At 44.5% G+C, this 144,179-nt stretch overlaps 1 protein-coding gene across 3 annotated transcripts; it reads left to right on the top strand.

The window, feature by feature from the left end:
* Nucleotides 1-29,807: 29,807 nt before the first annotated feature.
* LOC143809067 (uncharacterized) lies at nucleotides 29,808-85,089 on the top strand. 3 transcript variants are annotated; one of them, XR_013222053.1, is made up of 5 exons: nucleotides 29,808-29,868; nucleotides 33,437-33,571; nucleotides 62,094-62,239; nucleotides 83,811-83,930; nucleotides 84,751-85,089. XR_013222053.1 is itself a non-coding variant. In XM_077292228.1 (5 exons), the coding sequence occupies exons 2-4, from the start codon at nucleotides 33,459-33,461 to the stop codon at nucleotides 84,863-84,865; spliced, it is 348 nt and encodes a 115-aa protein (XP_077148343.1). In that variant the 5' UTR covers nucleotides 29,808-29,868; nucleotides 33,437-33,458; the 3' UTR covers nucleotides 84,866-84,870; nucleotides 84,970-85,089. The 3 variants fall into 3 exon arrangements, 2 of the variants coding, with proteins under 2 accessions (XP_077148343.1, XP_077148342.1); XM_077292228.1 differs by lacking the exon at nucleotides 62,094-62,239 and having other exon boundaries at nucleotides 84,751-84,870; nucleotides 84,970-85,089; XM_077292227.1 differs by lacking the exon at nucleotides 62,094-62,239.
* Nucleotides 85,090-144,179: the final 59,090 nt, after the last annotated feature.

Here is a 144,179-nt window from a genome sequence, read left to right on the forward strand (position 1 = left end):
TCATGATACCCGACTTTGCCAAAAGTCGGCGACTTATGAAATTGACCGATCCGTTTGCTCAACCCTAACACAATGTAGTAGTGGCTGCAGAGCAGAATAATAATAATAATATTATTTCGCGACTCCATTGTGGAGAATTAGCAATCAAAGTATATGTCACCTAATAAGTTAATTTGCATTAGGTCCAAGTGGTATTGTAATGCTGCCGAAGGCATTATCAGTGCTGGCCATATTGGTTGAGCATTCGAAGCTGCGCAACATAGTATTAAAACTGGAAAAAAATTTGTGGATGATACCCGCTCTGCTGTACAAATTTCTGTTCACACAATTTAAGGATAAAGATGATGGTTTATTCACTCAACGCGTTTCAAAGTCAATAGGACTTCTTCTTCAGGAGTAGGCATGCGGGTATCGCAGCGCGGGTATCATCCACAAATTTTTTCCAGTTTTAATACTATGATGGACACCGGTTTGACCAGTGGAGCTGCAGCAGCTGTCAACTCTGATGAGTTTCCATGCTCTAACGTAAAGATATATCAGGTGAGTGCAATCTTATTGTACACCCTATTTTATCCATCAGATAAGACCCTTTTTGCGCTTTTCTCTCCTATAGTATTCCCTATAAGCTGTGCAACAAGGCACACATGTCCCGCATTGAGGACCACTCATTGGTGATGAAGTGGTGTTGTTCAACAGAGCAACTCAGTCATGCATGCTGAAGTTTAAACATCTGCTGCTGCTCACACAGTCTCTCCAGCATAAGTAAGGTGGATGTCTACGTCGTAAATGAGGTGGTGAGTAGGAAGGCAGAAGTGACACTACAGCGCAGACAGGCGAGCAGAAGCAGAGTGAGAATGACAAAATCACGCACACACTGCTCACACTTTCAGCAGCTGCTCTGACATGCGTGGGTCATTTTCAAGGAAACTTTGCACCACCAAATTCAGCACATGCACCAGCCAAGGGATGTGTGTCAAGCCGGCTAGGCTCAGAGCTGCTACAAGATTTAGTCTGGGTCCTCTGTATCCCCCCAGCCAAGCACCAGATGCCCGTTAGCTGCTTTGAATACCACCCTACTGTGAACACAGTTGCTCCTCCTACTCCTCATTCTCCCAAGCTGTCCCCTAGCAGCTCTGACATATGTGGGAAATTTTTAAGGAAGCTCTGCCCCACCAAATTTTGCACATGCTCCAGGCAAGGGATGTGAGTCAAACCGTCTAGGCCAAGAATTGCTGTGATATTTCGCCCGTTATTGCACACCACCAGGCCATGCTTGAAGTTCACCAGAACCAGCCACTCATCTTTCTGCTGTTTGATCCCTGTACACAGAGCTTGCGCCGTGTGGCATTTTTACCCAAACAAATGAGTTTCATAACAGCCTGCAGTTGTTTCCCCCTGGCTTTACTGAAGATGGTGGTGCAGATCTTACTGTGACCATATGGGGAGTCAGCAGAGGAAGCCAGGAAGGAGGAGGAGGCAACCTAGATAGAGAAACATCAAGCAATCCCCGGTGGTGGTAGGACATGGGCTATAACACCTTCCACCTCTGTCCCAGACATCACTATATTTTTTATAGTGGGCAGTTAGGCAGATGTAACGTCTCTGGTAGTATTTACTGGTCCACGTATCGGTGGTTATGTGGACCTTTCCACTGATGTCGTTGCAGAGTTCACACCTTAGTTTTTTTTAAAACTGTCTGTCTATACCAGCCAGAATGGCAGCATTTCAAAGGCCAGTAATTTGGAAATGTCGTCATTCTTGTTATGGCTTGTGGGTGGGTAGGGGGTTACCTCCTCTTTCTCTCGAGGGTTTGGGGGATGGCGAGCTGAACACTTTCATGGGACGGTGTGGAGATGCTGGGTGGCAATGGTGATGCAGTCACATACTCTCTTTGCGGGAAGGCAAATGGCCTCATTGATCATGAGCGGGGGGAAGGCCGAGACTGCAGAAGAGGGAGCAGGAGGAGTCTCAGATGTGTCATGCTTTTTAAGGTGTGTACTTCACTGCATCTCGTGCTTAGAATTCAGATGCCTCATCATGCAGGTGGTGCTCAGGTTCTGAAGATTTATGCCTCGCTTAAGGCTCTGACAGCACAGTGTGGAAACCACCCGTCACTTGTTGCCAGCACATTGCCTGAAGAAATGCCATGCCAGGGAGTTCTTTTGAGCTGGCTTTTGTGTGCTGTTTTCAGCAGCGCAGTGTAGGGTTGAGCGAAACAGATCGGACAAATAAAAAAATCGCTGACTTTCGGCAAAGTCGGGTTTCATGAAACCCGACCCGATCTTCGTGTGGGATCGGCCATGAGGTCGCCGATCTGAGCGCAAAAGTCACATTTCCTATGATGCTTTCAGCGACATTTTTCAGCCAATGAAGGAGGATGCAGAGTGTGGGCAGCGTGATGACATAGGTCTCGGTCCCCACCATCTTAGAGAAGGGTATGACAGTGATTGGCTTGCTTTCTGCGGCATCACAGGGGCTATAAAGGGGCGTGCACGCCGACCGCCATCTTACTTCTGCCGATCTTAGCATAGGGAGAAGTTGCTGCAGCTTCATCAGAAGAAGGGATATAGTTAAGGAGGGAAGATTAACCCCCAAACCGCTTGTGCTGTAGCGATTTCCACTGTCCAACACCACCTTTTTTTGCAGGGACAGTGGAGGCTATATTTTTGTGCATCAGCTGTGTAGCTTATTAGGCTGCCTTATAAGGCTCCCTGATAGCTGCATTGCTGTTTGGACGCTGCTGTGCAAACCAACTGCTTTTTTAAAAGCAAAAATCCTGTTGCTCCTTTCAGTTATGTTGTTTATTTGTCCACACTTTTGTGTGCAGAAGTCCTTTTTATTGCTGCCATACTTGTCCTGAGATTATTGTAGGGAGATTGAAATTGTACTACAGTCCTTGGATTTTTTCATATATCTTCGAGCCACTTTCTGCCACTTACATTGTGTTGTTTTATACACTGGGCCTGAGTTTTGGTTCAGTCTCCAAAAAAAAAGTGAGATTCAAATTCTCACAAAGTGGATATACTTCAGTCCTGTTAGTTTGTCGTATATCAGCCAGCCACTTTCTGCCACTTACATTGTGTTGTTTTATGCACAGTCTGGCTACCCAAAATGTTGATGATCTAACCTTCATTAAAATGAACCAATCATGGATTTCAAATTATTTTGCCCCACCTTCCCCTGCTGACACGTAGCTTGCCTGAAAAATGTCTTGCTTTTGGCCTCCTCTTACTGACTTCTCCAACTCCTCCATTTGCAGCTGCTGAATGTCCACCATAGGCCATTTTTATACCTCCCTAAATGGCCTGACTCCCCCCCACAGGGCCGTGGTCACCACCTGGCGCAAGCACCCGTGCGAGTGCCGTTTGCCTGGACAGGTGGGTGGGCCCACTCTTGGGTGACGGCACTGGCACAGGGTCCCTCATAGTACAATGAAGTGTCTCTGACGTTAGTGGTGCACAACCAACGTCAGACACACCGTCGTAATATCAGGGGCCCTGTGCCAGTACCGCCGCCCACGAGAGAGTGTTCCCCCCCAGCTCGAACAGTGCTCTACCACTTGCAATACTTACCTCTCCCTGCTCCACCACAGTGTAGACTGTGCTGATAAATCCTTCAATGGCACTGCCAATACAAATTTGTTGAAATGATAGATGATAGTTAAAATATACAAGGGCCCTGGCCTCCATTTAGACCAGTTAATACTTTGCGCCTACTACCACTGTCTGCTACTTAGCAGAGGAGCCCACCCCTGTACCTAGCTATGCCACCAGTTTATTTATGAACAATTTTTTGGCAGAAATTTAGCCTACTAACTGTGTCTGCCACTCATTACAGTTTTCCTCCGCTGAACAAAGCAATGCCGCCTGTTTAGTCCTGTTACCACATTTGAACTGCATTTAGCCTACTTTATTATTTGGGCCTACTAACTGTGTCTGCCACTCATTACAGTTTTCCTCCACTGAACAAAGCAATGCCGCCTGATTAGTCCTGTTACCAATTTTGAACTGCATTTAGCCTACTTTATTATTTGGGCCTATATCTGTGTCTCCTCATCATCCTGCCCATTGCTCAGCCACACCTAGATGAGTCTGCTGGTACATTGACCCAGACCACTACATTCCCCTTGCACTCTACACAGCCAGAATCTGACCCTGCTGAAAGTCAGGTTCCCCTTCCCGCATACTATACCACCTTTCACGGGGACAAAGAAGAAGGTGCAGATGAAAGTGCAGGTTCCTTCATCAGGTGGGGAGGGCATAATCATTGGCAACGTCACTGGCACAGGGCCCTTCATAGTACGCAAAAGTGTCTCTGCCAGTGGGAGGCGCCACCCACTGTCAAACACACCGCCGTACTATGAGGGGCCCTGTGCCAGTGCCAACGAGTGGGCCCCCCCTGCTTGCTCAGGATCACAGCACTTGCAAAGTTGAAATACTTACCTTTCCCTGCTCCCTCGCCGTGACATATTCCACGTTTCCTGGGCCCACGAAAATCTTGAGCCAGCCCTACCCCCCACAACTTTAGCCAAATGACCCCCAGTTTTCAATGCCTAACTATTATTATAAAGGAAATTAAGATTGACAAGCTTAAGTAAAAAGAATTCATGTTTTTGGCATTAAAATGGGCACTGTAGGTGTTTTCCTGTCCTCCACTCACTGCTGACTTTGATTCCCCATTGACTTGCATTGGGTTTCGTGTTTCAGTCGGCCCCCGACTTTTCGCAATAATCGGCCGATTTCACCTGACCCGACTTTTGACAAAGTCGGGTTTCGCAAAACCCGACTCGATCCGAAAAAAATAAAAGTCGCTCAACTCTAGCGCAGTGGGCAGTAGCATCTGACATATTGGCTAGGGGTCGCCTGCTGTGCCTTTGCACCCTGCTCCTCCTTTTGCTGTGCTGCTGTGGCAGCGTGACCACCTCCTCTTTCTGCAGCGCCCCAGAGTCCTGGTCGTTGCAGTACTGATGCTCCGCCGTTAAGAGGGGCTATGGTACGTCTGATGGCACTGAAGGAGTTCACCTGACCAGGTATCACAGACACCAATACACTTCACAGTCTGGCCTCCAGGGGGAGCTAAGGGTGCTATGTATTAGGCCACTCCTCACAATCTGGTAAAACTGGGGGTTAGATAGGAAGTTAGACAGAAGCTGACTGGGTTGGAACCAGGCAACATCCTGTGGCAGAGGGTGTTGCAGGGGAAGATTCAGGGGGGTCCCTGTCAGGGATGGGATCCTGACAGAGGCCTAGCGAACAGAAAGAACGTTACGGGACCGCGCCTGCACTTCATCATGGCGGTACCCCAAGAAAGGACAAGAAGCGAGGTTTATTGTGAAGAGTGAGAAACGAGATCAACGCAACAAGGAGAAAAACCAGTAGGAGTCATGCTGTAAGACGAGGCAACATCCTACTGAGGCGCGTAGCCGGTGGCCGGAAATGCCGAGGAAGTATTGAGCTCCAAGCCTTACTTCAAACCTATGGCAGGACAGTCAGTTATAGGCAGGCTGTCTCACTCAAATCACCTAAGAAGACATAGGGGGCAACAGTTGGAGAGGGGCGACACTAGAGTCCCAGAAGAGCTCCGAGCCTACCCGTCATACGGGTGCGTCCTAGCCATATCATCTGGGGGGACGAAGAAGAACATCAAAATCGAGTTGTGAGGGAACTTCAGAAACAGACACAACAGTTGTGGGGACTATCCCGTAAGCACAGCAGGGGAGGACCACAACACTCAAGCGCTAGAAGGTAGGCACAGATTTCCACCTGCAAAGGGAACTCTGGAGGTGCCATCGGACCAGCCGGACTCACGCAGCCCGGTTAACCGTATTCCGGACTGAGGATCCTGAAGCCTTCAGTAAAGAGGTGAAGAGACTGCAACCTGGTGTCCTCGTTATTTACTGCGACCTGCACCGCACCACAACAACCTCACTCTCCACCTTCATTGGACGCCCCTCAGCAGGGTCACGGGCCGGGTCTAGCCACCATGAAAACCCCAGAACTGCGACAGAGAGGACCGGTACCGGGTACCCCTAGGCCCTGCGGCAGTTGGGGGGGGCGCTCCAACTTGGCGTCACGAACAGGATCTACTTAAGCCTGAAGAATCAGGTCATGTGTGCCTTGGAACTGTGATTTATTGTGCTTGGACTGTGTTGTGAATTCTGCTCTTGGACTCCCTCCGGTGGTTGTTGGTGGTAGTGCAGTTGTCTTGGGGTTGTAATCCGGGCAGGTGTTTCTGCTGATTGCAGCTCTATTAGGTATTTAGGTGTGCAGGATCCATGAGTCCATGCCAGTTGTCCATTGTACTTGGAGGGATTGCATCTCTCTCTGGCTCCTCATGCCCTGCTGCCAATTCAGTTAAGATAAGTGTCTGTTTTTTTGTCTCTGTGCACACATGCAGTGTGCTTTGCAATTCAGTGCAATTCATTGTGTTTTTGTCCAGCTTAGACTTTGTTTGGATTTTTCAGTCATGCTGGATTCTCAGGAGATGCCGATATACTTTCTATGTCTTTAGTTAGATGTAGAATATTTGTATTATCTGCTGTGGATATTTTTAGGATTTTAATACTGACCGCTTAGAATTCTGTCCTATCCTTTTCTATTTAGCTAGAAGTGCCTCTTTTGCTAAATCCTGTTTTTCTGCCTGCGTGTGTTTTTCCTCTTATACTCACAGTCAATATTTGTGGGGGGCTGCCTATCCTTTGGGGTTCTGCTCTGAGGCAAGATGGAATTCCCATTTCCATCTATAGGGGTATTTAGTCCTCCGGCTGTGTCGAGGTGTCTAGGACGTGTTAGGTACATCCCACGGCTACTTCTAGTTGCGATGTTAGTTTAGGGTTTGCGGTCAGTACAGGTACCACCTACTCCTGAGAAAGTCTCTCATGCGGCTCCAAGGTCACCGGATCATAACAGGACTGTGACTTATTGCAAAGACTGTGTATTGCCACTTGCCAACAAAAGTTCCCGCAAAAACCCGCCGCCATTACAGCGCTAAGGAGAGCGCAGAGGAAGAAGAAGGGCATGTCATGGGAGGAGACTACCAAAACGGCACCAAAAGCAGCGACCGCCCCCTCCGACTTCTGCTGCGAGATGGCGACCTGCCCAGCAGCAGAGGAGAACCGCCCCCTGATTTGCAACGGCGGGAACGAGGTGAAGAGGGAGCTCGACCTCGTAGAAATGGCTGTCAGGTGCATGCACGGCTGCCGATCTCAAGACAGCGAAGATGATCAGCAGGTGCCCGAGCGACGGCGAAGTGATCCCGGCTTACCCTCACCCACCAGAGGCGGAACCGCATCCACCGCAGCTGAAGGATCTGAACTCCTTGGAGCTGCCGGCGGAGGAGCCGAGTCTACCTGTCCCGACCACGGAGCCAGCAGGTGCGGAGCCATGGAGAGCGGAACCACATCGAGAGGCCGCCTTGGAGGAGCCGCGGTCCGGGCTGCAGCCGATTCCAGTGTCCTTGTCAGCGGAACGGATCAACATCGGTGGAATCACATCAGGCGCAGGTATGGAAGGCGCCCCTACTCCCCAGGCCGATCCTGCTCTCCTGACCGATTCTGCTCCCCCGACCGATCCTGCTCCCCTGACCGCTCCCGCTCCCGTGACCGCTCCTCACCCCAACAATAACTGTTTCCTCTCGGTGGAGCGGGTGATCCTCACCCCCGACACGATGGGGAAGCTGGTACCTCCACTACCGACCAAGATGGGAGAACCCATAGATGTGAGCTCAGAAGGGGTGATTCTCCAGTGGGACACCCCCTGGATCGGGCCAGATGGAGCTCGGGAGGAAGGCCTCACCCTTGCTGTGCTCACTTGGGAACAATATAAACAATGCCTGATCTTACAATGGAAAAACCGAAAAGAGACAGAACAAACTGACGCGCCAAAAGTGAAACCCCCAAGCCTGCGCACGGCAGGAAAGACGTGGTAAAGCGGGGAACTGTGCTGGCCTTTCACCCAAAGCGGGGTTGGGGCTCCATACAGGAACCGGGACTACCGACTGACGTCTTCGTTACCAGTTACAATGTGAAGACTCCCTTCCGCAACCAATATGGTGATCCATTATTGCAAAGGGGGGATCAGGTGACCTACACCCGCCACCGGAGTGCACAAGGATGGTGCGCTCGGAACGTCCAACGATGTGGGCCCGAGGGGGTGTCACCTGTTGCCTCGACCATGATTGAACCAGACTTGACAGATCTTGCTACTATCGTCACCGTATGCCTTGTTGCGGCTACTGAGCTCGCAGCTAGGGTTAGCCTTCGAATCCAGACACCGGGTGACCTGACTGCACCCGAGAGACCAACCACCGATACTGACACCGCATCAGCAAGAGACCAGGGACCGATGCCGCCACGGTCAGGAGATGGCCACTACCGGCTGATGTCTTGCAACCTGCTATGACTCTCCAAGAATGCTTCATCACTTGTATATAGTTAACTGTTCGTTTTCCTATGTGTTTTCTTGCTGCTGCAACCCGACTAGGGTTAACTCTTAAAGGGATCCCTTAGTTTACCCGGGATCCCTATTTTTGCCTTTTTGCTTTTGTTTTTGTTTCTTGTTCATCGTTGTTGAAAAGAACTGCTGGATCATGAACACTGCATGATTACAAACTTATTGCAAATAGTTTGCACCTTCTTAAAGGTGACCTCTACTGGTTTTACAAAGAAAAGGACTCTTTGCGAAGAAACTGCTCTTGGAAACAGCACCGGAGTCCTTGCTGTACACGAACTTGCAGCTTGAGAAGTTGCACTACCTCCGAGAGACTTGGTCCCTTCTTAAAGGGGACGTTCACCAATAGCACTTAAAGTCGAATAATGCTTACATGTCAAAGTTATATGTAGTTAGCTAGTTAATTGTAAGAAATGTTTAATAATGTGTTAGAAAATAAGGACAGGAAGTGAACACATACAGGGTTAGTCGGTGAGTCCTCCTAGGAGCCATACAGAGATGGCTCAGTGATCTTGAAGTAAGAGAAGGTTGATAAGTTCTATACTGTGTATAGTAGCAGAAAGGCAGTAGGCCCGGGCGGAAAGGGGCGGTCCTGCAACAGAACGAGAGGCAGTAGGCCTGGGGCAGATAGACAGGCGGTCCTGCAGATGTAAAGGTGGAAAATGAAGAAAAGTTGATTAGCCTTATAGTGTTTTATAAGAAGGTCTTTAGTGGATTCATTGTGTACGTCCTTAAAGGCAACGTTAAATTATTGTTCAGAAATTGCACTAGAATACCCGGTTGGGTAAGAAAAAGTTATTTATAGTATGTTATTTAAAATATTTAACCATGTTTGTAACGTTCAAGTGTCCTCACCTCCCATAAAGGGAAGCTCTGTTCAAGTTTACTTGTTATTGCAATTCAAAATTGTATGTCTTTTTGCTGACATGTATTGTTGTTTTCCTCCCAGTCCAGGAGTACTGGGTTTAACCGGGGGGGGAGTGCAGCGCCCCAGAGTCCTGGTCGTTGCAGAACTGATGCTCCGCCGTTAAGGGGGGCTATGGTACGTTTGATGGCACTGAAGGAGTTCACCTGACCAGGTATCACAGACACCAATACACTTCACAGTCTGGCCTCCAGGGGGAGCTAAGGGTGCTATGTATTAGGCCACTCCTCACAATCTGGTAAAACTGGGGGTTAGATAGGAAGTTAGGAAGAAGCTGACTGGGTTGGAACCAGGCAACATCCTGTGGCAGAGGGTGTTGCAGGGGAAGATTCAGGGGGTCCCTGTCAGGGGTGGGATCCTGAAAGAGGCCTAGCGAACAGAAAGAACATTACGGGACCGCGCCTGCACTTCATCGCGGCGGTACCCCAAGAAAGGACAAGAAGCGAGGTTTATTGTGCTGAGTGAGAAACGAGATCAACGCAACAAGGAGAAATACCAGTAGGAGTCATGCTGTAAGACGAGGCAACATCCTACTGAGGCGCGTAGCCGGTGGCCGGAAACGCAGAGGAAGTATTGAGCTCCAGGCCTTACTTCAAACCTATGGCAGGACAGTCAGTTATAGGCGGGCTGTCTCACTCAAATCACCTAAGAAGACATAGGGGGCAACAGTTTGGAGAGAGGCGACACTAGAGTCCCGGAAGAGCTCCGAGCCTACCCATCATACGGGTGCGTCCTAGCCATATCATCTGGGGGGACGAAGAAGAACATCAAAATCGAGTTGTGAGGGAACTTCAGAAACAGACACAACAGTTGTGGGGACTATCCCGTAAGCACAGTAGGGGAGGACCACAACACACAAGTGCTAGAAGGTAGGCACAGATTTCCACCTGCAAAGGGAACTCTGGAGATGCCATCGGACCGGCCGGACTCACGCAGCCCGGTTAACCGTATTCCGGACTGAGGATCCTGAAGCCTTCAGTAAAGAGGTAAAGAGACTGCAACCTGGTGTCCTCATTATTTACTGCGACCTGCACCGCACCACAACAACCTCACTCTCCACCTTCATTGGACGCCCCTCAGCAGGGTCACAGGCCGGGTCTAGCCACCATGACAACTCCAGAACTGCGACAGAGAGGCCCGGTACCGGGTACCCCTCGGCCCTGCGGCAGTTGGGGGGCACTCCATTTCTCTGAACTGCACATGTCACTAGGATGGCCTTTGCTCCATGTGGAGTCTAGGACTAGATCATCTCCAGCATCATCTTCCACCCACTCACCCCTGCCCTCCTTGTTGGTCTGCACACTGCAGAAAGACGCTGAAGTTGGCAACTGTCTTTCGTCATCCTCTGAGTTGTACTGCAGTGGTCTACTGACCGTGTGCCCTTCCATGTACTCAGTGGCTAGGCCACGGAACCCCAGCTAAGTGGAATCATCAAAAAGCAGAAAAGACTGCTGCATGACTTCGGGGTCTCAGACTGCTTGGCTGATTTTCAAGGGGGTGAGGTGGAAGCTAGATGACCATGGTCCTCAGGTACCAACTCTGCACTTTCTGCAGTGAACCGGATAGAAGATATTGCAAAGGAATTGAAGGCACCCTCAGCCATTCAATCTAACACTGCCTCAACATGTTCTGACCTCACCATTTGTGTAGCGGTACTCAGAACTATGAAATGACCCAGAATGTCCTTGTCGCCTGCGTACACCAGAGGAGGTGTTTTATTTGGTCATGTAGCAGGCACAGAATGATCACATCCTCTCCCAGCAGCTGCTACAACAGCTCCACCGGCAGCAGCTCCACCAGCACCACCACAGCCTTGTTCCTTATTTGATGCTGTCCTCATTTTTTGAAGTGTTTTTTAGGCACACTACTTGCACAGAGATGGTGGCAGGGTATAATTTTTATTTAAGCCCACAACTGGCACAGACACAGAGGCAAGGTATAGTTATTTTTTGGTACACTGCTCGCAAAGAGACGGCTGCAGAGAATAATAATTTTTTTTTTTAAACAATAGATTTTTATTGAATTTTGCATATAAGGTGAAGAAAAAAACCTCAATACAAACATATTTTTACAATATGCATAAGAGGACATATAAGCAGTTAACAAACAAACGAACAAACAACAGGGTAAGAGGCAGGGGAAGGGGGGGGGGATCCGAGAAGAGGGTTATAGTGTGTCCGATTCCGGTTAAATGATTCAATCAGAGTCAGGAGGGTCAGGGTTGGTCAGATGAAATACTGGTGTGGCAAAGGGGGTGTGTTTGGCATACTCCGCCCAGGGAAGCGTGTTATCTGCGTGTTTTAACTGCAGATAATTCTAGATTTATTTCTTTCCAAGCCAAAGCTATGGTTTGTTTGGCTGCCAGGAATATAAATGTGATGAGGGCTTGAGCGTGTTTAGGGGTGTTGGGGATACGCTTGTTAAGTAGAGCCTCCCAAGGGTTTTTTGTAAGATTGATATTTGTTATAGAGAAGATCAGGTGGTATATTCTAATCCAAAATCTGCGTACAATCAGGCATAGCCACCAGATATGGAACATATCACGTGTGGAACAGAGAATAATTATTTTTATATGCACTACAGTGCTTTGCTCTGCCCTTGGCAGGGCAGAGAGAGGTGCACCTGTGCAGAAACACAATGGAGGACACTGTGTGGATGACTTAGAACGTGTCATCAATGTAAAGAGATGGACCAGCTGCCATGTTCCCACTGAAGACATAAATGCTGTTGTGGTATAGAATGTGAATAATATTTAGTTCCTGATATGTTTCCTTGTGATAACAATTGTTAAAATTACCTAGGCGGTTGCAGTACTAACTGACTGTTACAAGATGCCACTGTCTAGAATGTAGGTGAGAGGTGATTTCTGCCAGCAACACAGCAGGCACAGAGACAGCGTGAGAGTTAAGGCCAGGTCATTGTAGGGAAGAGGTTTGGGAATTTCTGGTTAGTGTGGGAAACAAGAAGTAGTGTTCAGTTGAGAGTAGAAGTGAGAAGTGACAGAAGCAGTTGCAGGCAATAGGCTGCTAGGGACAAAGTAAGGCTAATGCTCGAAGCAGTGGATTGCCAAATAACCCTTCCAAGTGAATCCGTCTGCTGGCCTGGGAACTTCATGATGGTTGTTGGGGCCCTTGGGTGCACTCAGCTTGTGATGCTACAAGGAAACATGGACTCAAACTCTAAGAGGCGGGGGGTGTTGCAATCCGGATGCAATGCTGGTGGGGAAGAAGAATTCCTAGTGCTAGAGAAGTTAGCATGAGAGACACCCTACCCATACTGAGAACCAGGGCTGAAGTTGTGTCCGGTAACTGTGGGTAAGACGACAACCCATTGGACCTTATCCTTTATGCTAGTTTGTAAGGACTGCCAGTTGTCAAGTAAAAGTTTGATTGTTTTTACGAATCTTGTATCCCCTGGATTGATTGCTAACAAAGTTCCAGAAGAGGGAAACTTGAAGCTAATGGAGGTCTGCTGGCCAGAAGTAAGTGTGATTCACCCCATACACAGCAGCACACCGGGACGGGGACATGTGTTTTCTATAGAGTGCCAGAACGAGTGGGAGCAGCAGCTCGCCTACCACTACCTCGCTTGGGCACTTTACACAAACAAAGCAGGGAAGGAGGACAGTGATTGAAGGAAGAGAGGAGATGCCGGATCAACACCAGGGACGCCCAGTTAACCAGATGGCGGCATCTGTGAGTATAATAAAATATCTTTTTTGTGCCTCGCATAGAATTTGGAACACACTGTACATACAGCACTAGTAGGCTTAAAGATGCTGGCTGTACATTATATGGGGAAAATCTGGTGCAAGGTACCCTTTAATAGCTAGATGTCCTGATTTCTAGTACCTGGTTTTCATTCCAAACTCATATAGTGAATATTTATCTCACTCTGATTGAAAAGATAATCAGAGTCTGAGTCAGACGCAGCGTGATGACATCCCATCCATGGATCATTATTAACCCTGCAGCTAATCAGTGGCTTCAGTAGTCAGGTGATTGTATAAATGGGATGTCATCTCTTCTGCTGCTAAGAGCACGCCAGTGGTTGTGCTGGAGTGATGGGGGATCGGACTGGTAAGCAACACTTATTTATTTATTTTTTATATATCAATTCCTTCCCTGTGACCAGTTTTGAAAAGGCGGTGGAAAAAAACTTTAATGTAGGACCACCTTGGAATGGAGCAATTTGCATCTTTACTTTTACTTTTCTAAACATTTTTATCTATGCCAAATTAAACAGTTTGGTAAAACCGTCTTCCACTCCCTTCTTTCTTATGGCAACCATTTCTGTTCATTTTGAATTTACAATTTAAATGAACAACTTTAAAATCAAATCTAAGGGCGACTTTAACACCGTTTCTGTGAATTGGTTTTATACGTGTTATTTTTTATTACTTGCATTCATAAATGTTAGCTAAACATGTTTATTGGGTGGCTAGCATGCCCCAAAGGGCTCCAGCTTTGTTTGATGTAAGGTTAGTGTTGGCACGGAGTCATGCCAGGGAAGACTGCTAATCACAGATTTCCCATTTCTGTATGAACCATTTGGCATTGTGCCCAGCTGGCTTTTGCATACCGCACCTACTAAAACATAGGACCTGAGCAGCCCTCTAAATGGAGCACATAAACATTCTGAATGTTGCCATTTTCTAAGAATTTGTTTTTTTTTATATTCTCCTTCTAAAATGGTTAATTAATTAAATAAAAAGGTTGTCTAGTTTTGAAACCCAATTTTCATACTCCTTATTAAAAGATTAATTCCAAAAAAATAAGTTATCCTACGTACAGACAAGGGATAAATTGCTGATCACTTGGGGTCTGACTGCTGGGACCCCTGAAAATGGGGCTCTGGATCCATAAGAACAAGGCTCTGCAACCTCATTATGAATGGAGAGGAGGTGCGCTTGGACTCCATTCATTATCTATGAGGCTGCTGACTTCTGTGCTTTGTTATTTCCATCAGTCTCATAGACAATGAATTGAGTGCAGGCAAGGCATGAGCACCAAATCAGGATGTGGCTGCAGAGAATTGTTCTCTAGGTTCAAAAGCCGCATTCTTAGTTTCAATGGGAGTCCTAGATATTGGATCCTCAGCGATCAGCAAGTTATCTTCTATCCTATAGATTAGGTTTCAATGATGAATTCTCAGTTAACTCATTCTGCAGCCACTTATCAAAAGTACAACACAGGCCAACGGTGTAAACATTTCTAGAAAACCCAATTGCAAAAATTAATTTTAGTCTGAAGTATATTTTTACATATTAAAATCCATAACAGGAAAAGTTTGAGCAGAACATGATGGCAGTGCAACATGAAAAATGTAGTCCACTAATCAAACAACCCATTCCGAATCCATATATTTACCCACAGTAAAATAATAGCACTTACACTTCCCTCCGGCGTTGGCGCCATTCCAGCAGTGTCAGGGTTGGTTCTCCCGGGAATTGCGTAACATAATTATGCTATGCGATCCCTGAGGCCAATCACCAGTGGCTTCACTCTCCTCCTGTAGGGAGGAGAGCCGGGCTAATGGTACCTCTTGCGTGTCTGGGCTGGAAATGTCGGGGCTGTCACCATTATTCTGGGGGAAAGAGATTTCTGACCGGAGCAGTTCAGGACACCTGACTGATGGAGGCGGGTCCAACTTAAATAGTGGTGTGTTGGGAAAACGGGACTTTTGGCGGGGAACCGGCATGAGAGCAAAGAGACGGTTGACTCCCTCTCGACTTACCCATGCCAGATGTCCGTGCCTTCCCACTTGGTTAGCAGTGCCATCCCGACTGACAACACAGAGCCCAGAGAGATCCCTGTGGAGTGCCCCAGACGCAGGGCCGCGGGGTACTCGGTACCGGGCCTCTCTGTCTCAGTTCTGGGGTTGTCACGGTGGCTAGACCCGGTCCGTGACCCTGCTAAGGGGCGTCCAGTGAAAGGTGTAGGTGGTGGTGCGTGGTGCAGGTCGCGATGAATAACGAGGACACAGGGTTGCAGTCTCTTTACCTCTTTACTGAAGGCTTCAAGGTCCTCAATCCAGAGTACGGTTAACAGGGCTGTCTGAGACCGGCCAGTCCGATGGCACCTCCAGAGTTCCCTTTGCAGGTGGAAATCTGTGCCTACCTTCTAGCGCCTGTGTGTTGTAGTACTTCCCTGCTGAGCACCTAGGATAGTCCTCACAACTGTTGTGTCTGTTTCTGATGTTCTTCTGATGTTCTTTCTCACAACTTATCTCTGTTCTGATGTTCTTCTCTGTCCCCCAGATGATATGGATAGGACGCACCCGTATGACGGGAAGGCCTGGAGTTCTTCCGGGACCCTAGCGTCGCCCCTCTCCCACAGTTGCCCCCTATGTCTTCTTAGGTGTTTTTGGTGAGACAGACAACCTAAAATCAGCTGTCCTGCCTCTGTTTGAAGTATTGCTTGGAGCCTAATACTTCCTCGGCGTTCTGGCCACCGGCTACGCGCCTCAATAGGATGTTGCCTCGATCTTACAGCACGACTCCTACTAGCTTTTATCTCCTTTTTGCTTTGATCTCGTTTCTCACTCTTCACAATAAACCTCGCTTCTTGTCCTTTCTTGAGATACCGCCGCGATGTAGTGCAGGCGCGGTTCCTTAACGTTCTTTCCTGTTCGCTATGCCTCTGTCAGGATCCCACCCCTGACAGGGAACCCCCTGAAACTTCCCCTGCAACACCCTCTGCCACAGGATGTTGCCTGGTTCCAACCCAGTCAGCTTCTCTCTAACTTTCTATCTAACCCCCAGTTTAACCAGATTGTGAGGAGTGGCCTAATACATAGCGCCCTTAGCTCCCCCTGGAGGCCAGACTGTGAAGTGTATTGGTGTCTGTGATACCTGTTCAGGTGAACTCCTTCAGTGCCATCAGACGTACCATCACTCCCCTTAGTGGCAGAGCGATGTTACTGCAACGACCAGGTCTCTGGGGCGCTGCACTTGCACCACATAGTGGCCAGTACGGACTACAGAGTATCGTTCTGCTCACCACCACATAGGTGCCGCTGAGTCCTATCCCTGCGGTGCCTACTGAGAGCCGGCCTGATCCTGTGGCCGTAACCACTAGAGTGCATACTATTCCTGCGGCCTTGTCTGCTGAACTGTTTTCTACATCCGCTGTGCCGCGGACCTACACCTCTACTACATTCTGTGCCCGTGCCAGGAGACCACATGCCGAAGGACAAGGAGGCTTCACCACCACAAGGAGACAGTGCATCACCTTTCTGCAAGACTTCTTGCACCACCAAGGGATCTTCCTGCCACCTCCTGCCAAGGCCCAGAGACTGATAACTTGAACTGTTTTTACCTTTATAATAATACCCCCTTGCTTGATCTATTGTTGTGTTACATAAAAATCCCAGTTAACCCTTGCTCTGCCTCCTGTGTGTCACAGCATCCTACGCACCTGCTAGCATCCTACACTCCCCTACGCACGTAATTGATATCTGGAGGAAGTGAGAGCTGCTGCTGCTGCTGCTCTCTTACTTCCTCTGGATGTCTTCATTTATCCGATCCCCGAGATGAAACCAAAAGCAAGGGCCAGCAAACCTATTAGTATAAGTGCAATATGCAGGAGCATTTGTGTGATGTGGCTATCAGCAAATAAAACCTACAATGAAAACATAACACATAGGCACACTGCAGTAAGTAAATAAATAGTAATAAACATAGGGTGCTTAGTTAACATTTTTTTATTTAAAAAATGTAGAAGCCATCCCACCAACACAAGGTGTACCCGATCAGGATGGTCCCTAACTCTAATAACTCACCTCACTATGTGCCAACCATGAATCAAAATAGATGGGAGCAGAGCAGGTGGATTCTGTATTACCTATGGTATAGAGAGGTGTTATCAGTCATTTTAAGGGAGGAGGAGGTGAGCTGTGCCATCACCTATTGTGAATGGTGGATCCTGTGTTATCTGCTGCATATAGAGGTGTTATCAGTCATTGTACAGGAGGAGGAGGTGAGCTGTGACATCACCTATTGTGAATGGTGGATCCTGTGTTATCTACTGTATATAGAGGTGTTATCAGTCATTGTACAGGAGGAGGAGGTGAGCTGTGACATCACCTATTGTGAATGGTGGATCCTGTGTTATCTACTGTATATAGAGGTGATATCAGTCATTCTACAGGAGGAGGAGGTGAGCTGTAACATCACCTATTGTGAATGGTGGATCCTGTGTTATCTACTGTATGTAGAGGTGTTATCAGTCATTGTACAGGAGGAGGAGGTGAGCTATGATATCACCTATTTTGAATGGTGGATCCTGTGTTATCTACTGTATATAGAGGTGTTATCAGTCATTGTACAGGAGGAGGAGGTGAGCTGTGATATCACCTATTTTGAATGGTGGATCCTGTGTTATCTACTGTATATAGAGGTGTTATCAGTCACTGTACAGGAGGAGGAGGTGAGCTGTGACATCACCTATTGTGAATGGTGGATCCTGTGGTATCTACTGTATATCGTGTTATCAGTCATTGTACAGGAGGAGGAGGTGAGCTGTGTCGTCCCCTATTGTGAATGGTGTATCCTGTGTTATCTGCTGTATATAGAGGTGTTATCAGTCACTGTACAGGAGGATGAGGTGAGCTGTGACATCACCTATTGTGAATGATGGATCCTGTGTTATCTACTGTATATAGAGGTGCAATCAATCATTGTACAGGAGGAGGAGGGGAGCTGTGACATCACCTATTGTGAATGGAGGATCCTGTGTTATCTACTGTATATAGAGGTGTTATCAGTCATTGTACAGGAGGAGGAGGTGAGCTGTGACATCAACTATTGTGAATGGTGGATCCTGTGTTATCTACTGTATGTAGAGGTGTTATCAGTCATTGTACAGGAGGAGGAGGTAAGCTGTGACGTCACCTATTGTGAATGGTGGATCCTGTGTTATCTACTGTACATAGAGGTGTTATCAGTCATTGTACAGGAGGAGGAGGTGAGCTGTGATATCACCTATTGTGAATGGTGGATCCTGTGTTATCTACTGTATATAGAGGTGTTATCAGTCACTGTACAGGAGGAGTAGGTGAGCTGTGACATCACCTATTGTGAATGGTAAATCCTGTGCTATCTACTGTATTGTATATGGAGGTGTTATCAGTCATTGTACAGGAGGAGGAGGTGAGCTGTGACGTCCCCTATTGTGAATGGTGGACCCTGTGTTATCTACTGTATATAGAGGTGTTATCAGTCATTGTACAGGAGGAGGAGGTGAGCTGTAACATCACCTATTGTGAATGGTGGATCCTGTGTTATCTACTGTATATAGAGGTGTTATCAGTCATTGTACAGGAGGTGGAGGTGAGCTATGATATCACCTATTTTGAATGGTGGATCCTGTGTTATCTACTGTATATAGAGGTGTTATCAGTCATTGTACAGGAGGAGGAGGTGAGCTGTGATATCACCTATTGTGAATGGTGGATCCTGTGTTATCTACTGTATATAGAGGTGTTATCAGTCATTGTACAGGAGGAGGAGGTGAGCTGTGATTTCACCTATTTTGAATGGTGGATCCTGTGTTATCTACTGTATATAGAGGTGTTATCAGTCATTGTACAGGAGGTGGAGGTGAGCTGTGACGTCCCCTATTGTGAATGGTGGATCCTGTGTTATCTACTGTATATAGAGGTGTTATCAGTCATTGTACAGGAGGAGGAGGTGAGCTGTAACATCACCTATTGTGAATGGTGGATCCTGTGTTATCTACTGTATATAGAGGTGTTATCAGTCATTGAACAGGAGGAGGAGGTGAGCTGTGATATCACCTATTTTGAATGGTGGATCCTGTGTCATCTACAGTATATAGAGGTGTTATCAGTCACTGTACAGGAGGAGGAGGTGAGCTGTGACATCACCTATTGTGAATGGTGGATCCTGTGGTATCTACTGTATATAGTGTTATCACTCATTGTACAGGAGGAGGAGGTGAGCTGTGTCATCCCCTATTGTGAATGGTGGATCCTGTGGTATCTGCTGTATATAGAGGTGTTATCAGTCACTGTACAGGAGGATGAGGTGAGCTGTGACATCACCTATTGTGAATGATGGATCCTGTGTTATCTACTGTATATAGAGGTGCAATCAATCATTGTACAGGAGGAGGAGGGGAGCTGTGACATCACCTATTGTGAATGGTGGATCCTGTGTTATCTACTGTACATAGAGGTGTTATCAGTCATTGTAAAGGAGGAGGAGGTGAGCTGTGATATCACCTATTGTGAATGGTGGATCCTGTGTTATCTACTGTATATAGAGGTGTTATCAGTCATTGTACAGGAGGAGGAGGTGAGTTGTAACATCACCTATTGTGAATGGTGGATCCTGTGTTATCTACTGTGTATAGAGGTTATATCAGTCACTGTACAGGAGGAGTAGGTGAGCTGTGACATCACCTATTGTGAATGGTAAATCCTGTGCTATCTACTGTATTGTATATGGAGGTGTTATCAGTCATTGTACAGGAGGAGGAGGTGAGCTGTGACGTCCCCTATTGTGAATGGTGGATCCTGTGTTATCTACTGTATATAGAGGTGTTATCAGTCATTGTACAGGAGGAGGAGGTGAGCTGTAACATCACCTATTGTGAATGGTGGATCCTGTGTTATCTACTGTATATAGAGGTGTTATCAGTCATTGTACAGGAGGTAGAGGTGAGCTATGATATCACCTATTTTGAATGGTGGATCCTGTGTTATCTACTGTATATAGAGGTGTTATCAGTCATTGTACAGGAGGAGGAGGTGAGCTGTGATATCACCTATTGTGAATGGTGGATCCTGTGTTATCTACTGTATATAGAGGTGTTATCAGTCATTGTACAGGAGGAGGAGGTGAGCTGTGATATCACCTATTTTGAATGGTGGATCCTGTGTTATCTACTGTATATAGAGGTGTTATCAGTCTTTGTACAGGAGGAGGAGGTGAGCTGTGACGTCCCCTATTGTGAATGGTGGATCCTGTGTTATCTACTGTATATAGAGGTGTTATCAGTCATTGTACAGGAGGAGGAGGTGAGCTGTAACATCACCTATTGTGAATGGTGGATCCTGTGTTATCTACTGTATATAGAGGTGTTATCAGTCATTGTACAGGAGGAGGAGGTCAGCTGTGATATCACCTATTTTGAATGGTGGATCCTGTGTTATCTACTGTATATAGAGGTGTTATCAGTCACTGTACAGGAGGAGGAGGTGAGCTGTGACATCACCTATTGTGAATGGTGGATCCTGTGGTATCTACTGTATATAGTGTTATCACTAATTGTACAGGAGGAGGAGGTGAGCTGTGTCGTCCCCTATCGTGAATGGTGGATCCTGTGTTATCTGCTGTATATAGAGGTGTTATCAGTCACTGTACAGGAGGATGAGGTGAGCTGTGACATCACCTATTGTGAATGGTGGATCCTGTGTTATCTACTGTGTATAGAGGTTTTATCAGTCACTGTACAGGAGGAGGAGGTGAGCTGTGACATCACCTATTGTGAATGGTGGATCCTGTGTTATCTACTGTATATAGAGGTGTTATCAGTCATTGTACAGGAGGAGGAGGTGAGTTGTAACATCACCTATTGTGAATGGTGGATCCTGTGTTATCTACTGTGTATAGAGGTTTTATCAGTCACTGTACAGGAGGAGTAGGTGAGCTGTGACATCACCTATTGTGAATGGTAAATCCTGTGCTATCTACTGTATTGTATATGGAGGTGTTATCAGTCATTGTACAGGAGGAGGAGGTGAGCTGTGACGTCCCCTATTGTGAATGGTGGATCCTGTGTTATCTACTGTATATAGAGGTGTTATCAGTCATTGTACAGGAGGAGGAGATGAGCTGTAACATCACCTATTGTGAATGGTGGATCCTGTGTTATCTACTGTATATAGAGGTGTTATCAGTCTTTGTACAGGAGGAGGAGGTGAGCTGTAACATCACCTATTTTGAATGGTGGATCCTGTGTTATCTACTGTATATAGAGGTGTTATCAGTCATTGTACAGGAGGAGGAGGTGAGCTGTGACGTCCCCTATTGTGAATGGTGGATCCTGTGTTATCTACTGTATATAGAGGTGTTATCAGTCATTGTACAGGAGGAGGAGGTGAGCTGTAACATCACCTATTGTGAATGGTGGATCCTGTGTTATCTACTGTATATAGAGGTGTTATCAGTCATTGTACAGGAGGTAGAGGTGAGCTATGATATCACCTATTTTGAATGGTGGATCCTGTGTTATCTACTGTATATAGAGGTGTTATCAGTCATTGTACAGGAGGAGGAGGTGAGCTGTGATATCACCTATTGTGAATGGTGGATCCTGTGTTATCTACTGTATATAGAGGTGTTATCAGTCATTGTACAGGAGGAGGAGGTGAGCTGTGATATCACCTATTTTGAATGGTGGATCCTGTGTTATCTACTGTATATAGAGGTGTTATCAGTCTTTGTACAGGAGGAGGAGGTGAGCTGTGACGTCCCCTATTGTGAATGGTGGATCCTGTGTTATCTACTGTATATAGAGGTGTTATCAGTCATTGTACAGGAGGAGGAGGTGAGCTGTAACATCACCTATTGTGAATGGTGGATCCTGTGTTATCTACTGTATATAGAGGTGTTATCAGTCATTGTACAGGAGGAGGAGGTCAGCTGTGATATCACCTATTTTGAATGGTGGATCCTGTGTTATCTACTGTATATAGAGGTGTTATCAGTCACTGTACAGGAGGAGGAGGTGAGCTGTGACATCACCTATTGTGAATGGTGGATCCTGTGGTATCTACTGTATATAGTGTTATCACTAATTGTACAGGAGGAGGAGGTGAGCTGTGTCGTCCCCTATCGTGAATGGTGGATCCTGTGTTATCTGCTGTATATAGAGGTGTTATCAGTCACTGTACAGGAGGATGAGGTGAGCTGTGACATCACCTATTGTGAATGGTGGATCCTGTGTTATCTACTGTGTATAGAGGTTTTATCAGTCACTGTACAGGAGGAGGAGGTGAGCTGTGACATCACCTATTGTGAATGGTGGATCCTGTGTTATCTACTGTATATAGAGGTGTTATCAGTCATTGTACAGGAGGAGGAGGTGAGTTGTAACATCACCTATTGTGAATGGTGGATCCTGTGTTATCTACTGTGTATAGAGGTTTTATCAGTCACTGTACAGGAGGAGTAGGTGAGCTGTGACATCACCTATTGTGAATGGTAAATCCTGTGCTATCTACTGTATTGTATATGGAGGTGTTATCAGTCATTGTACAGGAGGAGGAGGTGAGCTGTGACGTCCCCTATTGTGAATGGTGGATCCTGTGTTATCTACTGTATATAGAGGTGTTATCAGTCATTGTACAGGAGGAGGAGATGAGCTGTAACATCACCTATTGTGAATGGTGGATCCTGTGTTATCTACTGTATATAGAGGTGTTATCAGTCTTTGTACAGGAGGAGGAGGTGAGCTGTAACATCACCTATTTTGAATGGTGGATCCTGTGTTATCTACTGTATATAGAGGTGTTATCAGTCATTGTACAGGAGGAGGAGGTGAGCTGTGATATCACCTATTGTGAATGGTGGATCCTGTGTTATCTACTGTATATAGAGGTGTTATCAGTCTTTGTACAGGAGGAGGAGGTGAGCTATGACGTCCCCTATTGTGAATGGTGGATCCTGTGTTATTTACTGTATATAGAGGTGTTATCAGTCATTGTACAGGAGGAGGAGGTGAGCTGTGATATCACCTATTGTGAATGGTGGATCCTGTGTTATCTACTGTATATAGAGGTGTTATCAGTCATTGTACAGGAGGAGCTGAGCTGTAACATCACCTATTGTGAATGGTGGATCCTGTGTTATCTACTGTATATAGAGGTGTTATCAGTCATTGTACAGGAGGAGGAGGTGAGCTGTAACATCACCTATTGTGAATGGTGGATCCTGTGTTATCTACTGTATATAGAGGTGTTATCAGTCATTGTACAGGAGGAGGAGGTGAGCTGTGATATCACCTATTGTGAATGGTGGATCCTGTGTTATCTACTGTATATAGAGTTGTTATCAGTCATTGTACAGGAGGAGGTGAGCTGTTACATCACCTATTGTGAATGGTGGATCCTGTGTTATCTACTGTATATTGAGGTGTTATCAGTCATTGTACAGGAGGAGGAAGTGAGCTGTGACATCACCTATTGTGAATGGTGGATCCTGTGTTATCTACTGTATATAGAGGTGTTATCACACCGGGGGACACAGACAGAAAAGGGTCCATGTGCAAGAACAATATCTAGTCCCTTTGCAGCATAATAGCTCATCATAATGCACAATACCACCAGCTTTGAAGATGGAAATTGTCTCCCTTATCTACTGAGCCCCTGTGCTGCCGCACAGGTTGCACCAATGATATGTCCACCCCTGTCTTTTCAGTCATTGTACAGGAGGGGGAGGAGGTGAGCTGTAACATCACAGATTGCAAATGGTGGATCCTGTGTTCTCATCTACTGTATCTATGGAAGTGTCAGATATTGTATTGTAATCCTCCCTGTGGAGATAATGAAACTGCTGAAAAGTGATTTCTATAGAGTAGAAACTATCAGTCTAGACTAACCAGTGACTAATGTCAAAACTGCATTATTTCAATTTTTTTTCTCAATACAGAATATGATATGGAAAAAATAACATTGCCAAATGTAGAAAAAATATACATTTAACACACAAACCTTATTTTTCTTGCTCTGTACTTTGGACTGGTCTAGGATATCTTGTCTATAAACCTTCACACAGACCATGGCCCTAGACATCTGCCTTGTCTAGATGCATTTGTCAATCATGGTCACCGTCCAGTCTCTGTTCTGGCACATGGTCGGAGGACTCCACTGCCTAATATCCATATGGGGGGATTTAATGCTAACATTTTGGGGGGATATGATGCAATTATTTAACAAAATCTTACAGTATATATCTCCGAGGCATTTAGAAACTGAAGCCAGTGATTTTTCCATGCTCTGTGCTTCGGTTTGTGCGGCCTGCTTGTGTGGTCTTTTCCTACATAGCAAAGCTGTGGTTATGCTTGGTACTTTTCCACACAGTAGTAAAAAGAACAAAAATTACAGCTGATGTGAGCGACTCTGTCAGTGCAAAAAATTTAAAAAACGGACTTGATGGAAACTTGCCACCTAAAGTACTTTTAGAAGATTGGTTAATAAATTTAGCCCGACATTATGGTGCTACTGTATATTTATCAATGCTCCGATTATTTTGCCAGTGAGATATGTCATGTACATGATTTCCATTGTCTCTTTTCTTTATGTTTCAACGGCAGCTGGGTGCGTCAGTGTTCGGAATTGTTGCCTAGCCTATGAAAATACCCATAGTATGTGACAGATGGGGACTGATAGAAACGGTGACCGTACATAATCTCTTGGTGCCATATAAGCAATAGGATATGAAATAATTAAATCATAAGATTTTATAATGTGACATCTGGCCCACATTGAAGATGTCATGAGAATTAGGGTGAGTATAACACCACAGACTGAAACGGCACTATAATGCTGGCATCTGTGAGACAACTGATAACACAAGTATGTACTGGACATAAAGGTAGAAAAGGAGTAAAAGATAAAACTTTTTCCTGGAGTGATGCATTAAAGGGGTTGTCTGGCCTTAGGCTACAAGTCGTGAGTTTACGTGACTGCAGACTTGTAAGTCCTCACATCGTGCACACTGAGCACTGTGAGAATTTGCTAGTGCCGAGAGAGGCGGACACATGTCTGCAAATATGTGATTTGCATACATGCAGCCGCATGACAACTAGTCATGTCCAGTCTAGAAACCCCGACGCGCGTTTCGGACAATTTCCTTCCCCCTGACGAAGGAAATTGTCAGAAACGCACGTCGGGGTGCGTTACCACAGGACTCGGCTAACCCAAAGGTATATACCTTATATAAAAACTTTCATTTGTCCCTTCTCCTTCTAGTTATCTGCACATGTTCCTCATAGCACATGTTATACTCAGTATTTGAGTGGTGTTTGCACATTTACATCCAGTGGAGGCGATTTGGATCTCCTAGCACTAGGCACTTTATTTTTTCACGTTGGTAATTCTCTCTAATTATATATTTTGCAGTAATTGGTTTAATGTGAGTTGTTATTTGCACACTGACATATGTTTTTTATACATTTTTTTCTCTGGTTGGGACGTATTGTGCAATAATGGGTTTACCGATATTCTACTAATTGTAGATATCCTGTGGTACGTACATTCATTGATTTTATATGTATTTTTAATTATATAAATTTTATTATGTATTGTCGCTAAAGTATATTGTAATAAAGACATATTGGCATATTAATCCTAGTCTGGATACTTCCTGGTTGTCCATACATGGAGTGTGTGGGCGTTTTTCTCACGTGGTGGTGGTAGTCACCAAGTTACACAGAGTACTTGAATTGGTATATGTCCTTAATTGCGAGTTGCACAGGGGTATATATAGGTTAATCAATAATCTCTTATACTTGTGGTATTTCTGTGTTTTTACATTATGTCCAGTCTAGTCAGTATGTGACCACATGTATGCAAGTCATATACTTGCAGTCACGTGGCCGCTGCTCCATGCCCCGCCACCATAGAATCCTCGTAGTATGCAGTGCACGCAATGTGAGGATTCACAAGTCTGCAGTCAGATAGAGTGACTGCAAACTTGTAGCCTAAGGCCAGACAAACTCTTAAATGTAGATGTGATGGAAAGTTTTAAATTCAGTTTTGCTGGAGACTGTGTTGCCGTTATTTGCTCCAAATTTATCAGTGTCCCAGAATCTTTGATAAATTTGGCACATCTTGTAAAATGACCCTTCTGTCTGGAATTGTTTTCCCATTTTTTTAAAAACTCCCAAAATAAAAAGAGAATTCTGACTTTTTTGCGCAATTCAGAAATCTGGGATGGAGTTATTCGCCTAGCTAACGATTTCCACTTTCTCACTTACAAGTAACGAGAGCGTCTTAGAATTGCAAAAAAAATAGTACATTTTGTCCAGAAAAATAATGTATTGTAATTTTTTTCCTTTTTTTATTGAGTTTCCCAAAAACTTGTTACATTTCTACAAATCTTTCATTTTACTCCTCATTTTTTGAGTTTGTAGCAAAACTTCATGTGGTTCCTTTTACTCACAAAACCATTGTTTTTACGCCCCGGTTTAGTCTGTATGTTTTCTTAAGTTGTACGTGTGCATTCCAAGCCGTAATGTGCTGAAACAAGACCCTCGTGTGGATGGTCCTTGGAGATGACATAATAACACATTAGAGTTTATTTAGTGGTAATGTTACATAATATCAAGACTCAATTTATTGAAAGATTGAGTGAAACGCTAAAAGACTGATATTGACGGAGCAAAGCACAATCTTTCCAGGCAATCATAACAATGGCGTTTCTGTTGTGCCTTCCGCTAGGGAATTGAGGGAGTACTGCATATATGGTAATTGAGAATTTTAATCAAGGTGAAAAGAAGACCTTCGGGCTTAATAGTTGGAGCTCACCAACTCAAAACCTCTCAATGGGGTGGACATAGCCAAGGCACACATTGTTGAAAATGAATTCCTCACCATAGACTTTCTCCCTCGTAGCTCTGTATTAAATCCCATTGGCATCTTTCCTAGTATTGAAATCAACATTTGATTTAGGACTTTCCGTCACGGACTCATTCGAGATTTCTGTAAGTTTAGGTATCAAGTGGGTTTGGCAGGTGAGTAGATTAATGTGTGCTTTTGTTTTAAAATTTGATAAACAGGTTAGAAAAAATTAAGATTAGAAAAAATAAAAAATATTTTGCATTTGCTTCATAGTTTTGTCGTGTATACTGGAACAGGGTTAGCAGAGTCATCTCATTACCATTAAATAACAGATATTAATGATACATTACATGATCGGAAGTCTTTTGCCCCTGCACATTACACCCACAGGAGCTTTTATGACATCCATAATATCTTCTTCTCTTATGGGTAAGCTTTCAGCAAAATTTTGGAGATGTCTGTAGGGATTTTGGCCCATTCATCCAAATGAACATTTGTGAGATCATACACTGATGGAGGAGAGGCTGAGCTCACTATCGCTGTTCCACTTTTTCCCAAGTGTTCAATGGGGTTGAGGTCAGAGTTTTTTGAGACCAGTCATGTTCTTCTACACCAAACTCCCCCAAACCATGCCTTTATGGACCTTGTGCACTGGGCACAATTATGAGTAGCAGAAAAGAGCCTTCTCCAAGGATGACTTTAACTACAAGCACATAGCATAATCCAAACTGCATCAATGCAGTCAAGCAGGTAGCCTTCTCCAGTCATTTGACAAACTCAGACTCATCCATCAGATGCCAGATAGAGAAGCATGATCAGTCACATCATAGAACATGTTTCTACTGCTTAAAGCAGTGTTTCCAATGCCCAATAGCGATTGCTTTACACCACACCATCGGACACTTGACATTGCGCTTGGCGATGTAAGACTTGCATTTAGCTGCTCGTCCATGAAGCTCCCATCACACAGTTTTTGTGCTGATGTTAATGCCAGAGGTGGTGGGACACTGTAACTTTTTATGGTCTTCACTTTGAGGCCGAGTTGCTGCGGTTCCTTCCACTTAATAATATCACACACACGTGATGTGGGAATTTATCGGAGGGACGAAATGCCACGACCTGACATGTTACATCCATGGCTCCTATTACAGGACCGCACTGTGTCCCGATAATTTTGTCCTTATAGTGTAGTTGACTGGTCTGTTATACTGTTGGAGGCTTACGTTGGTCATACATCTACATCATCGATTCCAAGCCTAGCCCTTAGACCCTCCTTTGAAGCAGGTGTTCTGTATGTGGAAAGAGCAGTAAGCCATTGACAGACACCTTGGGTGAATACTTATTTCCAAGAGGAACAAAAAGATAAGGTGTTTCAATTCAAGCTACCCAATCCTTCTCTCCCCTGACATCATCTTTTGGGGGCAGTTGAGAGGCCCCATTTCAGTTGTCTTCTCTAGGTCTAGGAGAAGGGAATGGGCTCCTATGCAGCATCTATCAAGGAGATTTGGGAGGCCACCCTACATGTTAGATGGTTAACCGGTCCCAATAGAGTTGTGTATGGAGACTTTTGGATAAGTCAGGATAGTTTACAGAGAAAGCTCAGTTTGAAGCTCACCTGTCATTTCTTGGTCTGGTAGTGTTGCACTCCTAGAAACCATCTGTCAGGGGATAGTAGGAACGATCCCATACACATTAGATGTTTGGCTGGTCATGATGAAATTGTGTATGGTGCATAATGCATGTTAAAAAAGCAAAGGCTTTGGTTGAGGCTCACCTGTCATTTCTTGGTCTGGTAGATGGGGATGTTCCACTAGGCATAGCTTCATTTTCCAGATGAAGGTTGGTCGATGCCATCTACAGTATTTTGTTGGGACCATCTGATAAGTATGTGAGTTTCTGCCTACCTTCAAAAGACGATGTTGGGCGAGAGAAGGATCAGACTGTTGACAATTCAATGTTCGATCTTTTTCTTTTAGGAGTGATAATTCATTCCCCGATGTGTCTGGCAGTGGTTTTCTTCTTTCACCCCATGGAAAAAAGAACGGTTGGCCATACTGATCACTAATTTGTATGGGGGAGTCAAAAAGTTAGCTGTCTGCCCAACAATGATTGACAGCAGCTATCTCTTGTGTATGGCCACCTCAAGTCAATGACACTTTCCTAACCATTATCTCATATTCACTGTCTACATAGAAAAGGCAGAAAGTAAGTTTGTGCTCCTTCCAGGCATGTTTTTAAAAATGAAAAATAATTAGTTCCAACATTTCAACAGAAGTATTTCTCATTTCTAATAATAAAAAAATGAAACTAAAGACATTAGACAATACCTTTAAGAACCAATATGGCAAGTTGATATCCTAAATGCAACTCAATAGCCAAAACAGGTTTAGCAAGATATTCATTTTGAATGATTGTTCAATTTGCCTCAGTTCATTAGAAGTCCAATTCTGTAAATTGTGTTTGCCACATGGATTTTAATATAGCGACTCAGCTATGGCCCCTGTTCCTATGCTTCCTGGTGGGCCCTTCATGCTTCAGACCAAGGCTGATCAAAGATTAGATGATGATTGATTTTTCTTTTTTTTTCTGTATTACTGTATTTGAAAATTCCAAATACATACTTTGCATGCACATACTTTCCAATGCAATTTTTCATTTAAGTTCTTGAGATTTCACTCCGCAGACAGAATGGCTGGGGAGAAATTAATTAAAATGGAAAATGTACTTTTACATCTTCATATTTCACATACTTTAAAGTTCAAATAATCTTTCATGTTTATTTTTTGAGAATGTTGGAAATATCTGGGAATATTGGATTGCTAAGACGTATTCATTCCCTCCTTTGTAGGACATCAATACCAGCACAGTCTAAGATCAGTGCTTGGAAAACTAAGGCAGGTCTTACAGGTAAGTCACCATGCGGGTCTTGAGGAGTGGCAGGTCTCACAAGCATTTCGAAAAACTCTGTGACCCACTCCACGAAGTTCATGTTCCAGATGTGGTGCTCTTGGAAAACTTTCTTCCTGTTCTTACTTTTGGCTTTAGAATTATTCCTGTGGCTCACCCTGGATGACTTGCATATAACACCGTCGTTGACACTCATATGGGATCCCTCTAAGGTTCAAGACCCACACTACATTATCATCTCCCTCTTAAAGGGAACCTGTCAGCAGGATTGTGCACAGTAACCTACAGAAAAGTGTCAGGTTGGTGCCGTTATACTGATTAAAATGATACCTTGGTTGATGAAATCACTTGCCGATAGATGCTACTACACACTGCTGCTGGCGCCATTTTGCAGAAGTTACAATTTTTTCTTGTAAGCCAACAATATTATATGCATTATGTAAAATAGGAGGCAGGTCACTGAAGGATCAGTGACATGTAATAAACCCATAAGGATGAATATGTGAACAGAGCACCACATAAAGACCCACCATTAGGCGTATTTTGTATGGAGCATCTTATGGGGACCATCATGAACAGTATGGAGCATTAGATGGGGCTCCTGATTCAATATGGATATTCAAAAACACTTAACCTACTGATGTCTGAATTAATTTTACTTTTATTGGCATCTATTTTTATTTTTGACATTTACTGGTAGCTGCTGCATTTCCCACCCTAGGCTTATACTCGAGTCATTAAGTTTTCCCAGTTTTTTGTGGCAAAATTAGGGATCTTGGCTTATACTCGGGTCGGCTTATACTCGAGTATATACGGTACATTAAACTAGGATCTCCTGCCATGAACAGGTAATTACAACAAGGGATCTCTGAGAACCAGCCAACAATTATAGGATTCGTATACTCAGAGGTGAAGAAGTACAATTCCTGAGACAAGAGCTTCCTCTGTTCAAAGGAATTATCTCATACTCTCTGGAGCCAGTGGTCAGTGATGCATATTGGGGCTTGCATCAATCTAATATTTATGGGAGATATATTTTTGGTGTCGTAGCGAAGGAACAAAAATAACACATTCACTCAAATCAAAGTAAGGCCACTTGCAACTTATTATTGGTCAGATTGATGAAGCTATCCATGCAAGGTCTCATCTCTATACACTGTGTTCCAAATTATTATGCAAATAATATTTCCTCATATTTTCTCTAAATTACCTATCTGAATTGCAGTCATTGTTATTTTCCAGTCATCTACTATTCTGGTATAATTGCAATGTTTTGGAACTAACTGCCTATGAAAACAGTATCTTTTTAAAAAAAATAAACACTCAAAATGCATGTTCCAAATTATTATGCACAGCAGCGTTTTCAACCTTTTTTTTTTATTTTGAACAAAAAAAATGGTCAATTGTGAAGTTATTAGCATTATCAGCTTATTACAAAATGAAATCAAACAGTTTTCAAGTGAAAACTTTATTCTAGGTGATGTTACATTTGCACGTAGGACCCCTTGTTCGAAAGAAGCTTCTGAACTCTCTTGTCCATTGAATTTGTCAGTTTTTGGATGGTTTCTGCTTCAATTGTTTTGCATGTGGACAGAATCCCCTCCCAGAGCTGTTGCTTAGATGTGAACTGCCTCCCGCCATCATAGACACTCCTTTTGATGATGCTCCAGAGGTTCTCAATGGGGTTGAGGTCAGGGGAAGATGGTGGTCACACCATAAGTTTGTCCTCTTTTATGCCCATAGCAGCCAGAGATGCAGATGTGTTTTTTGCAGCATGAGACAGTGCATTATCATGCATGAAAATGATCTTGCTGCGGAAAGCATGGTTCTTCCTCTTGAACCATGGCAGGAAGTGTTGTTTTAGAAACTCCACATAGATTATGGAGTTCATCTTTACCCCTTCAGGGATCATAAAGCGACCGACAATCTCTCTCCCCATGATTCCAGCCCAAAACATTACTCCACCTCCTCCTTGTTGGTTGGTGCCTTAGCCGTGTTTTCATGGGGTGTCCATCCTCCACTCCATCCATCTGGACCATCGAGCGTTGCACGGCACTCATCGGTGAACAAAACAGTTTGGAAGTCAGTCTTCATGTATCGTTTGGCCCACTGGAGCCGTTTCTGCTTGTTGCAGTGGATAGAGGTGGTCGACAGGATGGCTTACACACAGCTGCAAACCTCTGAAGGACCCTGCATCTTGTTGTTCTGGGGACGTTGGAGGCACCAGCAGCTTCAAAAACTTGTCTGCTGCTATGACAAGGCATTTTTGCAGCTCTTTTAACCTTACGCAATTGCCTGTTGGAAAGAGTCCTCAATTTTTCCTTATCAGCACGCACACGTGTGCTGGGAATCAGCTACATACTTCTTGATTGTGCAATGATCACGATGAAGTGTCTTGGCAATGTTGATTGTAGTCATGCCTTGACCTAAATACTCCACAATTTATTGCTTCTCAGCAGCCGACACATCCTTTTTCTTTCCCATTTTGGCAAAAAATGTAGACTGCTTAATAATGTGGAACAGCCTTCTTAAGTAGTTTTGCCTTTATTTGGACACACCTACCAAACTAATTTGCACAGATATCTGCAATTGCTTTCAGTGATATAAAGAGCCCTGACACACATCACCATCAATGAGTTTAAATGACTAACAGAAAAATTCTAACCTTATCACTCATAAACTCTATGTGCATAATAATTTGGAACACAGTGTAGAAAGATAATATCGTGATAGGAAATTGACAACAACATCACCCGACTGCGATCTCCACGAGTGAAGATATCCTGAAAGTTGGGTATCTCATAAATTTCAAAAAGACCTCGCACATCCCACAACCAGTCCCCATATGAGTTCAGCAAGGGGAGATAAATGGGCTTACCGTGCTCTAATAAAAATCAGAGTTTGGGTTTCTGTCATTTGGCAGTTCTGCAAGACACAGTACTCTGTGGTTCTGTCCATTGCTCTAAGGAGTTGTTCTAAGCAGTACTTCCCTGCACTAAGCTCTGAGCCATTTCCAGGACACAGGTTTAGAACTTTATCCCTTTTACCCTATGTGAGTGCATGTACCGTATTGTTTTGTTCCCAATTTGTATACATTTTATAAACGCTGCCTACTTTTCCAGATTGAATATATAAAATTTAATAACTTTGTTCCTCTTGTTCCGGAAACCGCATACTTGAAGCCATACGCTACCTGTAACCGGTCCAATCGGCCTGTATAAGTGATTGGTGGTGGCAGCTAGCAGTTCCTTTTCTTATTGTGGAGTTGGCAGTGACTGTACCGGGGTATATATATATATATATATACATATATATATATATATATATATATATATATATATTTCATGCATTGGAATCGGAGGTATATACACTGTAAGTTCTCCAATAAGCAGCCTAGTAGTGTAAAGAGCCGCAACCTTGTCCATCACTTGTCTGTAAATTGTGTCATTGTCCTAAAGATTGTTAGTGGCAGAGTTGCATGCCCTGACAAATTGGTGACAGCAGCCGATCTGCACAATTCCCCCTGCTGTTATGCCTGACACTGACCATAACTACTTCAACTCTACAGGACCGAGAGGAAGCCGCTGACCATGAGAGCTTACATTCTACAGGAGAGAAAGGACACTGCTGACTATAAGAGCTTACAGTCTATTGGAGAGAGAGACTTAACCAATGACTTAACCACTGACCTCTACTGTACAAGGTATGATAATCCGCTAAATATTATAGATGCAGGGAATTATGGGCTGACCATTAGTGTTGAGCGATACCTTCCGATACTTGAAAGTATCGGTATCGGGTAGTATCGGCCGATACCGGAAAAGTATCGGATATCGCCGATACCGATACCCGATACCAATACAAGTCAATGGGACACCAAGTATCGGAAGGTATCCTGATGGTTCCCAGGGTCTGAAGGAGAGGAAACTCTCCTTCAGTCCCTGGGATCCATATTAATGTGTAAAATAAAGAATTAAAATAAAAAATATTGATATACTCACCTCTTCGGAGGACCCTGCACCTCACCGCTGTTAACCGGCAGCCTTCTTTGCTTAAAATGAGCGCGTTTAGGGCCTTCCATGACGTCACGGCTTCTGATTGGTCGCATGCCGCTCATGTGACCGCCACGCGACCAATCACAAGCCGTGACGTCATTCTCAGGTCCTAAATTCCTAGAATTAGGAATTTAGGACCTGAGAATGACGTCACGGCTTGTGATTGGTCGCGTGGACGGTCACATGAGCGGCACGCGACCAATCAGAAGCCGTGACATCATGGAAGGTGCTGAACGCCCTCATTTTAAGCAAAGCAGGCTGCCGGTTACTACCAGGGCGCGTCAGAGGGTGAGTATATCCCTATTTTTTATTTTAATCCTTTATTTTTTTACATGGATATGGATCCCAGGGCCTGAAGGAGAGTTTCCTCTCCTTCAGACCCTGGGAACCATACACTGGGAACTTCCGATTCCGATTCCCGATACCACAAAAGTATCGGATCTCGGTATCGGAATTCTGATACCGCAAGTATCGGCCGATACCCGATACTTGCGGTATTGGAATGCTCAACACTACTGACCATACAAAATGACATTAGCCTGCGCTCTGATGCTTTAGCAGTGTGGGAAATGGTGCCGGGCAAGATTTTTTGCAAACTGTGAAACTAATCTCGCAGTGTTCGAATCTTCGTGCTGCCACAAATTTTAGGAAATTTGACTCAAACTCGATCCTCTGCTGATTGATCCAATCATCTCTTTTGTCCTCTTTTAAGGACTTTTTTTAAGGACTTAAATGCAAGTGTGGTTTGGGGCTAAAAATCCTTTTTCCATTTGGGTTCAATGAAAAAAAAAATGCACCATTTGCCTTTTACAGGCTTTTTGATTTTCTGCACATTCAACTTTGATGAGGTCTGTGGTCATAAATTAATTGAGAGGAGCTTAGAAAAAAACAGATAAAAGAGTTAAAAATTCCATATCACATCATGATAGTAGGCTGACTGACACATTCTCAGTTAACTCATTCTCCAGCAAACAATAAATAGTGCAACACATACAGTGGCATGTAAAAGTTTGGGCACCACTGGTCAAAATTACTGTTATTGTGAACAATTAAGCAAGTTGAAGATTAAATGATTTGTAAAAGACCTAAAGTGAAAGATGACACATTGCCTTTGCATTTTAGGCAAAAAAAGCAAAATTTTCATCTTTTGCATTTTAAATTTAAAAAAAAATTAAAAACAGGAAAATGGGCAGATGCAAAAGTTGCAGCACCATACATGGCTAATACTTAGTAGGACCCCCTTTTGAAACTATCACAGCTTGTAAACACTTTTTGTAGCCAGCCAAGAGTCTTTCAATTCTTTTTTGAGGGATTATCATCCATTCATCCTTGGAAAATTCTCCTAGCTCCGTGAGATTCCTGGGCCATCTTCCATGCACTTCTATTTTGAGGTCTAGCCACAGATTTTCAATGATGTTCAGATCAGGGGACTGTGAGGGCCATTGTAAAACCTTCATCTTGCGCCTTTTGAGGTCGCCTATTGTGGATTTTGACATGTGTTTATGATCATTATCCATTTGTAGAAGCCATCCTCTTTTCAACTTAAGCTTTTTTATAGATGGTGTTACATTTGCATCAATAATTTGCTGAAATTTCATTGCATCCATTCTTCCCTCAACACGTGAAATATTCCCCTTGTCATTGGCTGCAGCACAACCCGAAAGCATGATTGGTCCACCCCCATGCTTGATGGTTGGTGAGATGTTCTTTTCTTGAAATTCTGTGCCATTTTTCTCCACACATACTGTAATACTATTGTAGGAACTCTAGGATTCTGGTAGCGTGGGGCAATGAACAGACAGAGACGGGTTTCTTTAGTGCAAATAGTGTATTTGTAACACAGCAAAACACACGAAAACAATATACTGATAACCCGCAATAAAACAAGTCCCTTAACCTTATACAGCTAAACAGAAGAGTTCTTAGGCCAAAGTCCTTGGCAAGGTGAGTGTGACATGCAGATCCAAAACACAGTTGGTGCAGAAAGAGTCAAATCCGGGTATGTAGTAAACACAGGGAAGTCCAGAAACAAGTCCTCAGGTTAATCCCAGGTGTAGCATGAACACGGGTAAGTCCAGAAACAAGTTCTCAAGTTTATCTCAGTTGTGGCATAAACACGGGTAAGTCCAGAACAAGTTCACATTAAAGTATTATACTGGTGTAATATCCAGTAGCTCCCACCGGGGGGAGTAAATAAGGATTAAGTAGCAAACATAGTCTAAGTCCAGCAGCAAAGTTCCAAACACAGTTCCAAAACAGAGTTCTTACCTGGAGGAGTGAACCAAAGCCAACAGACTGAGAGTGTAACTTACATAGGCAGAGAATGTCCAGAGCCACGGGTAGAAGTACAGCAAACAAGCAGCTGAGCTGAAGGAGAAACAGAAGCAGAATACTCCAGCAAGGAGGCTGACACCTGACCCAGGTTTTAAACAAATGAACAGGAATTAGGGCAGACAAAAACAGCAAACTCCATCTTAACAAAGGGCAAAATCATTCACAAGGTAACTTGGAAAACCCGGAATACTGACACATACCTTTGATTATTGAGGCCAAAGTGTTCTATTTTAACATTATCAGTCCACAGAACTTGTTTCCAAAATGCATCAGGCTGGTTTAGATGTTCTCTTGCATACTTTTGACTGTGAATTTTATGGTGAGAAAGCAGGAGAGGTTTTCTTCTGATGACTCTTCCATGAAGGCCTTATTTGTGCAGTTGTCTTTGAACAGTAGAACAATATACCACAACCCCAGAGTCTGCTAAATCTTTCTGAAGGTCTTTTGCAGTCAAGTGGGGGTTCTGATTTGCATCTCTCTAGCAATATTATGAGCAGCTCTTATTGAAATGTTGATTGGTCTTCCAGACCTTATCTTGACCTCCACTATTCATGTTAACTGCCATTTCTTAATTACATTTTGAACTGAGCAAAGGGCAACTTGAAAACACTTTGCTATCTTCTTATAACCTTCTTCTGCTTTGTGGGCCTCCACCATTTTCATTTTCAGAGTGCTAGGCAGCTGCTTAGAAGAACCCATTGCTGCAGTTTTTTGGCACAAGGTCAGAGAAGTCTGGATTTTGTAAAGCTAGAAAATTTGCATCACCTGGCCTTTTCTAATGATGATAGTGAACAAGCAATAACCCTACCAGGCTAATTAAGGTCTGAAACCTTGGTCAAAGTTATCTTTGCACACAAATCTCCAAGCTTGCCCAAACTTTTGCATTGGCCCATTTTTCTTTTTGTAATTTTTAAAATGTAAAAAATGACAATTTTTTTTCTTTTTCCTAAGATACAAAGGAAATGTGTCATCTTTAACTTTAGGCCTTTTAGATATAATTTCATCTTCAACTTGTTTAACTGTTCACAATAACAGTAATTTTGATCAGGGGTGCCCAAACTTTTACATGCCACTGAATACATTTTATTTATCAGACCATAAAAATTGTATAAAAATTCTGAAAAGGAAAATACTCAACAAGATAAAATGAATAAGTGGTGGAGATGTCAAATATCAAAATATTGTTTTCATAATGGCATACATGCATAAATTACAAAATTATATAGTAAATCCTAAATATCCAGAGCAGATGAATATCAAATTCAACAATTGCATGAAATATATAATTAACATAATAAAGTATTCTTCATGGACTAGTCTACAGATCAGAACAAACTAAATGACATATTCTCTAGTAAGATGGCAGCTTGCATATCATTAAATACAGGTATAGTGACATGATTATTTTGATTCCTAGATATATTAAAAAAAATGCAGAAAAAATAATAAGCAAAAGTAACATACAATCACAAAAATCACATATTTATAGGTTCATGATTGCATGTGGATACACATCACTCTTTGATTATTTTGTATGTGTTTAGTGCCACTGTATGTGATAGAAGGCAAGTGGTGCAAAAGTTTTATTGAAACCCAACTGTAAAAAATGATTATTTTTAGCCAAAATTACACACATTTAATAAAAAAAAATTGTCCAGGAGGTGGACAAACCCTTTAGTATATTACAATAATATACAGTCGTGGTCGAAAGTGTTGGCACCATTAAAATTGTTCCAGAAAAGCAAGACAAAATTGTTGGCAACCTCAACTTCATATTTGGTTGTACACACTTTGGAGAGACCACTAATTCCCCCTCCCACAGAGGAGTTTGGCATGTAGAGAGGTCATATCTTGCCACTGCAGAAGACCTCGTTCTTTAGCCTGGATAACTTCCCCTGATGAACCCCCCAAACGGGAGGGGAAACGCGTAGGGAAGACACTTTTTCAGGGTGGCTATATTTGATCATGGGCATCACTAAACAGGCTCACACTTGGGTACTTCCCTTGTAAGGGCGGGAGTTGGTTACAGAGGGCACGACAGGGAAAATAGGCCCCCGTGTCTCCCCTCACCCCTCTGCGGTCTTTTTTCTTCTCCCAATCTCCTGGTCTCGGACATCATCGCACTATAGAAAACTTCTGAGTGCCAGGAAACAACAACTTGGGTGAGATTGTGCCATTTTAATACAGTACACTGGGAATCATGAGCACTTTTTTATGGTGTATTTATGTCTTTTAGGTATGCATATTAAATGTTAAGTTTTAATTTGATTTAGTGACTGGCTTTGCTGGATTTGGTACACACTTTGGGATAAATAACTGCAACTAATCGCTTCCTATAAGCATCAACAACCTCTCAATTGGAATTTTGGACCACTCTTCTTTTGCAGACTGCTCCAGGACTCTCATATGTGAAGGCACCTTCTCCCAACAGCAATTTTAAGATCTCCCACAGGTGTTCAATGGGATTTAGATCTGCACTCATTGCTGCCACTTCAGAACCCTCCAGTACTTTGTTGCCATCCATTTCTGAGTGCTTCTTGAAATGTGTTTGAGATCATTGTCCTGCTAGAAGACCCATGACCTAGAACACAAACCCAGCTTTTGGACAATGGGTGCTACACTGAGACCAAAATCCTTTGGTAATCTTCAAATTTCTTGATGCCTTGCACACAGTCAAGGCACCCAGTGCCAGAGGCTGCAAAACATCTTTAAAATTCCACCATAATTGACTGTAGGTACTGTGTTTTTTTTCTTTGCAAGCCTTATTCTTTTTTTGGTAAGCAGTAGAATGATGTGCTGTACCATACAGCTCTATCTTAGTTTAATCTGTCCACAAGACACTTTCCGAGAAGGATTTTGGCTTACTGATGTACATTATGGCAAACTGCAGTCTAGCTTTTTATGTCTCAGTGTCAGCGGTGGGGTCCTCCTGAGTCTCCTGCCATTGCATTTCATTTCATTTAAATGTCGATGGATAGTTCACCCTGACACTGATGCACCCTGAGCCTGCAGGACAGGTTGAACTTCTTTGGAACTTGATTGGTGCTGCTTATCTACCATCTGGACTATCCTGCATTGCAACCTTTCATCAATTTTTCTCTGCCATCCACATCCAGGGAGATTAACTACAGTGCCATGAGTTGTAACCTCTTGATTATGTTGTGCAATGTGGACAAAGAAACATCAAGATCTCTGGAGATGGACTTGTAACCTTGAGATAGTTGATATTTTTCAACAATTTTGGTGTTAAGGCCTCATACAGTTCTCTTCTCCTCTTTCTGTTCTCCATGTTTAGTGTGGCACACACAGACACGCAATGCAAAAACTGAGTCATCGTCTCCGCTTTTTCTCAGGTTTTAGGTGTGATTTTTATATTGCCCACACTATTTACTTGCCACATGTTAGTTTGAATGATCATCACATGCTTGAAACAAAGTTGTTTACCCACAATTTTGGAAAGGCGCCAACAATTTTCTCCAGACCATTTTGTTTTTTTCTGCGAAATTGTGTCCAATTTGCCTCTTTATCTCTATCTTTTTTGTGTTGTTCCAATACACACAAATGAAATGAACATGTTTATAACAAAGCATGTGTAACTGCAATAATTTCATTGGCGAAAAACTTAATTTTCTGGAACAATTTCAAGGGTGCCATCACTTTTGGCCATGACTGCATCTAATTTTTTTTTACGATTTTTTGTTACTATTATTTTATTATTTTTAAATCTCTGAAATACAATTGGATATTTTTTACATTTTGTTTTATTTATCCTTTTTATTTTAAATCCTCTATTTTGTATTTCTGGCTCCCTGGCGGCATCTCCAACCTAATGCAAACAATTGAAACAAATAAACATATCCATAAAAACATGAAATAACATGTTATTAATTTTTTTCTCTTATTGTAATGTTAACTTTTTTTAGCTTTAAAATTTTGGATATTAATAAAAAAATTGCCCTCCTGCTGTCCTCACCAAATATTAAACCACAATTTACGGTATCAAACAGGAGATTTACTGAAGGCTTTTCTCACTCCTAAATATATATATATATATATATACATATACATACATATACAGTATATATATATATATATATATATATATATATATATATATTACATGTTTGAAATGTTATAAGACCCATCTATCTAAGAATAAGAAAAAAAGTAAAGCAAAAAAGGTAATAAAAATAGATAATTAAATAAATCAATCAATACATGAATGAATAAATAATGTATTTCATTTGCAATTTTTTCAATTAGTTCATTTCTTTTTACCACCTTTTTTTCTAGCCCAGTTTAAATTAAAAGTGATTTTTTTTTGTAGTAAGAAAAAAAAGGAAACCTGAGATGTTCAAGAAAAAGAGTGTCTTTCAGAAATGTGATGCAGGCATTATGAAAACACAGTCCTGGTGCAAGTAAAAAAAAGGGCCTATCTTATGCAGTTTTGCTTCAAAACATAAAAAAATTCTTAATGGCTTACATCTGCTGTATGACTTCAATTGCTTCTTTTCCTGTCTTGGTATGTGAGAAAATAGTCCAAGCTGGATTTCAGAGTTTCCCCTAGTCTCTGGTTTAGTGAGGATGCACAGGAAATTAAGCATATTCCGAGTGATGGAAATGCAATAACTCCGCGATTTAGGTCCAAATGTTGAAATGAAACAGTGCCTTAATACGGAAGCCACCCTTTCTAGAGGGGGGAGGAAACCTGACTGTTTCGGCTTCGAGGGTAGTCTGCTTAAGTCTCCAACATAGATTTCTTGGTAATTTTCCACACAGAAAGTAATACTTTATTGCAAAGCTGCTGATTTACTTTTACCTTTTATAGTATGTTATGCTATAATTTTAAGGAAAAAATAATGTAAATTAAAAATGATTATACAGTATCTGTTAATTTACACCAAAAAAAAAGTAAAAATGTTTTGCATTAACTCTAGTAAAAAGTTTATCTTCCACTTTCTACAGGTCGTAAAATTTATAAAATGGGCATAGCTACACTTTTTACAGATGTAATATTATATGCCAGTGAATTAGATGTTAGATTTTTATATCCAGACTCAGCACTGAAAATACACGAAATGTGGAGCAAAAGTTAGTAGATTGATAAAGCGCTGCGGAATATGCACAGTATAAGCAAAGAATAATAAAAAATAAACACTAGAGATACATTCATCTTCAGAATTGAAACATTAGCAATTAGCAATTAAAACATGCAGATTTTACTACTATAACTTTTTTTCCCTTTAACTTAAAGCGTTATTTCAAACTAAAGAAAAAAGTTTAAATTCTCTGTTTTCCACAGTAAACTGGGCACTTTTTTTTCATCTGTGACAATAGCATAGTGTATCTTGAAAATATTACTGTGCTGTTTTTAATTATTTACAGTTTTTTTTTAGAATTTTAATAAACCACAAAGACAAATGCTTCCATAAGGTAGTAGCAGCGTGAAATAATATACCGTATTTTTCAGATTATAAGACGCACTTTTGTTCCCCCAAATTTTTGGGGAAAGTGGGGGGTGCGTCTTATAATCCGAATCTGTGCTGTGCTGTAGAGGAGGTGGGCGGCTCTGGAGTGGTGTCAGGGGGCTGGGGTGGGCTGGCTGCAGAGACAGCAGGAGGTCCTGTGCTCCCGCTCATTAGCCTCATGTAATATTCACTGCACCTGCTGTCCATCACCTCGGTGCTGAACCTGTGCCGAGTTGATTCACAGGGGAGCAGCGAATATTACATGTACCTGCATCTCCCCCCCTCCCATCATGGATATGCTCCCCCTGTGCTGCTGGCAGTCACATGCCCCCCTGTGCTGCTGGCAGACACATGCTCCCCCTGTGCTGCTGGCAGACACATGCCCCCCTGTGCTGCTGGCAGACACATGCTCCCCCTGTACTGCTGGCAGACACATGCTCCCCCTGTACTGCTGGCAGACACATGCCCCTCTGTGCTGCTGGCAGACACATGATAAAATAACAAACACTTAACTCACCTTCTGATGATGGCTCTGTGCTCACAGCTCCTCGGTTGCTCTTCCTGTGTTTGTGCTGACATCCGATCAAGTGATGATTGGCACATGGGCACCTGTGTGCCCAGGTCACATAATCCGATGCCTGGGAAACAGGAAGCACAACCGAGGAGCTGTGAGCACGGAGCCATCATTGGAAGGTGAGTTAAGTGGCATGTGTCTGCCAGCAGCACAGGGGGGCATGTGTCTGCCAGCAGCACAGGGGGGTGCATGTGCCTGCCAGCAGCACAGGGGGGGCATGTGCCTGCCAGCAGCACAGGGGGGCATATATTGACCAGGGGGACATGTGCCTGACAGCAGAACAGGGGGGCATATAGTGACCAGGGGGCATGTGCCTGACAGCAGCACAGGGGGGCATGTGCCAGCACAAGGATGGGGGTTATATAGATACCAGGATGAGGGACATATGATTTGTAAGACGGACACTGGCATTATAAGACAGACCCCCATTTAACACACAAAAAATATTTTTTCTCTTTTTCTTCACCAAATTTGGGGGGTGCGTCTTATAATCAGGTGCATCTTATAAAGCAAAAAATACGGTAATATATGGCAAAAAAATAGAGCAAATTGTATACGTGGAAATGCAAAGAGAAACAGCTAGAAGGGGAAAAGGGAGAGAACAGAGAAAAATTAAAACAATAGGGTAGGAGAAGGGAACCGTGTATGATCATCAGAAAATTATGTATAATCTCCTAGTATATTAGCCAATAAAGCCAATTATGGAGAAATGCTTTATGGTCTTTATTCATTTGGGCAGTGAGGTCTTTCATACAGTGGCATGTTTCAGTTTAGGCACCCCTAGTCAAAATTACTGTTATCTCTTAAAGGCCTAAAGTGAAAGATGATATTGTTGTTTTTCATTTTTGGTTTATTACAGGAGAACGAGGGCTTCAGTGGAATATGTGTTTGGTGAGTATAACTATGTTTTTTATTTTTAAATAATAAAGTAGAACTGCATTTTGTTTTATTTCTAATAAAATACTTTATTCTGGCTGTGTCTTTATTTACAATACAACTATAGGGTTAGTAATGGATAGGTGTCTTATAGACACCTCCCCATTACTAAGGCCTCTTTTACACTTCCATCTGCTGGCGGCCGTCGTAATGCGCTGTTGTGACGCATCAACGGACATCGTGAAAATAGTGATAACGAATCCAGTGTTTTGACGGATGCGTTACACACGTTGTTGCCTGAATTTCAATGGAGAAATTTCCGGGGACGAGAGTGAGAGAGAGAGAGAGACTTTTCCTCGGGTTGGAATATGCTTCCAGGCATGCTGAGAAGTAAACACTGCATCCATCACTGGATTCCTGTGTTTTACAGTGTACTCAGGATCCAGTGTCCATAGGCTCCCATTCTGTGGAACAACGTATGCCGCCGGAGGCATGGGGGAACGTTTTTCCACTGCAGACAAAAAACTTTCCATGAAACGTTTTTTGGAAAAGACGGGCCGTCAAATTACGCAGGATTCAGTGCACGACGGACGAAACGTGTGGTGTTGTGAACTCTATTTCTGGGCTCCCTCTTGTGGTCACAAGTGGTACTGTGTGAGTGCTGTCTTTCTGCAGGTTTGTGACTGGCATCAGCTGTCTCGTTATCTGTGGGCTGGTTTTCTATGTAAGCTCACTTGGACTCTCAGTCTATGCCTGCTGTCGTTGTATTCAGTGCTATTTTGATTGCTCCTGTCTACATCCGTAATCAGTCTCTCCATGAGAAGCTAAGTTCTGTTTGCTTATTCTTGCTCATCTATGTTCAATTTGTTTCCTAGAATATTATGAGTTTTGTCCAGCTTGCTAATATGTGATTTCTCTGCTTGCTGTAGCTCTGGGGTACTGAGTTGCTCCCCCCACATCGTTAGTTGGTGTGGGGGTTCTCGCATTCTCTGCGTGGATATTTTTGTATAGGGTTTTTTACTGACCGCACAGATCCCTTGCTATTTTCTGCTATCTAGTGTTAGCGGGCCTCATTTGCTTAACCTGTTTCATCTCTGCGTTTGTCTTTTCCTCTTAACTCACCGTTATTATTTGTGGGGGGCTGTTCTATATCTTTGGGGTTATTTCTCTGAGGCAAGTGAGGTCTTACTTTATCTCTAGGGGTAGTCAGTTTCTCAGGCCGTGAAGAGACGTCTAGGATTTCAGGAAACGTTCCACGGCTACCTTTAGTGTGTTTGGTTAGGATCAGGTTTTGTGGTCAGTCTAGTTGCCACATCCCCAGAGCTTGTCCTATTTTCTCTGACTTAGCTGGTTAGATTTGTGATCCTAAGCCACTGGGATCATAACAGTACAGCAGGCCGAAAAAGTGTTTAATGCATCGCAGAAGTGGGATAAGAGAAGCCCTGAGTACATTTTTTTTTTCCTCTCCCTTTGCTGCAGTCTGTCCTGCTTCTCTCATCCCCTTAATATCTGGGGGGCTTTGAGTTCAGCTGCAGACATGGATATTCAGGGTCTGACTTCTAGTGTGGATCATCTTGCTGCAAGGGTGCAAAGCATTCAGGATTTTGTTGTTCACAGTCCTATGTCTGAGCCAAAAGTACCTATTCCTGAGTTGTTTTCTGGAGATAGATCTCGGTTTCTGAATTTTAAGAATAATTGTAAATTATTTCTTTCTTTGAGACCTCGTTCCTCTGGTGATTCCGCTCAGCAAGTTAGAATTGTTATCTCCCTGTTACGTGGCGACCCTCAAGATTGGGCCTTCTCCCTGGCGCCGGGAGATCCTGCATTGCTTAATGTGGATGCGTTTTTTCTGGCACTTGGATTGCTTTATGAGGAACCTAATCTTGAGAAGCAGGCAGAAAAGGCCTTGCTGGCTCTCTCTCAGGGCCAGGATGAAGCTGAGGTGTATTGTCAAAAATTTCGGAAATGGTCGGTGCTTACTCAATGGAATGAGTGTGCCCTGGCTGCAAATTTCAGAGAAGGTCTTTCTGAAGCCATTAAGAATGTTATGGTGGGGTTCCCCACTCCTGCAAGTCTGAATGACTCAATGGCTTTGGCCATTCAGATTGATCGGCGTTTGCGGGAGCGCAAATCTGCGCACCATCTGGCGGTGTTTTCTGAACAGAGACCTGAGTCTATGCAATGTGACCGAATTCAGTCCAGAATTGAGCGGCAAAATCATAGATGTCAAAATGGGTTGTGCTTTTACTGTGGTGATTCAACTCATGTTATCTCAGCATGCTCTAAGCGCGTAAAAAAGATCACTAAATCTGTCACCGTTGGTACTATACAGCCTAAATTCATTTTGTCTGTTACTTTAATTTGTTCTTTGTCATCCTACTCGGTTATGGCTTTTGTGGATTCAGGTGCTGCCCTGAACCTGATGGATTTGTCGTTTGCCAGGCGCTGTGGTTTTGTCCTGGAGCCTTTGGAATTCCCTATTCCACTGAGGGGTATTGATGCTACACCATTGGCTGAGAATAAGCCTCAGTATTGGACTCAAGTGACCATGTGCATGACTCCTGTGCATCAGGAGGTGATTCGCTTTCTTGTGCTGCATAATCTGCATGATGTGGTCGTTTTGGGTCTGCCATGGCTGCAGGCCCATAATCCAGTTCTGGATTGGAAAGCTATGTCTGTTTCAAGTTGGGGTTGCCAGGGGATTCATGGCGATGCTCCTTTGGTGTCAATTGCTTCTTCTACTCCTCCTGAGGTCCCTGAGTTTTTGTCGGACTACCAGGATGTATTTGATGAGCCCAGATCCGGTGCCCTGCCTCCTCACAGGGATTGTGATTGTGCTATAAATTTGATTCCTGGTAGTAAGTTCCCTAAGGGATGACTTTTTAATTTGTCTATACCAGAACATGCCTCAATGCGGAGTTATATAAAGGAGTCTTTAGAGAAGAGACATATTCGCCCATCCTCCTCCCCTCTTGGTGCAGGATTCTTTTTTGTGGCCAAGAAGGATGGTTCTCTGAGACCTTGTATAGATTATCGTCTTCTAAATAAAATCACGGTCAAATTTCAGTATCCTTTACCATTATTGTCTGATCTGTTTGCTCGGATTAAGGGGTCCAGTTGGTTCACCAAGATAGATCTTCGTGGTGCGTATAACCTTGTGCGTATTAAGCAGGGGGATGAATGGAAAACAGCATTTAATACGCCCGAGGGCCATTTTGAGTACTTGGTGATGCCTTTTGGACTCTCTAATGCTCCTTCTGTGTTCCAGTCCTTCATGCATGACATCTTCCGAGAATATCTGGATAAATTTATGATTGTGTATCTGGATGACATTTTGGTCTTTTCTGAGGACTGGGAGTCCCATGTGAAGCAGGTCAGGATGGTATTTCAGGTCCTGCATGCTAATGCCTTATTTGTGAAGGGCTTAAAATGTCTCTTCGGAGTACAGAAGGTTTCCTTTTTGGGTTTTATTTTTTCTCCTTCTACTATTGAGATGGACCCAGTCAAGGTCCAGGCTATTCATGACTGGACGCAGCCTACATCTGTTAAGAGTCTTCAGAAGTTCTTGGGTTTTGCTAATTTTTACCGTCGCTTCATCGCTAATTTTTCTGGCGTGGTTAAGCCCTTGACGGATTTGACCAAGAAAGGTTCTGATGTGACTAATTGGTCTCCTGCGGCAGTGGAAGCATTTCGGGAGCTGAAGCGCCGGTTTTCTTCAGCTCCAGTATTATGTCAGCCTGATATCTCTCTTCCTTTCCAGGTCGAGGTGGATGCTTCTGAGATTGGAGCAGGGGCTGTTTTGTCGCAGAGAAGCTCTGATGGCTCTGTGATGAAGCCTTGTGCCTTCTTTTCAAGAAAGTTTTCGCCTGCCGAGCGGAATTATGATGTTGGTAATCGGGAATTGTTGGCTATGAAGTGGGCATTTGAGGAGTGGCGACATTGGCTCGAGGGAGCTAGGCATCGTGTGGTGGTCTTGACTGATCACAAAAATCTGATTTATCTCGAGTCTGCCAAGCGTATGAATCCTAGACAGGCTCGTTGGTCGTTGTTTTTCTCCCGTTTCGATTTCGTGGTCTCGTACCTGCCTGGTTCGAAGAACGTGAAGGCTGATGCCCTTTCTAGGAGTTTTGTGCCTGACTCTCCGGGAGTTTCAGAGCTGGCTGGTATCCTCAAAGAGGGAGTGATTTTGTCTGCCATTTCTCCAGATTTGCGACGAGTGCTGCAGAAATTTCAGGCTGAGAGACCTGACCGTTGCCCACCAGAGAGACTGTTTGTCCCAGATAGATGGACCAGCAGAGTTATTTCCGAGGTTCATTCTTCGGTGTTGGCAGGTCATCCTGGGATTTTTGGTACCAGAGATTTGGTGGCTAGGTCCTTCTGGTGGCCTTCCTTGTCGCGGGATGTGTGTTCCTTTGTGCAGTCCTGTGGGATTTGTGCTCGGGCTAAGCCTTGCTGTTCTCGTGCCAGCGGTTTGCTTTTGCCTTTGCCTGTCCCGAAGAGGCCTTGGACGCACATTTCCATGGATTTTATTTCAGATCTTCCAGTATCTCAGAGAATGTCTGTCATCTGGGTGGTGTGTGATCATTTTTCCAAAATGGTCCATTTGGTGCCCTTGCCTAAGTTGCCTTCCTCCTCAGATTTGGTTCCTTTATTTTTTCAGAATGTGGTTCGCTTGCACGGCATCCCTGAAAATATTGTGTCTGACAGAGGATCCCAGTTTGTGTCCAGATTTTGGCGGATTTTTTGTGCTAAGATGGGCATTGATTTGTCTTTTTCGTCGGCCTTCCATCCTCAGACGAATGGCCAAACCGAGCGAACTAATCAGACCTTGGAAACTTATTTAAGATGTTTTGTTTCTGCTGATCAGGATGATTGGGTGACTTTTTTTTCATTGGCCGAGTTTGCCCTTAATAATCGGGCTAGTTCTGCTACTTTGGTTTCGCCTTTTTTCTGCAATTCTGGTTTTCATCCTCGTTTTTCCTCGGGTCAGGTTGAGCCTTCTGACTGTCCGGGGGTGGATTCTGTGGTGGATAGGTTGCAGCAGATTTGGAACCATGTGGTGGACAATTTGAAGTTGTCACAGGAGAAGGCTCAGCGCTTTGCCAACCGCCGTCGTGGTGTTGGTCCCCGACTTCGTGTTGGGGATTTGGTATGGCTGTCTGTTATGACCCCAATGGCAGAGGGTCTCAGGAATCAATACCAAGTCTGCAAACACAAAAAACCAGCTCATAGGGCAGTGGTAACTGGGCTGACCATATATCTAAACCTAGCACCACAAATAGAAGTAGCCGGGGAACGTGCCTACGTTGGTTCTAGACGTCTCGCGCCAGCCGGAGAACTAACTAACCCTAGAAGGGAAAAGATAGACCTTTCTTGCCTCCAGAGAAAAGACCCTAAAAGTTGGATACAAGCCCCCAACAAATAATAACGGTGAGGTAAGAGGAAAAGACAAACATAAGAATGAGCTAGGTATTTAGCAAAGAGAGGCCCACTAGCTAATAGCAGAATATAGTAAGATGACTTATATGGTCAGCAAAAACCCTATTAAAATATCCACGCTGGATATTCAAGAACCCCCGAACCGTCCAACGGCCGGGGGGAGAACACCAGCCCCCTAGAGCTTCCAGCTAGGTCAGAAATCACATTTAGTACAAGCTGGACAAATATAGTAGCAAAGCAAGTAACTCAAAAAACAAAGAAGCAAGACTTAGCTTAATTTTGCAAGAGCCAGGACCAGCAGACAGGAGCAACAGAAGGATCTGATTACAACGATGCCAGGCACTGGACTAAGGATCCAGGAAGTTAATATAGCGACACCCCTGGACTAACGACCCAAGTGAGTGCCAAACAGAAAAAAGACAATCCCAGAGTCATACCACTAGTGACCACAAGAGGGAGCCAAAAAGTCTAATTCACAACAGCTGTCTTCTCGGTATGTTCCTATGAAGGTTTCCTCTCCTAAATTCAAGCCTCGCTTCATCGGTCCTTATAAGATTTTGGAAATCCTTAACCCGGTGTCTTTTCGTTTGGACCTCCCAGCATCGTTTGCCATTCATAATGTGTTCCATAGGTCTTTGTTGCGGAGGTATGTGGTGCCTGTGGTTCCTTCTGTTGAGCCTCCTACTCCGGTGCTGGTTGAGGGCGAATTGGAGTACGTGGTGGAGAAGATCTTGGATTCTCGTATTTCCAGACGGAGGCTTCAGTATTTAGTTAAGTGGAAGGGCTATGGTCAGGAGGATAATTCCTGGGTTGTCACCTCTGATGTTCATGCGGCCGATTTGGTTCGTGCCTTCCATGCGGCTCATCCTGATCGCCCTGGGGGTCTTGATGAGGGTTTGGTGACCCCTCCTCAAGGGGGGGGTACTGTTGTGAACTCTATTTCTGGGCTCCCTCTTGTGGTCACAAGTGGTACTGTGTGAGTGCTGTCTTTCTGCAGGTTTGTGACTGGCATCAGCTGTCTCGTTATCTGTGGGCTGGTTTTCTATGTAAGCTCACTTGGACTCTCAGTCTATGCCTGCTGTCGTTGTATTCAGTGCTATTCTGATTGCTCCTGTCTACATCCATAATCAACAAGAGCGCGTGCACTACTGGATGGAGGTGCCAAGGTAGGTTCCCACACCTTACAATGGAAAAAATGAAAACCTTGCACTCAACTAGGATGCTCAAGTGAAGAATTTAATGTAGTACACCACAAAACGTTTCGGTCCAAAAGGCAGGACCTTCATCAGTTACGTACTTAAGGAACAGTGGAAGGTAGACACGACTGGCGTGTCAGTAGGCACATGCGACTGTAGTGTCTGTATGCGAATAATAGGTGAAAGAAACCAGACCTACTGGTATCTGTTGTTGCTGGTGAGCGTGCCCGGTTCAGACGAGCGGTGGACACCGCGTCGCATGTGCCTACTGACACGCCAGTCGTGTCTACCTTCCACTGTTCCTTAAGTACGTAACTGATGAAGGTCCTGCCTTTTGGACCGAAACGTTTTGTGGTGTACTACATTAAATTCTTCACTTGAGCATCCTAGTTGAGTGCAAGGTTTTCATTTTTTACATCCATAATCAGTCTCTCCATGAGAATCTAAGTTCTGTTTGCTTATTCTTGCTCATCTATGTTCAATATGTTTCCTAGAATATTATGAGTTTTGTCCAGCTTGCTAATATGTGATTTCTCTGCTTGCTGTAGCTCTGGGGTACTGAGTTGCTCCCCCCACATCGTTAGTTGGTGTGGGGGTTCTCGCATTCTCTGCGTGGATATTTTTGTATAGGGTTTTTTACTGATCGCACAGATCCCTTGCTATTTTCTGCTATCTAGTGTTAGCGGGCCTCATTTGCTTAACCTGTTTCATCTCTGCGTTTGTCTTTTCCTCTTAACTCACCGTTATTATTTGTGGGGGGCTGTTCTATATCTTTGGGGTTATTTCTCTGAGGCAAGTGAAGTCTTACTTTATCTCTAGGGGTAGTCAGTTTCTCAGGCCGTGAAGAGACGTCTAGGATTTCAGGAAACGTTCCACGGCTACCTTTAGTGTGTTTGGTTAGGATCAGGTTTTGCGGTCAGTCCAGTTACCACATCCCCAGAGCTTGTCCTATTTTCTCTGACTTAGCTGGTTAGATTTGTGATCCTAAGCCACTGGGATCATAACAGTGTGGCCATCCGTCGCGATACGTCGCTAATTCAAGTCTATGAGAAAATGCAGGATCCTGCAAATTTTTTTGCAGGATCATGTTTTCTAAAAAAATGACGTATCTCGACGGGACTACAAAGACGGAAGTGTGAAAGAGGCCTAAGCCGTGGGCTTGATGTCACCTGACAACACAAAAGTGACATCAACCCCTCAAATATGAACCCCACTTGCCACCATTACAGGGAAAGTGGGAAAAGCCGGGCAAAGTGCCAGAATTGGCGCATCTAATAGATGTGCCTTTTCTGGGCAGCTGCAGGCTGCTATTTTTAGACTGGAGAGTAGTGTTGAGCATTCCGATACCGCAAGTATCGGGTATCGGCCGATACTTGCGGTATCAGAATTCCGATACCGAGATCCGATACTTTTGTGGTATCGGGAATCGGTATCGGGATTAATATCAATGTGTAAAAGAAAGAATTAAAATAAAAAATAGGGATATACTCACCTCTCCGGCGGCCCCTGGACTTTACCGCCGTAACCGGGAGCCGTTGTACCTAAGAACGCGCGCTTGAAGGGCCTTAGATGACGTCACAGCGCTCTGATTGGTCCGTAGCGGTCGCGTGACCGCTACGCGACCAATCACAAAGACGTGACGTCTCCTAAGGTCTTTCAAGCGCTTGAAAGACCTTAGGTGACGTCACGGCTTTGTGATTGGTCGCGTAGCGGTCACGCGACCGCTACGGGCCAATCAGAGCGCCGTGACGTCATCTAAGTCTACGTTCACATTTGCGGTCGGCGCCGCAGCATCGGGCGCCGCAGCGTCGCCGCATGCGTCATGCGCCCCTATATTTAACATGGGGGCGCATGGACATGCGTTGCACTTGCGTCCGGGCGCAGAGGACGCAGCAAGTTGCATTTTTGCTGCGTCCAAAATCAACCAAAAAAAGGACGCATGCGTCGCAAAACGCAGCGTTTTGCATGCGTTATGCTGCGTTTTTGTTTGCGTTGTGAACGTAGCCTAAGGCCCTTCAAGCGTGCATTCTTAGGTACAACGGCTCCCGGTTACGGCGGTAAAGTCCAGGGCGCGTCAGAGGGTGAGTATATCCCTATTTTTTATTTTAATTCTTTCTTTTACACATTGATATGGATCCCAGGGCCTGAAGGAGAGTTTCCTCTCCTTCAGACCCTGGGAACCATACAGGATACCGTCCGATACTTGGTGTCCCATTGACTTGTATTGGTATCGGGTATCGGTATCGGATTAGATCCGATACTTTGCCGGTATCGGCCGATACTTTCCGATACCGATACTTTCAAGTATCGGACGGTATCGCTCAACACTACTGGAGAGGCAATATCCATTGCCCTTTACCAGGTTGAGAATACCAGCCCCCAGCTGTGTGCCGGTTTTTTAAATTATTTATTCTTGACAACCAGCCTTGTTGAAGCTCACAGCTGAGGGTTGCCCCCAGCTGTGAGTTTTGCCTGGCTGGTTATCAAAAATACAGGGGAACCCATGCTGTTTTTTTTATTATTTATTTACAGCACAGGAGCCGGCTAATGAATACACCCATCAGCCATCCTGCTCTCGCTGTTATTAGCGGCAGCAGGTGTCGGATGATGGGAGCTGTAATCCCATCCGCTGACACCAGTGATTGGAGGTAAACTTTATACCTCTGATCACAGCTGAGAGCTCATGCTGTCTTTTGACATCTTCGGAACTGTGGCTCTATGACCGGCGGGGATGATTTCAGAAGCGGTGTTTGCTGCCTCTGCTTTTATAGTCTATGATAGTACCTCTCAATTAGCTGTGCTATACCGTCACTGGTTAATGCATTCATCTGCTTTGTGTAAAATGATGACATCATTTCATGCGCAATTAGCACAAAATAAATAGCAAATTCTTCTAATTCACTAGGTCCATAGAATCTTCCAAATTTTGAAACATTTTCTACATGCATCAAACCAATTTGTAGTAAGGATAAACCTTCTCCACTCTCATTGACAATCGTAGACCCTTATGTAATTAACTTGGCAAAAGCCGAGATAATTAAGTCAATAAGTAAAATAAAAGCACTAAAAATCCATATATTTTGCATTGGTCGGTTGATTTCTTTTTCTCCATGAATACAGTCTGAAGGATGAAGAAATTTTGGTCAATTTTACTTTCCAACATAAGCTTAAAAAAATCAACCAACCATACAGTGTCACAGCAAGGATGCAAAATCCTAATATCTCTCTCTGTGGGATGAGCTCTCTAAAAATTACATCACTCCATATAGTAAAAATACATTGTATCAATATTTCTTCTCGGTTAGACCCTACAGAGTAATATAAGTCTGGACTAGAAGTGTTTCAATGTTTGGAAGACATCTGATACTTGGACAATTTAATAATCTCTGGTATGAATTAGGATCCCAGAATACAATACTGAGGAATATAAAATAATATTCACTATTCATTCTTCACGTTAAATGAAACTTTTTAAACTCCTGGGATTACATGGTGTTTTTATGATATTTTATATATGTTTTTTTTATATGTGGGTGTTGCTCATTTGCCGTACAGAAAAGACAATGCTTTTAGAATTGATTTTGTCATTTTTTGTTAAATACAGTGGGTACAGAAAGTATTCATAACCCTTTACATTTTTTCACACTTTGGTTCATTGCAGCCATTTGGTAAATTAAAAAAAGTTATTTTTTTCTCATTAATGTACACTTTGCACCGAGTCTTGAATGAAAAAAACAGAAATGTAGATATTTTTGCAAATTTAATAAAAAAGAAAAACTGAAATATCACATGGTCATAAGTATTCAGACCCTTTGCCCAGACATTCATATTTAAGTCACATGCTGTCTAGTGTTGAGCATTCCGATACCGCAAGTATCGGGTATCGGCCGATATTTGCTGTATCGGAATTCCGATACCGAGATCCGATATTTTTGTGGTATCGGGTATCGGTATCGAAACAACATTAATGTGTAAAATAAAGAATTAAAATAAAAAATATTGCTATACTCACCTCTCCGACGCAGCCTGGACCTCACCGAGGGAACCGGCAGCGTTGTTTGCTTAAAATTCGCGGGTTTACTTCCTTACGTGAAGTCCCGGCTTGTGATTGGTCGCGTGCCGCCCATGTGGCCGCGACGCGACCAATCACAGCAAGCCGTGACGTAATTTCAGGTCCTTCAGGATTTTAAAATTACGTTCCGGCTTTGTGATTGGTCGCGTCGCGGTCACATGGGCGACGCGACCAATCACAAGCCGTGACGTCACGGGAGGCTGGACACGCGCGCATTTTAAAATGCGCGCTTGTCCTGCCTCCCGTGACGTCACGGCTTGTGATTGGTCACGTCGCCCATGTGGCCGCGACACGACCAATCACAGCAAGCCGTGATGTAATTTTAGGTCCTTCAGGATTTTAAAATTACGTTCTGGCTTGTGATTGGTCGCGTCGCGGTCACATGGGTGACGCGACCAATCACAAGCCGTGACGTCACGGGAGGCAGGACAAGCGCGCATTTTAAAATGCGCGCGTGTCCAGCCTCCCGTGACGTCACGGCTTGTGATTGGTCGCGTCGCCCATGTGACCGCGACGCGACCAATCACAAAGCCAGAACGTAATTTTAAAATCCTGAAGGACCTGAAATTACATCACGGCTTGCTGTGATTGGTCGCGTCGCGGCCACATGGGCGGCATGCGACCAATCACAAGCCGGGACTTCACGTAAGGAAGTAAACCCGCGAATTTTAAGCAAACAACGCTGCCGGTTCCCTCGGTGAGGTCCAGGCTGCGTCGGAGAGGTGAGTATAGCAATATTTTTTATTTTAATTCTTTCTTTTACACATTAATATGGATCCCAGGGCCTGAAGGAGAGTTTCCTCTCCTTCAGACCCTGGGAACCATCAGGGATACCGTCCGATACTTGAGTCCCATTGACTTGTATTGGTATCGGGTATCGGTATCGGATTGGATCTGATACTTTGCCGGTATCGGCCGATACTTTCCGATACCGATACTTTCAAGTATCGGACGGTATCGCTCAACACTAATGCTGTCCATTTCATTGTGATCCTTCTTGAGATGGTTCTACTCCTTCATTGGAGGCCAGCTGTGTTTAATTAAACTGATAGGACTTGATTTGGAAAGGCACACACCTGTCTATATAAGACCTCACAGCTCACAGTGCATGTCAGACCAAATGAGAATCATGAGGTCAAAGGAACTGGCCAAGGAGCTCAGAGACAGAATTGTGGCAAGGCACAGATGGAAGAAGTTTGGGACCACCAGAAGTCTTCCTAGAGCTGGCCGTCCAGCGAAACTGAGCAATCGTGGGAGAAGAGCCTTGGTGAGAGAGGTAAAGAAGAACCCCAAGATCTCTGGCTGAGCTCCAGAGATGCAGTAGGGAGATGGGAGAAAGTTCCACAAAGTCAGCTATCACTGCAGCCCTCCACCAGTCAGGCCTTTATGGCAGAGTGGCCAGATGGAAGCCTCTCCTCAGTGCAAGACATATGAAAGCCTGCATAGAGTTTGTTAAAAAACACATGAAGGACTCCCAGACTACGAGAAATAAGATTATCTGGTCTGATGAGACAAAGATAGACCTTTTTGGTGATAATTCTAAGCGGTATGTGTGCTCATCACCTGCCCAATACAATCCCAACAGTGAAACATGGTGGTGGCAGCATCAGGCTATGGGGGTGTTTTTCAGCTGCAGGGACAGGATGACTAGTTGTCATTAAGGAAACATGAATGCAGTCATGTACAGAGATATCCTAGATGGAAACCTCTTCCAGAGTGCTCTGGACCTCAGACTTGGCCAAAGGTTCCCCTTCCAACAACACAATAACCCTAAGCACACAGCTAAAATAACAAAGGAGCGGCTTCAGAACAACTCTGTGACCATTTTTGACTGGCCCAGCCAGAGCCCTGACCAAAACACAATGAGACCTGAAAATGGCTGTCCACCAACGTTCACCATCCAACCTGACGGAACTGGAGAGGATCTGCAAGGAAGAATGGCAGAGGATCCCCAAATCCAGGTGTGAAAAACTTGTTGCATCATTCCCAAGAAGACTCATGGCTGCACTAACTCAAAAGGTACTTCTACTCAATACTGAGCAAAGGGCCTGAATACTTATGACCATGTGATACTTGAGTTTTTCTTTTTTAATAAATTTGCAAAAATTTCTACATTTCTGTTTTTTTCAGTCAAGATGGGGTGCAGTGTGTACATTAATGAGAAAAAAAGAACGTTTTTGAATTTACCAAATGGCTGCATTGAAGCAAAGAGTGAAAAATTTAAAGGAGTATGAAAACTTTCCGTACCCACTGTACATTGGAAGGTCAATGCTTCAGACGATCCTAAGCTTTACAAAAAGCAAAGTTACTAGAATGTTTTCCTATATTTCTCTCTCGTTCAGGATATTAAGTCCTTTAGGCTGCCGTCACACCAGCAGTATTTGGTCAGTATTTTACATCAGTAATTGTAAGCCAAAACCAGGAGTGGAACAATTTGAGGAAAAGTATAAAATAAACATTTGCACCACTTCTGTATTTATCACCCACTCCTGGTTTTGGCTTACAAATACTGATGTAAAATACTGACCAAATACTGATAGTTTGACGGCAGCCTTACTGCTTTACAGGGCAATTCATTTATGCTACAACTCCTACTACCTATATTTCTAAAAAGTGTGATTATAAAACCTGAAGAAGACCTAAAGTATGTAGGTTCAATTCTTTGCCAAATTCATTACCAAATTCTCTGCCAAGCAGAAATTTTTGGGATAAAAAAATCAAACGGTCCAATCAGAACAAGACTATCAGCTGATCAATTCTGCATGCGCAGAAACCACCGGAAATCAAGTATCACCCTTACCGTCTGGACTATCCTCGAACAAAGCGGTCGTTATTGAAAAGTTCCTATAACCCCAAAACTCAGCTTTGAATAATACAAAACTATTTCTGTTTTCCAATTTTATGTTTGCATCATTAATATATTCAATGTATTTTTCTGTCTGTGTGATTTCATGTTAGAGCTATATATATATATATATATATATATATATATATATATATTTTATTATGCTATAAAATGCACTTTCATACACAAACGCGCCGCACTCATCTTTTTTTAATGTGGCAAACATTCCTCAAATGCTACATGAATCACCTCTTGTTCGGAGAATTCCTCACTTGCTCATATTTTCACACCTATGAATAACGCTATTCATTAAATGGAAAGAGCTTGTTTGATATTATACCCAATACATTTTTTGGGGAGAGGATATTAGAAGAAAATATCGACCTCACACTATCAATATATAGACTAATAATGCTGTAAAAGCCAAGTCCAGAGAGGATTACATCAAGAATTCACTTGCATGTCAAACATATTGGTTAGATTTAAAAATAAAAATCTGAATGGTAAAATTTTCCATATACATTGACTGGAATATATCATAAACTAATAAACAAATGAAACATACACAGACCCACACACTATCTATCTATCTATCTATCTATCTATCTATCTATCTATCTATCTATCTATCTATCTATCCATTATCATCATCTATCTATTATCTATCTATCATCTATCTATTATCTATTATCTATATATTATCATCATCTATCTATCTATCTATTATTTATCTATCTATCATCTATCTATTATCTATCTATTATCATCATCTATCTATTATCTATCTATTATCTATCTATCCATTATCATCATCTATCTATGATACGTGCAGTGTCCAGTGACCGCCAGAGAGAACCAGGCACCGTACACTATGTGACCGTGAGTACCGCACACGCGCTGCCCAAGAGAGACCACACACGGGACTGACACTTGCACCCTGACGTGGGCAGAGAATAGTTGTCCTGACCCTTATTACCTGACTACCCCGCTAAGATACTTAAGGAGCCACGTTGAGCTCGCAAAGGATTGTTGCCCGTGCTTTTGTTATCCACATCGTTTTATGGACAAGGGGCAGTGGGAGGTACTGGAGACCGACCACTGCCACCAGAAGACAGACCAACGACTACAGGACCATCCTTGAAAAGGCCATGCTCCCGCCATTGCCAGCACTATTGAGTTTGCAGCAGGAGCTGCAGTGTTAGGACTTCTTGATCCTCTTGCTACTGAAGTGTCATTATTTGTACCGTTGTACTTCACTTTGCCATTCATACTGTTTAACCCTTTACCTCCCTGCGTGGAGTATTTGAAATGCCCGCTAGGGCTGTGGGGTACTCAATACCGGGTCCGGTACCTAAAGAGGATGTCTCGGTGGTGGACACAGAGGACGCAGATTTGCAGTCTGTTTACCTGGTTTACTGAAGACTTCAGGCAGCCACTGTCCAGGGCACCAGTTCTCAGGTACAGGCAGGGTCCAGCCAGCTTGGAAGCGAGTTCAGAGTCCCCTTTACCAGGTGGAGTTAGAAGCCTTCCTACTTGCACAGTGCTGTAGTCCCTTGCTACCTATGGCTTCTGTCAAGATCATCACAGTTCTTTCTGTCCTCCTTAAAGGTGGGACACAAACCCCTATGACAGGTGGCTCGAGCCTTTTTACAGGTTCTCTATCACTACCGAGGCTCTATGCGTCACTGTGTCTCCTGGGTATTAGGGTGGTCAGGTGATGTGTAATCCAGGTGTCCTGCCGGTTTCTGCTGTAAGTCTTGGAGTCCCTCATAACCTCAGTCTTCCGGCTACCGTTGTCTGTGCTCTGCCAGGGAGGTAGCCCTGTTGCAGCTGTACTCCCCAATTGTCACTCTCCCGTGCTTCGCTCTCCTGCATACTCACTACACGCTCTTCTTCCTTCTGTATTTTCTCTCTCTTTCTGCCAGGAGCTGCAGACTCCCATGTCCACTCAGCTACACTCCTTTCGTACCAGCCCACCTCAGCTGATGTTCCATGACAAGCTCCTCTCTGGCCTTCTCCAATTCTCTGACTCTCCAGGAGCTGCAGCACTTTCTCGTGGCTGCACAGCCCCTCTGCTTCCTTTCCCTCTGTCTCTCTGACAGGAACTAACTGACTTTCACTCCAGACCAGAATATATATATATAGGGGAGCCACCCACAAGCTGGATCAAAGCTCCCCCTTCTGGCCTGGAGTTTGAACATGTTGTGTGCTTTGTGGTTCCCTGATGAAAGAGATCTTACCTCACTTCCAGGCGTGATATCACTTTTCCCATGAGGAAAGCAATGCCACTGTAACAACCAGGACCCTGGGGTGTTACATATTCCCCTGTAAATAAACCTGTTAACTCTTGACATGCCTCATGTCCGTGACAACATCTCACGTTCCTGCGATTTCTACAATACCATGTGATATGATAGCTGCAAATTATTATATGTACGCCCAAGTGATCACGTGTGGGGTCATGTCAGCCTTCTGTAACTGATTGGGGGTTTAGGGGGTGCATTTTGGCTATTTGCTCCAATCGCATCGCAAACTGTTCAAATTCACTAGGAGCTGTGAATTTCATAACATTTGATTACCTAAAAGGGTTTGAAAATACAATAAACTGATCCTGGTTTCGTCAGAAGCAGTCTCTGACTGTCCTTAATCAGATGTTTTAATTACCATTTCAAAGAAGAACTTAGTGGGAAATTTAAGGTGTCGGAATATGAAAATTTGAAAAAAAAAAGAGACATAAAAATTATGGAAGCAACCTAAAAAGTTTAAAAAAAAATGTTGTACTTGTTTGGACAGTACACGCAAAAAATATAATTTTTTTCTTCTGGTCAATAATCCAACAATGGTTTTAGAGGGAAGGGGTGAATATAAACTTTTTGAATATAAATAAATCATCCAAGAACATTTTAGCAAAACTTAGACAACCTGCTCATAAAGCAAAGTCATTCAAAGCTGGAAAATTCCTTTAAGTGTTTAGCTAAGCTCCATTTACAACTTAAATCACACACTATCGTACTCAATGACTTCATAAATCAGAGCTGCACAAGTAGAATAATTACACAAGTTTTAATCAATGACTAGAATTGCTATTAATTTATACACCGGCTTGTTGTATGGAAAGGGTCATTGGAGACGTATAGTAAATACAAAAAAACTATGTAACTTATTGTTTCTATTTTACGTTTTGTTATTTCATATGCAAGTGTAAACTCTTTTGTGGTTTTTCCTTACAGTGGTGTCTTTATTCATGTGATATGTCTTTAATAACTAATTCTGCTTGTCAACTTGCCAAGATAGATTTCCTTCAGGCAGACTTAAAAGTGATTTTGTCCCATTCCCTGCATGGATTGAAATGATCTCAGAACAGCAAACATTAAACTTCCCTCTAGACCATTGGATTTTCCGAAGTGTTATAAAAACATTAAAAGGATAACAATATTTAAATATATATTATATAAAAATGTATGATCAACATCATAAAAATCTTTGTGCTTGAGCGTGGGATAACATCTGCTTCCTAACGTGGTACTAAAAGTGAAATGCAGATTATTTCAACTATTGTGTTTATTTATATATAGATTTCAGATTTACAATAAATTTACTCCGAATTTTAAATTGTGGGGAATTTTTCCAATTGTGCTTAAATTTTTGGAGTTTTGGAGGCTTGGCTAGCCTGAATGAAAGGGTCTTGGTAAACAGCCTAACACTTCAGCTGTGACTTGTGAATTTTTATAATATGGAATGGTTGGTCAAAATTTGGTTGGGAGAGTACCATATTTTGCGGTTTATAAGATGCACCGGATTATAAGACACACCTCAAATTTAGAGGAGAAAATAACCTTTTTTTTTAATAAAATGGTGGTGCTTCTTACAATACAGGCATCTTATTGCTTACCGGGGGTGGTGGCTGCGGTAAAGCGGGGTCCCAGGGTCGCTGCTGGTGTTCGTTGGTGCAGGCCGCAGTGGAGCAGGGTCCCAGGGTCGCTGCTGAAGGAGGCAAGAGTGGCGAAGCGGGTGACATTTTGTGAAAGCCCAGAGCCCCCACACTGTTTACTATGCGGTGAACTCTGGGAAAATGGCTTCAGGAGCGGTGCATGCACAGATGGAGATCTTGGTGCTGAGATCTCATCTCCTGAGTAGTGTTGAGCGATACCTTCCGATATTTGAAAGTATCGGTATCGGATTGTATCGGCCGATATCCGAAAAATATCGGATATCGCCGATACCGATACCCGATACCAATACAAGTCAATGGGACACAAATATCGGAAGTGATCCTGGATGGTTCCCAGGGTCTGAAGGAGAGGAAACTCTCCTTCAGGCCCTGGGATCCATATTCATGTGTAAAATAAAGAATAAAAATAAAAAATAGGGATATACTCACCCTCGGACGCACCCTGGTTGTAACCGCTGCAACCGGCAGCCTCCGTTCCTAAGAATGAGCGAGTGAAGGACCTTCAATGACGTCGCGGTCACGTGAGCGGTTACGCGACCAATCACAAGACCGCGACGTCATCGCAGGTCCTTCACTCGCTCATTCTTAGGAACGGAGGCTGCCGGTTGCAGCGGTTACAACCAGGGTGCGTCCGAGGGTGAGTATATCCCTATTTTTTATTTTTATTCTTTATTTTACACATGAATATGCATCCCGATCCCGATTCCCGATATCGCAAAAATATCGGAACTTGGTATCGGAATTCCGATACCGCAAATATCGGCCGATACCCGATACTTGCGGTATCGGAATGCTCAACACTACTCCTGAGATCTTGGTCCCGAGATATCCATCTGCGCCTGCGCCGCATCCGTGGCCATTTTCCTGTAGACATCGTGTATAGGCAGGCATGGATGGAGATCTCGGCTTACCTCCATCTGTGCCGAGTGAGAAGCTGGAAGCCGGATGCCAGACCCCGGAAGAAGAATGGTGGCCGCCATATGCCATATTTGTTCCAATCTTAAGAACTCTTGGATTTTATCTGGAATTAAAATATATTTAGAATTATACTATTTGTGATACTAATGGTTCAATATAAGAGTGTCCTATTCATCCTACATTCATCACTGTATGGATCAACTCCAAGTTTGACGAAAAAAGAAAAAAAGGGATCTAGCCATTAATCGCTCCAAACAATGGGTGCATTATGTGTCCAACTCATACTGATGAGGAGTGACTTATGTAGGACACTTATTATTTGAAGGAGTAGACAATGTCGGTCTTATGCCAGTTCTTTATTTACCCACACAAGGCCTCTATGGGTGCCCAGCAGAGCCGACTGTTTAGTGTTATATATTGCCACACAAAGGGACATTGAGCTGCCATTTGTTTTCTTCCATTGTGAGATAATGAATATGAATCAAACTCTTTCTAGATTGAATCCGACCTACTGCATCTGCTGCTCCATAATCCAGCAGTAATTCTACCAATGTGACAGGATGGGGTCGGCATCTGTGCACTGGGAATCCGGCCAGACACAAGTGATAGGAATCTGTATCTCCATAGACCAGTCGTTTCTAGGTTTGTTATTTGTTTTTTATTCTATTCACTCTCAGTCTTCTACCTCAAATATAATACGTATTGTATAAAATTAATTCTTTTAACTCCCTTCTTTACACATTCATTTTTTAATCTCTACCTTCCATGAACTGCAATAGACCCTACTCACCACGTATGGAGCATGGCATTGGTTTAACGTCACTTCATGACGTTTATTTCTTCCTACCATCACCTGTGAGAGATATTATTGAGAAAAGTGGAAGGAATCGCTACGGCCTCAGCCCCTTAGTTCCAGTGAAAGAAAAACTTAATGCTTCAACACAAGACATTTTGGAAAATTCTAATTCCAGCTTTGTGGAAATAGTTTGGGGAAGACCCTTTTCTGTTCCCCATGACTATGCCCAGGGCACCAGCAAGCTCCATAAAGACATGGTAGGGGGAGTTTGGTGTGAAAGAACATGAGCATTATCTCAGAACCCAGACTTCAACCCAATCTAATATCTTTGGGAGGAAGTGGAATGGAGGGTGCAAGTCCAGCCCCTCCTCCAAAATCAGTGACTCCAAAAATGATCTCCACGACAGGGCAGCAAAATAAGCAATAATGTCTCCTGCTTATTCCCAGCTACAGCAGTCTCTGTACACAATACTCCCACTGCAGATGTTGCATATATTTTGATACATTTGACTTTTGTGAATACCAATCATGGCAATACCAAATATACCTTTTTTTGCTTTATTATTAACAGGGAAAATAAGGTTGACTCAAATTATGTCATATTTTTAAAAACTTTTTTTATTTTCTACTTTACGTTTTAGGGAAATTAGCCATGTGATTGTCTGATCGCTTGTTCTATATACTGACATTCTACAGTATTGCAGCATATACAACTCCGGCAAAAATTAGGAGACCACTAGTGTTGAGCGATACCTTCCGATATTTGAAAGTATTGGTATCGGATTGGATCGGCCGATATCCAAAAAATATCGGATATCGCCGATACCGATACCCGATACCAATACAAGTCAATGGGACACAAATATCGGAAGTGATCCTGGATGGTTCCCAGGGTCTGAAGGAGAGGAAACTCTCCTTCAGACCCTGGGATCCATATTCATGTAAAAAATAAAGAATAAAAAAAAAAAATATGGATATACTCACCCGAGCCCTGGCTGTCACCGCTGCAAGCGTCTGCCTCCGTTCCTAAGAATGCAAAGAGTGAAGGACCTTCGATGACGTCGCGGTCACGTGAGCGGTCACATGAGCGGTCACGCGACCAATCACAAGACCGCGACGTCATCGCAGGTCCTACACTCACTGCATTCTTAGGAACGGAGGCTGCCGGTTGCACCGCTGCGAGCCAGGGGCCGTCGGTGGGTGAGTATATCCATATTTTTTATTTTTATTCTTTATTTTTTACATGAATATGGATCCCGATCCCGATTCCCGATATCGCAAAATTATCGGAACTCGGTATTGGAATTCCGATACAGCGAATATCTGCCGATACCCGATATTTGCAGTATCGGAATGCTCAACACTAGAGACCACTGCAAAATGTTCAGTTTTTCTGATTTTTCTCTTTATAGGTATATTTATGAGTAAAATGTAAATTGGTCTTTTATTCCATAAACTTCTGACAACATGTCTCCGAATTTCCAAGCAAGAAATTTAGTATTTTTTTTTCTGAAAAGAAGAAATGGTCAAAATGTAAAAAAAACAACCAGTGCTTTCAGACCTCAAATAATGCAAAGAAAACAAGTTCATAATCATTTAGAAACAACAATACTAATGTTTTAACTCAGGAAGAGTTCAGAAATCAATATTTTGTGGAATAACCATGATTTTTAATCACAGCTTTTATGCGTCTTGGCATGCTTTCCACCAGTCTTTCACACTGCTCCTGGCGCAAAAATGTAAGCAGTTCTTCTTTGTTTGATGGCTTGTGACTATTCATCATCCTCTTGATTACATTCCAGAGGTTTTCAATGGGGTTCAGGTCTGGAGATTGGGCTGCCCATGACAGGGTTCTGATGTGGTGCTCTCTTAATTTTTTCCAGAGCTGTAGATAAAATTATGTTCGGTGAAGCCCAGCTACTGGCTGGATTTCACAGGAGATCAAGATGGCAGTTGTGGGGCCTCTGCAGGTCCCTAACTGCCATGACAACCCATCGGCCTGCTGAGATCGTGCCATTTTATTATCTATGTTGCTTTTTGATAAACCACAAACTTTTTTGTCATGACTGGGCTAATAGTAGAGAAAACCTAGAGCGTTAAAAAGGCATCAAAGTCACAGGATAGATCTACTATACATTTACTTTTACTACAACCCCTGGCAAAAATTATGGAATCACCGGCCTTGGAAGATGTTCATTCAGTTGTTTACTTTTGTAGAAAAAAAGGAGATCACAGACATAGCACAAAACTAAAGTCATTTCAAATGGCAACTTTCTGGCTTTAACAAACACTAAAAGAAATCCAGAACAAAAAATGTGGTAGTCAGTAATGGTTACTTTTTTAGAACAAGCAGAGGGAAAAAATTATGGAATCACTCATTTCTGAGGAAAAAATTATGGAATCACCCTGTAAATTTTCATACCCAAAACTAACACCTGCATCAAATTAGATCTGCTCATTATTCTGCATCTAAAAAGGAGTCATCACACCTTGGAGAGCTGTTGCACCAAGTGTTGTGAATTTACCTTTTGGCTCCCTCTAGTGGCTACTAGTGATTTTACTCTGGGTATGTCTATCATCCCTTGTATGCTCACCTGGGTCGTTAGGTCAGGGGTGTTGCTATATAAGCTCCCTGGACCTTCAGTTCTATGCCTGGCAACGTTGATATCAGAGCTAATCTGTAGTGCTCTTGTCTACTGATCCTGGTTCCTGCTTGATTAAGTTAAGTCTGCTTTCTTGCTTTTTTGCTATTTGTTTTTGTTTGCATTTTTGTCCAGCTTGTACATAATCTGTATCCTATCCTTGCTGGAAGCTCTAGGGAGGCTGGAGTTCTCCCCCCGGGCCGTTAGACGGTTCGGGGGTTCTTGAATCTCCAGTGTGGATTTTTGTTAGGGTTTTCGTTGACCATATAAGTTATCTTACTACATTCTGCTATTAGTAAGTGGGCCTCTCTTTGCTAAACCTAGTTCATCTCTGTGTTTGTCATTTCCTCTTACCTCACCGTTATTATTTGTGGGGGGCTTGTATCCTGCTTTTGGGGTCTATTCTCTGGAGGCAAGAGAGGTCTTTGTTTTCCTCTTCTAGGGGTAGTTAGTCCTCCGGCTGGCGCGAGACATCTAGCGACCAACGTAGGCATGTTCCCCGGCTACTTCTAGTGTTGGCGTTAGGAGTAGATATATGGTCAACCCAGTTACCACTGCCCTATAAGCTGGATTTTTGTACTTCGCAGACTTGCTGATATCTCTGAGACCCTCGCCATTGGGGTCATAACAGTTTGCCAGGCCAGTATTAAATGTTAAATGCATTGCAGAAGCGGGATTATAAGAAAGAAAGTTCTGAGTTTTTTTTTCTCTCTCTCATTTTTTTTTCTTTTCCCCTTTACCTCTGAGTGGCTTGTGTTTGCTGCAGACATGAATGTCCAGACCTTGATTACAAGTGTGGACCAGCTTGCTGCTCGTGTGCAGGGCATACAAGATTATGTTATCAGAAATCCTATGTCAGAACCTAAGATACCGATTCCTGAACCGTTTTCCGGAGACCGATTTAAATTTAGAAATTTCAGGAATAATTGTAAATTGTTTTTGTCCCTGAGACCCTGTTCATCTGGAGACTCCGCTCAGCAAGTAAAAATTGTTATTTCTTTTTTACGGGGCGACCCTCAGGATTGGGCTTTCTCGCTGGCGCCAGGAGATCTGGCATTGGCTGACATTGATGCGTTTTTTCTGGCACTCGGTTTGCTTTATGAGGAACCCAATCTTGAGATTCAGGCAGAAAAAGCCTTGCTGGCGATGTCTCAGGGCCAGGACGAGGCTGAAGTGTATTGCCAAAAATTTCGGAAATGGTCCGTGCTGACCCAATGGAACGAGTGTGCATTGGCTGCAAATTTTAGAAATGGCCTTTCTGAAGCCATTAAGAATGTGATGGTGGGTTTTCCCATTCCCACAGGTCTGAATGATTCTATGGCCCTGGCTATTCAAATCGACCGGCGGTTGCGGGAGCGCAAAACCGCAAATTCCCTCATGGTGTTGTCTGAACAGGCACCTGATTTAATGCAATGTGATAGAATCCTGACTAGAAATGAGCGGAAAATTCATAGACGCCAGAATGGCTTGTGTTACTACTGTGGTGATTCTACACATGTTATCTCAGCATGCTCTAAACGTCTTACTAAGGTTGTTAGTCCGGTCGCCATTGGTAATTTGCAACCTAAATTTATTCTATCTGTAACTTTGATTTGCTCACTGTCATCGTATCCTGTTATGGCGTTTGTGGACTCAGGTGCGGCCCTGAGCCTTATGGATCTGTCATTTGCCAAGCGCTGCGGATTTGTTCTTGAGCCATTGGAAAATCCTATCCCTCTTAGGGGTATTGATTCTACGCCATTGGCAAAAAATAAACCGCAGTTTTGGACACAGGTTACCATGTGCATGACTCCCGAACATCGGGAGGTAATACGTTTTCTTGTTCTGCATAAAATGCATGATTTGGTTGTTTTGGGTTTGCCATGGTTACAGACCCATAATCCAGTCTTGGACTGGAAGGCTATGTCAGTGTCAAGTTGGGGCTGCCATGGAATTCATGGAGATTCCCTGCCCTTGTCTATTGCTTCTTCTACGCCTTCGGAAGTTCCGGCGTATTTGTCTGATTATCAGGATGTCTTCAGCGAGTCTAAGTCCAGTGCACTGCCTCCTCATAGGGAATGTGACTGTGCAATAGATTTGATTCCTGGCAGTAAGTTTCCTAAGGGGAGACTGTTTAATCTGTCGGTACCTGAACATACCGCGATGCGTTCATATATCAAGGAGTCTCTTGAGAAGGGGCATATCCGTCCTTCTTCTTCCCCTCTTGGTGCGGGATTCTTTTTTGTGGCCAAAAAGGACGGATCTTTGAGGCCTTGTATTGACTATCGGCTTTTAAATAAGATCACTGTCAAATTTCAGTATCCTTTGCCGCTGTTGTCAGATTTGTTTGCCCGGATTAAAGGTGCCAAGTGGTTCACCAAGATAGACCTTCGTGGTGCGTACAACCTTGTGCGCATTAGGCAGGGCGATGAATGGAAAACTGCATTCAATACGCCCGAAGGTCATTTTGAGTACTTGGTGATGCCATTTGGGCTCTCTAATGCACCTTCAGTTTTTCAGTCCTTCATGCATGACATTTTCCGGAAGTATCTGGATAAATTTTTGATTGTTTATCTGGATGATATTCTGGTTTTTTCTGATGATTGGGACTCGCATGTGGAGCAGGTCAGGATGGTTTTTGAGATTCTGCGTGAAAATTCTTTGTTTGTAAAAGGCTCAAAGTGTCTCTTTGGTGTACAGAAGGTTCCCTTTTTGGGGTTCATTTTTTCCCCTTCTGCTGTGGAGATTGTTGTGAATTTGGATTCTGGGCTCCCCCGGTGGCTACTGGTGGAATTGAACTTGTGACATCATCTTCCCTGTTCACCTGTTCTGATTAGATCTGGGTGTCGCTATATAACCTGGCTTCTCTGTTAGATGCTTGCCGGTCAACAATGTTATCAGAAGCCTCTCTGTGCTTGTTCCTGCTCCCAGACATCTACTAGATAAGTTGGACATTCGTCCATGTTTTGTTTTTGTATTTTGGTTCCAGTTCACAGCTGCAGTTTCGTTACTGTGTCTGGAAAGCTCTTGTTGATCAGGAATTGCCACTCTGGTATTATGAGTTAATGCCAGAGTCCTAAAGTAATTTCTGGATGAGTTTTGTTAGGGTTTTCTACTGACCATGAAAGTATGCTTTCTGTCTTCTGCTATCTAGAAAGCGGACCTCAAATTTGCTAAAACTATTTTCCTGCTGCGTTTGTTGTTTCATCTCATATCACCGCCAATATATGTGGGGGGCTTCTGTCTCCTTTTTTTTTGGGGCATTTCTCTAGAGGTGAGTCAGGTCTTATATTTCCCTCTGCTAGCATTATTTAGTTCTCCGGCCGGCGCTGGGCATATAGGGATAAAAAGTAGGACATGCTACCTGGCTACTTCTAGATGATGCGGTAGGTTTAGTTCATGGTCAGTATAGTTACATCTTCCAAGAGCTTGTTCCTATAGAGGCTTATGCTAGTTCTCTGGCCATGGAGATCATGACAGTTTGACCGGCCCACTAAAGGGTTAAAATCCTTGGCTGAGAAAGGAGAGAAATAAGAAGTCTGCTGAGAGTTTTTTTTTTTTTTTTTTTTTTTTTCTGTGCTCTTAATTGGATCACTTGCCAGTCTGTCTATGCTGCAGTCTTTCTTTTTTTTCTCTCTCCTTCTAATCTTTGAATGGCTCTGTGTCCACCTGTTTATAATGGATCTTCAGAGTGTAACTGCAGGTTTGAATAATCTCACCACGAAAGTACAAAATTTGCAAGATTTTATTATTCATGCTCCGGTATCTGAGCCGAGAATTCCTTTGCCGGAATTCTTCTCAGGGAATAGATCTAGCTTTCAGAATTTTAGAAATAATTGTAAGCTATTTTTGTCCCTGAAATCTCGTTCTGCTGGAGACCCTGCACAGCAGGTTGGGATTGTGATTTCCTTGCTCCGCGGCGACCCTCAAGACTGGGCTTTTGCATTGGCACCAGGGGATCCTGCGTTGCGCAATGTGGATGCGTTTTTTTTGGCCTTGGGCTTGCTGTATGAGGAACCTCATTTGGAACTTCAGGCAGAAAAAACTTTGATGTCCCTATCGCAGGGGCAAGATGAAGCTGAAATTTACTGCCAAAGATTCCGTAAATGGTCTGTGCTTACTCAGTGGAATGAGTGTGCCTTGGCGGCTACTTTCAGAGAGGGTCTCTCTGATGCCATTAAGGATGTTATGGTGGGGTTCCCTGTGCCTGCGGGTCTGAATGAGTCCATGACAATGGCCATTCAGATCGATAGGCGTCTGCGGGAGCGCAAACCAGTGCACCATCTGGCGGTGTCCACTGAGAAGACGCCAGAAAGCATGCAGTGTGATAGAATTCTGTCCAGAAGCGAGCGGCAGAATTTTAGACGGAAAAATGGGTTGTGTTTCTATTGTGGGGATTCTACTCATGTTATATCAGCATGCTCTAAACGTACTAAAAAGCTTGATAAATCTGTTTCCATTGGCACTTTACAGTCTAAATTTATTTTGTCTGTGACCCTGATTTGCTCTTTGTCATCTATTACTACTGACGCCTATATCGACTCTGGCACCGCTTTGAGTCTTATGGATTGGTCCTTTGCCAATCGTTGTGGGTATGATTTAGAGCCTTTGGAAACTCTTATTCCTCTGAAGGGGATTGACTCCACCCCATTGGCTAATAATAAACCACAATACTGGACACAAGTGACTATGTGTATTAATCCGGATCACCAGGAGACTATTCGTTTTCTAGTGCTGTATAATCTACATGAGGATTTGGTGCTGGGATTGCCATGGCTGCAGTCTCACAACCCAGTCCTTGACTGGAGAGCTATGTCTGTGTTGAGCTGGGGATGTAAGGGGACTCATGGGGACGTACCTTTGGTGTCCATTTCATCATCTATCCCCTCTGAAATCCCTGAGTTCCTGTCTGACTATCGTGACGTCTTTGAAGAACCCAAGCTTGGTTCACTACCTCCGCACCGTGAGTGCGATTGTGCTATAGATTTAATTCCGGGTAGTAAATACCCAAAGGGTCGTTTATTTAATCTGTCTGTGCCTGAACATACTGCTATGCGAGAATATATAAAGGAGTCCTTGGAAAAGGGACATATTCGTCCATCGTCATCTCCCTTAGGAGCCGGTTTTTTCTTTGTGTCAAAAAAAGACGGCTCTTTGAGACCATGTATTGATTATCGGCTTTTGAATAAAATCACGGTTAAATATCAATACCCATTGCCGTTGCTGACTGATTTGTTTGCTCGCATAAAGGGGGCCAAGTGGTTCTCTAAGATTGATCTCCGTGGGGCGTATAATTTGGTGCGGATCAGGCAGGGGGATGAGTGGAAAACCGCATTTAATACGCCCGAGGGCCACTTTGAGTATTTGGTGATGCCTTTTGGTCTTTCTAATGCCCCTTCAGTCTTCCAGTCCTTTATGCATGATATTTTCCGCGATTTTTTGGATAAATTTATGATAGTGTATCTGGATGATATTCTGATTTTTTCGGATGACTGGGACTCTCATGTCCGGCAAGTTAAGAGGGTTTTTCAGGTTTTGCGGTCTAATTCTCTGTGTGTCAAGGGTTCTAAGTGCGTTTTTGGGGTTCAGAGAATTTCCTTTTTGGGATATATTTTTTCTCCCTCTTCCATTGAGATGGATCCTGTCAAGGTTCAAGCTATTTGTGATTGGACGCAGCCCTCTTCTCTTAAAAGTCTTCAGAAATTTTTGGGCTTTGCCAACTTTTATCGTCGATTTATTTCTGGTTTTTCGGATGTCGTTAAGCCATTGACCGATTTGACTAGACAGGGTGCTGATGTTGCTAATTGGTCCCCTGATGCTGTGGAGGCCTTTCAGGAGCTTAAGCGCTGTTTTTCTTCTGCCCCTGTGTTGCGTCAGCCTGATGTGACTCTTCCTTTTCAGGTTGAGGTCGACGCTTCTGAGATCGGAGCTGGGGCAGTGTTGTCGCAGAAAAGTTCTGACTGCGCCGTGATGAGGCCTTGTGCCTTCTTTTCCCGTAAATTTTCGCCCGCTGAGCGGAATTATGATGTTGGGAATCGGGAGCTTTTGGCCATGAAGTGGGCGTTTGAGGAGTGGCGCCATTGGCTCGAGGGGGCCAGACATCAGGTGGTGGTATTGACTGACCACAAAAATTTGATTTATCTTGAGACCGCCAGGCGCCTGAATCCTAGACAGGCGCGCTGGTCATTATTTTTTTCTCGGTTTAATTTTGTGGTATCGTACCTACCAGGTTCTAAGAATGTTAAGGCGGATGCCCTTTCTAGGAGTTTTGAGCCTGATTCACCTGGCAACTCTGACCCCACAGGTATTCTTAAGGAGGGAGTTATCTTGTCAGCCGTTTCTCCAGACCTGCGGCGGGCCTTGCAGGAGTTTCAGGCGGATAGACCGGATCGTTGTCCGCCTGATAGGCTGTTTGTTCCTGATGATTGGACCAGTAAAGTCATCTCTGAGGTGCATTCTTCTGCGTTGGCAGGTCATCCTGGAATTTTTGGTACCAGGGATTTGGTGGCAAGATCCTTCTGGTGGCCTTCCCTGTCACGAGATGTGCGAGGCTTTGTGCAGTCTTGTGACGTTTGTGCTCGGGCCAAGCCTTGTTGTTCTCGGGCTAGTGGATTATTGTTGCCCTTGCCTATTCCTAAGAGGCCTTGGACACACATCTCGATGGATTTTATTTCAGATCTGCCTGTTTCTCAGAAGATGTCTGTCATCTGGGTGGTGTGTGACCGTTTTTCTAAGATGGTTCATTTGGTTCCCCTGCCCAAATTGCCTTCTTCTTCCGAGTTGGTGCCCCTGTTTTTTCAAAATGTTGTTCGTTTGCATGGTATTCCTGAGAATATCGTTTCTGACAGAGGAACCCAATTTGTGTCTAGATTTTGGCGGGCATTTTGTGCTAGGATGGGCATAGATTTGTCTTTTTCGTCTGCTTTTCACCCTCAGACTAATGGCCAGACCGAGCGGACTAATCAGACCCTGGAGACATATCTGAGGTGTTTTGTGTCTGCTGACCAGGATGATTGGGTTGCTTTTTTGCCATTGGCGGAGTTCGCCCTCAATAATCGGGCCAGCTCTGCCACCTTGGTTTCCCCGTTTTTCTGTAATTCGGGGTTCCATCCTCGATTTTCCTCCGGTCAGATGGAATCCTCGGATTGTCCTGGAGTGGATGCGGTGGTGGAGAGATTGCATCATATCTGGGGGCAGGTGATGGACAATTTAAAGTTGTCCCAGGAGAAGACTCAGCTTTTTGCCAACCGTCACCGTCGTGTTGGTCCTCGGCTTTGTGTTGGAGATTTGGTGTGGTTGTCTTCTCGTTTTGTCCCTATGAGGGTCTCATCTCCTAAGTTTAAGCCTCGGTTCATCGGTCCGTATAAAATATTGGAGATTCTTAACCCTGTTTCCTTCCGTTTGGACCTCCCTGCATCCTTTTCTATTCATAACGTTTTTCATCGGTCGTTATTGCGCAGGTATGAGGCACCGGTTGTGCCTTCCGTTGAGCCTCCTGCTCCGGTGTTGGTTGAGGGTGAGTTGGAGTACGTTGTGGAAAAAATCCTAGACTCCCGTGTTTCCAGACGGAGACTCCAGTATCTGGTCAAGTGGAAGGGATATGGCCAGGAGGATAATTCTTGGGTCACTGCATCTGATGTTCATGCCTCTGATCTGGTTCGTGCCTTTCATAGGGCCCATCCTGATCGCCCTGGTGGTTCTGGTGAGGGTTCGGTGCCCCCTCCTTGAGGGGGGGGTACTGTTGTGAATTTGGATTCTGGGCTCCCCCGGTGGCTACTGGTGGAATTGAACTTGTGACATCATCTTCCCTGTTCACCTGTTCTGATTAGATCTGGGTGTCGCTATATAACCTGGCTTCTCTGTTAGATGCTTGCCGGTCAACAATGTTATCAGAAGCCTCTCTGTGCTTGTTCCTGCTCCCAGACATCTACTAGATAAGTTGGACATTCGTCCATGTTTTGTTTTTGTATTTTGGTTCCAGTTCACAGCTGCAGTTTCGTTACTGTGTCTGGAAAGCTCTTGTTGATCAGGAATTGCCACTCTGGTATTATGAGTTAATGCCAGAGTCCTAAAGTAATTTCTGGATGAGTTTTGTTAGGGTTTTCTACTGACCATGAAAGTATGCTTTCTGTCTTCTGCTATCTAGAAAGCGGACCTCAAATTTGCTAAAACTATTTTCCTGCTGCGTTTGTTGTTTCATCTCATATCACCGCCAATATATGTGGGGGGCTTCTGTCTCCTTTTTTTTTTGGGCATTTCTCTAGAGGTGAGTCAGGTCTTATATTTCCCTCTGCTAGCATTATTTAGTTCTCCGGCCGGCGCTGGGCATATAGGGATAAAAAGTAGGACATGCTACCTGGCTTCTTCTAGATGATGCGGTAGGTTTAGTTCATGGTCAGTATAGTTACATCTTCCAAGAGCTTGTTCCTATAGAGGCTTATGCTAGTTCTCTGGCCATGGAGATCATGACAGGAGATGGATCCAGTCAAGGTCCGAGCTATTCATGATTGGACTCAACCCTCGTCAGTTAAGAGTCTTCAGAAGTTCTTGGGTTTTGCTAACTTCTACCGTCGTTTTATCGCAAATTTCTCTAGCGTTGTTAAACCGCTGACGGATATGACCAAGAAAGGCTCTGATGTAGCTAACTGGGCTCCTTCTGCCATGGAGGCTTTCCAGGAGTTGAAACGCCGGTTTACTTCGGCGCCTGTTTTGTGCCAACCTGACGTCTCACTTCCCTTTCAGGTTGAGGTGGATGCTTCGGAGATTGGGGCAGGGGCCGTTTTGTCGCAGAGAGGCCCTGGTTGCTCTACTATGAGACCTTGTGCCTTTTTCTCTAGGAAGTTTTCGCCGGCAGAGCGAAATTATGATGTGGGCAATCGGGAGTTGTTGGCCATGAAGTGGGCATTTGAGGAGTGGCGTCATTGGCTCGAGGGTGCTAAGCATCGTGTGGTGGTCTTGACTGATCACAAAAATTTGATGTATCTCGAGTCTGCTAAACGCCTGAATCCTAGACAGGCCCGCTGGTCATTGTTTTTCTCCCGTTTTGACTTTGTGGTCTCGTATTTACCAGGTTCTAAGAATGTGAAGGCCGATGCTCTGTCTAGGAGCTTTGTGCCTGATGCTCCTGGAGTCGCTGAACCTGAGGGTATTCTTAAGGAAGGAGTTATCTTGTCAGCTATTTCTCCAGATCTGCGACGTGTGTTGCAGAGATTTCAGGCTGGTAGGCCTGACTCTTGTCCACCTGACAGATTGTTTGTGCCTGCTAAATGGACCAGCAGAGTCATTTCCGAGGTTCATTCCTCAGTGTTGGCAGGGCACCCGGGAATTTTTGGCACCAGAGATCTGGTGGCCAGGTCCTTTTGGTGGCCTTTCTTGTCAAGGGATGTGCGGTCATTTGTGCAGTCCTGTGGTACTTGTGCTCGAGCTAAGCCTTGCTGTTCTCGTGCCAGCGGGTTGCTCTTGCCCTTGCCTGTCCCGAAGAGACCTTGGACACACATCTCTATGGATTTCATTTCGGATCTTCCGGTGTCTAAGGGCATGTCTGTCATCTGGGTGATATGTGATCGTTTCTCCAAGATGGTCCATCTGGTTCCTTTGCCTAAGCTGCCTTCCTCTTCTGATCTGGTTCCTGTGTTCTTCCAGAACGTGGTTCGTTTGCACGGCATTCCTGAGAATATTGTGTCGGACAGAGGATCCCAGTTTGTTTCCAGGTTCTGGCGATCCTTTTGTGGTAGGATGGGCATTGATTTGTCGTTTTCGTCCGCTTTTCATCCACAGACTAACGGACAAACGGAACGAACTAATCAGACTCTGGAGGCGTATTTGAGGTGTTTTGTCTCTTCTGATCAGGATGATTGGGTGACCTTCTTGCCGTTGGCTGAATTTGCCCTTAATAATCGGGCTAGTTCTGCCACCTTGGTTTCGCCATTTTTCTGCAACTCCGGTTTCCATCCTCGTTTTTCCTCGGGACATGTGGAGCCTTCTGACTGTCCTGGAGTGGATTCTGTGGTGGATAGGTTGCAGCGGATCTGGAATCATGTGGTGGACAACTTGAAGTTGTCACAGGAGAAGGCTCAGCGTTTTGCCAACCGCCGCCGCGGTGTGGGTCCCCGACTTCGTGTTGGGGATTTGGTATGGCTGTCTTCTCGATTTGTTCCTATGAAGGTCTCCTCTCCCAAATTTAAGCCTCGATTCATTGGTCCTTACAGGATATTGGAGATCCTTAATCCTGTATCCTTTCGCCTGGATCTTCCGGTGTCGTTTGCCATTCACAACGTATTTCATAGGTCCTTGTTGCGGCGGTACGTTGTGCCTGTGGTTCCTTCTGCTGAGCCTCCTGCTCCGGTGTTGGTTGAGGGCGAGTTGGAGTACGTGGTGGAGAAGATCTTAGATTCTCGTCTCTCCAGGCGGAGGCTTCAGTACCTGGTCAAGTGGAAGGGCTATGGTCAGGAAGATAATTCCTGGGTGGTCGCCTCTGATGTGCATGCGGCCGATTTAGTTCGTGCCTTTCACGCCGCTCATCCTGATCGCCCTGGTGGTCTTGGTGAGGGTTCGGTGACCCCTCACTAAGGGGGGGGTACTGTTGTGAATTTACCTTTTGGCTCCCTCTAGTGGCTACTAGTGATTTTACTCTGGGTATGTCTATCATCCCTTGTATGCTCACCTGGGTCGTTAGGTCAGGGGTGTTGCTATATAAGCTCCCTGGACCTTCAGTTCTATGCCTGGCAACGTTGATATCAGAGCTAATCTGTAGTGCTCTTGTCTACTGATCCTGGTTCCTGCTTGATTAAGTTAAGTCTGCTTTCTTGCTTTTTTGCTATTTGTTTTTGTTTGCATTTTTGTCCAGCTTGTACATAATCTGTATCCTATCCTTGCTGGAAGCTCTAGGGAGGCTGGAGTTCTCCCCCCAGGCCGTTAGACGGTTCGGGGGTTCTTGAATCTCCAGTGTGGATTTTTGTTAGGGTTTTCGTTGACCATATAAGTTATCTTACTACATTCTGCTATTAGTAAGTGGGCCTCTCTTTGCTAAACCTAGTTCATCTCTGTGTTTGTCATTTCCTCTTACCTCACCGTTATTATTTGTGGGGGGCTTGTATCCTGCTTTTGGGGTCTATTCTCTGGAGGCAAGAGAGGTCTTTGTTTTCCTCTTCTAGGGGTAGTTAGTCCTCCGGCTGGCGCGAGACATCTAGCGACCAACGTAGGCATGTTCCCCGGCTACTTCTAGTGTTGGCGTTAGGAGTAGATATATGGTCAACCCAGTTACCACTGCCCTATAAGCTGGATTTTTGTACTTCGCAGACTTGCTGATATCTCTGAGACCCTCGCCATTGGGGTCATAACACCAAGTGGACTGACATGAATCATGGCTCCAACACGAGAGATGTCAATTGAAACAAATGAGAGGATTATCAAACTCTTATAAGAGGGTAAATCATCAAGCAATGTTGCAAAAGATGTTGGTTGTTCACAGTCAGCTGTGTCTAAAATCTGGACCAAGTACAAACAACATGGTCAGGTTGCTAAAGGCAAACATACTGGTAGACCAAGGAAGACATCAAAGCGTCAAGACTGGAAACTTAAAGCAAAATGTCTCCAAAACAGGAAATGCACAACAAAACAAATGAGGAACGAATGGGTGGAAACTGGAGTCAACGTCTGTGACCGAACTGTAAGAAACCGCCTAAAGGAAATGGGATTTACATACAGAAAAGCTAAACAAAAGCCATCATTAACACCTAAACAGAAAAAAACAAGGGTACAATGGGCTAAGGAAAAGAAATCGTGGACTGTGGATGACTGGATGAAAGTCATATTCAGGGATGAATCACGAATCTGCATTGGGCAAGGTGATGATGCTGGAACTTTTGTTTGGTGCCGTTCCAATGAGATTTATAAAGATGACTGCCTGAAGAGAACAAGCAAATTTCCGCAGTCATTGATGATATGGGGCTGCATGTCAGGTAAAGGCACTGGGGAGATGGCTGTCATTACATCTTCAATAAATGCACAAGTTTATGTTGATATTTTGGACACTTTTCTTATCCCATCAATTGAAAGGATGTTTGGGGATGATGAAATCATTTTTCAAGATGATAATGCATCCTGCCATAGAGCAACAACTGTGAAAACATTCCTTGAAAATAGACACATAAGGTCAATGTCATGTCCTGCAAATATTCCGGATCTCAATCCAATTGAAAATCTTTGGTGGAAGTTGAAGAAAATGGTCCATGACAAGGCTCGAACCTGCAAAGCTGATCTGGCAACAGCAATCAGAGAAAGTTGGAGCCAGATTGATGAAGAGTCCTGTTTGACACTCATTAAGTCCATGCCTCAGAGACTGCAAGCTGTTATAAAAGCCAGAGGTGGTGCAACAATATACTAGTGATGTGTTGGAGTGTTTTTTTATTTGCTTCTTTTTCATGATTCCATAATTTTTTCCTCAGAATTGAGTGAGTCCATAATTTTTTCCCTCTGCTTGTTCTAAAAAAGTAACCATTACTGACTGCCACATTTTTTGTTCTTGATTTCTTTTAGTGTTTCTTAAAGCCAGAAAGTTGCCATTTGAAATGATTTTAGTTTTGTGCCATGTCTGTGATCTCCTTTTTTTCTACAACATTAAACAACTGAATGAACATCCTCCAAGGCCGGTGATTCCATAATTTTTGCCAGGGGTTGTATATATTGAATGTGATAAGGAGTAATGAATGTAGAATGTTCCTTTTAAATCTGGTCCAACTGGTTTGTTAAAGGATTTGCTAAAAATAAAATCTAGGGGGTAAAGTTTGTCCTTTTGGAAAGCGCCAAGCTGACTTAGGGAGACCCAGAGGCCAGGCAATGATCCCTGAGAAAAAAATAAATGCAAATTAGTTTTCCAACAGAAAGCATATTGTTTCTGTAGTGCCACCTATTGGGGGTAGCTAAGACTTTTTGGTCAAATGCAACATTTCTCAATATACTGTACTTTTAAGACATTACCTGCAGGTACCTAGGTGAGGAGGACCTCAATTAAGTAATCAAAGCACAGGGGAATCTTGAAAGTGCATATATGTCATTGGATGATCCAACACAACTGTGCATTACACTGACTGCTGTTGATTTTAGTTGTAAATTTGCAATGCTTAAATAATCCTATGGTGGCGCTGCAGCGGAACTCAACACTTGCTGCTAGATTTTCTAACAGCTGATTGCCGGAGGACAGCTAACAAACAATCCCTTTAAGTACCGTACTCAAACAGGAGAATAAAATTAGAAATGCACTAAAAAGCCCACAATAACATAATAAAGTTTTCATAAGCAAAGGCTATTATTCTGCACTGTACACGTAGAATTCATAAATCTTATAATCTGTTATTTCCGCTGACGTCGGCTCCTTATTTCATATGTTTATTATAAAAACAACTAAAACTAAATGCGGCAGTAGTTTCTACAATTCTGTCCCGAGGCAAGATTGTTACAGAAACATGGAAAAGACATGGTGATATAATTTAATATATCCTTAGAATGGCTGAAATTAACATACGCAAGGCAAAAGACAATTATGTCATTTGCAGCAGGAATGCCACACAGAATAAAAAAGTTGGCTGAAGCCCAGAATTTACAGAATGTTACAGGACAGAGGAAGCCAACAAAATTGTGTTTTCATTGAATAAGTCTGGAAATGTTGCTTACAATTGAATGTTCCTTCTACTAACATCTATGAGGAAGTGTCACATAGGTATGCTTGCCAACTCTTTCGGAACTTCCAGGAGCTTCCTGGAAAAGGGTCAGATGTCCTCCTGAACTCCTAGAAGTCTCATCTGCCTATCCTTAAAGATACTTACCTTGTCTTTGCCAATCAGGACCAGGGGTGGTCATAAAGCCGCATGTATGAAAACAACCCTATTGATTTCTCGAATGGTGAGACCCAGGTAGATATACTGTACAGTATATATTTGGGGGTGGCATGGGGGCAATAACCGTAATTTTATCATTTTCCTGGAGGTTACCTTAAAGGCAGGTGTACACAACTGTTATTCTCTCCACGGTCCAACTTTTCAGATCAGAATCTGATCAGACAGGGATCAGTTTTTATTGGAGGTGGAAAGAAAATAAAAGTTTCTCCGCCTTCTCCATTATGTCAATCAGTCAAAATCGGACTGCACTCGGATGTCGCACCTGGACCAATGTTAGTCTATGAAGTCGTGCACATGTCCAATTTTTTCCTTAGCTAGAGCCTGACAGGGGAAAAGAAATCACTGCATGTCCGAGTAATATTCGATATTCGGATCAGACTTGGCCATGCAAGTCAATGAGTCCATTAAAATCCTCGCACCGCACTTGGATGAGTGCAGTACAATTTCCACAAACTGACCGAATGGAGAAGATGGATAAATTTTGTTCTCATCCGAGAGGATCAGGTCACACTATGATCACACTCTGACCAAACTGTGGTCAGACCCTACAGACCCATAGACTTGCATTGCCGATTTAGATCTGACACGTAAGTGAAAATTGGATTTGTCACCAAATATTTTTCTTGGAACACTTGGTCCAATGTAAAAAATTTGACATGTACACAGACAGCCCCATAGAATAACATGGGTGCGAGTGCTATCTGTGAAAACGACGGATAGCACTCATTCAATATAATTGGTCATGCGCACCTACACTAAAGTAGATATTGTGCCACACCAACCTCTTTTTAAGCTTCCCTTTTAGAGTATGTGATCATCATAGAAGGAGGTTCCTTACTCACAACCATCCTCTACTAGCCAGAGTGGAGAACAACTAACAAACAATCTTGATCTTGTGGACCCAACCCATCAATATCTTAAAATTACCAACATTTAATTTAGGAGAAAGGTGTATGGCCATATAATTTTTCCACCTGCAACATCAGCAGATCTTTTAGAGGGTTCGTGAAGTCAGATCTATGGGGATCATCCTGACTCATCTAGGCTAGTAAATATCATATACTTATCAACATATCCCATTTTGCCGGGACAGTTCCATAAGGTTGGCCTGGCTTTTCTTAAACCATACTCAAATTTAGACCTTTAAAGGGCTTCTGGGTGTATTGGGTGCTTTCCACGTATTCCTGAGAGCATAATTAAAAAGTCCTACATTTTTACCTGCTCAAGACTGATGCATTGTTGACATATCCTTAGGATTGGTCATCAATTTGAGATCAGTGTAAGTCCAATACTCAGCACTCTCACTGATCAGAGGAAATCCGCTTCTGCAGAGGCCAGAAATAAGCAATGTATGAGGGTGATAGGAGATAAAGAAATGTATGGGGCTTCTGAGATCTGTCAAGAGGAAGGAGGTAGAGTGGGTACTATGTGTCAGATCCCAACCAATCTCATATTAATGACCTATCCTACGAATAGGTCATCAATGATTTTGTCCTTGACAACTCATGTAAGATAATTATGTTATCGATGTGACATTATTGTGTTCAGAATGAAGATTCCTCATGCCTTTTTTGGATCAACATGTTATGTTACAGGTTGAATTTGATGGTCATATGTCTACTTTCAACCTTAAAAAAACATGAAACTATGATCCTAGGATAATCAGCTCTGCTCCATGGGATGAAATAGGAAATGGCTATATTCTTTGTTATAAAAAGTAACATCCACACCTTAAATGAACCCTCATGATAAATGCACAACCTGGGAATTGCATTTTGTACAGAAGGCGAGCTCTGTTCCAACGCGGACCATGACTGCTCAGTTGATAAATGTACAGGTTTCATGTTGTTTCCTGAAATACCAGGTAAAGGCCTACATATTCCAGATCTAACTAACATATAAAAGACATATTCCAGAAGTCAAACCTAACGATTCCTCCCAGGGGCACCACAAATCAAATAAAAAGGGGCCAATTTTTTTTCGTATAAAACGCAGAAGTATGACTTTGTAATTGCCCATATGATTTATTATTGAGAAATGCTCGGTGTAGCAAATCATGTTACACCGTTCCAGGGTGAACTGTTTAGTGTTGGTAAGGACAATTACTCTTTATTAAGTGCAATAATAAGACGGAATAGTTTGATTATATATCTTAAGCTGGCGTCACACTTTCTAAATTTAAGTTTAAACAAAGCTCGAAGTGTTTATTAAGAGTATAATGCATCGATATTTACTGGGGTCTTAACAGCTCAGAGTAATGTCCTGGTGGGGACATTACTTGGATTTTCTTGATATTTATATAGAAGCAATTTAGGATAGAAATAGTCACAAACCAAGGTTTGTATTTACTATAAATAGGAGGTAGACATATTTCTGGGGCTATGGAAGAATAAAAGCTCTGTTTTGTTATATTTGTGTGCCATTTACATACCCTTTACGAACCATACGAACTATTCATTTTTCCATAGCATAGGAACAAGAATGTAGGCATGACTCTAATGGGCGCCGATATAAAAATCAGACTAGGAAGTTGCCGATGGAGTAAAGGTGTCCCAGGTCTAGTTGGATTTCTCCTAATTTTTTCTAGAAACAATGGCGACAAGCAAGCTATGGGCTTTTAAAGGAGTCATTCTACTGTTAAATGGTCAATTGGCATTAAAAACATAAGAAGCAATTTCTCACTTCTCCGAGTCCAGCCACAACCATGATTTCCTGGTACTTCTGCTCTACACACAGGAAATAACTGCTCAGCCAATCAGTGGCTGCAGCAATGAACCCCTTCAGCCAGTGACTGACTGCAGCTATTCACATTATCTCTCCATCAGAAACTAAGAACTGATGGGGGTCTGTGCTGTGTCCAAAATGGACAAATGGACCAGATGGTCACTTCTTTTTTGAGTGGAATTTTGACCATTATATTTTTTTTAACTCAAAGTGGACAATTTTTTTTTTTAGCAGGATTTGTCAATCAAACTCTGTGTTCTCCCGGTAAGAAGCTGAAAGCTAATGTCTCTCTGCATGTTTCAAAGCCTCTTACATTGTAATCTCTCATTCACTTGTATGCGAGAGACCTTGCCGCCCAACTCATGGCCATTGCACAAATGAATGGAGCGGTGTCGCATCAATGTGCTCATCGGTGGCGCACCAGATGTTATACCAATCTGATATTGATGACCTATCCTAGGGGCTTGTGCAGACATCGCATTGCACCAATACTAATTTTAGTCTGAGGGGCAGTACACACATATAGGATTTTTTTCTCAGGTAAAGCCTGTCCTTGGAAAAAAAATGACTGCATACCCCAGTTTGATCTGATATTTGGATCACATTCAGCCATGCAAGTCAATGAGCCCATGGAAACAATCAGACTGCACTGGATGACATTTGAGTTTAGTCCAATTTTTGCGCACTGACGGAATGGAGAAGATGAAGACATTTTTGTGGCCATTTTCTCCTCATCTGAGAGACTCGGATCACACTATGATCACACTCTGATCAATCTCTGATCACAGTTTGATCAGTGTCATTTCCATAGACATCTCATTTCTCTTGGATGAGAGAATCTACCGCCATCTGCACTTAACCTAATGGTAGTGTAGCGCCCCCACTGCCGCAGGGCCGAGGGGTACCCGGTACCGGGCCTCTGAGTCTCTGCTCTGGGGTTGTCACGGTGGCTAGGCCCGGTCCATGACCCTGCTGAGGGGCGTACAGTAAATGATGGTTGTGGATGGTGGTGGTGGTGCGGTGCAGTAAATAACGAGGATACCAGGTTGCAGTCTCTTTACCTCTTTACTGAAGGTCTCTGGGTCCTCAGTCCGGAATACGGTTCACCAGGCTGCGCAAGTCCGGCCGGTCCAATGGCACCTCCAGAGTTCCCTTTGCAGGTGGAAATCTGTGCCTTCCTGCTAGCGCTATGTGTTGTGGTCCTTCCCTGCTGTGCTTACGGAAAGTCCCCACAACTGTTGTGTCTGTTTCTTAAGTTCCCTCACAACTCGATTAGATGATGTTCTGCTAATCCTCCGTCCCTCCCTGATGTTACGGTTAGGACGGCACCCGTATGACGGGTAGGCTTGGAGCTCTTCCGGGACCCTAGAGTCACCCCTCTCCACAAGTTGCCTCCCAAGACTGCATAGGTGATTTAGGTGAGACAGCCTGCCTATGACTGACTGTCCTGCCGTTGGTTTGAAGTATTGCCTGAAGCTGAATATAGTAATACTTCCTCGGCGTTCCGGCCGCCGGTTGTGCGCCTCAGTAGGATGTTGCCTCGGTCTTACAGCATGACTCCTACTGGTATTTCTCCTTCTTGCTTTGATCTCGTTTCTCACTCAGCACAATATATCTCGCTTCTGTTCCTTTCTTAGGGCACCGCCGCTATGCTGAGCAGGCACGGTCCCGTGACATTCCTTCTTGTAGCCAGGCCTCTGTCAGGGTCCCAAACCTGACAGGGACCCTACCGAATCTTCCCCCACAACACCCTCTGCCACCAGGTGTTGTCTGGTCCAACCCAGTCAGCTTTCTGAACTAACTTCCTGCCTGACCCCCAGTGGTGAGGAGTGGCCTAATAAATAGCACCCTTAGCTCCCCCTGGAGGCCCGATCGTGAAATGTATTGGTGTATGTGATACCTGGTCAGATGAACTCCTTCAGTGCCATCAGACGTACCATAGCCCCCCTTAGCGGCGGAGCCACAGTACTGCAACGACCAGGACTCTGGGGCGCTGCACTAGCTCATCATATTAAAGTCCCGGAAAACTCTTTTAATGTAGAAATTCATTTTTATTGATCTGCCTTAAACAGAAAATCCTGTACAAGAAAAATCAGAGACCATATGTCTTACACATCATCAAATTGGGGATAAAATAAGGAAGACCATCTAAATTTGCTATTTTGCTTTATCTGTAGCTTTGGTGTCTTTTGTTCTGAGTTGCTGAGACCAGTGATTGCCTGCAGCCATCACAATCATGATGTCCCCTCTGCAAACTGTCAAGAAAGACTGGAGAGACATCACTGGAGCAGGAGAAGGTGAGTAATGCTGAGCTTACTATTAAAATCAAGTAGATAGGAGTTTTAGATTTCTAAATAGACCCCAATAAAAAAAAGTGGACAACGATCCAATTTTGGTGAGGTCAGCCAACTATCTGCTGCATATCAGTTGCCCCTGAAAAAAAGATAGTGTATGTGTATGGAAATGTCAGGGGATAGGTCATCAATGTATGATCGGATGGAGTGTGAGACCTAACACTTTTGCCGATCATTTTTCCCCGGTGTTAGCGGTGGCCAAAACTGCTCAGTTATGGAGCTGCACAGTGCAGCTCTGTCCATGGAATAGTAGGTACTGTACATCCTCCCCCTATTTATTGAAAAAGGAAGCGGATATGTACACTATACAGTTGACGAATCTGTGCTGTGCGCCGACACCGGAAACAGCTGATGGGCAGGGGAGCCCGGTGTAGCATCCCCACCTATCAGACATTGATGACCTATCCAAAGGACAGACCATCAATGTTAAAGTCCCAGACAAACCCTTTATAATTACTGGTTCAGTAATCATCATTAGGAATGAGTGAATAGCTTTGGATAAGTGCTTATCCGAATAGCTATAGCGCTTACCGAATAGCTGCCTCGGTAACCTGGATACCTGGAGTGTTCACGATAATCAGCTGTGACAATCACAACAAGAAGTCCACAAATTCTCTGCATTTTTATTTATAAACATCTTTTTTATGGGTTAATTTTGATCACTTTTATTCACTATCGAACACTAATGTTTAAAAACGCATTGGGAGCATAAATATCTTATTTTAGCATTTTTAGTAACAATATTTTATGTTGTTTCACACAGAAGAGATCGTCCAAGTCTGTTTTCCATCTCTAGTCATAAAACTGCCGAGTCCGGACAGCGAAGTATCAGAATGATAATATTTATACAGAACTTCAATATGTTTCGCCGATACTGATCACGGTTGGTATTTTTACGGTCTTGTAAGATATTTATCAAACTGTGTCCTGGGATAAAGTTTCTTGTAGAATGTTTTCAAGGCTTTTTATTTACTGTTGATAGGTTTATGGTTGAACATGCTATTAGTGACTACGGTGAACCCTGAGAATTTATGAAGGCTAAAGTTGGAGCATTGGTTAAGCTGTAGCTCATGTTGTCTGTTTTAAGAATTTTGGTTATCACTTTACGTTGGCGGTGTTAATCAGCGAAAAACCAAGTGTGTTACTGGGCAATTTTGGACACAATTTGGGTGTCAAAATACCATAGTAATAAAGTAATAAAACTTTCAATAAACTTTCCACCTTTGTGTGAGTGAGCCAACGAGTCAACGTCCGCTTCAGTAGTGAGGTCATTAGGACATGACGGGGTCCATAGAAGACATGACATCACGCGGGATTGTAAATTGGGACAAGTCGGAAGCTCAGAACCTCAGTAATGGGCAAGAGTAAGGAATACGTTTTCTTTATTATCCCATGACATTTTTTCATTTAATTTTTACGAAATTCTTCTTGATTTTGAGCCCCATTTTCCTTTTCTTGCTCTGTTATATTTAAAAATTTAGAAAAGAAAAACCAGAATGAAGAAAGCATTTATCTAAAACCATGTTCCCAAGTGTAAATGCTGCTTATTTTTCCTCTGCTTTTTTCTGCAGGTGTCCACGCCAAAATACATAATTTACTCTGATGTTATTGCATTTTTGCTAAGCATTTTGGATGTGCTTTCCCCCCTTTTTTATGTGTTTTTGTGCAAATTTTAGCCCCTTCATGACCTTGGATTTTTCTGTTTTTGCGTTTGTTTTTTGTTTCCTGTCTTCCCAGAGCCATAACGTTTTTATTTTTTCAGTCAATATGGCCGTTGGAAGGGGGTTTTTTTTGCTGGATGAGTTGTACTTTTGAACGACACCATTGGTTTTACTAAATTGTGCACTGGAAAAAAGGAAAAAATTCAAAGTGTATACCATGTTCACTAAATGCTAAAACTGACCTGCTATTATGATTCCCCAAGTCATTATGAGTCCATAGTCACCAAACATGTTTAGGATCTTTTTTATTTAACCCCTTAATGTCCAATCAAGGACACAGTCCGTCATGGCCGGGCGTCAGTTCCTGCACCAGGACGGACTGTGTCCTTCATGCATTTAAACTATCACTGCGTGTAAACTTGCAGTGATAGCTCAGTGCCGACAGCTATCTGTGACAGCTGAGAGGCACAGGAAGAGGTGCAGGAACCCATGCCGTCGTTCCCTGCACCCAGATCATTGTGATCGGTCAGTCAATCTGACTGACCAATCACAGCATGATTGCGCAGGAGATGCTGAAATGTCAGCACTTCCTGCCCAATCAGTGCAGTACCTCAGCTCTGCCAGTGGCATCCCGGCGACGTCATCTCGGGGCCCAATTGTTGCCATGGTGACCCAGGGTCCTCATGACGACCCCCGGGTCATCAAGCTACAGAAAGCTTCTGAGACCATGCTCACAGCAAGGTGTCAGAAGCTTTCAGTGTAGGTATAAAGCAGGACAATGTATTATACCTGAAATCAAAGTAAAACAGCGAAAGTCCCATAAAGGGACTAGGTAAAAAAGGAAAAAAATAAATATATATACTGTATATATATATATATATATATATATATATATATATATATATATATATATTACAAAATAATAATAATAAATAATAAAAATCCACTAATAAATACACATTTTTATGTAAAAAAAATTAAACAAATAATTAAAAGTGCACATTTGGTATTGCCGCATCTGTAAAAATCAGATCTATAAAAAAGTCATTCTAGTTAACCCCTTCAGTGAAGGCCGTAAAAAAAAAAAAAAAAACTAGCAAACTATGTTTTATCATCATACCTCTTGGAAAAAGTGAAATAAAACGCGATCAAAAAGATGAAAGTAAATAAAAATAGCATCACTGAAACCGCCATCTTGTCCCGCAAAAAACAAGCCACCATACAGCTCCATCAGCGGGAAAAAAAAAAAGTTATAGCTCTCAGAATAAAGCGATGCAAAAATAATTATTTTTCTATAAACGTTTTTATTGCGTAAAAGCGCCAAAACATAAAAAAATATATAAATGTGGCATCGCTGTAATCGTACTGACCCGAAGAATAAAACTGACTTATCAACAGAGGAAAAAATCGGACATTTGCACTGCCCCATAGAATAACATAGAGGGCGATCCGATGTTTTGTCAGATCACACTCAGAAAATACGGTAGTGACAGTGAGGCCTTACAGGGTCACCACCTGACCTGCTTACTAGCCACAAAGGCTGGGAGGGAGAATTAATACCAATGTCTCCATTATGTTTAATGGCAAAATATTATAGGAGACATTTTTAGTGTGTCACAAGACAACCATCGCAGGTTCGGCTTGGTTTTTTGAACACTTTGTACATTTTTATATCCAAGATAAGATTCCTTTCTGTTCTGTGATACGAGGAGGACACCAGCGTTCTTCCTCTGTCGCTCATCTTCCTCTCCGCTTGTCAGCTTCATAGTAAAGACAGAAATGATGAAATAAAAATCACTGCAGCAGCAAGAATGTGAGAAGAAAGAGGCATCAATTTCTTTTATCTGTCTGCCACCATGACATTATAACAAGACCTTGGGGATGGGAATATAGACTTTGTTATAGAGAGCAAGGATATGGGTGAAATAACATTTTTATTTGTTTATCTGTCAAAAATGTATTGGCAGGTTTAACGGCCATCACATAGATATTGGTACACAATGTGCGGTTGTATCTAGGGTTGAGCGAAATGGATCGGACATTTTCAAAAGTCGCCGACTATCAGCAAAGTCGGGTTTCATGAAACCCGACCCGATCCCACTGTGGGATTGGCCATGCGGTCGGCGATCTTCGCGCCAAAGTCGCGTTTCATATGACGCTTTCCCCGCCATTTTTTCAGCCAACGAAGGAGTGTGGGCAGCGTGATGACATAGGTTCCGAGAGAGAGAGAGAAAAAAAATAAAAAATTCCATTGACCTGCACTGGGTTTCGTGTTTCGGTTGGCCCCCGACTTTTCACAATAATCGGCCGATTTCACACGATCCGACTTTCGAGACAGTCGGGTTTCACGAGACCCGACTCGATCCTAAAAAAGCAAAAGTCGCTCAACCCTAGTTGTATCTATTAGCAGTGATGCCTCAGGGTCGGCACTGCGCCTTAAATTTTGCTTGTGTGTCAGTCCGGCCGTGTCACTACTAGCAGACACAGTTGCGCAGTGCACTGAGAACGACCATGTCTGTTAAAGTGACGGCCATCAAGTAGTGTTGAGCGATACTTTCCGATATCGGAAAGTATCGGTATCGGAAAGTATCGGCCGATACCGTCAAAATATCGGATCCAATCCGATACCGATACCCGATCCCAATGCAAGTCAATGGGACGAAAATATCGGAATTAAAATAAACCCTTAATAAACTTGTAGGTTCATTCTACATGAAGGAAAACAACTAAGAATAATGTAGGATGTATTGGGGGACGTGGCGGAGATATTAAAGGGACAGAGGTTTAGCCCAATGTAATAGAATAGCAGGATTTTTTATTTTTTTTTATGAAGTTCGGCGTTAGAAAGAATTTGACTATGTTATTTTTTTTTTTTTTTATGTCAGATATTGATGTTTCACTACTTCCACGCCCTTCACCTTCTTTTTTACTTCTCCCACGCTTTCTTCTTAATTATCCTCATCATCAGCTTCTTTGACATCAACTTCTTCACCTTATTCATCTTCTTCTTCATCTTCTACCTATTATTTTTTGGGTTACATTGTTCATATTCTTTTTATTTTACTATTATCTTCATCATATTCAACTTCTTCATCATATTCTTATTTGTGACAGGCATTCCCGTAGTTGTTATCTATAAAAGTTTGAAGATTACACCTTCCGTTCTGCCTGTCACAAACCAGTTACATTTGTCCGCGTTCAGTTTGGCCTGCAGCATCAGGCTTTATCCAGGGGCACCACGAGGAGGAACGGACTCACCCCCATACACTGCTTAGTCTTCTTCTGCTTATAATTTACATAATATTTTTTTGCTCTGATATTTTGTGTTATGCTTAATGTCCTTCTGCTCTTTGTTCTGCAGCCTCTTGTTCTTCTGCTTCTCGGTCTTCCAGGTCGTCGTCGTCTCCAGGGTCGTCGTCTCCGGGGTCGTCGTCATCGGGGTGGTCTCCGGGGTCGTCGTCATCGGGGTGGTCTTCAGGGTCATCGTCTCCAGGGTCGTCGTCATCACGGTGGTTGTCGTCTCTGGTGTCGTCGTCATCTTAGGGGTGTTCTTCCGGGTCATCGTGTTTAGTCTCTTGAACTTGGAAATGTAGCAGAAGGTACAAGAAGGCTGAGAAAATGCCGAGAACCAGCTGATGGAACTGGAACTCGGATGGCTACCCGAAGGTCCAAGAGCCAATGGAACTACCGAGGACCAGCTGACGTTACTGGAACCCGGTTACTAAGCAGGAGGTACCCGTGCCTGAAAGCACTACCAAGGACCACCTGACGTTGGTGGAACTCGGATACCCAGAGGGAGGCACCTAAGCCAAAGGCTCTGCCCGGAACCAGCTGACGGTACTGGAACCAGGATGGGGAGCAGAAGGTACAAGAGCAAAAGACACTGCCGAGAACCAGCTGACGGTGCTGGAACCCGGATGGGTAGCCGAAGGTCCAAGAGCCAATGGAACTACCGAGGACCAGCTGACGTTACTGGAACCCGGTTACTAAGCAGGAGGTACCCGTGCCTGAAAGCACTACCAAGGACCACCTGACGTTGGTGGAACTCGGATACCCAGAGGGAGGCACCTAAGCCAAAGGCTCTGCCCGGAACCAGCTGACGGTACTGGAACCAGGATGTGGAGCAGAAGGTACAAGAGCAAGTGTCTGCGTGGCTTTTGCAGGACACGTTGCCGGCTGCACAGCAGGGGAACAGCTGGCGGTGCTGGACCCCACTGACACATTGGCGAGGTGTTTGGCTCTGTGCAGCCAGCACTTCCGGACAGCAACGAGCGGTGTTGTAGCCCGGGCTCTGCAGGGGGAGCAGAGTGTAGGCCGAAGCCTACTTGAACCAATTTCAAAGGTAACCTTTAACCCCCCCTCAGGGGTTAGAAAGTAGAAGAGCCACAGCTTATGCAGCAGTAGTGCTGCACAAGTCAAAGGTTGCTCTTTTAATTTCGCTCCTTGCACACGCTGAATGAAACACGTATAACATTTAGCCCTTTATACAGTCAAACTGTGTTGGAGGCGCGAGTTCCCTTTGTAATGAGACGCAGCACAGGTGTCAAGAATCCCACCTTGGTGCTGGGTGCAGCCTCCCGAGCGTTGTTATTTGCTGTACAGGAGTCTGCGCTGTCGTGTTATCCCCTGGCCTAGCGCCGTTAGCGCTGCCCATCTTCTGGCATCATGTAATGTCGGCCGGTGCGGTTCGCGATGCCCATGAATCCCAGCCCCGCAGTGTCTTAACATTGTTAAAACACTGCGGGGCTGGGATTCAGGGCCTGGCGCAGCACATATGTTCGCCTCTCACACTCGGGTCCTTACACCCGCTTCAGACTGTGCGGCGTCATCTGATCCCTTATCGCATGCCACGGCCATGAAGCCGCACAGTCCGAAGAAGGCGGAAGGAGAGGAGGGACAGGCGAACTGATGCACTGATCCTGCCCATCAATCACACCCTCGCAGTCCCAATAAATAAGACACCGAGGGGCGTTGTGTGGGTCAGGGCGGCCGCAGAGGCGCAGGCAGCCAAACCATGATGCCAGAAGACGGGCAGCGCTACCAAGGGGGTTGCAGCGTGTCATTACAAAGGAAAGTCACACCACCGGGACGGTTAAATGGTCACACAGAGGACACATTGCAGACGTGTTTTCAGTTCCACATGTGCGAGGAGAATACGTTTCTGAGCCACCTTGCACACATGCAGCATTACCGCTGTACAAGGTGGCTGGATAACGTAAAAACGCCTGGGGGAGGGGGGACAGGTTCCCTTCAATTTCAGTTCTTGTGTCTGCGTGGCTTTTGCAGGACACGTTGCCGGCTGCACAGCAGGGGAACAGCTGGCGGTGCTGGACCCCACTGACACATTGGCTGGTGTTTTTCTCTGTGCAGCTAGCACATCTGGGCAAAAACTGGCGGTGTGTTAGAGCCCAGGGACAGCAGGAGGAGGAGCAGGAGGAGGAGGAGCAGGGGGAGGGGAGTGTAGGCCGAAGCCTGCACAGGCGGCAGCTTTGGGTGTGTTGTGTCTGCGTGACTTTTGCAGGACACGTTGCCGGCTACACAGCAGGGGAACAGCTGGCGGTGCTGGACCCCACTGACACATTGGCGAGGTGTTTGGCTCTGTGCAGCCAGCACTTCCGGACAGCAACTAGCGTTGTTGGAGCCCGGGCTCTGCAGGTGGAGCAGAGTGTAGGCCGAAGCCTAATTGAACCGATTTCAAAAGTCACCTTTAACCCCCCCTCAGGGGTTACAAAGTAGAAGAGCCACAGCTTATGCAGCAGCAGTGCTGCGCAAGTCAAAGGTTGCTCTTGTAATTTTTCTCCTTGCACACGCTGAATGGAACACGTATAACATTCAGCCCTTTAGACAGTCAAACTGTGTAATGGAGGCGAGAGTTCCCTTTGTAATGAGACGCAGCACAGGTGTCAAGAATCCCACCTTGGTGCTGGGTGCAGCCTCCCGAGCGTTGTTATTTGCTGTACAGGAGTCTGCGCTGTCGTGTTATCCCCTGGCCTAGCGCCGTTAGCGCTGCCCATCTTCTGGCATCATGTAATGTCGGCCGGTGCGGTTCGCGATGCCCATGAATCCCAGCCCCGCAGTGTCTTAACATTGTTAAAACACTGCGGGGCTGGGATTCAGGGCCTGGCGCAGCACATATGTTCGCCTCTCACACTCGGGTCCTTACACCCGCTTCAGACTGTGCGGCGTCATCTGATCCCTTATCGCATGCCACGGCCATGAAGCCGCACAGTCCGAAGAAGGCGGAAGGAGAGGAGGGACAGGCGAACTGATGCACTGATCCTGCCCATCAATCACACCCTCGCAGTCCCAATAAATAAGACACCGAGGGGCGTTGTGTGGGTCAGGGCGGCCGCAGAGGCGCAGGCAGCCAAACCATGATGCCAGAAGACGGGCAGCGCTACCAAGGGGGTTGCAGCGTGTCATTACAAAGGAAAGTCACACCACCGGGACGGTTAAATGGTCACACAGAGGACACATTGCAGACGTGTTTTCAGTTCCACATGTGCGAGGAGAATACGTTTCTGAGCCACCTTGCACACATGCAGCATTACCGCTGTACAAGGTGGCTGGATAACGTAAAAACGCCTGGGGGAGGGGGGACAGGTTCCCTTCAATTTCAGTTCTTGTGTCTGCGTGGCTTTTGCAGGACACGTTGCCGGCTGCACAGCAGGGGAACAGCTGGCGGTGCTGGACCCCACTGACACATTGGCTGGTGTTTTTCTCTGTGCAGCTAGCACATCTGGGCAAAAACTGGCGGTGTGTTAGAGCCCAGGGACAGCAGGAGGAGGAGCAGGAGGAGGAGGAGCAGGGGGAGGGGAGTGTAGGCCGAAGCCTGCACAGGCGGCAGCTTTGGGTGTGTTGTGTCTGCGTGACTTTTGCAGGACACGTTGCCGGCTACACAGCAGGGGAACAGCTGGCGGTGCTGGACCCCACTGACACATTGGCGAGGTGTTTGGCTCTGTGCAGCCAGCACTTCCGGACAGCAACTAGCGTTGTTGGAGCCCGGGCTCTGCAGGTGGAGCAGAGTGTAGGCCGAAGCCTAATTGAACCGATTTCAAAAGTCACCTTTAACCCCCCCTCAGGGGTTACAAAGTAGAAGAGCCACAGCTTATGCAGCAGCAGTGCTGCGCAAGTCAAAGGTTGCTCTTGTAATTTTTCTCCTTGCACACGCTGAATGGAACACGTATAACATTCAGCCCTTTAGACAGTCAAACTGTGTAATGGAGGCGAGAGTTCCCTTTGTAATGAGACGCAGCACAGGTGTCAAGAATCCCACCTTGGTGCTGGGTGCAGCCTCCCGAGCGTTGTTATTTGCTGTACAGGAGTCTGCGCTGTCGTGTTATCCCCTGGCCTAGCGCCGTTAGCGCTGCCCATCTTCTGGCATCATGTAATGTCGGCCGGTGCGGTTCGCGATGCCCATGAATCCCAGCCCCGCAGTGTCTTAACATTGTTAAAACACTGCGGGGCTGGGATTCAGGGCCTGGCGCAGCACATATGTTCGCCTCTCACACTCGGGTCCTTACACCCGCTTCAGACTGTGCGGCGTCATCTGATCCCTTATCGCATGCCACGGCCATGAAGCCGCACAGTCCGAAGAAGGCGGAAGGAGAGGAGGGACAGGCGAACTGATGCACTGATCCTGCCCATCAATCACACCCTCGCAGTCCCAATAAATAAGACACCGAGGGGCGTTGTGTGGGTCAGGGCGGCCGCAGAGGCGCAGGCAGCCAAACCATGATGCCAGAAGACGGGCAGCGCTACCAAGGGGGTTGCAGCGTGTCATTACAAAGGAAAGTCACACCACCGGGACGGTTAAATGGTCACACAGAGGACACATTGCAGACGTGTTTTCAGTTCCACATGTGCGAGGAGAATACGTTTCTGAGCCACCTTGCACACATGCAGCATTACCGCTGTACAAGGTGGCTGGATAACGTAAAAACGCCTGGGGGAGGGGGGACAGGTTCCCTTCAATTTCAGTTCTTGTGTCTGCGTGGCTTTTGCAGGACACGTTGCCGGCTGCACAGCAGGGGAACAGCTGGCGGTGCTGGACCCCACTGACACATTGGCTGGTGTTTTTCTCTGTGCAGCTAGCACATCTGGGCAAAAACTGGCGGTGTGTTAGAGCCCAGGGACAGCAGGAGGAGGAGCAGGAGGAGGAGGAGCAGGGGGAGGGGAGTGTAGGCCGAAGCCTGCACAGGCGGCAGCTTTGGGTGTGTTGTGTCTGCGTGACTTTTGCAGGACACGTTGCCGGCTACACAGCAGGGGAACAGCTGGCGGTGCTGGACCCCACTGACACATTGGCGAGGTGTTTGGCTCTGTGCAGCCAGCACTTCCGGACAGCAACTAGCGTTGTTGGAGCCCGGGCTCTGCAGGTGGAGCAGAGTGTAGGCCGAAGCCTAATTGAACCGATTTCAAAAGTCACCTTTAACCCCCCCTCAGGGGTTACAAAGTAGAAGAGCCACAGCTTATGCAGCAGCAGTGCTGCGCAAGTCAAAGGTTGCTCTTGTAATTTTTCTCCTTGCACACGCTGAATGGAACACGTATAACATTCAGCCCTTTAGACAGTCAAACTGTGTAATGGAGGCGAGAGTTCCCTTTGTAATGAGACGCAGCACAGGTGTCAAGAATCCCACCTTGGTGCTGGGTGCAGCCTCCCGAGCGTTGTTATTTGCTGTACAGGAGTCTGCGCTGTCGTGTTATCCCCTGGCCTAGCGCCGTTAGCGCTGCCCATCTTCTGGCATCATGTAATGTCGGCCGGTGCGGTTCGCGATGCCCATGAATCCCAGCCCCGCAGTGTCTTAACATTGTTAAAACACTGCGGGGCTGGGATTCAGGGCCTGGCGCAGCACATATGTTCGCCTCTCACACTCGGGTCCTTACACCCGCTTCAGACTGTGCGGCGTCATCTGATCCCTTATCGCATGCCACGGCCATGAAGCCGCACAGTCCGAAGAAGGCGGAAGGAGAGGAGGGACAGGCGAACTGATGCACTGATCCTGCCCATCAATCACACCCTCGCAGTCCCAATAAATAAGACACCGAGGGGCGTTGTGTGGGTCAGGGCGGCCGCAGAGGCGCAGGCAGCCAAACCATGATGCCAGAAGACGGGCAGCGCTACCAAGGGGGTTGCAGCGTGTCATTACAAAGGAAAGTCACACCACCGGGACGGTTAAATGGTCACACAGAGGACACATTGCAGACGTGTTTTCAGTTCCACATGTGCGAGGAGAATACGTTTCTGAGCCACCTTGCACACATGCAGCATTACCGCTGTACAAGGTGGCTGGATAACGTAAAAACGCCTGGGGGAGGGGGGACAGGTTCCCTTCAATTTCAGTTCTTGTGTCTGCGTGGCTTTTGCAGGACACGTTGCCGGCTGCACAGCAGGGGAACAGCTGGCGGTGCTGGACCCCACTGACACATTGGCTGGTGTTTTTCTCTGTGCAGCTAGCACATCTGGGCAAAAACTGGCGGTGTGTTAGAGCCCAGGGACAGCAGGAGGAGGAGCAGGAGGAGGAGGAGCAGGGGGAGGGGAGTGTAGGCCGAAGCCTGCACAGGCGGCAGCTTTGGGTGTGTTGTGTCTGCGTGACTTTTGCAGGACACGTTGCCGGCTACACAGCAGGGGAACAGCTGGCGGTGCTGGACCCCACTGACACATTGGCGAGGTGTTTGGCTCTGTGCAGCCAGCACTTCCGGACAGCAACTAGCGTTGTTGGAGCCCGGGCTCTGCAGGTGGAGCAGAGTGTAGGCCGAAGCCTAATTGAACCGATTTCAAAAGTCACCTTTAACCCCCCCTCAGGGGTTACAAAGTAGAAGAGCCACAGCTTATGCAGCAGCAGTGCTGCGCAAGTCAAAGGTTGCTCTTGTAATTTTTCTCCTTGCACACGCTGAATGGAACACGTATAACATTCAGCCCTTTAGACAGTCAAACTGTGTAATGGAGGCGAGAGTTCCCTTTGTAATGAGACGCAGCACAGGTGTCAAGAATCCCACCTTGGTGCTGGGTGCAGCCTCCCGAGCGTTGTTATTTGCTGTACAGGAGTCTGCGCTGTCGTGTTATCCCCTGGCCTAGCGCCGTTAGCGCTGCCCATCTTCTGGCATCATGTAATGTCGGCCGGTGCGGTTCGCGATGCCCATGAATCCCAGCCCCGCAGTGTCTTAACATTGTTAAAACACTGCGGGGCTGGGATTCAGGGCCTGGCGCAGCACATATGTTCGCCTCTCACACTCGGGTCCTTACACCCGCTTCAGACTGTGCGGCGTCATCTGATCCCTTATCGCATGCCACGGCCATGAAGCCGCACAGTCCGAAGAAGGCGGAAGGAGAGGAGGGACAGGCGAACTGATGCACTGATCCTGCCCATCAATCACACCCTCGCAGTCCCAATAAATAAGACACCGAGGGGCGTTGTGTGGGTCAGGGCGGCCGCAGAGGCGCAGGCAGCCAAACCATGATGCCAGAAGACGGGCAGCGCTACCAAGGGGGTTGCAGCGTGTCATTACAAAGGAAAGTCACACCACCGGGACGGTTAAATGGTCACACAGAGGACACATTGCAGACGTGTTTTCAGTTCCACATGTGCGAGGAGAATACGTTTCTGAGCCACCTTGCACACATGCAGCATTACCGCTGTACAAGGTGGCTGGATAACGTAAAAACGCCTGGGGGAGGGGGGACAGGTTCCCTTCAATTTCAGTTCTTGTGTCTGCGTGGCTTTTGCAGGACACGTTGCCGGCTGCACAGCAGGGGAACAGCTGGCGGTGCTGGACCCCACTGACACATTGGCTGGTGTTTTTCTCTGTGCAGCTAGCACATCTGGGCAAAAACTGGCGGTGTGTTAGAGCCCAGGGACAGCAGGAGGAGGAGCAGGAGGAGGAGGAGCAGGGGGAGGGGAGTGTAGGCCGAAGCCTGCACAGGCGGCAGCTTTGGGTGTGTTGTGTCTGCGTGACTTTTGCAGGACACGTTGCCGGCTACACAGCAGGGGAACAGCTGGCGGTGCTGGACCCCACTGACACATTGGCGAGGTGTTTTTCTCTGTGCAGCTAGCAGTACCGGGCCCCAACTGGCGGTGTTGGAGCCCAGGGTCAGCAGGAGGAGCAGGGGGAGCGGAGTGTAGGCCGAAGCCTGCACTCGAGCAAGTTGAAAGGAAACCTTTAACCCCCCCCCCCCAGGCGTTTGTAGCTGAAAGAGCCATTGTGTACAGCACTAATGCTGGAAAAGGTAAACTTAGCTCTTTTAATTATGGTCCTTGCACATGCGGAACCTAACAGTTATGAAATGTGTCCCCTCACAGCGTTAAACCGTCCGGTAGGTGGAACTTTCCTTTGTCGTGTGACGCAGCACAGCCATCATTTTTACCCCCTTGGCGCCGTGCGCCGCCTCCTCAGCGTTGTTTTAATCTGTCCCGGAGCCTGGGCTGTTAGGTTAGCCCTTGGCCATGCACACATTTTGCGCTGCCCGTCTTCTGACATCATTTGGTGTCAGGCTGGCTGCGCCTGTGCGGGTGCGCTGGCCGAGATCCCGCCTCGCAGTGTCGTCTAATGTAATCCCACCGCGGGCCTGTGATCCGTGCCCGTGCGCAGTGCATATCCTCTCCTCTCACTCCCCTCCCTACGGCTTTTTCAGACTGTGCGGTGTCACGGCCGTGGCATGCTATTAGGGACCAGCTGACATCGCACAGTCTGAAGAAGCCGTAGGGAGGGGAGTGAGAGGAGAGGATATGCACTGCGCACGGGCACGGATCACAGGCCCGCGGTGGGATTACATTAGACGACACTGCGAGGCGGGATCTCGACCAGCGCACCCGCACAGGCGCAGCCAGCCTGACACCAAATGAGGTCAGAAGACGGGCAGCGCAACATGTGTGCATGGCCAAGGGCTAACCTAACAGCGCAGGCTCCGGGACAGATTAAAACAACGCTGAGGAGGCGGCGCACGGCGCCAAGGGGGTAAAAATGATGGCTGTGCTGCGTCACACGACAAAGGAAAGTTCCACCTACCGGACGGTTTAACGCTGTGTGGGGACACATTTCATAAGTGTTTGGTTCAGCATGTGCAAGGAGCATCACGAAAAGAGGCACTTTTTCCCTTTGCATCATTACTGCTGCACAAGGTGGCTCCTTCAGTAACAAACGCCTGGGGGGGGGGGGGGGGTCAGGTTCCCTTACATTTAACTTGTTGTGCCTGCGTGGCGGTCGCAGTACACGTTGCCGTATACACAGCAGGGGAACAGCTGGCGGTGCTGAACCCCACTAACACATTGGCGAGGTGTTTGGCTCTGTGCGTACAGCACTTCTGGACGGCAACTGGCGGTGTTGGAGCCCAGGGGCAGGTGGAGGAGGAGGAGGTTGGAGGAGGTTGGAGGAGGTAGGAGGGATTGCCACACACACAGCAGGGGAACAGCTGACGTTACTGAACCCCAATAACAGAGGAGGGACTGTTGACTGTGCGTACAGCACTTCTGGACGGCAACTGGCGGTGTTGGAGCCCAGGGGCAGGTGGAGGAGGAGGAGGTTGGAGGAGGTAGGAGGAGGTAGGAGGGATTGCCACACACACAGCAGGGGAACAGCTGACGTTACTGAACCCCAATAACAGAGGAGGGACTGTTGACTGTGCGTACAGCACTTCTGGACGGCAACTGGCGGTGTTGGAGCCCAGGGACGGTTGGAGGAGGAGGAGGTTGGAGGAGGTAGGAGGGATTGCCACACACACAGCAGGGGAACAGCTGACGTTACTGAACCCCAATAACAGAGGAGGGACTGTTGACTGTGCGTACAGCACTTCTGGACGGCAACTGGCGGTGTTGGAGCCCAGGGACGGGTGGAGGAGGAGGAGGTTGGAGGAGGTAGGAGGGATTGCCACACACACAGCAGGGGAACAGCTGACGTTACTGAACCCCAATAACAGAGGAGGGACTGTTGACTGTGCGTACAGCACTTCTGGACGGCAACTGGCGGTGTTGGAGCCCAGGGACGGTTGGAGGAGGAGGAGGTTGGAGGAGGTAGGAGGGATTGCCACACACACAGCAGGGGAACAGCTGACGTTACTGAACCCCAATAACAGAGGAGGGACTGTTGACTGTGCGTACAGCACTTCTGGACGGCAACTGGCGGTGTTGGAGCCCAGGGGCAGGTGGAGGAGGAGGAGGTTGGAGGAGGTAGGAGGAGGTAGGAGGGATTGCCACACACACAGCAGGGGAACAGCTGACGTTACTGAACCCCAATAACAGAGGAGGGACTGTTGACTGTGCGTACAGCACTTCTGGACGGCAACTGGCGGTGTTGGAGCCCAGGGACGGGTGGAGGAGGAGGAGGTTGGAGGAGGTAGGAGGGATTGCCACACACACAGCAGGGGAACAGCTGACGTTACTGAACCCCAATAACAGAGGAGGGACTGTTGACTGTGCGTACAGCACTTCTGGACGGCAACTGGCGGTGTTGGAGCCCAGGGACGGGTGGAGGAGGAGGAGGTTGGAGGAGGTAGGAGGGATTGCCACACACACAGCAGGGGAACAGCTGACGTTACTGAACCCCAATAACAGAGGAGGGACTGTTGACTGTGCGTACAGCACTTCTGGACGGCAACTGGCGGTGTTGGAGCCCAGGGACGGTTGGAGGAGGAGGAGGTTGGAGGAGGTAGGAGGGATTGCCACACACACAGCAGGGGAACAGCTGACGTTACTGAACCCCAATAACAGAGGAGGGACTGTTGACTGTGCGTACAGCACTTCTGGACGGCAACTGGCGGTGTTGGAGCCCAGGGGCAGGTGGAGGAGGAGGAGGTTGGAGGAGGTAGGAGGAGGTAGGAGGGATTGCCACACACACAGCAGGGGAACAGCTGACGTTACTGAACCCCAATAACAGAGGAGGGACTGTTGACTGTGCGTACAGCACTTCTGGACGGCAACTGGCGGTGTTGGAGCCCAGGGACGGGTGGAGGAGGAGGAGGTTGGAGGAGGTAGGAGGGATTGCCACACACACAGCAGGGGAACAGCTGACGTTACTGAACCCCAATAACAGAGGAGGGACTGTTGACTGTGCGTACAGCACTTCTGGACGGCAACTGGCGGTGTTGGAGCCCAGGGACGGGTGGAGGAGGAGGAGGTTGGAGGAGGTAGGAGGGATTGCCACACACACAGCAGGGGAACAGCTGACGTTACTGAACCCCAATAACAGAGGAGGGACTGTTGACTGTGCGTACAGCACTTCTGGACGGCAACTGGCGGTGTTGGAGCCCAGGGACAGGTGGAAAAGCAGAGGAACACAATGTAGGCCGAAGCCTGAGAAAGTCGAAAGGGAACCTTTAACCCCCCCCCAAGGCGTTTGTAGCTGAAAGAGCCAGCTTGTGCAGCACAAAAGATGCAAAAGGAAAAGGTGGCTCTTTTCATCATGCTCCTTGCAAACACAGAACTAAACACTTATAAAATGTGTCCCCTGCAACCGTAAAACCGTCCCGGAGGTGGGACTTTCCTTCGTAATGTGACGCAGCCCAGCCGTCATTCCTACCCCCCCGGCGCCGCGCACCGGCTCCTCAGCGTTGTTTTATTCCGTCAAGGAGCCTGCGCTGTTATGTTATCCCGTGGCCAGGCACACTTAGCGCTGCCCGTCTTCTGGCATCATTTGGTGTCTGGATGGCTGCGCCTGTGCGGCCGCGCTGGCAGAGAGCCCGCCTCGCAGTGTCTTCTGATTTAATCCCACTGGGGGCCTGGGATCCATGGACATGCGCACTGCATATCTGAACCTCCACCTCTCACTCATCTCCCTATGGCTTCTTCAGACTGTGCGGTGTCACGGCCGTGGCATGCTGTTAGGGACCAGCTGACACCGAACAGTCTGAAGAAGCCATAGGGAAATGAGTGAGAGGTGGAGGTTCAGATATGCACTGCGCATGTCCATGGATCCCAGGCCCCCAGTGGGATTAAATCAGAAGACACTGCGAGGCGGGCTCTCTGCCAGCGCGGCCGCACAGGCGCAGCCATCCAGACACCAAATGATGCCAGAAGACGGGCAGCGCTAAGTGTGCCTGGCCACGGGATAACATAACAGCGCAGGCTCCTGGACGGAATAAAACAACGCTGAGGAGCCGGTGCGCGGCGCCGGGGGGGTAGGAATGACGGCTGGGCTGCGTCACATTACGAAGGAAAGTCCCACCTCCGGGACGGTTTTACGGTATCAGTGGACACATTTTATAAGTGTTAAGTTCTGCGTGTGCAAGGAGCTAAACAAAAATAGCTACCTTTTCCTTGGGCAGCATTACTGCTGCACAAGGTGGCTCTTTCAGTAACAAACGCCTTGGGGGGGGGGGGACAGATTCCCTTACATTTCAGTTGTTGTGTCAGCGTGGCGGTCGCATGACACATTGCCGGCTACACAGCTGGGGATCAGCTGACGTTACTGAAACCCAATAACACTGGGTCGTATGTTTTGACTGTGCAGACGGCACGTCTGAGCCTCAACTGGCGGTGTTGGAGCCCAGGAATTTAAGTTCAGGTGGTAGAAAGATGAACACAACAGGAGACCTGGATAACGTATACAGTGACCTAATTATTCAATCAGGAGGAGGAGTGGCAAATTCCGGCGAGATCCAGGCCTTGTTCATTTTCAGGAAAGTAAGCCGGTCAACGTTATCGGAGGATAGTCGCATGCGACGGTCAGTTAGTACACCACCTGCAGCACTAAAGACACGTTCCGATAATACACTGGCCGCAGGGCAAGACAGCACCTCCAATGCATACTGGCTTAGCTCTGGCCATGTATCCAGCTTTGAGACCCAAAACTTGAAAGGGGAAGAGCCGTCTGGGAGTACAGCAAGAGGGCAAGACATGTAGTCTGTCACCATCTGACGGAACCGTTGCCTCCTGCTGACTGGAGCCGTCTGTGATGGTGTAGACTTTTGTGGCGGGCACAGAAAACTGTGCCACAGTTCGGCCATACTGGTCTTGCCTTGGGCAGAGGCACTGCTTCTGCTCCCTCTTTGTGCAGAGCCTCCACCACGGCCTGGACGCACTGAGCTGCTTTGGAATGCACTAGCAGCACTTCTCTCAGTTGGAATGGAGAAGATGATGGAATTGACCAGTGTGTCTTGGTACTCCCGCATTTTTCGCTCCCGGTTCAACGGTGTGATGAGGCTTTCTACGTTGTCCCGGTAGCGAGGATCGAGGAGGGTGAACACCCAATAATCAGACATGTTGAGAATGTGGGCGATGCGGCGGTCGTTTCTCAGGCACTGCAGCATGTAATCCACCATGTGCTGCAGACTGCCAACTGCCCAAGAAACGCTGTCCCCTGCTGGAGGCGTGATCTCTGCCCGCTCGTCATCACCCCACCCTCGCTGTACACACTGAGTACTGGACAATTGTGTAACTCCCTCCTCTGGACGGATGTCTTCCTCCTCCATTGACTCCTCCTCATCCTCCTCACAAACGGTCCCCTGCCTACGCGTTTGTGAGGAACCACGTGGCGCTGACTGTCCAGAAGATGATGGAAATGGTGAATCCTCATCCTCCACCTCTTCCACAACATCATCCCTTAGCGCTTGCAGTGATTTTTCAAGCAGGCAGATAAGGGGGACAGTCATGCTGACTAGTGCATCATCTGCACTCGCCATCCGCGTGGAATAATCAAAGGGACGCAAAACCTGGCAGACGTCATTCATAGTGGCCCACTCTGTGGTTGTGAAGTCTGTACGGCGCTGACTGCGACTTTTTTGCGCCTGAAGCAGCTGGTACTCCATTACAGCTTGCTGCTGCTCACACAACCGCTCCAACATATGTAACGTGGAATTCCACCTGGTAGGTAGGTCACATATGATGCGATGTTCCGGCAGGCGGTGTCGGCGCTGCAGAGCCGCAATGCGCGCTTTTGCCGTGCTGGAACGCCGCAAGTGAGCACACTCTAGGCGGACCTTGTGCAGCAGTGCATCAAGATCCGGATAGTCCCTCAAAAAGCTCTGCACGACCAAATTGAGCACATGTGCCAGACATGGGATGTGAGTGAGGTTGCCGAGGCCCAGAGCTGCCACCAGATTTCGGCCATTATCACACACTACCATGCCTGGCTGGAGATTCGCTGGCACAAACCACACATCGCTCTCCTGCTTGATGGCATTCCAGAGCTCCTGCGCTGTGTGGCTACGATTCCCCAAGAAAATTAATTTCAAGACGGCCTGTTGACGTTTGGCCACGGCTGTGCTCATGTCGGTCGTAACAGGTACACGTTCATCACGGGTCCATGTGGAGGTGGACTGTGACGGCTCCTGCAGCGATGATTCTGAGGAACTGGTGTAAGAGGAGGAGTCAATGCGTACAGAATGGATTCCTGCAATCCTTGGAGTGGGCAGGACACGTCCTGCGCCACTCGCACGGTCTGTACCCGGCTCAACGACATTAACCCAATGGGCAGTGAGGGAAAGGTATCGCCCCTGTCCATGTTGACTGGTCCACGCATCGGTGGTGAGGTGGACCTTGCTACTGACGGCGTTCAGTAGCGCGTGTTTTATGTGTCCCTCCACATGCTTCTGCAGGGCAGGGACGGCTTGCCTGCTGAAGTAAAAGCGGCTGGGCACTTTGTACTGTGGGACTGCCAATGACATGAAGTCACGGAAGCTGTCAGTCTCCACCAGCCTGAATGACAGCATTTCCAGTGACAGAAGTTTGGCAATGCCTGCAGTCAGAGCCTGTGCTCGTGGGTGGTTTGACGAGAAAGGCCGCCTTTTCTCCCATGCCTGTACTACCGATGGCTGTAGACTGGGCTGGGAGTGTGTGGATGACTGGGAAAGTGGCGCTGCGGGTGGAATTACAGCGGGTCTCTGGACAACAGGGGCAGAGGTTCTTCCACGGCGATCCTGGGAGGACTCCGAACCAGCTGCGTGTGAGGTAGAGGAAGAGGCAACACGAGCTGAAGAGGTGGTAGCTGCCGCTGTTGGTTGGCCTACCTCTTCAGTGTGTTTTTCTAACTCCGCCGGGTGCCTGTTGCGCACATGTTTCCACATGTTGGAGGTATTGAGGTTGCTGACATTTCGACCTCTTTTGACTTTTTGATGACACACGTTGCATCTGACATAGCAAATGTCATCTGCAACTGTGTCAAAAAAGGACCAGGCACTGCAAGTCTTGGGAGCGCCCTTTTTGGCTTTTGGAAGAGACATGCTCCTAACGGGTGCCAAAGCGGAGGCTGCAGGATCCGCAGTCTTCCCCCTCCCTCTCCCTTTTTGGGCCGTACGGGGAATCTCTTCCTCAGAGCTGCTCCCACCACCTTCCTGTCCCTCACGCCAAGATGGGTCGAGGACCTCATCATCTACACTACCCTCTGCCCCCAACTGCTCCTCCTGGGTAGTCTCAGCAGCAGAGCACGCACCAGTAAGTGGCACCTGAGTGTCATCATCAGCTGATGCGGCCTGCGATGTGGTGACCGGAGCCACTGGCCCACCCGCCTCTTCAGAGGAAGACAGAAAAAGCTGTTGGGCATCACTGCACCCTGCCTCTTCTTCCATTTCTCCAATGCTGCTTGGCTGGCCCCCTGTTTCCAAGCCAAGAGATTCAGAGAACAGAAGTAGAGACGGCTCCTGTCCTGGGCTCTCTGTCTGCCTGGGCAATTTGGCAGGTGGTGAAGAGACAGATGGCTGCTCTCCAGTGCTCTGTGTCTGAGAGGATGTGGCACTAATGGAAGTTGATGCATTAGCTGCCATCCATCCGACAACAGCTTCAATTTGTTCTTCACGCAGCAGCGGTGTACGGCGCTCGGACACAAAGCTTCGCATGAACGACTGTTGCCTGGTGAAAGTGGGTGCTGATGAGTCACCGGTGCCCGCAGCAGGCACAGAATCCCCACGTCCCCTCCCTGCTCCGCGACGGCTCCCACGCCCCCGTGCCTTACTCACTGCCTTCTTCATCTTGGTTGACTGATAAAGATAAGCAGAAAAGTACTAACGGATTTGTGTGCTTATTCCTGAGCAACTCCTCCTAACAGGTATAAGAAGCACTAATTATCTAAAGTGTGGACTAGACACAAATATGAGCTAATGTGGCCTACAGAAATGTAAAGTGGTGTAACTGGTGTGTTTGGTGAACTTTATTATTTATTTATTTTTTGGGGGCTGAACTGACAACAGATAGAGCTGCAGTCACACGGAGACCGTGCAGACAGACGTAAACGGCGCTACAAGGCCCAAAAACCCTCCTCTACTTTATCCTATGTAGTGTTTTTCCACAAATTAGCTGGAGACGGGTGGAAAGACACTAATAGGATTTTTTTGAATAAATTAGCAGCAGACTACACTATTTTGAAAAAAAAGAAAATTGATTTGGCGGTATGACGCAGTGAAAAACCCTGAGCTGGAGACAACCAGGCTATAGCTGCTCACAGATTACAGGGCGAGCTGCAGTCACACGGAGACCGTGCAGACAGCCGTAAACGGCGCTGCAAGGCCCAAAAACCCTCCTCTACTTTATCCTATGTAGTGTTTTTCCACAAATTAGCTGGAGACGGGTGGAAAGACACTAATAGGATTTTTTTAAATTAATTAGCAGCAGACTACACTACTTTGAAAAAAAAGAAAATTGATTTGGCGGTATGACGCAGTGAAAAACCCTGAGCTGGAGACAACCAGGCTATAGCTGCTCACAGATTACAGGGCGAGCTGCAGTCACACGGAGACCGTGCAGACAGCCGTAAACGGCGCTGCAAGGCCCAAAAACCCTCCTCTACTTTATCCTATGTAGTGTTTTTCCACAAATTAGCTGGAGACGGGTGGAAAGACACTAATAGGATTTTTTAAAATTAATTAGCAGCAGACTACACTACTTTGAAAAAAAAGAAAATTGATTTGGCGGTATGACGCAGTGAAAAACCCTGAGCTGGAGACAACCAGGCTACAGCTGCTCACAGATTACAGGGCGAGCTGCAGTCACACGGAGACCGTGCAGACAGCCGTAAACGGCGCTGCAAGGCCCAAAAACCCTCCTCTACTTTATCCTATGTAGTGTTTTTCCACAAATTAGCTGGAGACGGGTGGAAAGACACTAATAGGATTTTTTTAAATTAATTAGCAGCAGACTACACTACTTTGAAAAAAAAGAAAATTGATTTGGCGGTATGACGCAGTGAAAAACCCTGAGCTGGAGACAACCAGGCTACAGCTGCTCACAGATTACAGGGCGAGCTGCAGTCACACGGAGACCGTGCAGACAGCCGTAAACGGCGCTGCAAGGCCCAAAAACCCTCCTCTACTTTATCCTATGTAGTGTTTTTCCACAAATTAGCTGGAGACGGGTGGAAAGACACTAATAGGATTTTTTTGAATAAATTAGCAGCAGACTACACTACTTGGGAAAAAAAAAAAAAAAAGGAACAGTATGAGGCAATGAACCACCCTCCCTGAACTGAATACAACCAACTATGGATGGCCTATGTGGCTGCACTCAGACTGGAGACTGGGCTGCACTCACACACACACACACACAGACCCTGCAGATCGCTGTGAAAACAGCGCTACAAGGCAAAAGCAAGGTGAATAGTAGGTGAACACAGCGGTTGCTAAATTAGCCTTTGGAAAGCACAAAGAAGCAAATCGCTATCTCTAAACTGTCCCTCAGTCAGCAAACAGCGTCCTGTCACTAACTGAATTCACAGCAGAGTGATCGCAAAATGGCGCCAGCGACTTTTAAACTGCATCATGACATCATTACACCAGCCAATCACAGCCTTGCCAGTAGTTTCATGCCCTCCATGCTAAACAGGATGTGCCCACACTTGGAATCAATCTCATTGGCTGAATTTCTGCTTTTTGAATCTTAGAACTTCCGATTCCGGTATCCGATACGCGGCAAGTATCGGAATCCCGGTATCGGAATTCCGATACCGCAAGTATCGGCCGATACCCGATACTTGCGGTATCGGAATGCTCAACACTACCATCAAGCAGTGCCGAAGAAGAAACAGGCTGCCCTGCACAGCTGCTGGAGGGCCGGCTCGGGCCCTGATGGCAAGTAGGCCCCCCCATTTGTCCAGGGCCCCAGCACTTGCCCAGGTGCATCGTGTGGTGACACCTGCCCTGATTAAAGGCTATGGAGCATTTTCGATTTGTGGTAAATCAAATCCCTTGGGAAAATCCTGCAAATCTGGCAAATTAGATTTTCAATACACTGGCTCATCTTTAATTTATACTGAATCCATTTATATATATATATATATATCTAATATATAAAGCTGAATGTGTGTATGTATGTGTGTGTGTATGTCCGGGATTGGCATCTGCACCGTCGCAGCTACAGCCACAAAATTTTGCACAGTCACACGTCTGGACCCCGAGAGCGTCATAGGCTATGTTGTGAGGTGAAATTTTAACCCCGCGCGTTCCAATTCACTAAACAATTTTGCCCCTATCTACATAATGGGGAAAAAGTGAAAGGAAAAGTGTTGGAGGCAAATTGACAGCTGCCAGATGTGAACAAATGGGACTTAAAGAATGAGAGCGATGGCGCCAAAGAGTATATACTGTACAGTTGCTAAGGTGGGGCCCCGACATGGGATACTCACCACACACGGGGATATGAACACACACACAAAATGCGCCACACACTACCACGTGCTCGAACACATATCACCCTCAGCACACATTTCACCACACATACACCAACCTCGCCACATAAAAGTCGAAACACAAAAGTCGCCGCTCAAAACTCGCCACACGCAAAACTCGCCACATGCAAAACTAGGCTCACGCAAAACTCACCTCATGGAAAGCTCGCCACAAGCAAAACTTGCACACGCAGAAAAATTGCCACATGCACAAAAGTTGCAACACATGCAAAAGTTGCCTCACACAAAACTTGCACATACTCAAAACGCACCACACATAAAACTCACCACGCACAAAACTTGCTGCACACAACTTGCTACACTAACCTGTCACATGCAACTCGACACACAAAAAGTTGCTACACGCATGTCACCACACAAAACTCATCTCACAAAAGTCGCTACATGCATGTCGCCATATGCAACTCAACACACACAACTTGACACATGAAACTCGCCCTAAAACACACACAAGTCTGGTATTATCCTTCAAAAATAAAAATCTAATTAATAAGCAGACAAACTACAAGAGCAACAAATGTACCATATAGGAAATACGGCAGCTGTCAGTCACATGACCTGTCTATTATGTGTATGTGTGAGCTAATGTATACTGCCAGGGGGTGGGCTTCCTGTAGACTGGGGATTTATCAGGCTGCCAATTTAGCTTACAAATAGAGAGGTAAAAATACTGACCAAATAACGTGTGAACGCGGTCTAATACAGGAGGATATGACATACAGATATATACTATATACAGGGGAGATGACACACAGATATATACTATATACAGGAGAGATGACACACAGGTATATACTATATACAGGAGGAGATGACACACAGGTATATACTATATACAGGAGGAGATGACACACTGGTATATATTATATATAGGGGAGATGACATACAGGTACATACTATATACAGGGGAGATGACACACAGGTATATACTATATACAGGGGAGATGACACACAGGTATATACTATATACAGGGGAGAAGACACACAGGTATATACTATATACAGGAGGAGATGACACACAGCTATACACTATATACAGGAGGAGATGACACACTGGTATATACTATATACAGGGGAGATGACATACAGGTACATACTATATACAGGGGAGATGACACACAGGTATATACTATATACAGGGGAGATGACACACAGGTATATACTATATACAGAGGAGATGACACACAGGTATATACTATATACAGGAGGAGATGACACACAGATATATACTATATACAGGAGGAGATGACATACAGGTACATACTATATACAGGAGGAGATGACACACAGGTATATACTATATACAGGAGGAGATGACACACTGGTATATATTATATACAGGGGAGATGACATACAGGTACATACTATATACAGGGGAGATGACACACAGGTATATACTATATACAGGGGAGATGACACACAGGTATATACTATATACAGGGGAGAAGACACACAGGTATATACTATATACAGGAGGAGATGACACACAGGTATATACTATATACAGGAGGAGATGACACACTGGTATATACTACATACAGGGGAGATGACATACAGGTACATACTATATACAGGGGAGATGACACACAGGTATATACTATATACAGGGGAGATGACACACAGGTATATACTATACACAGAGGAGATGACACACAGGTATATACTATATACAGGAGGAGATGACACACAGGTATATACTATACACAGGAGGAGATGACATACAGGTGCATACTATATACAGGAGGAGATGACACATAGGTATATACTATATACAGGAGAGATGACATACAGGTACATACTATATACAGGGGAGATGACACACAGGTATATACTATATACAGGGGAGATGACACACAGGTATATACTATATACAGGAGGAGATGACACACAGGTATATACTATATACAGGATGAGATGACATACAGGTACATACTATATACAGGAGGAGATGACACACAGATATATACTATATACAGGAGGAGATGACACACGTATATACTATATACAGGAGGAGATGACACACAGGTATAAACAATATACAGGGGAGATGACACACGTATATACTATATACAGGAGGAGATGACACACAGATATATACTATATACAGGAGCAGATGACACACAGGTATATACTATATACAGGAGGAGATGACACACAGGTATATACTATATACAGGAGGAGATGACATACAGGTACATACTATATACAGGGGAGATGACACACAGGTATATACTATATACAGGGGAGATGACACACAGGTATATACTATATACAGGGGAGATGACACACAGGTATATACTATATACAGGAGGAGATGACACACAGGTATATACTATATACAGGAAGAGATGACATACAGGTACATACTATATACAGGAGGAGATGACACACAGATATATACTATATACAGGAGATGACACACAGGTATATACTATATACAGGAGGAGATGACACACAGGTATATCCAATATACAGGGGAGATGACACACGTATATACTATATACAGGAGGAGATGACACACAGATATATACTATATACAGGAGCAGATGACACACAGGTATATACTATATACAGGAGAAGATGACACACAGGTATATACTATATACAGGAGGAGATGACATACAGGTACATACTATATACAGGAGGAGATGACACACAGGTATATACTATATACAGGAGCAGATGACACACACAGGTATATACTATATACAGGGGGAGATGACTTACAGGTATATACTATACACAGGAGGAGATGACACACGTATATACTATATACAGGAGGAGATGACATACAGGTATATACTATATAAAAGAGGAGATGACACATAGGTATATAGAGGAGGAGATGGCATACCGCAGGTATATACTATATACAGGGGAGATGACATACAGGTATATACTATATACAGGACATGACATACAGGTATATACTATATATAGGAGGAGATGACATACAGGTATATAGTATATACAGAAGAGATGACATACAGGTATATACTATATACAGGAGGAGATGACACATACTGTAGGTATATACAATAAACAGGAGGAGATGACATACAGCAGGTATTGTTGTGATTCGGTTCGTGGGCTCCCCCGGTGGTCTCTTGTGGTACTGGTGTCCTGCAAGCTTTGCCTTCTCAGTTCACCTGTTCCTATCAGGATGTGGGAGTATCCTATTTAACCTTGCTCCTCAGTCATTCTAATGCTGGCCATCAATGTATCCAGAGTGATTCTGTTGCATGTTCCTGCTCCCAGTTTTCTGCTCAGCTAAGTTGGACACTTTAGTCCTTAAGTCTATTTTTGTATGTTTTGTCCAGTTTGCACTTATGTGAATCTCTGCAGCTGGAAGCTCTTGTTGGGCTGAAATTACCACTCCAGTGGCATGAGTTGTCACATGAGTTAAGGTAATTTCAGGATGGTGTTTTGAAGGGTTTTGCAGCTGACCGCGAAGTCCTCTGTTGTATCTTTCTGCTATTTAGTTAGCGGGCCTCTCTGTGCTAAATCTGCTTTCATACTACGTGTGTCTTTTCATCTGCTCTCACCGTTATTATATGTGGGGGGCTGCTATCTCCTGTGGGGACATTCTCTGGAGGCAAGCCAGGACTGTGTTTTCTTCTTCCAGGGGTAGTTAGTTCTCCGGCTGGCGCGCGGCATCTAGAGACAACGCAGGAATGCCCCCTGGCTACTTCTAGTGTGGTGTGTAGGTTTAGCATTGCGGTCAGCTCTAGTTTCCATCACCCGAGAGCTTTCCGTTTATTCTATGCTTCTGATGTTTCCTTGCCATTGGAAACCATAACAGTATGGCCAGCCCAAATGTTTAATCTATAGGCTGAAGCAGGAGAGAAAAGGAACTGTGTGAAACCTTTTTTTTTTTTTTTCCTTCCTCTGAAGTTGCACTCCAGCTTTAATTGCAGTCTCCTGTTTTCCTCTCCTCTTAACCCCTGAATGGCTCAGACTTTATCTGTTGAAATATGGATCCCCAGAGTCTGGCTACCAATTTGAATAATCTTGCCTCTAAAGTTCAGAATATACAAGATTTTTTGTTACATGCTCCTCGGTCTGAACCTAAAATTCCTATACCGGAGTTTTTTTCTGGAGATCGATCTTGTTTTCTAAATTTTAAATACAATTGTAAATTGTTTCTTTTGCTGAGATCTCATTCTGCTGGAGATCCTGCCCAGCAAGTAAAAATTGTTATTTCCTTACTGCGGGGTGACCCCCAAAATTGGGCATTTTCATTGGCACCAGGGGATCCTGCGTTGCTCAATGTGGATGCGTTTTTTCTGGCTTTGGGGTTGCTTTATGAGGAACCAAATTTGGAGATTCAGGCTGAGAAAGCCCTAATAGCCCTCTCTCAGGGGCAAGATGAAGCCGAAATATATTGCCAAAAATTTCGAAAATGGTCTGTGCTTACTCAGTGGAATGAGTGCGCTCTGGCGGCAATTTTCAGAGAAGGTCTCTCTGATGCTGTAAAAGACGTCATGGTGGGGTTTCCTGCGCCTACTGGTCTGAATGAGTCCATGACAATGGCAATTCAGATTGATCGGCGTTTACGGGAACGCAAACCTGTGCACCAGTTGGCGGTGTCTTCTGAAGAGGCACCACAGAGTATGCAATGTGATAGCTTTCTGTCCAGAAGCGAACGACAGATTTATAGGCGCAAAAATCATTTGTGCTTCTATTGTGGAAATTCTACTCATGTTATATCAGCATGCTCTAAACGAACAAAGAAAGTTGATAAATCCTCCGCTATTGGCACTTTGCAGTCCAAGTTTATTTTGTCTGTAACTCTAATTTGTTCGTTATCTTCTATTGTTGCGGATGCGTATGTGGATTCTGGCGCCGCTTTGAGTCTTATGGATTGGTACTTTGCCAGGCACTGTGGGTTTGATCTAGAGCCTCTGGAAGTTCCTATACCTTTAAAGGGTATTGATTCTACACCATTGGCTAGTAATAAAACACAATACTGGACACAAGTGACTATGCGTATGACTCCAGACCATCAAGAGGTGATTCGCTTCCTTGTACTGTATAATCTACATGATGTGTTGGTGCTGGGATTGCCATGGTTGCAAACTCATAACCCAGTCCTTGACTGGAAAACAATGTCTGTACTAAGCTGGGGATGTCAGGGAAATCATGGGGACACATCTTTGGTCTCCATTGCTTCATCTATTCCCTCTGAAATTCCTGAGTTTTTGTCTGATTATCGTGAGGTTTTTGAGGAATCTACTCTTAATTCTCTTCCTCCACACAGAGATTGCGATTGCGCCATAGATTTGATCCCTGGCAGTAAATTTCCTAAGGGTCGTCTATTCAATCTGTCTGTACCTGAACATGCTGCCATGCGAGAGTATATTAGGGAGTCCTTGGAAAAGGGACATATTCGTCCTTCTTCGTCTCCTCTTGGAGCGGGGTTCTTTTTCGTAGCTAAAAGCGATGGTTCTTTGAGACCTTGTATTGATTATAGACTCTTGAATAAGATCACAGTCAAGTATCAGTATCCTTTCCCATTGCTGACAGATTTGTTTGCTCGCATTGAGGGGGCGAAGTGGTTCTCTAAGATTGATCTTCGCGGTGCGTATAATTTGGTGCGAATTAAGCAGGGGGATGAGTGGAAAACCGCATTTAATACGCCCGAGGGCCATTTTGAGTATTTGGTGATGCCTTTTGGTCTGTCAAATGCCCCTTCGGTCTTTCAGTCTTTTATGCACAATATTTTCCGTGAATATCTGGATAAATTTATGATTGTGTATTTGGACGATATCTTGATTTTTTCGGATGACTGGGAATCTCATGTTCAACAAGTTAGGAGGGTTTTTCAGGTTTTGCGGACCAATTCTCTGTTTGTTAAAGGTTCAAAGTGTGTTTTTGGGGTTCAGAAGATTTCTTTTTTGGGGTACATTTTTTCCCCCTCTTCTATTGAGATGGATCCTGTGAAGGTTCGGGCTATTTGTGACTGGACGCAACCGACTTCTCTTAAGGGCCTTCAGAAATTTTTGGGCTTTGCTAACTTTTATCGTCGATTCATAACTGGTTTTTCTAGCGTTGTCAGGCCTTTGACTGATTTGACTAAAAAGGGTGCTGATGTTGCAGATTGGTCTCCTGCTGCTGTGGAGGCCTTTCGGGAGCTTAAGCGCCGTTTTTCTTCTGCTCCGGTGTTGTGCCAGCCTGATGTTTCTCTTCCTTTTCAGGTGGAAGTTGATGCTTCCGAGATCGGAGCGGGGGGGTTTTGTCGCAGAAAAGTTCAGATTGTTCAGTGATGAGACCTTGTGCGTTCTTTTCTCGAAAATTTTCGCCCGCCGAGCGAAATTATGACGTCGGTAATCGGGAGCTTTTGGCGATGAAGTGGGCATTCGAGGAGTGGCGTCATTGGCTTGAGGGTGCTAAACATCAGGTGGTGGTCTTGACTGATCACAAAAATTTGATTTATCTTGAGTCGGCCAGACGTCTGAATCCTAGACAGGCGCGCTGGTCGTTGTTTTTCTCCCGGTTTAATTTTGTGGTTTCGTATCTGCCAGGTACTAAGAATGTGAAGGCGGATGCCCTTTCTAGGAGTTTTGAACCTGATTCCCCTGGTGATTCTAAACCTACGGGTATACTTAAGGATGGGGTGATATTGTCTGCTGTCTTCCCAGACCTGCGACGTGCTTTACAAGAGTTTCAGGCGGATCGGCCTGATCGTTATCCGCCTGGTAGATTGTTTGTGCCGGATGAGTGGACCAATAGAGTCATCTCGGAGGTTCATTCTTCTGCGTTGGCAGGTCATCCGGGAATTTTTGGTACCAGAGATTTGGTGGCTAGGTCCTTCTGGTGGCCTTCCCTGTCTCGGGACGTGCGTACTTTTGTGCAGTCTTGCGATGTTTGTGCTCGGGCCAAGCCTTGTTGTTCTCGGGCTAGTGGGTTGTTGTTGCCCTTGCCTGTTCCTAAGAGGCCTTGGACACACATCTCTATGGATTTTATTTCTGATCTCCCTGTTTCTCAGAAGATGTCCGTCATTTGGGTGGTGTGTGACCGCTTTTCTAAGATGGTTCATTTGGTGCCCTTGCCCAAGCTGCCTTCCTCATCTGAGTTGGTGCCCCTGTTTTTTCAGAATGTGGTTCGGCTGCATGGTATTCCGGAGAATATCATTTCCAACAGGGGATCCCAGTTTGTGTCCAGATTTTGGCGGGCGTTTTGTGCCAGGATGGGCATTGATTTGTCTTTTTCGTCTGCATTTCATCCCCAGACAAATGGCCAGACGGAACGTACTAATCAGACCTTGGAGACTTATTTGAGGTGTTTAGTGTCTGCTGATCAGGATGACTGGGTCTCCTTTTTGCCGTTGGCTGAGTTTGCCCTTAATAATCGGGCCAGTTCTGCCACTTTGGTCTCCCCTTTCTTTTGCAATTCAGGGTTCCATCCTCGTTTTTCATATGGTCAGGTGGAGTCTTCGGATTGTCCTGGAGTGGATACCATGGTGGATAGGTTGCATCGTATTTGGGGGCAGGTGGTGGACAATTTGGAGTTGTCCCAGGAGAAGACTCAACGTTTTGCCAATCGCCATCGTCGTGTTGGTCCTCGTCTTCGTGTTGGGGACTTGGTGTGGTTGTCCTCCCGTTTTGTCCCTATGAGGGTCTCTTCTCCTAAGTTTAAGCCTCGGTTCTTCGGTCCTTATAAGATTTTGGAAATTCTTAACCCTGTGTCTTTTCGTTTGGACCTCCCAGCATCCTTTGCTATCCATAATGTCTTCCATCGGTCATTATTGCGGAGGTATGAGGTACCACTTGTGCCTTCTGTTGAGCCTCCTGCTCCTGTGCTGGTTGAGGGTGAATTGGAGTACGTGGTGGAGAAAATCTTGGACTCCCGTGTTTCCAGACGGAGACTTCAGTATCTGGTGAAATGGAAGGGCTACGGTCAAGAGGATAATTCTTGGGTTACAGCTTCTGATGTTCATGCTTCTGATTTGGTCCGTGCCTTTCATAGGGCTCATCCAGATCGCCCTGGTGGTTCTTGTGAGGGTTCGGTGCCCCCTCCTTAAGGGGGGGGGTACTGTTGTGATTCGGTTCGTGGGCTCCCCCGGTGGTCTCTTGTGGTACTGGTGTCCTGCAAGCTTTGCCTTCTCAGTTCACCTGTTCCTATCAGGATGTGGGAGTATCCTATTTAACCTTGCTCCTCAGTCATTCTAATGCTGGCCATCAATGTATCCAGAGTGATTCTGTTGCATGTTCCTGCTCCCAGTTTTCTGCTCAGCTAAGTTGGACACTTTAGTCCTTAAGTCTATTTTTGTATGTTTTGTCCAGTTTGCACTTATGTGAATCTCTGCAGCTGGAAGCTCTTGTTGGGCTGAAATTACCACTCCAGTGGCATGAGTTGTCACATGAGTTAAGGTAATTTCAGGATGGTGTTTTGAAGGGTTTTGCAGCTGACCGCGAAGTCCTCTGTTGTATCTTTCTGCTATTTAGTTAGCGGGCCTCTCTGTGCTAAATCTGCTTTCATACTACGTGTGTCTTTTCATCTGCTCTCACCATTATTATATGTGGGGGGCTGCTATCTCCTGTGGGGACATTCTCTGGAGGCAAGCCAGGACTGTGTTTTCTTCTTCCAGGGGTAGTTAGTTCTCCGGCTGGCGCGCGGCATCTAGAGACAACGCAGGAATGCCCCCTGGCTACTTCTAGTGTGGTGTGTAGGTTTAGCATTGCGGTCAGCTCTAGTTTCCATCACCCGAGAGCTTGTCCGTTTATTCTATGCTTCTGATGTTTCCTTGCCATTGGAAACCATAACAAGGTATATACTATTTACAGGGGAGATGACATACAGGTATATACTATATACAGGAGATGACATACAGGTGTATACTATATATAAGGGAGATGACAAACATGTATATACTGAGGGGAAAATGAGAGGTGTGAGGTGAAAATGAGGGGTGTGAGGTGAAAATGAAAAGGTGTGAGTGCAAAAGGAGAGGAGTGAGGGAAAATAGTGGAGTGATCGGAAAATGACAGATGTGAGGTCGAAATGACAAGTGTTAGGGGGGAATGAGAGGAGTGAGGGGGAAAATAAGAGGAGTGAGGGGGAAAATGAGAGGTGTAAGGGAGAAAATGAGAGCTGTGAGGGGGAAAACGAGAGGTGTGATGGGAAAATAAGAGAAGTGAGGTGCTATAACTAACCACAGATATTAACTATGCCCAGGCAACGCCGGGCTCTTCAGCTAGTATATATATATATTAGAGGAAAAGCACAAAATAATTTTGTTTTCATCATTGGGATATTTTCTATCTTTTTCTTTGTAGCGACCCATTTATAAGAACACCTTTTTTTGGTTTAGAGGATAAATACCTAAAATAAATATTCAACCTCTGGCCCTGTCAAGTCAGACATAAAATATGAGGCAGCAGATGTTCAAGGTTCTCTCCCCACTTAAGAAATGGCTGGCTCTAATGATATGTGAAACATTTTTTTCCCTTTCACTTTTCCTTCTTTCACTGCTCGTACATTTACTGACAGCTGAAAGTATTCAAATAATGATGTGTGCCAGTATATACAGCACCGAATCTGCTCAGCTCGTGAGTGATTCTAGAATGCAAAGGTATCCAGCAATGGTGTTAGCAAAGGAATCATGAATGCTGGCTCTATGTGAACACGAAGACATAGTGAGTGAGATGGAAATATTGTTATCGAAGTCAAAAAATAAAATGAAGTCAAATATATTAATTGTTTTTATTGATAAGAATATTCATCATAATAGTAACATAAAATATCTTAACATTTGTATTTTTAAACTACAGTACATGGGGCTTGTTTCTTTGTGTGATGAGTTGTATTTTTAATTAACACTAGTATGGATTACTATTTTTTTTTTTGCTTTACTATTATGGAGTGTGTATAATTTATTACTTAGTAGATTTGGTGTAACCCATTCCTATGCCAGTAATCTATGGCTCATTGGCATACACAGACAGAAAAGGGCCCCTGTGCAAGAACTGTATATATACAGTACATCATGTTCTGATGCACTACAGTCTTAATTCCACCACAATCTTATGAGTTCACTGGGCAGGCTCTACAAGATCCAGTGAAACAATGCTGATAAAAGCCACAATTGATCTGCAAACGAATGTGGATGGGAAAATGACTTAAAATAACAAAACATAAAAAAAATGAAAAATAATCTTGAACCAGGGTTCGGAGATCCAAGTGAAGGAGTGGAGCAGTGCCTTGCATGTGTAGTTTACTGCACTTGTTAATAAAGAAATAAATGAAAAAAGCTAAGGGAAAGCAGACGCAGGGGGTTTATATTAATAGGCTGTCAAGAGCCCTGATGCAGACTTACAGAAGGAGTCTATGCACGTGTTTCAGAAGGACAGAGAGAGAGTAAGGAGTGCTGCGGTGAGCTTACCTGCTGGAGCACCGGACCTGAAGCACGTGACCTCCGAGGGAGGTGGGGCTAGACGTCGAGTAGCGGCTGTGACTGGCGAAGCTGGAGAGTAGCTTGAACGTGCCGAGGTCAAGCCGGGAGGTCGATGAAGTGCCAAAAGGGTGGTCATGATGTAGCAAAAAGGTCGGGGAGCCGAAGATAGCGGTGCAGTACAAATGGGGAAGACAGGAGGGAAGTTAGAGTACCAAGCCGAAGGTCAGAGTCATAAACAGACAATAAGCACAGAGTCACAAGGCAAAGCACAGAACGAGAAAACAGGCCGAGTCATATGCAAGAAAGCAAATGGACTAAACAGTATGCAAGCACACCAGGGGGTCAGACACACAGCCAAGACAGATGTATTACTGACAATGATCCCCAGATGAAGGCAGGTAAATATAGCCCTCCCCAAACCAAAATGAGGCTATACAAATTAACCCCGTGAGGACAGGGAAGGAACCCTGTCCACAACCATGACAGTACCCCCCTCTTAACGGGGGGCCACTGGACCCCCAGGCTTCTCAGGATGCCTGGCATGAAAAGCCTGAACCAACCAATCGGCATGCACTGAACCGGCCGAGACCCATGACCAATCCTCCAGACCATACCCTTTCTAGTGCACGAAATACTGCGGATTCCGACGCACCCACTGAGAATCAACAGTGCGCCCCACCTCATACCCCAGATAGCCTTCCACCAACACCAATGATTTCAAAAGGGACTGTGAAAAATGTTGGATGTTTTGAAGGAGGTGGAAGCTGTAACCTGTAGGCCACCAGGTTGACAACCACAATAATTTTATATGGGCTAATGAACTTAGGACCCAGTTTTGCTGAGGGGACCTTAAGCTTAATATTGCGGGTAGATAACCACACCGTCTCACCCACTTGGAACGTAGCACCCGACCCCCCCTCCTCTTGTCCGCAAAAAATGTATACCTTCCCTGGGCCTTGGTGATTTTACTGAATCTCCACCCACAGGGCTTTTAAGCATTGCACAGTACCCTCCGCCCCCGGACAACCAGAATCCATGTGGGAAAATTCCCCAAAATGCGGGTTAAGCCCATAGTTGACCAGGAAGGGAGACATTCCCATGGACTGACTCACATGACCGTTGAAAGCAAACTCTGCCAGGGTAACGCATCACACCAGTCATCCTGTCTGGAAGATGCCAAACATCTCAGAATTTGCTCCAAGGACTGGTTAGTGCTTTAGGTTTGCCCATTAGACTCCGGATGATAGGCAGAGGAAAAAGACAAAGTGATTCCCAACTTCTTACAAAAAGCCCTCCTAAGCTTGGCCACAAACTGCACATCTCTGTCAGACACCACGTGAGTAGGCACACCATGCAGACGGACCACATGCAGCACAAACATATTTTCTCAGCATGCTCTAATCTAATTGAGATATTTTCTTAGTATGCTTTAATTGAATTGAGATATTATCTCAGCTTGCTCTATCATTAATACTAACAAATCAAGCTGTTTTGTAATGTTATTTAGTGCTTACCTGCTATTATTGTAAACTTTCTCTACGCTTACCTGTTATTACAATTTTTCTACGGCTTAGAGGCATTATTTTAATTAAATGTGTGTATTGTCTGTGTCAATAAAGTTATAACTTTTTATAAAAAAAAGAAACAACACTCTTTGATTCAACACGCAGTTTAATAAGTGCATAGTTGGTCAGTATGTTTATATATCCCAATCAGTAATAGCCTGGACTTTTTTTGGATCCATGCGAAGTTCCTCACAAGAAATAATCAAACCCAAAAAAGACAATTCCTGTACAAATAACGAACACTTCTCCAATTTAGCATTCGAAAGGTTTTCTCTAAGTCTAAGAAGAACAGTTCGCAGATGGTGCGAGTGGGATTAACTATCAGGTGAGTCCACTGAAATGTCATCAAGATAAATGATCACTGCCCAACCAGATCAGAAAAAATGAAATTAATAAAATTTTGACAGCAGGAGCGTTAGTCAGATCGAAGGGCATGACCAGGTTCTCAAACAGTCCTTCAGACATGAGAAATGCTGTTTTCCTCTCATCCCCTTCACGAACCCTTATCAGGTTATAGGCCCCCGTAAATCAAGCTTGGAGAAACATTTGGCCCCCCGAGAGTTGGTTACACTGATCTGGAATAAGGGGGAGTGGATAAGTGTTTCTCACTGTAATCTTGTTGAGTTCCCGAAAGTCGAGGCACGGCCGCAAACATCATCTGTTTCCTTAATGAAAAAAATCCAGTGGCTACAGGCGAGACAGAAGGGCGAATATGCCCTTTGCGGAGACTGTCCACAATATACTCCTTCATGGCTTGGCGATTGGGCCCAGACAAATTAAACAAATGAGCCTTGGGAAGTTTAGCCCCAGGAGCTAAGTCAATGGCACAATCGAAAGGTCTATGTGGTGGTAGTGCCTCAGCCTCGCTTTCGGAGAACACGTCTTCAAAGTCTTTTAAGTACTCTGGAATACCCTCCACACTGACAGACGACACAGATACAGATTTTAAAGGGGTGGACAATGGCACAGAATTGCAACACAGACTGGTACAATTGGACCCCCATTGGAAAATTTCCCCAGATACCCAATCAATAACAGGTTTATGGTGTTGAAGCCAAGGCATGCCTGGAACCAAACCCATAGGCAAATTATTCAAGGCAAAACAGCTTATGTTTTCCACATGAGCAGGACCCACTCTTAGTGAAAAAACCTCAGACACAAAACAGATTCCCTCTCGGGTGAAAGGAGAGGAGTCAGTAGCCACCACCTTGACGGGGGATTCAAGCCTAACTGTCCCTATCTTATAAAGAATCGCAACACAAAAGTCAATTAAATTGATGGTGGATCCACAGTCAACAAAAGCTCTAGTTAAAACGGGACCACCAACAATCTTCAACTCCACCTGGAGGAGGATTTTAGCAAATGAGGAAAATTGTACCTGGGAGTCTGGTCAACCTCCTTGATCATTACCCAGACTTAGGCATTTCCTGACATCTTAGATGAGGAGGAACAAGAAGGACAGTCCTTTTTCCAGTGTTCCAAGGCTCCTCAGTAAAAACACAGATGATTACCTCTGCGACGTCTCCTCTCTCTCTCTTTGACCAAGATGGCTCCCACCTCCATAGGTTCTGTAGGCAAAGTTGTGTCCCCTGAGCTGGAGTATAAAGGGGTTTCCTGCTGCATCACCCCTCCGGCATGGAGCCTACGGTCCATACGGACAGCCTGGGTCATGGCATCCTCCAGGGTATCCGGGGGGAGGATGCCAGGCCAAATCATCCTGCAAATGGTTGGACAGGCCTCTGCGGAACAGCCCTCTTAAGGCAGTATCATTCCAGGATATCTCAGCCACCCAACATCTGAACTCGGAATAAAACCACTCTACTGAGTACTTCCCCTGTGTCACAATCAGCACCATATCCTCAGCCAGACACACTCTTTCAGACTCATCATAAATATGTCCAAGAGCATAAAAAAAAGATCCACAGACATACGTTCTGGAGCAGAGGGAGAGAGAGAAAAAAGCCCAAGCCTGCTGAGCCCTCCTTAATAAAGAAATAATAATTCCTACCCTCTGGCTTTCATTCCCAGAAGCGTGTGGACGCAGAGAGAAAAACAATTTACACCCCTCTTTGAACACGCTGGATCATTTTTTATCCTCAGAACAGAAAAGGTGTCAGGCAACTTAACAGGTGGCTCTGGAGAGAATAGGGAAACATCTGTGGCACCCTCACCCCGACCCCCAGAAGGAGAAGAACCCCGCACAGCATCAGCAACCTCCCTCTGAACCTGTTGATGCGACTGAGCAAGGGTTCGCTGCTCCACAGATAGTTTTTGCATCATTTGAGTGAGGCTGTTTACTTGCTCAGATAGAGCATGCAGTGGATCCATGACCAAGGAAAAATAAAAAAACAGTGCAAAATCTCGTTTAAAAGTTTAGATCAGTGATAATGTCAAGAGCCCTGCTGCAGACTTACAGCAGGAGTCTGTGCACGTGTTACAGAAGGACAGAGAGAGAGTAAAGAGCGCTGTGGTGAGCTTACCTGCCGGAGCACAGGGCCTGAAGCACGTGACCACTGGGGGAGTGGACGGAGGCTTAGCTAGATGTCGAGTAGTGGCGGTGACTGGTGAAGCCAGAGAGTAATTTGAACGTGCCGAGGTCAAGCCGAGAGGTTGATGAAGTGCCAAAAGGGTGAGATGTAAGTGTGGTCGAGACGTAGCAAAAAGGTCGGGGAGCTGAAGGTAGAGATGCAGTACAAATGGGGAAGACAAGAGGGAAGTTAGAGTACCAAGCTGAAGGTCAGAGCTAGAAACAGACAATAAGCACAGAGTCACAAGGCGAAACACAGAACAAGAAAACAGGCTGAGTCATGCACAATAAAGCAAATGGACTAAACAGTATGCAAGCACACCAGGGGGTGTATCACTGACAAGGATCCCCAGATGAAGGCGGGTAAATATAGCCCTCCCCAAACCAAAAGGAGGCTATTCAAATTAACCCCGAGTGGACAGGGAAGGAACCCTGTCCACAACCATGACACTGTGACGGGCCTTAGATATTGGCCCATTACCAGCCTAATAATATCAGTTCTCAGCCACCCCAGGAATGGCACATTCATTAGAAGCACCAATCTTGGCGCATAGCCTCGGCTCTTCTTGATATCCCTGTAGCTGTGGCAATCTGGGTAATGGGATTGTGGGGTTGATGTTAGCAGCTGGCGATGACATCAAACCCAGAGGTTAGTACTGTAATGGAGAGGCATCTGTCAGACACCCCCATTACTAACCCAGTAGTCAAAAGAAATAAACACACACAAAAAAATCTTTATTTGAAAAAAACTCCACAACAATTTCCTTTTTTCATCCATTTATTAAAAAAAAACCTTTGTGACACATATCCCCCCTCACATACATTGTCAGTAACCATGTCACAGCACTATCATTGCTGTCCCCAATGAGGGACATCTAACCTGTTTTTGGTAAGGCTGTTTCTTTTTCTGTGATGTTTTTTGAATTTATGCCCTTGACGTGGGTTGCGAGCTTGCGTATTTTGACCAAAAATATTGACAATATTCTAAGTATTCTAACCATCATTTTTCATCTTTTTATTGCACATTTTTTCATACATTGCATCTGGGCCCTTTAGTGAATTTATGTCCTTCTGTGAACCCCATTGGGGGACACAATCTAAACTCTCTATCAGTATGTCTTTGGACTTTGGGAGAAAACCAGAGAACCCTGAGGAAACCCACGTAGCAAACAATGGGAGAACGTGCAAAATCCTTGCAGATGATGTACTAGGTATGATTTGAACCCAGCAATCCAACGCTCCAAAGCAACAGTGCTAACCACTAAGCCATTGTGCTGTCCAAAATTATATTTGCACTAAACAATAGCATGACCCATCCTTTGCTCATTTTTGTTGACATTTTTTCCACTTCAACCAAAATTGAATTCACAGTGACATTACTCTCTACAAATTAAATGTTTCCTGTTATGTTCTGGGGTCTCTCCAGCGTATAAAAGTAGGATGTAAAAAAAATAAAAAAATAATAATATCTACCTTCTTACCTGTCCTGTTGTTCCTGCAGATATGATTTTTTGCAAAACTTGAAGGAAATTAACATTCACTGGATCAAATTCTCTCATTTCCAATGCCCATCTTTGTAACCATTCTTTCCTTCTATGCAACTTTACAAACAATTCTATCTTTTCGTGTCAACATCGTACATGAACACCTATGCCTCACCAAAGTGCAAAGTAAAAATAAAAAGATAGGTTCATAAAAATAATGACCATAGCACATTTAATTTCTGTTTTTGTAGATGTGACTGCATATTTAACCAAGTCTTTAAAATTCTATTTCTTGGGTGGAGTGGGTTCTTCTGGAGCATGTGTTCTCCATGATTTTCAGTAATGACATGCACAAGAAAATGATATAGAACTGAAATAGCTCCGTGTAAATTGACAGTGGCACGGCCTGACATTTATCTATGGAATTAATCATCCACTCTGACACATTAACTTCAAATCTGTTCTTTACCTTTCATTTATGATATGGTGGGAATGGGCTCCAGATCCTGGTCCTGCGCCGAGCTGAGCTGACTATAAATATTAAGCTTCAAAGATTAAGTATCATCAACCTCTAAATTATACCTTGGCTCAGAAAAGAAGCTGTTATTACTGCATGGGATAAAAGCTCTGGATCCATCTCAACAAACATGATGACAAAGATGTTTTACTGTATAATACGGCCAAGAAAAGGGCTGAAAAAGCAAATTTAGTCACAAACTCAAAATGACACCCTACGAGAGTTAATATAAATCATACAATATGGGGAATGAAGTCTATTTGTCATATCTCAGGGCCGATAATAAGATTTTAGATGCAAGTTCAAGTAGAAAGAAAGTGAAGACATGTTCAATAAAAGATGGAAGAACGTTGGTGCTGGGATAACACCACACAGGAGTCACATTGAATAAGCATTTTCTCTATGTACCCAAGTGACAAGGTAATTACAAACATATTTACAGCACAAAACTCTAAGTAGATGCCTCAGACTTTATAGGCAGTCGGATACTGTTATAGGCTCACTTAGTGAGGTGGATTGTTTCAGCTAAATGTTACGGAAAGCAGCACAGACCAGAAGTGATAATGCAGCAGACTAGAAACATTGAGGACTAGTAGATCTGTATATGCAAGATGTCAGGTGGATAAAAGGAGCTGGAAGCACTAGATGAAGCATAGCCCAATGTGTGAGCACAGGAACAGAGATGTGAAGGCAATCTGGAACTCCCATTTATTTTGATGCCTGCTGGCACATAGTGAGTTGAGTTGCTAGAGTTAGGGACCATCCTAATTGCATACACCTTGTTGCGGTGGGATGGCTTTATACCCTTTTGGTCAAAATGGTGCCAACGAAGTACTCTATGTCTTTGTACATTAATGAATGAGCCTCATTTTTAAAATCTTAAATGCATCAATATATGTGGTAATAACTCTCAAACACTTCAACAGTGATTCTGATATCTGATATTGTTTTTTCATGACACATGGTGCTTCATGTTACTGGTAAATTTTGATTGAAATGACTTGCATTTATTTATTCACATATCAAAAATGTTATACAAAATTAGAAAATGTTGCAATTTTCAAACTTTTAATTTTTATGCCCTTAAATCATATAAAATAGTTAACAAATAACATTTATCACATGTCTACTTTACATCAGCATCATTTTCAAACATATTTTTTTGTTAGGAAGTTGCAAGGGTTCAAAGCTTCTCAGAAATTTTTCATTTTTCCAACAAAATTGACAAAACCTATTTTTTTAGGGACTACAACACATTTGAAGTGACTTTGGGGGCCTATATGGCAGAAAATACTCAAAAGTGACAGCATTTTAAAAATTGCACCCCTCAAAGTACTCTAAACCACATTCAAGAAGTATATTAACCTTTTAGGTGCATCACAGGAATTAAAACAATATGGAAGGAAAAGATGAAAATTTTTATTTTTCACACAAAAATGTTGATATAGCCCCAAATTCTTCTATTTCACAACAGATGACAGGAAAGAATGGATCATAAAATTGGTTGTGCAACATCTCCTGAGTACACTGATATCCCATATGAGGTGGAAAAGAACTATTTGGGTACACGACAGGGCATGGAAGAGAAGGAGAACCATTTACGTTTTAAAGTGCAAAATTGGCTAAATCTACAAAATACATGATTCAAATGAAACCCTTGTGGGATCCATTCACTAATGAAGCAGCAGAGATACTCTGGACTCTGTGTGGTTTTTGTTAGGCGACATCTGACTTTTAAGAGGTGTACAAAACTGCGGTTGACCGCGCTTTTCTGCTAAAAACAAAAGCACAGCCAGATCATAGGCCAGACATAGTCCAATGTGTCCCCATCTGCCTCATTATATGGAATTTTCCACTGGGGGTTCTGTCTGAATCACAGATTTACACAGTAATCCCGGTATAAGCGCTCAGAGTAGAGCAGAGGATAAATATGCCCCAAGTCTTTCTGCGATCTTAGGGAGGCAGGATAAACAAATTACTAACAGGTGAGGAATTGATTTTACTTATTTTTACGCCAGTCCTGGGGCGGTAATAAGTGATTAGACAAATTTATTCTTCTGGTCGGTGCGGTACGGTGATACCAGATTTATACATTTTTTTTATTTTTGGCTACTCTCATACACTAAAATTTTTTTTTTTTTACCATAAAATGTTTTAGCATAGCCATATTTTGAGAGCTATAATTTTACTATATATATATATATATATATATATATATATATATATATATATATATATATATATATATATATATATATATTTAACAAAGATCACTCCAAGAGCAAGGTGTATTATAGTGCACGAGGTCTTAGAGGAACCGAAGGTAACCACTAAGCAACTAAAGGACTCTCTTAAATTAACATAAATTTCATGAGTCCATCATCAGGAAAATACTGAACAAGCGTGTGCATGGCTAGATTGCAAGATGAATGCAAAAAAATGACATTGTTGTCCATCTGCAGTTTAATAAAGATCACCTGGACATGTCAGACTGCTAATGAAACAATATTTTTTGAATGGATAAGATCAAAATAGAGATTTTTGTTTTACATTAGAAGCGTTATGTTTGAAGAAAGAAATACAATGCCTAACAGCATAACAATTTCATGTCATCTGTGAAACACTGTGGTGGTAGTATAATATTTCATGGCTGTGTTGCTGCATCTGGGCCAGGATGGCTTGCCGTTATTGATGGAACAATGATTTATGCCTGAAATTCTAAAGGAAAATGTCAGAACGTGGGACAAGCAACAAGACAAAAACCCAAACCACACAAGTCTTTCAACTAAAGAATGGATAAAGAAGAATAAAGTTAAAGTTTTTCAATAGACAAGTCAAAGTCCTGACCTTAATCAAATAGAAATGTTGTGGAAGGTCCTGAATCAAGCAGTTCATGGCAGAAAACCAGCCAACATAACAGAGTAAAAACTGTTTTCTATGGAGAAATGGGCTAAAATTCCCCCAAGACGAAACGCAGGATTAATCATCATATATCAGAAATATTTACTTTTATTGCTGCAAAAGGGGGTCACACCAGATACTTTAAACAACGGTTCACATACTTTTGCCACTCGTAGGCATGTGATGTTGGATCATTTTCCTCATTTAAAAAATGACAATGTCTAATATTTTTACTCATTTGTTTGTTTTAGTTCTCTTAATCTACTTTAGGACTAGGGCAAAAATGTGATGTAGTTTTAGGTCAAATTTAAGCAGAAATATGAAAAATTCGGAAGTAATTATATACTAGGGGGAGTAATTCTCAATGGCAATTGTATTGCAGCATTTTTTCTGTGTATAGTAGCAGGGACGTACATGTAGAGATGAGAGAATCGCTTCATGTAACCATGGTTCACAGTCTGGGTCAGTATTTCTGGCGGTGGAAAGGCGCTAAGTGAATTTCCCGAGCTTCTGGGTTCCCCAGCATGGAGTTTGATTTGCCAGCCCGACGTGATGTCATCTGTGCAGTGCACTGGTGATGTCTCATCGGTCTGGCTGATCATAAGTCGAGCCTAGGTCCCGAAGGGTAAGGAAATTTGCACAGCTCCAGTCCGTAGTCAGAGAGCACTGACCTAGAGTTGAGCAACAAGATTTACAGGACTCTGGTCCAGTGGTCACAACAGTAGTCCCTGGCTGGCCAAAACAGAGCCCTACAAACTTTCTCTTACTTGCTGACTTCCTTTATGCCTATTTTGACATTGTGTCAGGCCTACAAATCAGAAGAGGCGCAGGTGATATTGGTATGTAGAAGAAGGTATGAAGGGCTGTGGTCCCTGGGCATTTGGCCAGGACCCTGCGGATCTTGTTGCTCAACGCTAGCTCTAGGGCATATCCTTCATATATTGCAAAATGGCTCAGCCTCCAATCAAATTTAAAATAGGTCAATACAATTTTGAAAAAATAAAAAAAAGTGCAGCTTTAAGCAATATATAAATATTTTCCAAGAATAGCCATTTTTGGAGAACATTTGGTAATAGGTTTATCTTAAATGAATACTGAAGAAGAAAAATGAAATACAGGCCACCAATTATAAATGTAAACAAGATAATTTTCCCCGTTTCTTATGCATATAATTTCAGTCAGATCTTAGATTGTGGTTTTCCTGTTATTTATGGAAAATCAGATAAAAAAGGTCCGACAAGCACAGTTCAGTCTGCAAATGGTACATTCCAACAAAACTTAATGTAGGGATACTGTCACGGGCTCTCGTGATTAAACTGAGACCAGGACCAAGTTATGTTCCCACACTTTTCACGAGTATCATTTATAAGCAATCATGGATGTTAATCATTTACAGTATATTGAGCAATGTGTTTTAATGAATCCAGATTTACTGTGGTAACATAGGTAATTGTACAAAGAGCCATGAGAAATGCGCTATTTAGAATCAAACGACTCTTAATTAGACGTGAATATTACTTGTTTACACTGGATGTATTTTGAGATTCTTTGTGTTGCTTTAAGACTTATGGGGGTTGTTTAATGCCTAAATAATTCCTAATTGTAATGCTGTGAGTAATAAAGGGGTTTAAAATGACTTTGATACTCATGAACTATGTTTGAGATAAGTCATCAATATCAAATAGATCAGGGTCCAACTCTTAAGACCACCCCAATCAACTGATTGAATAGTCTACTTTGTTACTGCTCTGTATATTTCGTAGTTTTGCTTTGTACTTCAGAACCATCTCAACTAAGTCCCTCTCAAGTCAATGCCAGATACAGTCACTACACAATGTATTGAGCTGTGCCTGGTAATACTGAAAGTTAGAAAGAAGTTTTATAGGAATTGTTGTTCTTTACTAAAAAAAAGGAAAGCATGAAAACAACTGTGCTGCATAGAGGGAGAAAAATTGATGAACGTTAAGGCAGGGTTCACATTGCGTCAATGGCAATGCACTGACGGTCTCCGTTACATAGCGTTAGTGCCGCTGTGTAACGGAGACCGTCAGTGCATTAGCGCACTCACTGACTGATATTATGTAGAGCATCGTTAACACATGTCATAATCGGCATGCTTTAGCAATGTGCCGTCATTCTGTGCCGTAACCCTCGTTCGTGGTCTTCAGCGTTTCCGGGTCCGTCACCGATAGCGTAGGTGGAGCATCTGCGCTATCGTGATCACATAACGCGATCTTTAAAACGCACTAGCGTTGGTGCAGTCCGTTTAACGCATGCACTGAACAGACTGCACCAACGCAATGTGAACCCAGACTAAGACAAAACCCTGTTTCTGACTGAGCTATGGTCGCATCATCTGGAGAGCATCTAGTTATATACTGTATAGATGCTGTTCTGTATTTTCTAAAAAAAAAAGTGAAATCCCCTTCATATCTTGTCAGATCTGTCTATTTTTAACTAAATAAAGTTTCTGTCAAGCCTCTTTATGGCATGGTATGGTCGATTCGCTCCATTTAAAAAACTCCCCCTATTACTAAACGTACTAGTATATTGCCCAATCGACTGCAGCACAGTAATCATACACAGGAGACATTATTTTGGATAAAATTGGCCACAGCAACCATTTATTAACCCCTTTCTGCCATTGGACGTACTATTCCGTCCATGTGGGGTGGGCCCTACTTCCCAAGGACGGAATAGTACGTCCAGCGCGATCGGCCGCGCTCACGGGGGGAGCGCGGCCGATCGCGGCCGGGTGTCAGCTGCCTATCGCAGCTGACATCCGGCACTATGTGCCAGGTGCGGTCACGGACCGCCCCCGGCACATTAACCCCCGGCACACCGCGATCAAACATGATCGCGATGTGCCGGCGGTGCAGGGAAGCATCGCGCAGGGAGGGGGCTCCCTGCGGGCTTCCCTGAGCCCCCCGCAGCAACGCGATGTGATCGCGTTGCTGCGAGGGTCTTACCTCCCTCCCTGCCTGCTCCAGACCCGGATCCAAGATGGCCGCGGATCCGGGTCCTGCAGGGAGGGAGGTGGCTTCACAGACGCCTGCTCAGAGCAGGCACTGTGAAGCAGCCTGTACTTCTCGCAGATCGGTGATCTGTCAGAGTGCTATGCAAACTGGCAGATCACCGATCTGTATTGTCCCCCCCTGGGGCAAAGTAAAAAAGTAAAAAAAAAAATTTCCAAATGTGTAAAAAAAAATAAAAAAAAATATTCCAAAATAATGAAAAAAAATAAAATATATTATTCCCATAAATACATTTCTTTATCTAAATAAAAAAAAAAAACCAATAAAAGTACACATATTTAGTATCGCCGCGTCCGTAACGACCCCACCTATAAAACTGCCCCACTAGTTAACCCCTTCAGTAAACACCGTAAGAAAAAAAAAAAAAAAACGAGGCAAAAAACAATGCTTTATTACCATACCGCCGAACAAAAAGTGGAATAACACGCGATCAAAAAGACTGATATAAATATCCATGGTACCGCTGAAAACGTCATCTTGTCCCGCAAAAAACAAGCCGCCATACAGCATCATCAGCAAAAAAATAAAAAAGTTATAGTCCTGAGAAAAAAGCGATACCAAAATAATTATTTTTTCTATAAAATAGTTTTTATCGTATAAAAGCGCCAAAACATAAAAAAATGATATAAATGAGATATCGCTGTAATCGTACTGACCCGAAGAATAAAACTGCTTTATCAATTTTACCAAACGCGGAACGGTATAAACGCCTCTCCCAAAAGAAATTCAGGAATTGCTGGTTTTTGGTCATTCTGCCTCACAAAAATCGGAATAAAAAGCGATCAAAAATGGTCACGTGTCCGAAAATGTTACCAATAAAAACGTCAACTCGTCCCGCAAAAAACAAGACCTCACATGACTCTGTGGAGCAAAATGTGGAAAAATTATAGGTCTCAAAATGTGGAGACGCAAAAACTTTTTTGCTATAAAAAGCGTCGCTGGTTTCACACTTGCGTTTTTGTCTGCAGCGTTTTTTGCACAAAAAAACGCATGCGTTTTTTCCCTATATTTAACATTGAAAACGCATGCGGTTTTTTTGTACACGTTTGGTCGCGTTTTCAAACGCATGCGGTTTTTTTCTGCATGCGTTCATTTTCAGAAATACAACCTGCAGTATTTTCTTGGTGTTTTTAAGCACATGCGTTTGTTTGCGTTAAAAACGCATGCATTTTTATCGAAAAAAAACAGAAAACACACTGAAAAGCCACCCACCACCATCAAGGTGATAAAGGGATCCAAACCCTAAGGCCGGAGACACACTGGTGCGAGAGACGGCCGAGTCTCGCTGGTTAAAAGCAAGCTGTGGCACCTGCATTCCGGAGCTGAGCGTGCAGCTCCATGTATTGCTATGGAGCCGCACGCTCCGCTCCGGAGTGCAGGTGCCACAGCTTGCTTTTAACAAGCGAGACTCGGCCGTCTCTCGCACCAGTGTGTCTCCGGCCTAACCCTAACTCTACCCCTAACCTCACCCCTAACCGTTTAATGAACATTTTCTGACAGTCATAGTGCCACGTATTTCAGTGCCACGTATTTCAGTGCCACGTATTTCAGTGCCACGTATTTCAGTGCCACGTGTTTCAGTGCCACGTATTTCAGTGCCACGTATCACGTATTTCAGTGCCACGTATCACGTATTTCAGTGCCACATATTTTAGTACCACGTATTTCAGTTGCACGTGTTTCAGTGCCACGTATTTCAGTGCCACGTATTTCAGTGCCACGTATTTCAGTGCCACGTATTTCAGTGCCACGTATCACGTATTTCAGTGCCACGTGTTTCAGTGCCACGTATTTAAGTGCCACGTATCACATATTTCAGTGCCACGTATTTAAGTGCCACGTATTTAAGTGCCACGTATTTAAGTGCCACGTATTTCAGTGCCACGTATTTCAGTGCCACGTATTTCAGTGCCATGTATTTCAGTGCCACGTATTTAAGTGCCACGTATCACATATTTAAGTGCCACGTATTTCAGTGCCACGTATTTCAGTGCCACGTATTTCAGTGCCACGTATTTCAGTGCCACGTATTTCAGTGCCACGTATTTCAGTGCCACGTATCACGTATTTCAGTGCCACGTGTTTCAGTGCCACGTATTTAAGTGCCACGTATCACATAGTTAAGTGCCACGTATTTCAGTGCCACGTATTTCAGTGCCACGTATTTCAGTGCCACGTATTTCAGTGCCACATATCACGTATTTCAGTGCCACGTGTTTCAGTGCCACGTGTTTCAGTGCCACGTATTTAAGTGCCACGTATCACATATTTAAGTGCCACGTATTTCAGTGCCACGTATTTCAGTGCCACGTATTTCAGTGCCACGTATTTCAGTGCCACGTATTTCAGTCACGTTTAGGGTTAGGGTTAGGGGTAGGGTTAGGGTTAGGGCTAGGGTTGGAGGTAAAGTTAGGGTTGGGGCTAAAGTTAGGGTTGGGGCTAAAGTTAGGGTTGGGGCTAAAGTTAGGGTTAGGGTTTGGATTACATTTACGTTTGGATTAGGGTTGGGATTAGAATTATGGGTGTGTCAGGGCTAGGGGTGTGGTTAGGGTTACCGTTGGGATTAGGGTTAGGGGTGTGTTTGGGTTAGGGTTTCAGGTAGAATTGGGGAGTTTCCACTGTCCAGGCACATCAGGGGCTCTCCAAGCGCGACATGGCGTCCAATCTCAATTCCAGCCAATTCTGCGTTGAAAAAGTAAAACAGTGCTCCTTCCCTTCCGAGCTCTCCCGTGCGCCCAAAAAGGGGTTTACCCCAACATATGTGTTATCAGCGTACTCGGGACAAATTGAACAACAACTTCTGGGGTCCAAGCTCTCTTGTTATCCTTAGGAAAATAAAAATTTGGGGGGCTAAAAATCATTTTTGTGGGAAAAAAAAGATGTTTTATTTTCACGGCTCTGCGTTATAAACTGTAGTGAAACACTTGGGGGTTCAAAGTTCTCACAACACATCTAGATAAGTTCCTTGGGAGGTCTAGTTTCCAATATGGGGTCACTTGTGGGGGGTTTGTACTGTTTGGGTACATCAGGGGCTCTGCAAATGCAACGTGACGCCTGCAGACCAATCCATTTAAGGCTGCATTCCAAATGGCGCTCCTTCCCTTCCGAGCTCTGTCATGCACCCAAACAGTGGTTCCCCCCCACATATGGGGTATCAGCGTACTCAGGACAAATTGGACAACAACTTTTGGGGTCCAATTTATCCTGTTACCCTTGTGAAAATACAAAACTGGGGGCTAAAAAATCATTTTTGTGAAAAAAAAAAAGAATTTTTATTTTCACGGATTTGCGCTATAAACTTTAGTGAAACACTTGGGGGTTCAAAGTTCTCAAAACACATCTAGATAAGTTCCTTGGGAGGTCTAGTTTCCAATATGGGGTCACTTGTGGGGGGTTTGTACTGTTTGGGTACATCAGGGGCTCTGCAAATGCAACGTGATGGCTGCTGACCAATCCATTTAAGTCTGCATTCCAAATGGCGCTCCTTCCCTTCCGAGCTCTGTCATGCGCCCAAACAGTGGTTCCCCCCCACATATGGGGTATCAGCGTACTCAGGACAAATTGGACAACAAATTTTGGGGTCCAATTTATTCTGTTACCCTTGTAAAAATACAAAGCTGGGGGCTAAAAAATCATTTTTGAGAAAAAAAAAAAAATTATTTTCACGGCTCTGCGTTATAATCTGTAGTGAAACACTTGGGGGTTCAAAGCTCTCAAAACACATCTAGATAAGTTCCTTAGGGGGTCTACTTTCCAAAATGGTGTCACTTGTAGGGAGTTTCAATGTTTAGGCACATCAGGGGCTCTCCAAACGCAACATGGCGTCCCATCTCAATTCCAGTCAATTTTGCATTGAAAAGTCAAATGGCGCTCCTTCCCTTCCAAGCTCTGCCATGCGCCCAAACAATGGTTTACACCCACATATGGGGTATCAGCGTACTCAGGACAAATTGCACAACATTTTTTGGGGTCCAATTTCTTCTCTTACCCTTGGGAAAATAAAAAATTGGGGGCAAAAAGATCATTTTTATGAAAAAATATGATTTTTTATTTTTACGGCTCTGCATTATAAACTTCTGTGAATCACTTGGTGGGTCAAAGTGCTCACCACACATCTAGATAAGTTCCTTAGGGGGTCTACTTTCCAAAATGGTGTCACTTGTAGGGAGTTTCAATGTTTAGGCACATCAGGGGCTCTCCAAACGCAACATGGCGTCCCATCTCAATTCCAGTCAATTTTGCATTGAAAAGTCAAATGGCGCTCCTTCCCTTCCAAGCTCTGCCATGCGCCCAAACAATGGTTTACACACACATATGGGGTATCAACGTACTCAGGACAAATTGCACAACATTTTTTGGGGTCCAATTTCTTCTCTTACCCTTGGGAAAATAAAAAATTGGGGGCGAAAAGATCATTTTTGTGAAAAAATATGATTTTTTATTTTTACGGCTCTGCATTATAAACTTCTGTGAAGCACTTGGTGGGTCAAAGTGCTCACCACACATCTAGATAAGTTCCTTAGGGGGTCTACTTTCCAAAATGGTGTCACTTGTAGGGAGTTTCAATGTTTAGGCACATCAGGAGCTCTCCAAACGCAACATGGCGTCCCATCTCAATTCCAGTCAATTTTGCATTGAAAAGTCAAATGGCGCTCCTTCACTTCCAAGCTCTGCCATGCGCCCAAACAATGGTTTACACCCACATATGGGGTATCAGCGTACTCAGGACAAATTGCACAACATTTTTTGGGGTCCAATTTCTTCTCTTACCCTTGGGAAAATAAAAAATTGGGGGCAAAAAGATCATTTTTATGAAAAAATATGATTTTTTATTTTTACGGCTCTGCATTATAAACTTCTGTGAAGCACTTGGTGGGTCAAAGTGCTCACCACACATCTAGATAAGTTCCTTAGGGGGTCTCCTTTCCAAAATGGTGTCACTTGTAGGGAGTTTCAATGTTTAGGCACATCAGGGGCTCTCCAAACGCAACATGGCGTCCCATCTCAATTCCAGTCAATTTTGCATTGAAAAGTCAAATGGCGCTCCTTCCCTTCCAAGCTCTGCCATGCGCCCAAACAATGGTTTACACACACATATGGGGTATCAGCGTACTCAGGACAAATTGCACAACATTTTTTGGGGTCCAATTTCTTCTCTTACCCTTGGGAAAATAAAAAATTGGGGGCGAAAAGATCATTTTTGTGAAAAAATATGATTTTTTATTTTTACGGCTCTGCATTATAAACTTCTGTGAAGCACTTGGTGGGTCAAAGTGCTCACCACACATCTAGATAAGTTCCTTAGGGGGTCTACTTTCCAAAATGGTGTCACTTGTAGGGAGTTTCAATGTTTAGGCACATCAGGAGCTCTCCAAACGCAACATGGCGTCCCATCTCAATTCCAGTCAATTTTGCATTGAAAAGTCAAATGGCGCTCCTTCACTTCCAAGCTCTGCCATGCGCCCAAACAATGGTTTACACCCACATATGGGGTATCAGCGTACTCAGGACAAATTGTACAACAACTTTGGGGGTCCATTTTCTCCTGTTACCCTTGGTAAAATAAAACAAATTGGAGCTGAAATAAATTTTGTGTGAAAAAAAGTTAAATGTTCATTTTTATTTAAACATTCCAAAAATTCCTGTGAAACACCTGAAGGGTTAATAAACTTCTTGAATGTGGTTTTGAGCACCTTGAGGGGTGCAGTTTTTAGAATGGTGTCACACTTGAGTATTTTCTATCATATAGACCCCTCAAAATGACTTCAAATGAGATGTGGTCCCTAAAAAAAAATGGTGTTGTAAAAATGAGAAATTGCTGGTCAACTTTTAACCCTTATAACTCCGTCACAAAAAAAAATTTTGGTTCCAAAATTGTACTGATGTAAAGTAGACATGTGGGAAATGTTACTTATTAAGTATTTTGCGTGACATATGTCTGTGATTTAAGGGCATAAAAATTCAAAGTTGGAAAATTGCAAAATTTTCAAAATTTTTGCCAAATTTCCATTTTTTTCACAAATAAACGCAAGTTATATCAAAGAAATTTTACCACTATCATGAAGTACAATATGTCACGAGAAAACACTGTCAGAATCGCCAAGATCCGTCAAAGCGTTCCAGAGTTATAGCCTCATAAAGGGACAGTGGTCAGAATTGTAAAAATTGGCCCGGTCATTAACGTGCAAACCACCCTTGGGGGTGAAGGGGTTAACAAATAATAAAAATAACCATTGTGGATTACCAAAAAAAGGGAGGTCCTTGGAGTTACCAGATCTTGCACATGTTAATCAATTGTTAAAAATTAGGATAATTTTTACCCTCAGCCATAAAACTCAGCTCGAGGGCACCACACCACTGTTAGTGGTAAAATAAGGACAGCCACCAACTCTTAAGTGATTACAAATATCCTTTCAACCAGTGTGGATTAGTGGGGCTCTTCACCTTGAGCATCCCCTAAAACGGCCTCCTTTCTACACTTCTTCTTATAGTCTCCCCCCCACTTAGTCCCCTCTGCCTCTTTTTTCATAATCTAATAACCACTTATTCCCTTCCATTTTACTCACGGCCCAATCCCTGTCATGAGGTGCTGATGCTGAACTCGGTCAGCTCCTACTCCATTCTTGTCTTCAAGGTCTATAGATGTGTGTACACAAAGACGTATTAAAGCAGTCCAAAACTCTCTTTGGGAGGCATCTTTTTCTGACAGACTCCACCCGGAATTTGCCAGAAAAAGCACCGCAAAATGAACATAATTCACAGTGGTGTAAAATCGATATTGATGTGTACATGTTCAGTTTTATGGCACGTCTTTTGGAAACCATGAAGAGGTTAAAAGAAGTGACATGCAAATTCTTTGGGTGGCTTCCATGTAGAGCTGCAGACGCAGGTGGCAAAGCCTCAGGAAAATGACTGCCGACATTTTCCTGAAGCGTCTTCATCTGAGAAAACTCGGAGACCATGTCAGCATCTAAAACAAGCCATGTGCACACATCTTCACACTGAAAACGACGACTTCTCTTCTCACCATGATTATTCTCATGGATCTTGGCACCACCACAAACCTTTATTTTAGTGAAATAAATCTTATTTCTTGATATTTTGAATATTTCTTCATTTCGACCGTAATATCCTTGTATGTTTAATCTCTATTTTCATACACGGATGATTTAATATGTGTATATATGTTTCCTGAGAAAAAAAGAAATAAACAAAGGAAAATTATACTTGGAAGTTAAAGATTGAATATTAATATAAATAGCTAAATCATGACTATGCCATTGAAAAACAACCAACCTAAGACGAAACGTTCAGAGAAACATTATCAATATGGTTTCATTACTTAGATGACATATATTCCCCCACTTTGCAGTTACGGAACAATACGCCCTATAATTTACATTCAATGCATCCATAATCCATTTTATTGAACTTGGTAAATGAGATTTTGTGGTAGCAGCCGGGACAATAAGCCTACAGAGAGAGGCCACTCATATATGGAAAATGTGAACTCATTCAATTCTGCAATGCTCAGTTTTTAGCAATGCATCTAGTATCTACGGCCAACTCACTCACCTGTTTCTGGCCTGGCTGAAGTGGCTGGAACCGGCGTTCATAAGGCGGCTGGCATTGAGATGAATTTTTAGCTGATCTCTCAAGTTACTGCAAAGCCTGGATTCAGAGCAAGCCAGACTACGAAGCTTGGACATGGGGCCATTAATCGTATAAGGGAAAAAGCCTGTAGCCAGGTGTAAATGGAAATTCTTTCATTAAAAGCAAACAGTTTTGCAGTGTGAAATGCATTTACAGATCTAACTTGCGCCACATCATATTTTCTCTAATACACTCCGTATTAGCCGTATTGTGTGACTTCCTTCTCGTTCTGTTTGTTTTGTCTCCTTTACAGCCCAGGTCATATAACGTTGGAGATATATGGCTGCCATAGTTTTGCACTTTGCTACTGAACCTCTGTATTTATCCTACCAAGTGTGAGACACTTTTTTCCACAACCATGCAGTTTAAGTTTCCCCTATCATAAAATACATACAGAGTCTGTAATGTTAAAAGAAAATACTTAATTTAGTTCAACCTAGATGTTTTTGGAAATTGACTTTAACCCCTTAACGAGACATGACATACTGGGTATGTCATATGTCGGCTCCCTGAGTTTGATGCAAGTTTGCAAGCCGAGCCCTCATCTTTGCTGGCAGATCATGGCTGTGATAATCAGCCATCATCTGCCTTTAACAGCCGCGGGTGGAGTGGAGCTTCACCCGCAGCTGTAAACTTGTTACATGGCCCTATCAATCTGTGAGAGTGGCATTTCTAGTGGGCCAAAAGAGAGGTGCTTATTTCTACGCATCTATTGGCGCTCCCATGATGTGATCGCAGGGCGCCGATGGGTTGCCATGACAGAAGGGGGTGATGACCCCTGTGCCTGTCATGACAGTACTCCTTTGAAAGCCAGCCAATGGATGGCATTCATAAGAGACCGTGATTTTTGCTATACATAGCAATACCGCTATGTATAGTACAAGCGATCAGATGACAACAGGTTCAAGTCCCCTAAGGGAAGAGACAGGAAGTGAGCACTACTGGAGAGGGTGCACGGGTATGTTCCCACATGCCGCTATCCTCACAGACAAGCGGTGGGCACCGCGTTCATACTCGGATATTGTCTCCCATCAAGAAGCACGGATCTTCCCTTATCCGACTTGATGGCCATATATCTTTGATTAAACAGATTACGCGGTAACGGACTTACCACTCACCTCTACTAATCACTATCTACTACGCCAGTACATAACTGATGAAGGTCCGAAACGCTTGTTCGTACTACGAATAAATTTGAGTGCATCATATAATCTTAAGTTGAGTGCCGGGTTCTTTTTATCTCAAGTCCCCTAAAGGGACTAACAAATAGAAAGGAAAAAAAGGTTTTAAAAAATATGAAAATATACAGTATATATATAAAAGTGCAAATTACCCCACTTTCCAACATAAAAATTAAGAAATAAAAAAATGTAAAAATACACATATTTCATTCCGCAGCATTTGTAAAAGTCCGATCTATCAAAATATAAAATAATTTACTCAGGTTAGTAAATGACGTAATGAGAAAAAAAGTCAAAATTCCAGAATAGCAGTTTTTCTGCTGCAACAACAACAAAATATGGAATAATAGGCGATCAAAACCTCAAAACCCCCTAATGATATCAATAAAAACATTGTCTTGAGGAGCAAAAAATAAGCCCTCACATATCTCAAAAATTTAAAACTTCACGGCTCTAGGAAAGTGGTGACACAAGCATCATTTTTTGATTTTACAAATTTCTGAATTTTTTTTCACCACTTAAATAAAACAAAAACTATACAAATTTGGTATCTCCATAATTAAACAGAATCAAATTGCCAGGTCATTGTTACAGTAAAATGAATGCTGTGAATAAAAATATCTCCCAAATAATTGCACAATTCCCCTTTTTTTGCTATTTCGACACACTTGGAATTTTTTTCCCACTTTCCAGTGGATCACATGATAAAATGGTTGGTGTAATTCAAAAGTACAAGCTGTTCCCCCCAAAAATCAAGCCCTCACTCGGCTCTGTCAATGGAAAAATAAAAAAAGCTATGACTCTTGGAATACAGAGAGGAAAAAGCAAAAGTGCAAATACAATAAATCGACTCACCTTAATTGGGTTAAGATGGACAATCAATGTTTGTTTTGGTTCCATTTTTTTTACTTCAATCAATGTCAACTCTCATATAATCAAGAGTGAATAATAGCCAACTCCCCGACCCTTGTAAGTTCATGTACAGAATAAGCCATTACGATGTTGTATGGCCGAGGGTCCAATCGTTTCATTATTCTTAAAGTATCAAATCTTCTCTAAAGTTGGAATCTTCTTTCTTCAGTGGATGGAGTCATCATACAAACGCACCAATACCATCTACAGACATGTAACATGTAAGGATTCTATTTTTTTCATGTGGATATCCATCCCTGTGCCCTTTTGATCCTTGGTATGTATTTTCATAAGTGGACATTTAATTATGCAATATACATTTTTTTTCCTATGCATGGAATGATCCAATGTGATAAATACAAACTAGATCTCCACGATGAAGAAAACTTTTAAGTGTCACCTATTGAAGATAGATGTACTGTTGTGATAATTTTCTTTATACAGTTTTATACTTATTTGGTGAATGGGTTGGTTCACCCCAGAAAAATATAGTTGCAATGCAAAAATTGCCAATTTTTCTTCTATTGACCACCCCATGATGAACCCCTTTCTCTTGCTTGGATATCATCTCCATCATCTCCACTATTTGCTCAAAGATTCTTAAAAAGGAAGTAAAGCAAATACTGTTGCACCCTTTCTGCTTCAGGATTTTGTGGTGCATAAATCCAATTTATCTGGGCTATCAACATTTCTGTACTCATGGACCAAGGGTTCTGTCTAAAATAATGAAGAAACTGCACTAAATCCCCTTGCAGGAGAAGAAGGCCAGATCCAGCTTCCAGTCCATGAAGATATAAAACCAATTCCTTTATTGTAAAAAATTAAAAATATTTGACAAAAAGATGAACAATTGCACACCAACAATCTAAGGTGTGAGGGGAGACTTGGGGTTTTCATCAACACGTGTTTCAAGTGCTACCTGCTTTCTTAAACTTCCTTCTTCTCCTGCATATATTGGGCGCTGAGCAGTAGCGTTGATCAAAAAGGGAGAGCTGATCTTTTTTCCTTCTACTAAATCCACTTACATAACTTTTTTTTTAATTTTTTCCATGTGTGACTTAACTATTTTCTCTTTGACAAAGAAGAAATTGTTCTCCCTAATATTCATTTTTCATACTGAACGGCAAAGAAAAGCCAAGTTAACATTAATTCTCTTTCTGTACCTAATTTATAGAAAAGGCAGTTCTTAGGTCTAATTGTCATTTAAAGCTAAGCTTCAACCAGGAACCAGTCACAATCACCCGAGTGTTAGGTCATAGATCTGGTGCAAACCCCCCAGCCCGAGCCAACTTTCAGCTTAATCTCAGCATGCAGCCATTATGAAACTTAGAAATAATTTTTGGCTTAAACTTTTGCTTGTAATTGACTTTCCTTGTGTAAAATGCCCAGGCTAGTTATGAATGATTATTCAGAAAAATATATAAATGTGGAATTTAGTAGAGCCCCATTTGATGATGAAATTGACATTTGATGACTCTGAATTAGAGAAATGCATATATAGCAATCCCATTATACATTAATGCCCGGTATCAGACTGGCTTATATTGGGAACACCAGAGGAAATGTACCTAAAAGGCCTATCATCAATCTTATTACAACATATTTGTTAATTCCCTGTTGGCTTATATAATCTAAACATATTCCACAGCGATGTACAAAGATCGCTGTCCCTTTCACTCACATAAGTCTCTTTTAGCCTGTTACTCTCTTGTAGATCTTATGGCAGGGTCCTTTCTCCTGTAGAGTGTCAGCTCTTATGGCAGGGTCCTCTTGTAGGATGCTAGCAGGTGCGTAGGATGCAGTGACACACAGGAGGCAGAGCAAGGGTTAACACGTTCTTTATATCAAGCAGTGATAGTACAAGCAGGGGGGTAAAGGATATGAATTGCAGATGAGGAAAGTGAAATGCAGTATATACAGTAACAACAGATTAACTTATCAGTCTCTGTGCAGTGGAGGATGGTGGTTGGAAGATCCCTCAGTGGTGCCGTAGGTGGCGCGAGATGTCTCCGATCTTGTCTCGCACAAGGGCGATGCACTGTCTCCTTGCGATGATGAATCCTCCGGGTCCTTCGGCACATGATCTCCTGATCCAGGCTCACAGTGGGATAGAGATGAAGTTCGGCAGCACAGTAGAAGAAGCAGAAAGTTCAGTAGACAAGGCCGCAGTAGAAGCACACAGTCCAGCAGACACAGCCACAGGCACAGGCCGGTCCTTAGCAGGCACCGCAAGGATGGGACTAAGCGGTGCCTCCGTGGTGGTGAGCAGAGCCAAGGTACGCTCTCTATCCTGGCCACTGTCTCTCTAGGCTAAGAGTAGTACGTGTCGGCAGTAGCGCTAGGCAGGAATACAGGCACAGCTAGCTGGCGTGGGTCCATCGAGAGGGAGTCAACCGTCTAACTATTCATAAGCTAATTCCCCACTAAGTGTCCCGGCTTCCCCCTCAAACTGCTATTTATGTCGTACCCACCCCCAGGTGTCATGAACTGCTCCAGTCAGAAATCTCTTCCCCCTGAAACAATGGTGACAGCCCTGACAGTTCCGGCCCAGACACGCAAGAGAGACCATTAGCTTTACTCTCCTCCCTATACTCTCTCCTGTAGAGTGTCAGCTCTTATGGGCAGGGTCCCCTCTTCTGTAGAGTGTCAGCTCTTATGGGCAGGGTCCTCTCTCCTGTAGAGTGTCAGCTCTTTTGGGCAGGATCTCCTCTTCTGTAGAGTGTCTGATCTTATGGGCAGGGTCCCCTCTCCTGTAGAGTGTCAGCTTTTATGGGCAGGGTCCTCTCTCCTGTAGAGTGTCAGCTCTTTTGGGCAGGGTCCTCTCTCCTGTAGAGTGTAAGCTCTTATGGGCAGGGTCCCTCACCTGTAGAGTGTCAACTCTTTTGGGCAGGGTCCTCTCTTCTGTAGAGTGTAAGCTTTTTTTGGGCAGGGCCCTCTCTTCTGTAGAGTGTAAGCTTTTTTGGGCAGGGTCCTCTCTCCTGTAAAGTGTAAGCTCTTGTGGGCAGGGTCTTCTCTCCTGTAGAGTGGAAGCTCTTATGGGCAGGGTCCTCTCCTGTAGAATGTCAGCTCTTATGAGCAGGGTCCTCTCTCCTGTAGAGTGTAAGCTCTTATGGGCAGGGTCCTCTCTCCTGTAGAGTGTCAGCTCTTATGGGCAGGGTCCTCTCTCCTGTAGAGTGTAAGCTCTTATGGGCAGGGACCTCTCTCCTGTAGAGTGTCAGCTCTTTTGGGCTGGGTCCTCTCTCCTGTAGAGTGTAAGCTCTTATGGGCAGGGACCTCTCTACTGTAGAGTGTCAGCTCTTTAGGGCTGGGTCCTCTCTCCTGTAGAGTGTCAGCTCTTATGGGCAGGGTCCTCTCTCCTGTAGAGTGTTAGCTCTTGTGGGAAGGGTACCCTATTCTGTAGAGTGTCAGCTCTTATGGGCAGGGTCTCCTCTTCTGTAGAGTGTCAGCTCTTATGGGCAGGGTCCTCTCTCCTGTAGAGTGTCAGCTCTTTTGGGCAGGGTCCTCTCTCCTGTAGAGTGTCATCTCTTATGGGCAGGATCCCCTCTTCTGTAGAGTGTCAGTTCTTTTGGCAGGGTTCTCTCTCCTGTAAAGTGTCAGCTCTTTTTGGCAGGGTCCTCTCTAGTGGAGGGTGTCAGCTCTTACGGGCAGGGACCTCTCTCCTGTAGAGAATCAAATATTATGGGCAAGGACCTCTCTCTTGTATATATTGCTCTTATAGCGATGTTTATGACTCCTTTATATACAATTCCAGGCTCCAGTATTAAACTGCAACTGAATAATATGTACTTCATTTAGGACTAGGAGTAGTTCTTATTTAGCATGCGAGCCTCATAAAGTTATGATATACTGTTTTATATCAGTCTGTATGTGCTCCTCTGTAGCCATAATATTGGCAGCGGTAGATATCTACATTTCTGCTGAATGTGAATGCTTATTATTTTATTGCTCCCATTTGAATAAGGATCAGTTCTGTTAATAAGAATAAGAATTTTCGGTTATGTATGTTCCTCGTGTATATATGTATGTGTTTGCAACAAAGTGATTATATACTTTCATTCTGGATCCTTATACAAAGCCTTCATTTGGAAGAGATGAATTGAATTCTTAAAGTCTGATGATTTTTCTTACCTGGCCAACACTTTTAAGAGATTTCAAGGTAGCATGTTAACTTGACTCCCAGTAATTGTGTTGTAAAGTGGAAAGTCATCTGATCCAGCCATATATATTACCGTAAAAGCATTCCTTCTTCCCAAACTCCTTTACTTAAGTTCTTTTCTTACCAAAAGACAAAAATATGAAATCATTGATTAAATATGCAGGACTAGGACAATTCCACATATTCCCATTTACCATAACTATTAATACCCGCATGGCAATGAGAAAGTGACCAAAGCATAGTATGTTAAACAGAGCCGTCTGTTTCAATCTCCGAATAAAATGTAGGGTTTGACTAAATAAATGCACCCCCCTGTCATCCCAGAATAAAATTCCAAGCAAGAAATCCAGATAACCAGCCACTATCTGACCACTTCCACAATGTAGTTGGAAAAGTCCGATAGGCTTGGGCGAGGTAAGCATCATCCGTGCCCTGCCACGTTACAGGAAAAGTGGGGTCCACTCCTTGCTGAATGTGTGTGCTATTAACTTGGTGACATGCCTTTGCAGACTGCATGCTGCCACTTGACTTGGCAGGCCAGGCTCAAATGACGTAGACATGAATTAGGGATCCCAAAGTCCAAAAATAAACTTTTTTTTACTTA

The sequence above is a fragment of the Ranitomeya variabilis genome, chromosome 2 (assembly GCF_051348905.1).
Source record: "Ranitomeya variabilis isolate aRanVar5 chromosome 2, aRanVar5.hap1, whole genome shotgun sequence".
NCBI lineage: Eukaryota > Metazoa > Chordata > Amphibia > Anura > Dendrobatidae > Ranitomeya > Ranitomeya variabilis.

Excerpts from the sequence above, each read along its gene's own strand:
- LOC143809067 (XM_077292227.1), top strand. The coding sequence starts at position 33,459 with ATGAGAGCTTACATTCTACAGGAGAGAAAGGACACTGCTGACTATAAG. Across the intron at positions 33,572-83,810 it reads ACTGACCTCTACTGTACAAG|CTTTGGTGTCTTTTGTTCTG; the intron begins GTATGATAATCC and ends CTTTATCTGTAG. Across the intron at positions 83,931-84,750 it reads CATCACTGGAGCAGGAGAAG|AAGAGATCGTCCAAGTCTGT; the intron begins GTGAGTAATGCT and ends TGTTTCACACAG.